We start from the raw sequence: 115,088 nt of genomic DNA, 5'->3' as shown, positions 1-115,088 counted from the left end.
ACACATATTTTCTATAAAGGGTATTATGGGGACAATTGACAAAACTGAGTAAGAATTGTAGATTAGATAACAATATTGTGTCAATGTTAATTCTATTACACTATGGCTGGGTAAGAGAGTGCCTTGTTCTTAGGAAATGTACACTTAATCATTTAGGGTAAAAGGTTATTGTGTCTTCAATTTACTCTCAAACAACTGAGAAAAATAATGTGTGTTTATACAGAGAGATAGAAAAGGATAAAACAAAGGTAAAACGTTGACATTTGCGGAGTGAGGGTGAACTGTATTGAAATGCTTTGTATCCTTCTTAGAACTTTTCCGTAGGCCTGATATCACATCAAAATAAAAGTTGATTCTAAAAAGTGCATTGTAAAGGTGCACGACAATGTCATAGAAGAAAAGAATCGGAAGTACAACTGGGTCTCATGGGTTGTGCAAATCTATCCAGTTCTTTTTATCTTTCATCAGTCACATCATCTTTTGTCTACATCCCTCAGCAGGTTTCCTCCATTCTCTCCTTGTAGATACCTAGCTTCCCTCTTTGTCCATAATTATTGCTTGTCCACGAATTGACTGCCCCAGTTCTAGAGCACCACACCCTTGCCTGACTCTGAAATATAGTGCCTTTATTCCAAATTTCAGACAGATCAAATCGGATTGGCTCAAGTTGGGTTAAAAAAAGGAGATCATAGGGGAAATGAAGACTATCTAGAGCAACAACATGGATGAATCTCACAAACACAGTGTTGAATTAAAACAAACCCAAAAGAGAACATACTGTATGATTTCATCTCTTTACAGTTAAAAACAGTCAAAACTGATTTGTGGCAAGAGTGGTTACCTTTGGGGGAGAGGGAGACAGTGATTGGAAAGGGACACAAGGAGGGTTTTTACGAGACTGATAATGTTGCTCCTTGACCTGGGTGCTAGTTACACAGGTGTTGTCATTTGCTGAAAATTTATCACACTGAATACTTGTGATATGGGCACATTTCTTTATGTGTGTTATATATCATTAAATTTTTTACATTATATCTCATAGATGGCATTATGGTTGGAATTATAATTTTCTGATATGGTTAACAACGCTTGGTACCGTTCTGAACAAATAAATTATAACTGCCACTCTATTTACTGTATAGTTTCATTTCAGAAAAGAAGTTCGTATATTTTAAACCATACCAAAATTTTTCATGCATGCGTATTTATATTAATTTCAGATAATTATAAACTTATCTTTTTACCCATATGAATGCCTTTAACGATGTTTTCAAGTTGTGCAGGACGCGGACGCAGTATCCAGCAGCATGCCTTGACGCTGGCCTCTTAAATGTCTGTAGCGCCCTCCGTCAACGCGGCAATCGAAAACGTTTGCGTAAATTCCCAAAACTCCCACCAGGGGGCGGTACCGCCCCGTTTGAGAAGAACCAATCTACCAGAAGATTGGTTGTGTATTGGGAGCTCAGGGGACGGGTCTGTGCTGGAGATAATAACTTGGTGGTGGTGGTGGGAGTGTCTTCTGCATGTTAAGTGGTCACTGAGCCCCAATATTAAAGGCTAAGTAGCTGTGCAGGGCATCAAGACATAGGGGACCGCAGGAGCACAGTGTGCGGAGGGATTTTCTTAAAATTGTCGCTGGAGAATAACTGTCAAGGCAGGGAGAGGTAGGAATTGAGGCTGGCGAGATGGGCAAAGATATATCACGAAGGTCATCTTATGGCGTTTGTACTTTATCCTATGGGTGATACGAAGCCACTGAATAGTTGAAATGACAACAACGGACAGACAGCATTTATTAGCTGTTTCCACATGCCAATCCCTTTTCTAAGTTCTTTTTATGTATTCTCTTCCGGAACCATCAGAATTACCCATGAGCTCAGTTGTTCTGTCATCCAGAGTTCATTCACCCTTTTCCTGGTGACATGCAGTCTTCTCTTGGGAAGCATCGGTGCCTAGTCTCCTGCTTCAGATACGCTTTGTGCTTTGTATATAGCCCACTCTACCTGGGGCTCCACGAATAGGGATAGCCCTCGGAACTGACCAACCAGAGTGTCTTATTTTCTAAGCCCAGTGATTGGCTTACGGGTCATCAGGTGACCCAGTCAGAACCAATGAGAGGACTCTGACCCCAGCAGCTGTTCTCTGAGCTAATATTAAAGCCCCTTTCACTCTCAGCAGGAAGTGGGTGGTCACCCACAGAAGGACCGTCTGGGAACTTCGTTTAAGAACTCTCCCTAGCTACTGTTGAGCAGCCTGTTGTGTTCTGCCTGCTCTGCCAGGAGCTCAAGGTTCCCCACCTAGCCTCTGCCCCCCACCGCACTGTCATTTTTCAACTTCACTTTCTACCAATCCTAGTTCTGTGTTTCAGGTAGTTAAGAAGAAATGCTTTTCTCCTCTATAGTTGTTTCTACCTCCTTGCCTTTAAATCGTCTGTGATCTCGAACTGGTATGCCCACCCATTTTATTCAATAAGAATTTGTGGGGCATCTAGTCCATACTATACTCTGGAGGATGCAGAGGTAAATAGTAGATCTGGTTGTCTTCAGTGTTGTGCAATTTCGTTTTGATGTATTAGGCATGAATTTATTTTTATTTATCTTGTTTAGGATATACTTGCTTCTTGGAACTGTGGATTCATATTTTTCATCAGTTCTGGAAAATTCTCAGCCATCATTTCTTCAAAGATTGCTGTTCCTCCATTCTATTTTCTGCTTTTTGGTCTTTTATCAGATATTTGATGTTATCTTAATCTCTCCTTCACATATCCATCTCTTTGTCTGTGCTATGTAATTTCCTCTGATAAATCTTTCAGTTCAAAAGTTCTGTCTTCAGCTATGTCTAATCCACTGGTTTAATTTTTATTGTGGGAATTGCATTTATTATATTTTTAATCTCTAAAAGTTTCATCTTTATTTTTCAAATCCACTTTTTTCATTCCTGATACTCTCTTGTTGCTTGCTTACATTTGTGATTGTATATTTTATTTCTTTAAACATTTTACAAAGGGCTAGTTTGTAGTCTGATTTTGACAATTCCAATATCTGAAATTCTTGCAGGTCTGAATCTTTTGTTTGTTGTTGTGTTATATTGTATTTTTCCAAAGATGGCCAAAACAAGATTTGCTCTTTACAATATGACTTGACACAGGGCAAGTTTATGACTATGGCAGAAGTGACATTGTGATTTCCAAAGCTAGGTCATAAAAGACAGTACAACTCCTCCCTGATTCCTTTAGGATGCTCACTCTAAGAACTCCACCACCATGCTGCAAAGAAATCCAAGCATCCTATGGAGAGGAACTGAGGCCCCCAGCCCGCAGACCTGACGGAATCTCCAGCCAACAGCCAGCACCAAGTTGTCAGGCATGTGAGTACAGTATCTTGAAAGTGCATCCTCCAGCCTCAAGTTGAGCCAACCCTGCTCATACTACATGGAACAGAAACAAACAACTGAACTGAGCCCTGCCCAAATTGAGAAATTGTAAGCAGAACAAATTATCGCTATTTTTTAAAGCTACCAATATTAGGGGTAGTTTATTTTGCAGCAGTTGATAACTGGAGCAGTTGCTTCTGCTAACCCTCACTCACGGTGGCTTACTTTCTTGAGTGCTTGGTGATTTTTTTTTTTATATATTACCAGGCTGGAACATCATTATTTTAGAGTGATTTATCTTCTCTTTTAGGACAGACCTCAAGGTTAACTACTGATGAGATTTCCCATTTCTCATCCCTCTTGCTCGATAACCCTAAAGAACTCACCCCCAGTCTTGGATGGCCCCATCCTGGGACAGTCTGTACTTTTCACATTTGTAAATATCAACATCAGACTGATAATAATCTCATCACCACACCCCAGTTCACCCCCCACATCTCTACCCTGGGAGTAGAACTAAATTCTTTGATTGGTTAACACATTGTCAGCGGTCAGGGAGCAGGCTAGTTTCCTCCTACTACAGGAAATAGAAGACAACCACACATATCACTAGTTCAGTGTAAGTGTGGCTCACCTATGCCTAATTTGAGAAAGGAGCAAATTCGTTTTCCCTTCAATAATCTCCCTCTATCACCATTAATCTTTGAGATCCCTAAATGCAAGCAGTTCACCTGCTGCCGCTTGGTTCTATCTCCTTAGTTGTGGCACGCGGGCTCCTTAGCTGTGACGTGTGAACTCTCAGTTGCAGCATGCATGTGGGATCTAGTTCCCTGAGCAGGGATCAAACCCGGGACCCCGGCATTGGGAGTGTGGAGTCTTAACCACTGTTCCACCAGGGAAGTCCTGGTTCTATCTCCTTGAGAACAAGCAAGGGGGGAAAAAAAGTAAGATCTGCCAGCTGAGAAATAAAAAATATCTTCTCCAAATCCCACTAAGGTGCCTTTCCCACCCAGAACTGAGTTTTCCCACTGCTATATATCTCCTTGTAACTTAATTAAAGAGCAATCAGGGCCTGCCTGCCAACCCTCCAGCATAAACATCCTTGGAAAACGTCAAACACGCCTGGATAACTAATTTTGTCATGAGAGAGGGGAAGATCTTGGCACCGCCTCTACTGGAGCGATGAGTGCAACACCACTGCACCTTGGTAAGCAGCGCTGCTGTCAGTGACCACTGTTAGATCAAGTCTACCTCTCCCAGCTGCCCCCTACTCTGTCCCCTGTCAGATCATGACTTTTTTGAGGGAGTGATTCTTGTGGTCTCTGCTACTTCTTGCCAGATCAGCAGTGACTCAAGAAGTTGATCTTATCCACATGGAAACAACTTAAATGTCCATCAACAGATGAATGGATAAAGAAGATGTGGTACATATATACAATGGAATACTACTCAGTCATGAAAAAGAATGAAATCATGCCATTTGCAGCAACGTGGATGGACCCAGAGATTATCATACTGAGTGAAATAAGTCAGAAAAAGAAAGACAGATACCATATGATATCACTTACATGTGGAATCAAAAATATGACACAAAAAACTTATCTATGAAACAGAAACAGATTCACAGACATAAACAGACTTGTGGTTGCCAAGGGGTGGGAGAGGGATGGGTTGGGAGTTTGGGATTAGCAGATGCAAACTATTATATATAGAATGGATAAACAACAAGGTCCTACTGTATAGCACAGGGAAGTATATTCAATATCCTGTGTAAACCAAAATGGAAAAGAATATGAAAAAGAATGATGTATATATATGTATAACTGAATCACTTTGCTGTATGGTAGAAATTAACACAACATTGTAAATCAACTATACTTCAAAAAAATAAATTTAAAAATTTATGACTTTAGATCAAAACTCTGGTTTACAGGAAATACAGAAGATAAAGGAACACATTAAATGACATCATAATCAGGCAAATACAATATGTAGGACATTCTATAAGACAACTTTAAACTTTGCAAATTTTCATGATAAAATGTCAGGGAAAGTGAAGAAATTATCAGTGATGGGAATCCATTCAACACAACAATCTGCAAATGTTAAAAATGAGGCAGATCAGCAAACTATAGAGAAAATGAACAAAGCCAAAGTTTGAAAAAATCAACAAGATTGGTAAAATCCCCAGTTAGATTGATCACGAAAAAAAGAGAGAACAGAAATTACTAATATCAAGATTGGAAGAGAGATTATCACTACAAATTCTGTCACCATTAAAAGGATGTAAAGAGAATATTATGACAACTTTGTGTCAAGGCCTTGACAATTTAGATGAAATGCCAATTCCTTGAAAAACATAACATATGAGAGTAACTCAAGATGCAATAGAAAATATATTTATTCAAGAAATTGAACTTATTATTAAAATCCTTCCCACAAAGAAAGCTCCAGGCCCAGATGGCTTTGCTGGTGAAATCTATCAAAGATTAAAGAAAGAAATAACATAAAATCTTTCAAATCTGAGATCCAGCTATATGTGCTGAGATGGAAACAATCCCTCAAAATACATTAAGTAAAAAAATCAATGTGCAAAGGGACAAGTAGTATTTTCTCATTTATGTAACAAAAAGGAGCTATATAGGTGTGTTTCTATGCACAAACTATCCTCTGCAAGGATACCCTGTTGCTTTAGAGGCATGAATTGAGGAGTTGGAGAAACTGTTTCACTCCTTTTCCTTTTGTATTATTTTAATTTTAAAATATGAACTGTGCATGTAATAAAAAAAAGTTTAAAGACTTTTTAACCCAGGATTTTCTGGATTTATAGTCTGACTCTTGTCCCTTGATTCTGTGAATTAGGTACTGAGGAAAAGACTGCAAAAAGGGTGGTTAACATTTTATTCCTGGGGTTTAGGGGACAAGGACATTAAATCCACACTTGGCCACTGGCTGTGTCACTTCAGACATCTTTACCTCTCTGAGGCTCCACTTTTACTATCTGTGAATTGGAGGTTGTGCATTAAAGGATTAATTTTGTCCAACTCCTGGGAGGTAACCTCTAATCCCTTGGAATATCCTGCTTGTTAGGAGTATCTTTGTTTACCTGGGGTCCTTGGGCTGTGCAGTATAAGCTGGACCCCTGGAGGGGCTGGAGACTAAGGTCAGTCATGTGGGAGGTAGGCCATGCCCATGTGACTGACCCCCAATAAAAAGTCTGGACACCATGGATCATGTGAATGTCCCTGGCTGTGGCACTCCATGTGTGTTTTCATGTTTTGTTGCTGGGAGAATTGAGCACCATTCACTAGGCTCCACTGGGAAAGGACAATGAGAAGCTTGCCTTGGTGTCTCCAGGACCTATGTCTTGTCTTGGTGTCTCCAGGTCGTGTGTCTCCTATGTCCCATAGCTTCTTCCCTTTGGTATTTTTGATCTGCATCCTCTCACTGTAATAAATCATGACCATGAGTAAAACAGCTTTTCTGAGTTGAGTCCCTCCAGCGAATCGGTGAGCCTGAGGTGGTTTTGGGGATCCCTAAACACAGGGGTGATTAATGTCATATACCTCATCAGGGGCATAGACACCAATGGGGTTGTACGTACACAAAACTTAATGATCACAGCCAGTATGTATTGAGCACATACTGTATACCAGGCTGTGTGTGTCCACGAGCTCACTGGATCCTCATAACAACTCCGTGAGGCTGATACTATGATTAATTTCTTATTTTTATTTTATTGTGAAATGTACATTCAGGAGTGTAAAATATAAATGTATGGCTTTAAAAAATACTTATAATGTGAACAACTGTGAATCATCATCAGGTTAAGAAAAAAAGGACATAGAAGCCCCCATGAGCCCCTACCCAGTTACAACTCCTCTAATCCCTTGAGGTGACCACCTTTCTGACTTTTGTGATAATAATTTCCTTGCTTGCCTTTTCTTTATAGTTTGACCACCCATGTATGTATCCCCCATACTATATTGCCATTTCATTATCCCTGCTTTTGAGTTTTTTGAATAGAATAAGACAACATGTCCTGTTTGGCTGTTTGGTGTCTGGTTTCTTTCACACACCACGTGTGTGAGATTTATCCATGTGGTTGTATGTATCAGTAGTTTATGCTCTTTTCAATGCTCTATAGTATTCTGTTGTATGACTACACCACAATGTATTTATCCATTCTCCAGTTGATGGAAATTTGGGTAGTTCCCATTTGGGGCTATTACAAACAATACTGCTGGGAACATTTCTTCCTGTACATGTTTCCTGATGCCCATGTTCAAGTTCTCTAAGATATATACTTAATATGGGACAGATAGGTAAAAGGTTATGTGCATTTTCAAATTTATTCAGTAGCACTACCCTCTCTCCCATTTTAAGATGAAGCAATTGCAACAAGAGAGGTTAATAACTTTCCCAAGATCACAAAGCCACACTGCCTTGCTCCCAGAACCCACATTCTCACTTAACACCCACTGGCGTATGATGGGCACCTAATAATTGTGAGCTGTTATTCTGAGGGTCGTTGGGGGCTGTTTTGGGGGGTTTCCTTTCCTGTCCCCATTATTCTGAACTATGTCCCCATAAGTTAATAATTAACTGCCCCCCAAGGAGCCTATGATCCTAAAGATTTGCCTTTCCCTGGTTACGGTCTGGTTAATCAGTCACTGCCCCTGGCTGGGCAAGGGGCACTAGGCGGACCAGCTGCCCCCAAAGCCCCCTGACCTGGTGTGGAAGTGGCGAAGGACTCCTGATGCTCTGGACCTGCCGTGCGCTCTGCTCCCAAGCTGGCCCCTCCCCTGGGGGCTGGAAGCCCCTGAGCTTTGATGGTGGGGCCTTCCACCTCAAGGGCACCGGAGAACTGACCCGGGCTTTGCTGGTGCTACGGCTGTGTGCCTGGCCCCCTCTGGTCACCCACGGCCTGGCGGTGAGCAGTGACCCTGGGGACTGGCCCAGGGGGTCCCCAGGGCCAGGCTCTGAGCCCTTGCTCCCTGTCACCCCAGCTCCAAGCCTGGTCTCAGCGACTCCTGGGGTCCCAGCTCTCGGGCGCGCTTCTGCGAGCATCCATCTACGGGCAGTTCGTGGCTGGTGAGACCACAGAGGAGGTGAGGGGCTGTGTCCAACAGCTCCAGACCCTAGGCCTCCGGCCCCTGCTGGCGGTGCCCACTGAGGAGGAGCCAGACTCAGCTGTCAAGACTGGGTGAGTCGGGGGCCAGGGACCAGGGTGGCCGGGGGGCTTGCAAGAAGGGGGTGAGTGGGCTCCAAACCCTGACGCCTGCTGGCTGGGCAGCGAGGCCTGGTACGAGGGGAACCTCAGCGCTATGCTTCGATGCGTGGACCTGTCGCGAGGCCTCCTGGAGACCCCTGGCCCGACCGGAAACATCCTCATGCAGCTGAAGATTACGGCGCTGATGAACACTCGCCTCTGTGTAAGGGACCGGTGGTGGTGGGGGGGACGGGGTGGCTGCCCGCCAGGTCCCCCTCACACCCCACCTACCACCCCACCTACCACCCCACCTCCCACCCCATTCCAGAAGGAGCTAACCTCGCGGGTCCGAAGGCCGGGGGGTTCCCTGGAGCTGAGCCCCGAAAGACTGGCAGAAGCCATGGACTCTGGGCGGGTAAGGGCCTCAGGCTGGGGGAGATTGAATGGCTGGTGGGGAATGTGGGGGAAGCAGAGCCCCCTGGACTTGGAGGTAGCAGGCACCCGCAAGCGGCATGTTCAAAATATTTAACTACCTCTACTTTCCAGGCTTAGAATGATCAGAATAAATGTGGCTACAGACCTGGGGCATGGCTGGAATAAATGGAACATGGGTCACCTGGGGACTCTAGGGGAGGGGCCTGGGGGCTGGGAGCTCTCAGAGGAGAGATTGAGACAGCAGCTCTTTACCAACTAGAAGAAAGTAATCAATATTTTATCAATCAACTCAGCTATGCTAGTGTGTGCTAACTAGCTGGAAGCTATGATTAGACCAATGGGTTTTGGTTCATTCATTCACTCATTTGTTCTTTCATTTATTCTTTGTTTTTTTAATTAACTGTAACTTTTGAAAAATATTTCTTTTATTCATTTATTTATTTGGTTGCGCCGGGCTTTAGTCATGGCAGGTGGGCTCCTTAGTTGTGGCACATGTGCTCTTTAGTTGTTGCCGGCAGGCCCCTTAGTTGCGGCATGCATGTGGAATCTAGTTCCCTGAGCAGGGATCGAACCCGGGCCCCCTGCATTGGGAGCACGGAGTCTTAACCACTGCACCACCAGGGAAGTCCCTCTTTCGTCTATTCTTTATTTCCATATCTTATTTCTACCTTCCCTGCCATCAGCAGCATGTATCTCTTTGTTACTGTGATTTTGTTTTGCCAAGTATATGCTCTTTGGGGGCATATTTTTCCAACATTTTATTATGAAAATTTTCAAAATACAGAAAAGTTGAAAGAATTTTACAGTGAACACCCATATACCTGCTGCCGTTAACATTTAACTATACTTGCTTTATTTATTTATTTATTTATTTTTAAAACATCTTTATTGGAGTATAATTGCTTTACAATGGTGTGTTAGTTTCTGCCTTATAACAAAGCTATACATATACATATATCCCCATATCCCCTCCCTCTTGTGTCTCCCTCCCTCCCACCCTCCCTATCCCACCCCTCTAGGTGGTCACAGAGCACCGAGCTGATCTCCCTGTGCTATGTGGCTGCTTCCCACTAGCTATCGGTTTTACATTTGGTAGTGTATGTATGTCCATTCCACTGGGCATATACTTGCTTCAAATCGTATCTATCCTTCTATCTATTCCTCTATCCACCCATCAATCCACATTTTTTTGATGCATTTCAAAGTAACTTGCAGACATCAGCACACTTCTCCCCCAAATGCTTCAGAATGCCCATCACCAATTAGAGCTCAGTATTTATTTCTTTTCAGGTAAAATTTACATACAATGAAATGCACACATTGTAAATGTACCCTTTGATGAGCTTTGACAGATACACACCTGAGCAATTCAAATCCCTATCAAGGTATAGAACATTTCCATCACTGCAGGAAGTTCCCTTGTGCCCTTCTCCATCAATGGGGCTGGGGTGGCGGGGGGGAGGGTATAGTTTTAAACGCACACAAGTAACATTATGTTATCTATGGCATTCTGTTTCTTACTTTTTTCACTGAGCACTCTGATTTTAAGATCCCTCCAAGCATCTCTGTGTACATCTAATCCATTTTTAAAATTATTTATTTATTTATTTGGCTGCTCTGGGTCCTAGTTGTGGCACGCGGGATCTTCGTTGCCGCGTGCGAGATCTTTTAGTTGTAGCATGTGGACCCTTAGTTACAGCATGTGGGATCTAGTTCCCTGACCAAGGATCGAACCTGGGCCCCCTGCCCTGGGAGTGTGGAGTCCCAACCACTGGACCACCAGGGAAGTCCCTAATCCATTGTTTTTAATTGCTGCTTCTGGCCGCATGGTTTACCTCTCCTGGGATGGACACCCGGGTGGCCTCTGAGTCTCCGTCACCCCAAATAATGCTGCCTGGGACCTGCTGAGGTTTCTTTTTTTAATTTGTAATTTTTAATATGTGCCACAGAACACACAGAAGCAGGACTCAGTGCTTCAAAGGATCAGCTTTGGAGTGTACCGAATTTCACCTCTTCATGAACTTAGTTTACGCATGTGAGGACAGTGATAGTAACTTCTTCCCAGGGTGGTTTTAAAGACTAAAGCCCCTGGCAGGCTGGCATCTGCACGATGACAGAGGGGCCCTCATCCCTTTGTGTCACTAGCTTCCCTTGGCTTCCCCAACACCATCAGACCTGGTGTTCCTTTTCCATCTCTGCCAGCTCATTCTCAATCTTTGTTAGGTTTTACTCTGCCTGACTCTTAAATATGGAGGTTCCCCAGGGCGAGGTCCCGGCTCACTCCCCTCTCAGTCCTTGCTCACCTCGAAGGGCCCTTCTCACCCACCCCTACAGCCTGTTTCCCTGCTCTGCACTCATGATGCCTGCCTTCTGTCTCCAGCCCCAGCCTTTCCCCTGAGCCCCTCTGGAACCTCCGCTTGGACGTCCCCCAGACCCCTCACACCAGCTGGGTCCCACACTGGCCTGTGTCTCCCCAAACCTGCCCCTTCCTCCTGTCCCCATTTCAGAGCAGTCCTACCACCCCCATCCCAGATCCCAGGCCCCACCGATCCTTGGTCTTCACAGCCACTGGCTCCACAGCACGATTCACAACTGTCCTGTTCACGGCCATCTCCCAGGCCATGGCACCTAGACAAGATGTGATAAACATACGTTAAATAAATGAGTAAATGAATGGAGCAAGTGAGGAAACTGAGGTCCCAAGAGACTAATGTGAGGTAACACTTATGGCTCTTATTATGAGCTAGCTACTGTTTCAAGCACTTTCTAGTTGCTAATTCCAAGTCACGTCACTCTCCCACTGGAAAATGGAGCTTGGAATAACATCTGCCTACTAGGATCACTGTGAAGATTAAATACATAAGATGGCATTTGAAGCCACCTATTATTATAACATGTATTGAGTGCTTATCATATTCTGCCACTGTCCTGTCCTGTTTATGTCCAGGCACATCTCATATATTAACCCATTTTTATCCACACAGCAACTCCATGAGGTAGTTATTATTATCACCCCCATTTTACAGAGGAGAACATTGAGGCCCAGAGGGGTTATATGATTTGTTCAAGGCCACACAGTAAGTGGTGGAGCCAGGATTCAAACTCAGATTCTGAGCTCTCAACCACTGTATTATACCTCAACAAATAATATCAATGTGATACAGCTACTTTTCAGATTTCTAACAATTTCTAAACTTTTTTTCCCTTCCTGCTGCTGGGGGAGAGAAGACTTAGGCTCTGGAAGGGTCCAGTAGCCCTGAACTGCTCTTGCCACCCCCTGCCCCCCACAGGACCTCCAGGTCTCCTGCCTCAATGCCGAGCAAACCCGGCATCTCCAGGCCTCCTTGAGCCGTTTGCACCGGGTGGTACAGGTAACACCTGCGGCCGCGGTCTGGCTCCACTGCACCTGCTTGCTGGTCACCTGGGGCCCGACCACAGTCTCTCTCACCCTCAGCACGCCCGGGCCCAGCACGTGAGGCTCCTGGTGGATGCTGAGTACACCTGCCTGAACCCTGCACTCTCTCTGCTGGTGGCCGCTCTGGCCACTCGCTGGAACAGCCCCAGGGAAGGCGGGCCCTGGGTGTGGAACACTTACCAGGCCTATCTGAAGGTGTGTGGTGCACTTGGGGCTGGGGGGGGGGGTCCGGGGGAGGGGACCGCAGGCCGGGGTCCCAGCACCTTGACCCGAAGCTGCCCCTGTGCTCTGCCAGGACACCTACGAGCAGCTGAGGCGGGATGCTGAGGCCGCAGACAGGGCTGGCCTGGCCTTCGGGGTGAAGTTGGTACGAGGGGCGTATCTGGACAAGGAGAGAGAGGTGGCCCGGCTCCAGGGTACCGAAGATCCCACTCAGCCTGACTACAAGGCTACCAATCAGAGGTGGGACTGGGGCGGGCTGGCCTCTGAGACAAATAATATTAGCATCTAACCTTTCATTAGAGCTCAGTCGCCATGGTGCCGAGCATCCTATGTGGGTCTACACAGCACTCCCTCTCCCCGGCCCAGGACACCGTCACTTCCCACCTGGAGATCAGCCTCCTCCTTGGGCTTCCTGCTCCCTCCTCTATCCCCCCTCCCCATTCGGTCCCCACGTGCAGCCAGAGGGAGCCTCTTAACACCTGCCTCAGATCTTGTCCCTCCTCAGTTCAAAATCCTTCCATGGCTCCCAGTGCGCCCTTGATAAACCCCAGATCCTGGCAGCAGCCTGCAATCCTGTTCCCTCGCTCACTTCACTCCAGCCACACTGGCCTCCTTGATGACCCCCAGGGCCTTTGCACTTCCTGTTCCCACTGCCCAGAACCTTCTATCTCCAGACAGTGGTGTGGCTCAATCCCTCACCTCCTTAGGTCTTTACTTGTTGGTACCTTCTCAGGGGACCTTCCTGCCCTCCCTATCAAAAACTAGAACTCTCTACACCCACTCACTTCTTAGATTTATTTTTCTTCCGGCGCTTATCAGCAGTTGAGGTTTCACATTCGGTTGCTCATTATTCGTCTCACCCACGGGAGCGTGGGCCCAGGAGGGCAGGGTGTTCTGATTTGTTCACTGCTGAACCCCCAGTGCTTAAAATTGTGCCTGCTGTGTGGTGGGTGCTCGGTACAGATCTGTTGAAAGAATGAATAAACAATCCAAGCGGTAGATACTATTATTATCATCCCCATTTCACAGGGGATGAAATCGAGGCACAGAGAAGTGGAATCACTTACCCACGGTCACACAGCTAGTGAGTGGCAGGGCCAAGATTTTTGGCAGACTGGCTCTAGAACCCACATTTTTACTCACCTCAAATCATTGTGAGTTCCTTGGGCCACCATCCCATGGCCCTGGGAAGAAAGAATTTATTCTTTCAGGGAATTCCCTGGCAGTCCAGTGGTTAGGATTCTGGGCTTTCACTGTTAGGGGCCCAGGTTCAATTCCTGGTTGGGGAACTAAGATCCTGTAAGCCGAGAGGCCGCAGCCAAAAAAAAAAAAAAAAAAAAAAGAATTTATTCTTTCAATACGTACTTGCTGACCACTTTATTTATTTTTCTTTTAAATTTATTTATTTATTTATTTATTTATTTATTTTTGGCTGTGTTGGGTCTTCATTGCTGCGTGAAGGCTTTCTCTACTTGCGGCAAGCGGGGGCTACTCTTCGTTGCTGTGCGTGGGCTTCTCATTGCAGTGGCTTCTCTTGCTGTGGAGCACGGGCTTTAGGTGCGCAGGCTTCAGTAGTTATGGCACGCAGGCTCAGTAGTTGTGGCTCACGGGCTCTAGAGCTTGGCTCAGTAGTTGTGGCGCCCGGGCTTTGTTGCTCCGCGGCATGTGGGGTCTTCCCGGACTGGGGCTCGAACCCGTGTCCCCCGCATTGGCAGGCGGATTCTTAACCACTGTAACACCAGGGAAGTCCCTGACCACCTGATTTAGATCAGGACCTGTGTTGGACCCTGGCTGCAGTGGCAGCCAAGGTGGCCACCAGGCCCTGTCCTCATGGCGTTTTCAAAGCCCAATTCCATTTCACAGTGGACCAAGGAGAGGTTTGTAGAGTTGCAAGTACTTACCAAGCTTCCAGAGCAAGTTGCCAAGCCACGAAGGCTAAGCTTGCATCCAAGCCCATGAAGGTTCCTAGGCACATTTGTGTCCCATAGGCTTAATCATTTGGCACCATTTTTTTACTGAGATATAATTCACGTATCGTAAAATTTGCTATTTAAAAGTGTACAATTCAGTGGCCTTTAGTATGTTCATAAGATTGTGCAGCGATCACCACTATCTAATTCCAGAACATTTTCATCACCTCAAAAAGAAACCCCGTATGCATTAGCAGTCACTCCCCATTCCCACCCCCCCCTCAGCCCCTGGCAACCACTAATCTACTTTCTGTCTCTATAGATTTGTCTATTCTGGACATTTCATATTAATGGAATCATATAATATGTGACCTTTTGTACCTGGCTTCTTTCACTCAGCATAATGTTTTCAAGGTTCAACCATGTTGTAGCACGTGTCAGTGCTTCATTCCTTGTTATGGTCGCATAATATTCCATTGTATGGCGGGTCCACATTTGTTTTATCCTTTCATCAGTTGATGGATATTTGGATTGTTTCTACTTTTTTTGGCAATTGTGGATACTGCTGCTATGAACATTCACATACACATTTTTGTGTAAACATACAGTTTTCATTCTCAAAAGTTGAGTTCTCTAGGACTGGAATCGCTGGGTTATATGGTCACTCCATGTTTAACTTTTTGAGGAACTACCAGATGGTTTTCCAAAGTGGCTGCAGCATTTTAGACTCACACCAGCACGGTGGGAGGGTTCCAATTTCTCCACATCTTCTCCAGCACAGTACCATTCATGTTTTAATAGAGATTCTGAATAAATAATACATTCACATGATTCAAAACTCAAAATGATATGAAAATGAACACACCGACACAGCTCACGTCCACTCACATCCCCATGTAATCACGGGGTCTCCCTGCCCCCGCAGGGGCACTCCACTCTCCTCTGAGTGCTCATTTAGCCGGTCCCCCACTTACAGACCTTTGGGTTGTTACTAACCCTGCTCTGTAGACACTGCTGCAGTGAATGACCTTGGATAAATGTCATCTTGTGTGATGCGGCCCTTTGCTGTGAGAGTGCCATTGTGCCAGAGGCTTTATGTCCACCCTCATCTCACTCCATCCTCACAACAACACTGTTAGGTGAACGTGGGTTGTGAAAGAGAATAAAAAGGCTCAGAGGGGGATGTCTCTCGCAGCGGAGGCAGGTGGGATGCAGGTACTTCCTGACTTCAGGGTCCTTGCCCTTAGGCACCCCACCTCCCAAGGACAGAAATCCCCAGTCCCTGGGGCCTAACCCTCACTTACCAGGTGTCATACGCCAGACCTTCATCTCCCTTCAGTTACAGCCGCTGTCTGGAGCTGATGCTGACCCAGGTGTCCCATCGTGGTCCCATGTGCCCCCTCATGGTGGCGTCCCACAATGAGGATTCTGTTCACCAGGCGACCAAGCGGTAGGAAGTAGGGGAACGGGAAATAGGTGCCCAAAGGGTGGTGGACGTGGAACAAGGGGAGGGACAGTGCGGGCCGCTAGGTTCAAAGGGGATCTGGGGAGGATATTCAAAATATTTAACTCCTGCTACACCTGCAGGTCCCATAGGCCCCAGCTGAACAAGGCATTGCCCCTGATTTGCTGGGGCATGGGGAGGTCCCAGGGTTCCAGGGAAGAAGTGGGGACTCACTGGGGATCCTTCAGGGGGCCCAGGGCAGTGGTTATTTATCAGTGAGTTGGGAAGTACTTCAATATTTGAATAACTAGAACAGCCATATGACCATATGAGTGCATCATGGCTGACTTTCAGCTCGGGATGCAGCCACTGTCTGGATTGATGATGTGGCCTTTTCTGTAGCATGTGGGAGCTGGGCATTCCTCTGGATGGGCCTGTCTGTTTTGGACAACTTCTGGGGATGTGTGACCATGTCTCCTTGGCACTGGGTATGTGAATGATCTGTCCCTCCCAGCCCCACTCCCACATCCCACCCAGTCAGCCCCAGACCTCATTCCCTCCCAAACAGATCCCATCTTCCATTCCCAGGCAATGCCTGGCCAGGCTCCCATCTAGAGCCTGCAGCCGGCCCAGCGCCAGACCCTTCCAGACAGATCTGTCCCATAGCTGAAGGCCTTGCAGGCCTGTGTCTCTGTGTCTGTGGTCTGTTGTTTTTGTTGGTTCTTCATCATGGTATCTTGTCACCTGTGTGCTTTGTTATCTTTACTGTGTTGTCCACCAGGGCCTGAGACCAGAAGATTTATGTTTTCTGCTGCCAGGTGCTAAGGTGTACAAAATCAGTGCACCCTAACTTCACAGCTTGAGGTTTCTTGAGATATCCCAGGGATGCAAATTGGGGCTGCAAATATTTTAGGGGACTAACCCATGGCCACAACCTGTCAGAGATGGATTTCTCTATTTTTTTCCTTGCTCTGCTCATGGTCAAGGCCATTCCCTGGGAGTGAGGGAGGGTGGGAGGGTTGACTTCTTGTTAACTCTTACTTTGAGGGTCTAGATTTTGGGGTTCCAACTTAATCTGGGGAAGTTCTCCTTTATAATTCTTACCCTGGTCAGGCTTTGGGCCTCCATTTCTGTACCCCCTCAGCTTTGAAGTCATTAAATAGCAGCTCAATTTTGCCTTCAGGATAGAAATGCTTCTTGTGTAACCCTTCCTTCTCTGGATTCTCACTTTCTCTTAATTCTTGGATTAGTAAATTCCTTATTCTCTTGGCAGCATTTTCATAACTTTGAGAAGATTTTGTTTTTAATGTTTACTCCAGGATTTTTAGTTTTTTCAGTGGGAGATTTTGTCCAACCCACCTAGTCTGCCGTGTTCTCAGAAGTGGAAATCTCTGTTCCAGATGGGGCCTGGGGGAGCCTCTCCCCAAACACCAGCCCACACCCTGCAAATACTCTCCCTCCAGGGCAGGCTGGCTATGCCGTGTACAAGTCCATCCCCTATGGCTCCCTGGAGGAAGTGATCCCCTACCTGATCCGGAGGGCCCAGGAGAACCGAAGTGTACTGCGGGGTGCCCGCAGGGAGCAGGAGCTGCTCAGCCAGGAACTTCGGCGGAGGCTGCTGGGGCGGGGCCTGAGGGTACCCCATTAGCACCCCCAGGGGTCATACGGTCAATAAAGGTCCTGAGCTGCTGCCCAGGCAGCTGCCCTGTACGGAAGCCACCTCCTTGGGGAAGGGCTCATCTCAGCCTCAGCCAGCCCAAGCTAAGGGAGCTCTGTGGCTCAAGAGAGATCTTTAGATGACCCTAGAGCATAGCAAGGGCATTGATCAAAGGCTAATGAGCTCCCCCACCAACCCTGAGGCAGACGATCCTGCGATGGGCCTGGGGTCAGCTCTACTCAGCCAGTTAGTTGCTCACGCGGGAATTGTCTTCACTCCAGTGGACGCCCAGGTGAAGAGCACAGATGAAGGCAGACACTGAGGCACTGAAATCCAGAGGCTGGGCTAAGGCCACACGTCCACGGAGGGACAGAGAGAAGAAACAAGCCACTCTTTCATTTAATAAGCATTTACTGAGTCTCCTTCTGAGCTAGGCTTCCAGGTGAACAGTGCTAGGGACACAACAGTGACCAAACACAACCCCACGCCTGGCCTCACAGAGCTCTTAGTCCAGTAGGGGTAGACAGACCCATCTTCAGACAGTGACAGCCCAGGGTGGTCAGGGCTATGATGAGGGGAGCCCAGGCAGAGTATCAGGGCAACGTTGGGAAAAGCCTGGAGGCTGTAGGAGGCCAGAGGAGACACCTGGTGATCAAGAGGGCGTCCCAGAGAGTTCACAAGAATAACCAAGTGAATACTGAGAAGAGCATTCCAAGACAAGGGCATGTGCATAAACAGACTGCGGAGTCGAGGGACAAGGATGGAGGGTGGGGGGCCAGAAGATGCAGTCTTGGGTGCCACACTGCAGGGTGTCGACTCTGTCCCAAGGGCACTGGGGAGTAAGGAGGCTTTGAAGCAGGGGAGGGACAGAGTCAGGTTGGGCTTTACTGAGAGTCCCTTGGCTGCTGCACGGCAGGTGGACCTTGAGCTTTCTGCCTGAGAGCCCAGAGGAAGCCGGGGTAGGGAATCCTGGCAGGTGGGTAGAGCAGGGCAGGGTGTGGGGAAGGGAGGAGGGAGCTCGTGGAAAGAACAATCAGGAGACTGAGCGAAGGGCCGTGGAGCTGATAGGCTGGATTTGAGGGAGACATTCAGGACCAGGCCCAGGGCTCTGGCTTAAAGAGGGGACCGTGGGTCCAACTCTGAGATGGGGATCTGGGAGGAGATGCAGTTTGGGGGAGATACTGAGGCCGGTGTGGGACCCAGTGGGTGTTAGGGTCCTAGGGGACGTCCAAGGAGAGGTGTCCCGGACATTGTGGAGCCCCAGGTGTGGGGCAAAGAAGAGAGGCTGGGGCTGAGACAGAGGAAACCGCCCGTGGGCCTGGGTGAAAAGCATGGAAAGACAGCCAAGGGCAGGGATCATAAAGGGCCCGCCATCCCAAACAAGAAGGCGGTAACATTAGGGAGCAGTCAGTAGCTCTGGGGTGGCCATTGCTGTCTTTTCTACCGGGTCACCTCAGGGCCGCAGGGGCAGCTCTCAGGGGAGGGAGGCTACTGCGCAAGCGCACAGGTGGCCAGAGACAGCTGGTGCGCACGAGCCGAGGATTCCCGCTCACATCGCCAGAACTAGTGCACGGGGTCATGTGGCAGCCACGTGGGGATCACTGTCGGAGCCCAACGGTAGGTACAAAGCTGCAGGGACTGGGCCCTCAGCCGTCCACCAGGCCCCTTCCCCAGCCCACAGACCCCGCCCTCAGACCTCCCCCCCCATACTCAGACCTCCCCCCCCATACTCCTCCCTTCCTTCCCGCCCCTCCTACGCCCTCAGACCCCACCCCTTTATCAGACCCTGTCTTCATTACACTCTCCCTTCCCTCAGCCCACGGATGCAGTCCTCAGACCCCTTCCTTCCCTCCGTCCCTTCTCATAATCCATAGACCCCATCCTAGCACACAGACGCTTCCCTAAACCTCAGTCCATGCCCCCAACCCTCAGACCCTCTCCCATGCGACAGACCCCAGCCACTACCCTCAGACCCCTCCTCAAGCCTGCAGACCCTGCCCTCAGACTGTCCTCCTCCCTTGGACGCCTCCCTCTCACAGCCCGTAGACCCCAGCCCCTCTCAGGTCCTAACCCTCAGACCCCTCTTCCTCCAGCCCCTAGGTAGTCTTCAGACCCTCTTCCCCAATCCCCAGACTCCTTTCCCTGGCCCAAATCCTATCCCCGTAGCCCTTACACCCTCTCTCCCAGACGGAGCGCCCAGCCCTCAGATTGCCATAGATCCTCTTCACTCCCAGACTCCCTTGGACCCCTGACCTGCTGTTCTATAGCTGTCCCAGAGCCCACCCCTTTTCTCATTCTGATGCCTCTCTCCAAAGCAGACCCCTCCCGAATTGCCTTTTTTTCTCAGTCTGCCCCCCTGGACTCCCAGCCAGCTCTGTCTTTATTGCCCCCCAGAGGTCTAGTCCTTCACTTCCTCAAGCCCTCATGAGACCCGCTAGCTGATCCCTGGCCAGGAGCTGAGTCCAGAGCCCACAAATGCCCTCACTGCGTTCTCGCTTCCCCGTGGAGCTGGGCTCCGGGATCCAGGAGGCCAGGTGGGCCGTCTGCATCGCCTGGCTGTGGCCAGGGGCCCAGGCTGGGGCCTCACCCGGCTCCTGCGGAGAGGTGAGAGTTTGGCTGCTGGAACTGCCTGGGGGGGACAAGATCAAGGGGCAGAATGGAGGGTGCGACTTCAGTTGGCCAGTCAACAATTGTGTAGCAGGCACCTATCGTGTGCCAAGGCTCTGTTGTCTGAGATGGGGATTTATGGGTAAACACGACCTTCTGGGTCATTGTGAATGAAATCTAATATGAGAATTTAAGAGAGTGATGAGAATGACGTAGAAAGGAGAGGTAAAGAGGATGGCCTTTCGGATATGGTGAGACTTGGGTCCCACAGTATGAGTCAGTCATGCAAACAGCTGGGGGAAGAGCACTTCAGAAAGATGGAATAGCCAGTGAAAAGGCCCTGAAGTCAAAACACACTGGGTATGTGTAAGTAGCAGCAAGGAGCAAGGGGACTCAGGGAGAGAACTGAAGCGGAGGGGGCAGCAGGTACAGACAGGAAAGGGCCTTAAGAGGGGTGTGAATTTTGTTGGATTTTGTTCTGTGATTGGAAACCATCGGAGTTGTAGGCAGGAAATTAACACTATCAAATTTACAGTTTCTGTTTTTCATTGATTTTTGTAAGTTGATTGTGTATCCAGCCACTTTCTGAACTTGCTTAATAGTTGTAATTGTGTGTTGATTCTTTTACTTTTTTGTTATCTGCAGACGGTGACAGTTTGGTCTCAGCTATTCAATCTTTAAACTCCAATCTCTTTTTCCTGTCATAAGGTATTGGCCAGAACTCCCAAACCTTGTTGTCAATGGACATCTCTTTCCTTGTTGTTGATATTAAAGAGAAGAGCCTATGTTTCTGCACTAGGTACCATGCTTGCTCTTTGGGTTTTGGTTTGTAATTTTTATCAAGTAAGGAAGTTCCCATCTATTCTTAGTTTTCTGCGGTGGGTTTTTTTTCTCCCTAATCATAAGTAGGTATTGAATTTTATCAAGTGCTTTTTCTGCATCTACTGATGCAGTTATACGTGGTTTTTGTCCTTTAGTTCATGAATGTGTTTTGTTACATTGATAGATTTTCTTTTGTTGAATCATCCTTGCTTTCTGGAAATAGATCAATTGGGTTACCCTTTTTACTTTATTTAGGGGCTTTGCGTATATGATCATAAATTGAATTGATATATAGCTTCATTTCTGATTCTGGAAACTCTCATCTGGTTTTGGAGTTAAGGTCATACTAGCCTCATAAAAATGAGCTTTGCTCTCTTTTTCTATTTTTCTGTTTTGGAAGAACTTGTATAAGGTTATACATGAAATGAGGTGATTATCGTAATGATTATATTGTGAGATGATTTGTGTTTTAAGATGATCCCTCTGCAGGGCAAGACAAATGCAGAAAACCAGTTAGGATGCCATTGCAAAAGATGGTAGGCTACTGAGTAAAATAAGATGCAGTAAATGTGATAATCAGAGGTTCCTGAAGGACCACATTTGGAGGGATTTTGCGGCAGAGACCAAGCTAGGTTGGACCAAGTACATGATTAATTAGCTGTGTCTGCCAGTTACATAGGAATGCAAGGACAAAGACACCATGGGTATATGGGATAGAGTCTGGAGGAAGAGGCACTCAGGGATGATGGATGCAGAGAAACAGGGATTGGGACATGATGGGTGTGGAGATGAAGGGTTGGGAGGGGGGCTCTGAGCAGGATGATGGTGAGTAGGGGATTGGCAAGGGCATGGAGGCTGAATCCAGAGGAGGTTACTACCTGGATTCAGCTCTTAAACGCAGTGTTCAAAAATAAACTTGAGAGATTTCCTGATAAAATCCAGAGAGTTTGCTTTTCTTGAATTTGGTGCTGACCACATGGGACCTGTATTCATATAGTGAAGAAGAGCTGGGTGGAGCCTGCCTGCCCTAGACAGTGCACGAGGCTCCTATAAGCCCAAGTGCCCATGAAGTCCACTTCCTCCTGGCCCCTGGGTACCTTGGTGTGATTTTTTTTTTCTATAAATTTGATTGATTTATTTATTTTTGGCTGCTTTGGGTCTTCGTTGCTGTGCGTGGGCTTTTCTCTAGTTGCAGCGAGCGGGGGCTAGTCTTCGTTGCGGTGCGCGGGCTTCTCGTTGCGGTGGCTTCTCTTGTTGCCGAGCACGGGATCTAGACGTGCGGGCTTCAGTAGTTGTGGCACGTGGGCTCAGTAGTTGTGGCTTGCGGGTTCAGTAGTTGTGGCTCACGGGCCTAGTTGCTCCGCGGCATGTGGGATCTTCCCGGACCAGGGCTCGAACCCGTGTCCCCAGCATTGGCAGGCGGATTCTTAACCACTGCGCCAGCAGGGAAGCCCCCTTGGTGTGATTTTGACACCTCTGGGATGGGGGATGGATATTGGCATGGCAGGTAGGTGTCACCTTGTTCCAGTTCTGTGGACTTAATGGTGAGGACTGTGTTGAAATGGATTCTGAGGCAGAGTCCCCAGCGGCTGGAGGTGGGCGTTCCAGGACATAGAGACGGAACCTGGAGTCAAGGATCACCCAGTCAAGGAGGGACTGTGGGGGCAGGGAATTGGGAGAGGACCTCTGCCCCCGGAGTAAGGGGCAGGGGTAATCCTCAGCCTTGCTGCCCCTCCGTTGTCCAGGTAGATGGTGAGAACTCTGCTGGGCAGACGGTGCTCTTCCTCGCGGCGCTGCTGGGCCACAGCTCTGCCGTGCAGCTCCTGCTGGCCTTTGGTACAAGCCCCAACCAGTGAGTGGACAGGTGGTGATGCCCCACACTCCCAGCGCCCTGAGTCTGAGTCCCAGGGAGCCTGAGGGCCAGGGCTGTCTTCCCCAGAGGCCTCTCTCCCTCAGACCCCCTTCCATCCCCTGATGACCCTCCCATCCCCAGTGACCAGCCCCCACCTTGTTCTCTCAGTTCACCCCTTCTTTTTTTTTTTTAATGTATGTTTATTATCAAGATTTATGCCGTGACTTGCAAACCTCAAGGCACTTTTTTTTTTTTTTCAAATTTATTATTTTTGGCTGTGTTGGGTCTTTGTTACTGTGCGCGGGCTTTCTCTAGTTGCGGCGAGCAGGGGCTACTCTGCATTGCGGTGCGCAGGCTTCTCATTGTGGTGGCTTCTCTTGTTGCGGAGCATGGGCTCTAGGCGCACGGGCTTCAGTAGTTGTGGCTCGCGGGCTCTAGAGCACAGGCTCAGTAGTTGTGGCACACAGGCTTAGCTGCTCTGCGGCATGTGGGATCTTCCCGCACCGGGGCTCAAACCCATGTCCCTGCATTGGCAGGCGGATTCTTAACCACTGCGCAGCCAGGGAAGCCCAGTTCGCCCCTTCTTGTCCTCCAGTGACTCTTCCCATTCTCCCAGTGCCTCCCATGCTCACCGCGATCCTCTCACCCTCTCAGACTCCACTGTGTTCCCAAGTGAGCCCCCCATCTTGATCGCCACCTCCCATGATCGTAGTGACCCCTTTATCCCTCAGTCCTCCCATCCTGCACCTCCTGTCCCTGTTCCGTCCCTTTCCTAATCCATTACTGTTCTCATCGTTCTGTTGCAGCCGCTGCCTGGACGGCAGCACACCTGTGCATGCGGGCGCCTTCTCGGGCTGCAGCCTGTTGATGCTGCACGTGCTGCAGGCGGGGGGTGACCTGCGTCTGCATGACCAGCAGGGTCGCATCCCTCGGGAGTGGGCAGAGCAAGGTGGTGCCAAGCAGAGCTGGGAGGTGAGCCGTGGCCGGGGTGGGGTGAGGGCGTCAGGGCGGGCGGCCCACCCTGCTTCACCCCACGTGCCACCCCCTGTCCGGGTGCTGGAGCCGTTACAGATCTGCTGTGCCCACACGTCAGCACTGGTGCATGGCAGTGAGTTGGCACGCACTGCACCCCTGGGCCAGTTGCAGGCCAGCTCTGGACAGAGCCTGTGTGGTGGTCTGCGGCTGACGCACACTGACAGGTAACAGCCCACATCCCGAAGCCTGCCCACCCACCACTCCCAGCTGCCCTGGACTTACTCTCAGACGGCCCTTTACCCCAGGGCACGGAGGCCGGAGCAGATCAGAACCCCCCAGATCCCAGCCTTTGGGTTCGGCCAGGTAAGCGGGAGATGTTGGAGGGAGTGCGGACCACTCCGTCCTCTTCCTGCCTCATGGTCCCGCTCCCCAGCCCCAGCGGAGCAGCTTGTGGCCACTGGGGCTGGTAACAGGCGGACCCCTCGCGGACCTCGAGGAGCTGCTGCCAGCCCGGGGCGGGCCTGACTGCACCTACGAGAGCAGCTCCCACACCCTCATGGCCAAGTGAGAGAGAGACCCCTCCCACACCCCTGCCTGGCTGTCCAGCAGAGCTCGGGGGAGAGCCCAGCTCTCCTCTGCCCTTACAGGGAAAACCCCCTTGTCTCAGGCCCACACTCTCTCCCCCTCCCCGTTTCTCCAGCCTCCCGTGGAGGGGCCACCCCGTGACCGTGACCGTGCGGCAGCTGAAGGCACCTGGAGCCCAGCCTGACGTGCTGATGCCTGACCTTCAGCACTGCAGGTACGTCACCCCAGCCTTGCCCCCAGGCCAGCCCAGTCCTGCAGAGCAGTCTCCTGCCTGCCCTCCCGACTCAAGGGTTTCGGAAACAGAAGCCCAGGGAGTGTGGCGGTGGCCGCGGTTACAGTCTTCGCCTCTGGGCCAGCGCTTGGCATGAAGCCTTCTTACTGGAGTGACCCCTCCCCATGGGTACGTGGGTACCCAGTTCTGCGCACTGTCTTGTAGGCCTCTGAGAGGAGGCGGGTGTGGGGGGTGGTACCACGGACAGGGTGCTGGTTCTACCACTGCCAGGCTGTGTGACCCGGGGTCTCGGTTTCCCCTCCGTCTGGTGGCTGAGGCAGATCGTCAGCCCCTGGTGCGTGGTGATCTGTGCCTGAGACCAGCCCCCTGCCCCGTGTGGGTTGGGGCCTCCTCACGAGTGGCCTGCTCTCCGCCTGCCCCGCGCCCTGCACCAACCCAGCCTGTTGCTGCTGATGGCACTGAGCCGCTTGGCCGACCCGTCGGGGCTCTCTCTGCCTTCTCTTCGAACCCGTGTGGCTGGGACCGAGAGAGGGGGGCCCGGCCACCTGCCGCTGCAGGCGCTGGAGGCCCTGCTGTTCCTGCAGGCCCGCTGGCGTGCTCCTGGCGGCCTCAGCTCCCATGCTGTGCAGCTGATGCGGCCAGGCCTGGCCAAAGTGGGCAGCCTGGAGCACGGGCGCCCACTGTACCAACTCTGGCTGCGGCCCGGGTGAGCGCCTGCCTCACTTGCCTGCCCCTGTGTCCCTGTCTGGCGGCCACTGGCTCACCAGGTTCCTCGGCCTCCACAGGCCACAGCAGGGCTACCCGTGGGGAGGCCCAGGCCCAGGGCTGCCCCCACCTCCCGAACTGTACCCGTGGTTGCCACTTGAGCTCATCTGCGGTAACATGCTTGCCGCCACCTCAGACCTCTACAGCTTCTGCATCCTGGCCCAGGAGGTCTTCACTGATCAGCGAGTGACCCCGCTCCCTGCCCCAGTGAGGCCCCCCACCGGTTTGGGTCCCCCAGTTATGCTTCCACACAGGAGAGCTTCCCTGGGCTGGAAGAGAAGGGCCTGAGGTGAAGGCTGAACTGGAGGCCAGTGAGAGCCCAGCCCTGGACCCCCTGGTGCCAGCCCCCTACCAGGCCCTGGTTCAGGCTGGGCTAGGTCTAGGGCCTGCTGACCGCTGGGGCAGCCTGCAGAGTACACGATACCTGCTGCGGAAGGCCATGGCTCAGGTATAGGGCAGGTAGGCCGGGGTGGGTGGTAGCCCTGGAACCTCAGGCAGGGCCCGTGTCCCACACCCAGCCTCCTCTCCACAGGACTCAGCCTCTGAGGTGAGCTCCCCAATGGATTGGACCACTCTGTGCCCTTCACCCCAGGGTTCTCCACCAGGTTAGAGGGCAAGGAGGGGATGGTAGCAGGTACTAAGCACAGGTCAGCTGTGCCCCCACCCCATTCCAACCAACTGGCTGTTCCCCCAGAGACGACGTACTATGAGGTGGCTCCCAGAACCAAGACTGCACTCAGGCCTGTGCCCCCTGTGATGTCCCCAGGCCCCTCCCCATCCCAGGTAGGAGCCAGGACAGGCATGTGGAGGACCAAGGGAGCTGTGGGGCACCTGGGCAACCATGCCAGCTCTCTGCCATCGCTCTCTGCAGGTCATGAGCCACAGCAAAGTCCAGAGAGGTGCAGCCTGGGACTCGGGCAGCAGCTTGACTCTAGGCAGCAGCTCGAGTCCCAGCCCCAGCCTCTGCCCAGGGCACAGCCCCACAGCCAGGGTCAGCCTGGACCGCTGCCTGGAGCCCAGATCAACAGTATGGATACCCTGAGCCCTGCGCCACCATCCATTTGCTCACCTGTGACCCCTCCCTCCAGTTGTCACCAACTCCAATTTCCCTGGCTGCCTCTCCTCTGACCAGGGACCCCCTGGGACCCCCAACTGTTCCCTCGATGACCTGTGACCCCCAACCAACCCTGCTTCCCCCAGGGCCCTGCCCTGTACTCCAGCCTTCAGGACTCAGCCTCCCTGCTGGGGACTCAGAGCTCTGAGGAGCAGTATGAGAGGAAGTTCTCAGCCAAGATCCAAGCCCTGCAGGGGCTGCGGCGGCACACACACAGGGCTGCCCTGCTGGACCCCCAGCCCTGTGAGCCCACCCCCTGCCTACTGACCCACAGGGAAGCTTCCCACACCCTGGAGACTGCTGGCAGGGAAGGCCACGAGGGCAGGTGAAGCAGAGGACCCTGAGCCCAGCCCCTGCCCCACCCCACCCTCCCAAGGCCATCCTGAGCTCCATGGCCACCGGGTGGCAGCTCTAGTCTTTTACTCCTGTAGGCGCCCAGCCCTGAGCTGATCAGAGGAAGTCTCTTCTTCAGCCTGCAGAAGTGAGAAATGGGGCACTGGTGGAATGGCCACAGGCCCCTTCCTCATCCCTGAGATAACCCTCAGTCCACCCCTACCCGCCCGCGCCCCCCGCCCCAGGATGGATCTGCTGGAGGAGATCATAGCAGTACTACAAGGTGGATGCCAACTTGAAGACAGGCCCAGGCTCAATCCCACTCCTGACACAAATTGTTGGGGCACCCATGGCCCCTTCTCTGCAGATATCGCCCCCTCAGAGTCTCCCAGGAGTGACTCACCACTTAGCACCTGCTGAAATGATAAAATGAGAAAGCAATCCATCTGTTACTGCCTCTTTATTCACTGAGCCTGGCCCCAGCATGACACTAGCAGCCACATTTTCACCATTTTTATTCATTAATTTTGTCAGATGGTTTAGTGGGGTATGTGGCGGGAGATGGCAGGAGCTGTCCCCCCACCCCCTGTGCACAGGACAGGACATGCTGGGAACTCCTGGAGAGAAAGGGAGGACAGGGAGTCAGCCTAACCCTCTCAGATTTGTGCAAGAGCCCCCAGGATGGAGGATGGTGGGGGGATGGGCATGCCCTTCAGCCCAGGGTAGGTAAGCTATGATAACAGGTTAGGGACCCACATCAGAGGCAAGTTACAAAGTTAGAAACCTGGGGTAGGGGTCAGGAGCTCAAGAAAATACAAAACAAGGGATTAGGTTGGACCAAGATCAGTGAGGGAGAAGAGGAAGGAGGAAGGTCTCTCCCAGCTCTGGCTCAGCAGTAGCTTCGGGTCTGGCCCTCAGAGTGGAAGGACCAGCTGGGAGTGGGGTAGGGGGGTGGGGGACCAGCCCCCTCCCTTCCTTGCCCCCCATTCCTGTACAAGGGCCCTCGGTGGTGCTCGCCCCCCCTCCCATAGGCTGGTGGGGCTGCCCTGTAGGGGAGAGGGTCTGAAGGGCCCCAGGACCCAGGCACCCTGTGAGGGGTGTGGTGGCCCCAGGGGGCCCGCTGTTTCTGGGGGAGGCGGGGGGCTGGGGGACCAGGATCAGAGCGGCTTCTGGGGTGGGCCGGAGGGGAGGAGGAGCTGGAAGAGGCGGGTGAGGGACCCCTGGGCCCTAGGGCTAGGTTGACATAGAGGGGCTCAGGTCGGGTGGGGCGCCGGGCAGGGTGCTGGGAGGCTGAGTAGCCAAGGTGGTCGTGGGGAAAGCAGGAGGGGGGTGGTGGGTAACTGAGCAGGAAGTCGGGGGACCTATGGAGTGGTGGTGATTGGCCAAGCATGCCATACGAGGCATTGAGCCTATCTGGGGGCGTGGAACGCAAGGGACTCCAGGACCGGGTGGGACCAGAGTAAGGGGACCCCTCGCCTGCCTCGATCTCATAGTACAGGTTCTCTCCTCTGTCCAGTGGTGCAAGGGGACCCAGGGGGCTCCTCCAGACTGGGGCCGGGGAGCTGGGCTGGAAGGATGGGGAGCCGAGGGGGTACAAGCCTGGTCTGGGGACCCCGAGGAAGGATGGTAGGCACTCCCGGGGGGCTGAGGAGAAGAAGCCAGGGGTAGGAACCTGTGGGGGGACAGAACACAGGGAGTGGGCTGCCATCTCTGGCACATCCCTGCACCTCCCACCTGTCCTGAGCTGGGCACTGACCTGGGAAGGGCCCCTGGGTCCCCTCCTTGAGGTCCCCGTGGGCCGCTGGCTCCTCACCAGGCTCCCATCGATTTGTTGTCTCGGTAGGGAGGGTGGGGGTCCCGGAGCCCAGGCACCCGGGTGGGCTAGGGAGTGGGGGGGTGGCCCACTCCCTGAGGTCCCTGGGGGCTCACTGCCCACCTCCAGGGACAGTGAGCCATGGAAAGGGGAGTGGGGAGCAGACGGGGTGCTCCCCTGCTCCTGTTGACTCTGTCTCTGAGCCACCTGCTGAGCCCGCTCAGCCAGGGCCAGGGCCATGAGGCGTGCTGGGTTTTTAGGAGGCGGGGGCGGGGCCCCCCCAGGGCGAAGGAGGGACAGGGGCGGGGGCAGCAGCGGTGAATCCATACCAGCACCTAGGAGGGGAGTGGGAAGAGGAGTCAGCAGGGTCTTGGGCGCAGCCTCAGGGTTGTGAGGGTGCGGGGTCGGGTGGGCTGGACAGGACTCACCATGCTGGCCTTGGGCTCCCCGGGGACCAGGCAGTGCCAGCTTGCTGCAGATCTCCTGTTGGCAGGTGTCGCTCAGCTGGGCCTCAGCTCCACGCAGCAGCAGGGGGATGAGATGGGGGCGCAGGCCTGGGCTGGGGCTGAGGGCTGGCGCTGGGGTGGCCGAGGCAGGTGTTCCCCCAGCCCCCAGCAGCTCCAGGACAGCGGGTGGCACCGATACAGCCAGGGGCTCTGAGATGTCCAGGGCAATGGGTGAGGCAGCGCCGGTGGGCCCACGGGGCGAGAGGGCCTGGGGGGTCACCCTGGGTGGAAAGGCAGAGGCGGGGGCCGGGGGGGCCGGGCTGGCGGGAGGTGCAGGGTCCCCTGGGGTGGGGCTGCTGCATCGAAAGGTAAGGGGATCAAAGTCAAGCCCCCGGAGCCCCTCCAGGCAGCGGGGTGGGCTGAAGTCCAGCTCGTCACCATCATCTAGCCAGGCTGAGGCTCGGTGTGAGGGGGAACCGGAGAGTGCCCCCAGCCCAGCTGCTGAGGACTCGGAGGAGGAGGACTCGGAGGAGGAGGACTCGGAGGACTCGGAGGGCTCGGACGATGACAGGCTCTCGCAGGAGCCAGCAGGTGCTGGGCCCACAGGAAAAGCATCACTGCTGGAGTGGGGTCGCCGTAGCCTGTGCAGCCTCTGGAGGCCTGGAAGGGCAGTATGGGGGGGGGGCAGTTAGGGGTCGGGGTCAGAACTTTACATACCCACGTACATCAGTGAGAACAGGACACACCGCCCAGTAAGTTGGGGAAATAACATGAAGAGGCACGTCCCTGGATAGGGTCACAATGGCTGGGAATCCAGGGAGAGCTGTTCAGACTCATGGGTGATAAAGGAAATAAATGGCAAGTCCATGAAAAGAATCCTTCCAGACCCAAAGGCAAGAATGAAGTCTGATGACCCCACTGGCTGTGAGCATGAGACCAGCAAGATCTCATACACAGTGGCTGGGAGGACAGCGTGGGGCGACCACGTCTGGGAAATACTTGGGCCTTGTCTTGTACAGTTGGATGTGAGCATACCGTACAGTATGTACCTCCACTCCTGGGCGAGCTCATCAGAGCCCCCAGATCCATCAGGAGGAGGATGGACAAGCAACTCCCAAGGGGATACCCACACATGGAACACTAGAGAGTGACGGAGAGGAAGGAGGCTGAGCTCCACTCAGCAGCGCGGACGGCAGCCTATAATGTAGTGGTGAGTGAATCCACATACAGCGCGATACCGCTTTTAATGATACCCTTTAATTAAAGTTTCAAAACAACTAGAACTTCGCAGTATGTTATTGATGCCTGCACCTGTACGTGATAAAACTGTAAACGCAAAGGGATGAAGACTATCAAATTTAGAGGATGCCTGTTGTGGGGAGGCAGCAGGTGGGAGGGGGAGGAGTTCGCAGGTAACGCAGTGGTGCTCTTTTAGTTCTGGCCAGTGGGTTCACGGGTGTTCATTATACTATTTAATTTTTTTTTCAAAAGGGATGAATAGGGCTTCCCTGGTGGCGCCGTGGTTGAGAATCTGCCTGCCAATGCAGGGGACACGGGTTCGCGCCCTGGTCTGGGAAGATCCCACATGCCGCGGAGCGACTGGGCCCGTGGGCCACAACTACTGAGCCTGCGCGTCTGGAGCCTGTGCTCCGCAACAAGAGAGGCCGCGAGAGTGAGAGGCCCGCGCACCGCGATGAAGAATGACCCCCACTTGCCGCAACTGGAGAAAGCCCTCACACAGAAAGGAAGACCCAACACAGCCATAAATAAATAAATAAATAAATAAAATATTAAAAAAAAAAAAAAGGGATGAATAAAAGACTGTTTGAAAGGACGCTGCATGGACCAGTGATCACAGTGCATCACGAAACAAGGGTGAAGCTTTATCCAACTTATTGTACCTACGGTCCAGATTAAAAACGAAAAAAACCCAAGACCCCCAAATCTGAAAACACCACTTGGAGGCCAACTCAGGGCCCCAGTCCCTCCCAGCTCCACCTGGGCATAGGCAGCTGTGCTCACCAGCCCCGCTGGCCTGCGATGACAGAGACTCCTCACTCTTGGTAGACCTCAGTGTGACAGTGTCAGGTCGGCTGCCTGCAGGGAGAGGAAGAAGGGTCACGGGGGGCACTATGCAGTGCCTCTCTGACCACCATGCCAGCTGCCCGGCCTCTGACCTGAAGGCGGCGGTCGGGCACGGGTGCCCCCTAGCCAGGGAAGAGGCTTCTTTCGGGGGATGCTGGGGCCCCGGCCCAGGGCAAAGAAGGTCTTCCAGCTGCTACCCCCAGGCTTCCGCTGTTTCTCGCCTCTCTCCCCTTTCCTCCTGGAGTTTGGGTGAGACACAGGAGGCAGGATGAGAGCTGGGGCCCCCCAGGCTGGCCCCTCCCCTTCCGGGCCTCTCACTCACCTTTCCACAGGTGAAGCTGGGGCCTTGGAAGTTGTGGGCTCGGCGGGCGTCCCCAGCCGGCCCTGGGTGCGAGCCTGGGCTTCCTCCAGCGTCAGCAGGCGAGTGGAGGGGCCGCTGCCCGCAAGGGACTTGGGCCTGGGGAGGAGGCAGCGGCCTGGGAAGTCGGGAAAGGGGGCAGCCGTCAGCCCTGGGACCATTCAAGGCCACAGGCAAAGCCAAGCGCTACAGCCCAAGCCCCGGCCCAGCAGCGTGCCCACCCGGGCTGGCAAGGCAGGGGGCCAGGGCGGATCAGGCGGGAACGGGTGGGCAGCAGGCAGGTGAGGAGGAGGCGTGAGGCAGAACGAGCTGATGAGGAGGCAGCTCCCAGCAGCCAGCGAGGACAGCGGCTCTGGCTTCAGTTACCTCGAGCCAGAGGGCCCTCCGACGTGCTGAATCCTGACTGGGCTGGGGTCCGGGGCAGGGCGGGGAGTCTGGGTGGGGCCGGGGCAGGGTCAAGTCTGGGGACCTCCCACCTCCTCCCAGGTGGACCCAAGGCCCCGAGCGCCCCCAGGAGCTACAAGGGGTGAAGGAAGAACGATGTCCGGGCCAAGAAGTGGGGATCCTGAGCGTAGGAGCTGAAATGAGAAGGGGGGGGAGGGGAGGGAGAGGCCGGGGCGGGGTCCTCAAGGAGCCAGAAGGGAGGTCCAGCTTCAGTGGGATAGGGATGGGGCTGGGAGCCCACCTGCCCTCCCGCTGCAGCCCGGACAATGAGGGGGCAGTAGTCAGGACATCGGGGGTGGATGGGCATACCTGCAGGGTCAAGGCCAGCAGAGGTGAAAGTGTCGCTGAACAGGACGTCCACGTGGGTGAGCAGGAATTCCACCACCACCGACTGCACCCGCACCTCCCGGAAGGCTGCTGCCCCCCCCAGCCCCACTGACTCCAGCTCCATGGACCTGGATGGGAGGACGGGGAGGGTGGCCGGGTGCCTCGAGCCCCAGCTGGTGGGTTCTGGCCAGGCAAGGTAGGGAGCCTTGGAAGCAATGACTATCATTCAATGTCTCTGACCCTGTCAAACTAAAACTGCATTCTCAACCCTTCCCCAAACCTGCTCCCTCCCTATCCCATCTCAGTCAGTGTACTTCTAGTGGCTCAGGCCAAACACCCTAGAATTGTCCTTGACCCCTCTTTCCCTCACACCCACATCCAATCTCAGCAGACCCTGTTGGCTCCACCCACAAAATCTACCCAGAATCTAAACTCTGCTCCTCTACTGCCCCCACCCTGGCCCAGCCTCCATGCTCTCCCTCCTGGACCATCACACAGCCTCTTCCCTGGTCTCCCTGCTCCCATCTGCCCCTACAGTCTGCTCCCCCCACACAGCCAGAGGGAGCCTGTGAACCCCTGAGTCAGATCAGGGCCCTCCTGGCTCAGAGCCCTCCTCTGGCTGCATCTCACTCCTGGTAAAAGCCAAAGTCCTCATTATGACCCACAACCCATAAGTCCCTTCCCTACTGGGTCCATCACTTCTCTGACCTTACCATCTCCTCCCCCTCAACCCCTCCCTCACTCACTCAGCTCCAGTCACACTGGCCCCTCTGCTGCTCCTCCAAAACACTAGGCCCTGACCCAGTCCCAGGACCTTTGCACTTGCTATTCCCTCTGCCTAGTTTGCTCCTCCTCAGATATCCACATGGGTCCTTCCCTCACCTTCTGCAGGTATCAACTCAAATGTTACCTTCTCAATGGAATCTTCCACACCCACTTCATTTAAAATTGTAAACCTCTATATTCCAGGTCTGTCTTTATTTTTTCCCCCGTAGTTCTTATACCTACCATGTACCGTCTATTTTATTTATTTACTTATCTGTTTCCCAAGAAGAACTGAACTCCTCCAGGACAGGGAACTTGCCTGTCTTGGTCACCATCAAATCCTCTGGGGCTTACCCTGCTGCTGGCCATGGAAGACTTCTTCCTGAAGCCTTCACTGCCACTCTAAACATTTCAAATGCCATGGCCCTGCAGATCTCCCTTCCCCACTTTGTAATCTTTCTCCTTGCCACTCATCACCATCAGACAGTGCTCTGTGTTTTTCTTGTAATGGTTCACTGTCATCTCCCGCATGAGAATGTGAGCCCAGAGCACAGGTTCCCGCTCACTACTGTGTCCCCGGTGCTGAGAACAGGGGCTGGCATACTGGCGTCCGACACTTAAGAAATATGTGAAATGAACAAGAGAGCAAAAGCTGGGTGGGTTCCTGGGGTGGGGTAGGGGTCGGGGGAGACTCAAGGCCCAGCCTGTGGGAGGGAGCTAGGGGGGCAGGCTGGTGAGCTGCCAGCTTACCGTAGCAGGTTGGGTGCCCAAACGATGGCCAGGTTGCGGGCATGCATGCTGGTGTTGGCACTGTGTCTCGCCATGCGGGCCAAGTGCCTCAGCAGGTACTCCAGGGTCCTGGGGGTGGAAGCGGAGGGGGACGCCTGAGCCTCAACTCCCTTGGGAGCCCAGCACAGCCCTTCCTTGCCCCTCCTGGTTTACCTGTAGTGCGGCGGGGGCAGCTGCTGGATGACGTCGTGGACCCGCACCAGGCGTTCCTCCTCCCCAGGCACTGACATGGCTTCCTGAGATTGTGCACGGGCATGAATGAGGGGGGCCGCACGCCTCCCAGCACCCTCCAACCTTGCCAGCGCCCTCACTCACGCTGAACTTCCCGTAGAGCTGGTATGTGAGCAAGGGGTTCGGCAGCTCTCGGAAGTAGAGCTTGCAGAGGGAGGACACGCTGTGGATGTCCTGCAGGAAGGCGGGGCCAGACAGTTCAGGGATCCTCTCACTGTCAAACTCATGCCTGAGGCCACCAGGTCAAGGAGGAGGAAGATTCGGGTCAGAGCTAGCCCGCCTGGCCGTGTCCTTCCCCTGCCCCCTAAAGTGTCCACAGGTGGATGCAATCCTCTTCCTGTGCTGGGCTCTTCAGAGGCTCTCAGAACCTTACCGAGCCCCCTTCCCCCCCAACAACCCTATGTGCCAAAGACAAGGGCACCCCACTTACAGAGGAGGACACTGAGGCTCGGGTGGGAGATGCCCTGCCTGTAGCTACCCAAGGCTATCTGCCCCCACAGTGTAACCGGGCTCTGTCCACAAAGTTGTGCCATTTTCCTGGCTCCAAGAGGTCACACTGGAAAATGCAGCTGAAATCCCAGCAGCCCCTGCTCACAACCTGGCGGTGTCCCACCCTCTCAGGTAAAAGCTCTATGCACGCGACCTAGGCCTCATCTCTCACTGCCCCAGGCTCCACGCTCTTGCTTCACGGCCTCCTGTCAGCTTGGAAGCCCGTGCCTCACTGCTTCCCACCTCTTAGACTGTTGTTATGCACGCTGCCCCTCCTGGGCTCAGAACCCATCCTGTGGTTCCCCTCTTACTCCCAGTAAAAGCCCAAATCCTAACAGTCATCAAAAAGGCCCCGCATGCTCTGCCCCTAATCATTTCGCAGACATCATCTCCTGCTGCTTTCCCCTCGCGCTGCCTGTTCCCTCCAACGTGGATAAGCACAGGGCTCGCTCCCTCACCTCCTCCACAGCGAGCTCTCCCCAAGGAGGCCTTCTCCGCCCACCCTACTGAAAACCGCAATACCCCTCCCTGATTTCTTATTATGATCTTCCTTACCCCTGTCTTTTTTTCTCCATACCACTTGTCACCTATTGTAAACTCTCTAATTTCCTTGTTTGGCTCCCCCTCTAGCACGTGGGCCCCATGAGGACGGAGTTTCTGGTTGTCTCATTCACCACTGTGTCCCCAGTGCCGAGTGCTTGGCATGTGGCAGGTGCTCAGTGAAGGCTGACTCCCCTGCTTTGAGTGCTTGTTCTGCTCTCACCTTTCAGACCTCAGCTGGGGTGTCACTTCCTCAAGGAAGCCTTCCCTGCGCCCACCCCGGTCCAACCCTGCCCTGTGCCCTCCCAATAACTCTGTGTCCCCAGCACATGGCACAGGGCCTGGAACAGAGATGATGCTCAATAAATGTTTGCAGAGGGAAGGGGTTGGCGGAGGGTCCTCACCGTAGCCTCTGGATGTTGGATGACACACCCGAGAGCCGATAGATTCCATCTACCACCCCATGGGCCTCGATAAACTCAGAGCAGCAGCGAAGCACCTGGGGCACTGGGAGAAACAGCGGGGTCGGGGCTGGGCAGGTTGCAGCCTGGGTGGGAGGATCGGGCAGGGCAGGTGGGCCCGGGCCTCACCATCCTGGCCCGAGTTGCTGAGGTGCTCTCCAAGGTCACAGCCGAACACCCTCTGCCGCAAGATGCCCCGCTGCCGCAGCCGCTGCCGGGAAGGGCGGGAGTGCATGAAGGTGCGGAGGAGGCCGGCCAGCTTCCCACGCGGCCGGGGCACAGCTGTGGGAGTAAAGGCGGGTCACACAGGGTCAGTGCAGCCCCCGGTCTGGTGGGGTGGGGGGCAGGGGCCTCGCCCCTCGTCTGCATTACCTGAGGTCAGAGAGGAGATACCCTGGGGAGCTGGGACACCACCCGGGGGACCGTCGGCATCTGTGGGGCGAACAAGGGGTGGAAAGGATGGATGGCAGGCAAAGGATGCAGGAGGGCCTCCCCACTTTGCCCAGGACACTCACCCCCCTTTAGTCCTGGACCCGGCCGCTCTGTGAACAGCTCCACACACTCGCTGGGGAAGAATCCGACCTGAGGAGGGTTTGGGGTCAGTGACGGGGCCATCTGAGCTGGCGCGGTGCCCCGACCCCACCTGTCCACCCCCAGCCAGGCTCACCTGGAAGCCCCGCTTGCCCCGCCACCAGCTCCGATCCTCCGTGGGCGGCATGTCGATCACTGAGACAATGTCTCCCACCTGGGAGTGGGCAGGTGTGAGGAGGGAGGGTCAGAAGGCGCAGGGGAAGTGGGGACCCGGCTGGAGTCTGCTCCTCCACAGCCTCACCTCAAAGGACAGCTCGTCGGGTGCCTGGGCTGTGTACCGCTTCACCACGTGGGCGGCGGCCACCGCGGGGATATTGAGCGAGGCCTCCTCACTGAGGAGCAGTCGCCGGCCGTGGTTGTCCAGCTGAGACGGAAGGGAGTGTGGCAGGGAGAGGCCAGAGGAAGGCGATAATAAAGACAGAGAAGGTTCCTCCATGCCCAATGGAGGCCACCACCTGTCCCCCACCCAAAAGCCCTTGTCACTCAGAGCTATTGGTCAAACACCTACATTCTTGCCTCTCCCAAAACAAAGCCCTTTCCATGTCCCAGGACTCCCCTGCCCGAAGTCTTTCTGATACACCCCTGCACCCTCGTCCTCCATAGCAGACACTGCACATCTGCTATCTAAAAACCTGCTGCTTGGGGCTTCCCTGGTGGCGCAGTGGTTAAGAATCCGCCTGCCAATGCAGGGCACACGGGTTTGAGCCCTGGTCCGGGAATATTCCACATGCCACGGAGCAACTAGGCCCGTGCGCTACAACTAGTGAGCCTGCGCTCTAGAGCCCGCGCGCCACAGCTACTGAAGCCTGTGTGCTACAACTACTGAAGCCCGCGCTCCTAGAGCCCGCCCGTGGTCTGCAACAAGAGAAGCCACCGCAATGAGAAGCCCGTGCATCACAACGAAGAGTAGCCCCCGCTCCCTGCAACTAGAGAAAGCCCACATGCAGCAAGGAAGATCCAACGCAGCCAAAAATAAAATAAATAAATAAATTAAAAAAAAACAAACAACCCGCTGCTTTAAGCCACTCTTAGCCCGGCATTCTGAGCTACAGCCAAACCTATTTCTAACCAATATACCTTGAAATTCTCACATCCCTACAGCCCAACACCTGCGCGCACACGCGCGCGCACACGTTTTTCCCTCATAGGCAAGCGCCCACACAGACACTGAAATACCAGCGTCTCCTCCACTCCGGCTCGTTTCTTTCCTGTGCCCACACACACCCTCCCAGGCTGGTTCTTGCTCCCCAGACGCCCCGCACTCACTCCCAGCTCCAAGCCCTCCTGCCCGGGCCCACCTCCATCCAGGTGAGCACGGGCCCGCAGTTGAGGTTACTATCCACCAGCCCTGACAGGGTCTCCAGGTACTGCAGCAGCAGCGGCACCAGCATCTGGGGGCAGGTTGGCAGAGTGGGCTATGTGAGAAGACCCCGCCCAAGACAGCCCACTGCCCTCCTATACTGCCCTAGCTCGCCTCTGGCAGAGCCGAAATTCAACTTGTACGCATGGGCGCTGCTCCGCTCGCTCTTAAGTACTGAAATGCTGTCATATCAATTGGTTAAACAGACTATGCCGAGTCCCCCACAATGGTGTGCCCCCATCGGTCTGGCCATTCTGACCCTTCCATGGAACCCCCGGGAACTCCCTATGATCCTACAACTAAAGGGAGCCTCCAGAGCCCTGCTGCAGTTCTAAGGCCTCTGACTGGCTGGGACTCGGGCCATACCAGTGCTTAAATATTTATCTATTCCCCTGCCTTGATGGTTTCACACATCTCTGATGAGGACACACCTTGGCTGAGGTAGGGGCTGGGACAACAAGTAGTTTACCTGGGCAGCCCTGGCACCCTCTGGGGGTGGGGGAAGCTCTGGGAGGCAGGAAAACCTCCGGTCAAATATGCATCGGTGGAGGTGGGCATCCAGGGAACGGAAGTCATCATAACTGCGGAGAACTGGCCAGGAACGGCCCTGTGGGAGCGGGAAGGACAGGAGAGAGCAATGGTTCCAGTACCCTGAGCTGAGGACCGTGGCAACCAGCCCGCCAGGCTCGATGAGAGGCAGGGGTGGGTGGCCTCACCTGACAGGTCACCTGCACCCCAAACACCAGTTCATTCTCTCCAGAGAAGCTGGGACCTTCACGCTCTGGAGACAGCAGGAGCTGTAGAGGGAAACAAAGGTCCAGGTGAGGGTCTCACTTTTTTCCAGCCCTGACCTCTCCAGATCGGCATTATCTAAGGATGGGTCTGCGTCCCCCTCCTGAGCCTCCCCAAAGGCAGGGCCTGGTGACGTCTCAGTCAGAGTACAGGGTCCTGGCACAAAGCATACACCTAACAAAAAGTTGTAGCTGAGTGAATAAAGGAACAAATGAATGAACAACTCTCCCCTTCTGCCCTGCAGCTCCTGCCACTGAGCAGCCAGTCCCAAGGGTAGGTTTCAGCGGTAAAGTGGCTGATACTGCTTCAGGGTTGGGTGGGATATTGCCTACCCACCTGGTGCAGCCCCCATACCTGAATGTGGCCAAAGTCAACGTTCTCGTAGTGGAAATGGGCACAGTCAGCCAGCCGGGGAAAGGGACCTCGAGGAGCCGAGAGCCTGGGGGACAGGTGACAGGTCACCAGTGGCTCCTGCGCTTGGCTCCCCTCCTAATTTGAGCCTCTCCCTCACCTCTCACCTCTTCCCAGGCTTGCCCTTCACACTGGGCCCCCCAGACGGGGGCAGGGGCTGCACTGAGCCTTCCCCTGGGCCATCCAGGCTGTCAGTGCTGCGAGCCTGTAGAGCAGAAAGAAGAATCAGAGGCCCCCAGAGATGGGAGCAGAGAGACAACGGGAGCATTGTTATCTGTCAGCCTGGGCCTGCGGGCCCGAATTGCTCCATACACTGCCCTGAGCAGGGAGAATAGGGGTAGGTCAGGGGGAGGTAAAGGCTGGGCTGAGGGTAGGTCTGCTTCTCCATGTGTGGTCTGGGGTCGGGTGCTGGAAGAGCAGGGCCCAAGGGTGAATTAGGGAAAGAGCACGTTGGTACCATCTCTCCCCATTTAAAACCCTCCTGTAGCCCCAGCAGAGTATAGTCATCTCCCGTATGTGCCTCTCACGCCTTTCATAGACATCTGGACAGTCACTGCTCCCATCTTATCAGTCTTCCTGCTTCCACCTCTCCCTTCCTGCCAGCTTCTTCACAGCAAGAGCCAGTATAACTTTCACAAAACACAAATCTGCCTCTGTCTCTCCACAGGTCATGAATCTTCAATGGCTCCCTGTTGTCTTTAAGATAAAGTCTAAATATTCTGGTCTGTTTACCTCTCCAGCCTCATCTCTTCCCATTGCCTCCGCTCTCAGAGCTCTCAGACTTCTAAGAGTCCAACAAAAGCACCATCTTCTCATTTCCTTCTAGGGCTTTGCAAAGGCTGTTCCTGCTGCATGGAACACTCTTCCCCATCCTTTCCCTGTCCTTTCACTTATCCCTCAGGTCTCAACTCTCATGTTCCCACATCTCGGAAGTTCTCCCTAACCCTTCAGGCTGTGTCAGGCCCCTCTGCTGGACTCCCGCATCCCCTGAGCCTCCCCCATCCCAGGCTTGATGATGTTGCCTAAGCTTCCCTCATTACAGCCTTGAGCACTCTGAGATGTCCCTGTCTGATGACAGTCCAATGGGGGAGTCCCTCTCCCCCATTGGACTGGGGCTGAGTCCCTAGTCCCCCAGCATTGCCCAGCACAGAGCTGGGAACAGAACTGATGCTCCTCACAGGCTGGGTTGTGCCCGATTCCTCTCTGGGTCCCAATGCCCAGTGCCAGCTCAGTCACGCAGCGGGGGCTGGGTAAAATCTGATGAATAAATTAACCACCTGCCAGGTGAGGATTCCTCAGACTGGGCTCTAGCCTCTCCCTCCTTCGTATCCCTACAACGCCGACTTCATCCTTTGGGTCTCACCCTTGGGTGGGTCCCTCTCCAGCCCTTGAAGCTCCCCAAGGCAGGAGGGGATCTGACTTTCTCTATGCCTGGAGCAAAGGGGCTACACAGAGGTCTCAGTGAATGCTAAGTGAGCGAATGAGGGAATGAATGGATGAATGGGCAGGAGCAGCACGGTGGCAGAGGGAGATGCTGGGGGAGGGTGGATGAGGACAAGAAGATGGAGAGGACCCAAGGATCACATCGGGGTACAATGCACGCTTGGGATTAGGGTGGGGTAAGGAGGAGGGTAGTAGCTGGAGAGGCTGAAGTAAAGGTTCAGGCTGATGGGGGATAACGGAGGGTTGGTTGAGAGGGACTGGGAAGGGGTGAGAAAGACGAGAAGGAGAAGAAAAGGGTCAGGCTGAGGATGGAGCCGGGTGGGGGTGGGGCTCAAGAATGAGAAACCGGCTGATGGCAGGAGGAGGAGGGGTCTAGGCCAGGGATGGGTGGAGGCTGCGATGAGGACGCTGAGGATGGCTCTGGGATAGGGGCTGGTGAAGGACCCAGAGAGCCTCAGCAGGCCCCTGCGGGGGCCACTTGGAGGATGCGGGGTCCTTCCCTGGACCAGCCCTTTTTCCTCCCAAGTCTGGGTCTTCGGCCACCGTCACCCCCATCCAGGGCGTGGAAGGGGGATGCGCGCTGAGGGGGCGGGGCTCGGGTAAGAGCTCGGGCCCAAGACCTGGCCGGGGTAGGAGAGGGACCGCGGTGAGGGGTGAGGGGCGGCGCAGGCCGCGGGCTCGGGCGGGGCCGGGGGCGGGGCGCGCGGGGCGTGGCCCCGCGCGGACAGACTGACTTCACCGACAGATTGACGGCCGCGTGGGCGCCTCACCACCATGGTCGTGTAGCCTCCTCAGGCGCCGGCCGCGCTGGACCCCTCGCTCGTCGTCCTCGTCGCCGATGCCGCCGCCATGGCGACACAAAGGGGAGGGCGCGAGCTGCGCGCGGGCGGCTGCAGGCCCCGCCCCTAACGGCTGCCCGTGGCTCCGGCACTAGCCTCACAGGGGCTGGGGCAATGGGGGACGCGGCGCAGCGTCTCATTGGCTCCACCCTTGGCCTTAGGACGACGCCCCGCCCACCTGGCGGATTTTCATTGGCTTGGGTCTCATTTCTGGCTCGGTCTCTCCGGTCCCGCCCCGCGAAGTTTGACAGCGCCACGCCTATGCCTGCTTTTCATTGGCCGTCATTCCCCTCCTGAGACACACCCTCAGGTTCTTTATGCTTTGCTTCTAACATTTCTAACACTAAGCAGTGGACCCTTCCCTTAGTCCACTGTCAGTGACCGCTCCTCTGCCACTCTCAATTGGCTTCTCCCATGGCCTCAAGCTTTTCTCCATCCCCTAAGCAGCTCTTCAAAGTCTCGATCCTCTGACCCCACTTTGTCAGTCCTTGACCCCTCCCCTGCCCACAGAATACTAACAACATTGGCCCCTGGATGTTTTTCACTGGTTCAGATGCCCTGCCTGGGACATAACCCTAGGCAATCTGCGACTTAGCCTCCCCCTACCCACTGGACATTATCCTTGCCTCCTCCTCTACTGCTTCTTACAGGCTGGCCTCCAGCCTTGACTCCTTTTTCCTAGGAATAAATTTAGCCTGCGTGCCTGAACATGACCACGCCTCCCATAAAGCCAGTCCCAGTTGTTCCCGCTGTTGACTGAGGCTCAGAAAACACTCTGTAGGGATATCCCTGGTGGCTCAGTGGTTAAAGATCCGCCTGCCAACGCAGGGGATACGGGTTAGAGCCCTGGTACGGGAAGATCCCACATGTTGCGGAGCAACTAAGCCCGTGTGCCACAACTACTGAGCCTGCATGCCACAACTACTGAAGCCTGCACACCTAGAGCCTGTGCTCTACGACAAGAGAAGCCACTGCAATGAGAAGCCCGCGCACCGCAACCAGGAGTAACCCCCGCTTGCCGCAACTAGAGAAAGCCTGCGCGCAGCAACAAAGACCCAACACAGCCAAAAATAAATAATAAATAAATTAATTAATTAAAAATAAATAAATAAATACAGCTCTCTGATCCCTGGACCAGATATGTACATTAAAAAAGAAAAGGAAAGAAAAAGAAAACTCTGTAACAACGCCCTTTGCAAGAGAATTTGCCATTGGTCATGCCCTCAACAAGGCCCTCGAAGGTACATCCTTGATCCACCCATTCATTCATTCAAAAACTCTGATCGCTTAATTTGTGGATATATCAGTAACCAAAACAGAGGAAAATATACCCTGCCCACATGGAGCTCAAAAGCTAGTGGGAAAAGACAGTTTACAAAATAAGTATTTTAAAATATAGAATATTAGAAGGCGATAATTTCTATGGATAAAATTTAAGCCGAGATTGGGGAAAGGGAGTGCTGACGGAGGGGTAAATTTACAGCTACTTATTTCAGTTTATTGAACTTGCTGACCTCACTTCCATAACAGGGATTTCCCATATGAATTTCCCTCTGCCTGGAGTATTCTCTGCGCCCCCGCCCCATTAAAACACGACTGCAAATTCTTTCGCAATCCTCTCATGAAAAGGTAGAGTTTATCTCCATCTGGGCAGGATTGTGACAACTTCAACCAATAGAGAATAGTAATGAATAGCAATTGACACTATGTGATTTCCAAGGCTATGTAGTAAAAGGCAAAGGCATTCTTTGTCCACTGGAATGACTAGCTCTGGAGCCTTGAGGCATCATGTGAGAAGTGCAACTCTGCTGAGGTAGTCGTGCTCTGAGGAAGCATAAGCCACATGGAGAGACCTTGTGTAGGCACTACAGTCCGTAGTTCCAGCTTAAAGTCATCTGAGCCCTGATGTCAGACTTGGGAGTGAAGAAGCTCCAGAGATTCCGCCCCCAGCTGTTAAGCCACCTTTGTCTTCCCAGCTGAAACCCTAGACATCATGGAGCAGAGACAAACTGTCCCCAACTGTGCCCTGTCCAAATTTCTGACTCACAGAATCCATGAGCATAATAAAATGATTGTTTTATGCCACTAAGTTTTAGGGTGGCTTGTAACCCAGAAATAGTAACTAGGATGGCCCTTTGTTAGTTATTAATTCCTACCTGTCTCAGCTCAAATGTAACTTCCTCAGGAAAATTTCTAGGTCCCACTCACCCCCCAAGATCAGATTCTGCTACTATAAACATCTTTTTTTCTCCTTATACCTAAGCAGCTATTTCCTTCTTTTGATTTTATTTAAATGTATGGTTTGTTCAAAAAGACTGAAAACAAATGTTTACCATGTCTGTGACATACAGAAGCTACTTTTTACAGAAATCTATCCTATCTTCTCTTTTTTTTGTAAATACAAATATCAAAATAATCCTGATCATATATTCTCCAACATTTTATTATAAAAATTTTCTAACATACAGCAAAGCTGAACAATTTTACACCCATATACCCACCACTTAGATCCTACCATTAGCATTTTACTATATTTGCTTTATGTCACATCTACCTATTACTCTATTCATCCATTAATCTAATTTTTGGATGCATTTCAAAATAAATTAAAGACATTGTATACTGTCTCCTAAATACTTCAGCATGCATATCCTTCATTGGAGTTCAATATTTATTTTTCTTTTGAGGTAAACCTTACATACCATGCAATTCATAAATTTCACTGTATTTTGACACCTTTGTAGTCAAAATCCTTATCCAGGATGGCAACTGGACTTTTTATATGGCATCCCAGGGCTCCAAAAGGAGGGGGACAGGGAGAGACGGAGAAAGAAGAGAGACTGGGAGAAAAACAGGTGGAAATTATATCATCTTTTCTAATCCAATTTAGGAAGTTAAAGTAGTATCACTTCCTCTGCATTTTATTTGTGGAGGCAGTCACAAAGTTCAACCCAGTTTCAAGAAGGGACATAGACTTTACTTTTTTGATGGGAAATGTGTCAAAGTATTCACAGATAAAACAATAGGTTTTTCAATAGTCCGGACAGGTGACGATAGCCTAGACTGGGGTGGGGCAGTGGAATGGGGAGAAAGGCGGGGTTAAATTCTGGAGAGATTTTAAAGGTAGAGATGATAGAACTTGCTGGTCAACTGACTGTGGGTGTGAGGGAACGAGAGGAGTCAGTGACAGCTGTGAGGCTTCTGACCTGAGCAGCCTCTGACCTGAGGCTTCTGACCTGAGAAGGACGGAGCTGAGGGCCAGGGAGGAGCAAGTTTAGGGGGAAGATTAAGATCTGTGGAGTTTGAGACATCTCTTAGACCTTTCTTTGTGGATGATGAGCAAGCAGCAGGGTACCTGAGGTTCTAGGCTGAAGATAGAAATTTGTGGACTATCAGAAAAGAGATGGGGTTTAGAGCCCACAAAGCCAGATGAGAGCACCTGGGATTGACTGTAGATAGAAAAGTCAAGGCCAGGGCCCTGGGACACACTAAAGTGACAGGTGTGAGGCACAATGAGGAGGCACAACCAGAGAGGTGAGGAGAGGGCTGGGGTTCTGGAAGCCAGGAAAAGAAGTGCTTCAAGGAGGGGGTGGGGATCAGAGCACCAAATGCTGCTGCTGGGTCAAGCAGGATGTGGACTGAGGCCTGACCATTGTCCAACACTCTGATGACTCTACAAGCTTCATACCCAGAGGACAGTTCCTTTGGTCTCATCTGAGACAGGAGGATCCACTCCTGAGTTGAAGGTCAGATAAGGTGAGTCCCAGTCTTGCCCGGAACCCCTCTCCTGCCCTCATAGAGGATGAAACCAGAAGACACTTTGCTTCAGTGGCCAGAAACTAGGGTGAGGTGGGGCAGGGCAGAGCTAGGGTGTGTGTGTGGGGGAGGCGGGGCATGGGAGCTATTTCCCTAAATTAGCATGACCCTTGGCCTTTCCAAAACAACTTCTTTCTCAGAGACAACCAGTAACCTGAAAAAAAAATTTATTAGGAAAAATAGAATCTGTACAATTCAAAGTCGTCTGGCCTCAAGAGAGGCTCCTTCCCTCCTCAGCCGCATCCTTGGGGACTCGGGAGGCGACCTGGCTGGAGGAGACCAAGACCCTGGGTCTTCAGTGTGGCCCAGCAGGCGGGATATCTGGGCATCCACTTTCCTGGAAAAAGGACAGGGGAGTAGAGGCTGAGGTTTTGCTCAGGATTGGGGTCTGCGGCTGTGTATGTTCTGGGAAAGGGGCTCAGGAGAGGTGGGTACCAAACGGCGGTCTCAGAGGATTCAGGGGCCGGGTGTCTTAAATCCTGGCATGGTCACCTTTTCTGCCGCCGCAGCTCCGCCCTTTGAACCCTTAGCACCTGCAGTATAGGGTCGTCCTGGAACTCGCTGCCGTCGGAGTCTGGGGGGAAAAGAGCGAGATTCAGCGGGCCGCACTCGTAGCGTGCTGGACTGCCATCCAGATCCGGGCAGCCACGAGCGTCGGTGCGCATCAGCTCACCTTCCGCAGCCTGCAGAAGTCTGGCAGCCTGGAAGAGGAGGTCCTCTGAGGGGGCGTGGCCATCAGCGGATGAGGGCGTGGCCACAACTTCAAGAGCCCCCTCCTTGAACGGACGGGACAGGGCCTTAACACAAGTGGCCGCCTCCTCAGCTGGAGGGGGCCGGACCTTGGGCGGCTTACACCCGACTTCAGCCAAGAAAGTGTCTTTGTCCTTCCTAGGCACCGATCCCACTAGGGGGAGCATGGCCTTGGCGTTCCGAGACTCGGCCTTAGACCGACCCTGCGGGGTCTCTGCCTGGGGACACCGTGATTCAAATGGAGGGGCCGTGACCTCTGAACGAGGGGACAGAGTCTCGGTTTGAGGGCGTGTGGCCTTGACTTTCTGAGATTCAGCCTCGGGTGGAGGCGGGCCCTCTTGGCGAGGGGGTGTGTCCTCCAGGCTGGCCGGAAAGAGCCGAGCCGCCACTACTTGGCCCAGCGCGCCTCTGAGCTGCGGGCCAGGGCCCTCGTCCGCTGCCGCTGCCGTGATTCGCCCAGCGGACTCCCGGCGTTGGGCTCTGCTTCTTCGAGGCTTGGAGCTCTGCCTCTCGAGCTCGGCTGGGCTGCATGGTGCAGGGGTGGGCGGGCCCTGGGGGGCGGCAGGGGGCGCGGGAGTGGAGGCAGAGGTCGCAGTGGTTGAGGCTGGAGGCGCAGGAGTGGAGGCTGGGGGCGCTGGGGTGGAGGCCGCGGCCGTGGGAGGGATGGCCCCAAGAGATACCCAGGGACCGGGCTGCGGGGCCCAGAAGAATCCATGGGGACTGGGGCCCCAAAAGATATGTGGAGAGAACCCTGGGGGAATAGGAGGCCTCTCCAAGCGGAAGGCTTCCCGGGGACCAGGTGGAGCCACACTGCCCCACAGTGGGATGCAGTTAGGCTGCGTTCCCAGGGAACCAAGGGTCTCCGCAGGGGCAGGAGAGGTCTGTAGACAGATGGGGATAGGGACCTGAGAGGGAGAGAAAGGGTAGAGGGTCCTCAGTCCCCCTCAGCCTCCCCCTTCCTTCAACTTCCCTTAGGATCCCCGCTCCAGCCCCCTCAGTCTCCTCCCTCCCCCCATCTCACCGTAGGGGTGAGGGCAGGGGTCTGGGGCAGCACCCAGGTTCCATCACCCTGGCTTCCTCGAGCCTGTTCAAGCTTGCGCCGCTGCCGCCACTGGTACAGAATGTCATCCTCTGGCCGCAGGGGTGCCCGGGAGGAGACTGGGGATGGAGTAGGGATGGGGGCAGGTGCTGGGGTTGCTGTGGAGTAAGTAGAGGGAAGAGGGGTAAGGCAGGGCCTGGGGGGATGAGCAAGGACAGCCGAGCACACACCCTTCGACTGTACCAGAAGGTTATTCAGACAGGCTCTCCAGATAATGTCCCAACTCCCCTGCAGATTGGGAAGTGGGAAAAGGGGCAGAATCAGAGAAGAGAGCCCTCATGGGCTTCTCAACCTGTCATCATTCAATTCTTCATTCATCAACAAATATTTATTGAGCTCTTACTATTTGCCAGGCACTGTTCTGGACATGGTGGTTACAGCAGTGACCAAGGCAGAGCCTCCAGAATCTGCCCACTTCTCCCCACTTTACTTCCCTCACCTGCCAACCCCAAAGCAACTTCCTCCCTGGTTTCCCTTCTTCCTATCCTCCCAAACTGTCCCCACCCGCAGCCAGAGGGAGCCTGTGAACACCTGAGTCAGATCAGGGCCCTCCTGGGTTAGAATCTTCCCCAGGCTGCACCTCTCTCCTGGTAAAAAGCAAAAGTCTTTGCATTTGCGGTTTCCTCTGCCTGGAAGGCTCTTCGTTCATGTAACCACAGGGTTCACTCCAAGTCTTTCCAATATTTGCCCAAGTATCACCTTCTTAGTGAAGCCTTCCCTGGCTACCCTATTCAAAACTGCAACAACCCCAGCCCTACCACTCTCCATCCTCTTTCCTGTTCCATTTTTCTCCTTAGCACTTATCACCTTCTAACTACTAAATATCATACTTCTTTGCTTATTTATTGTTCATCTCTCCCTCCACAATGCCAGCTACACAAGGGCAGCAATTTTTGTCTATCTGGCCATTATCATATCCTCAGTGTCAAGAACAGGACCTAGTGTCAGTATTTGTGGCATAAATGCAAAACGAACTGTTTATTGTGTTCCATCCCAGTGCCCAGCCCTGTGCTGGGAATACAGCAGTGACTAAAGGCAGGGCCACTGGCTGTCCTCAGTCCTGTGGGGCAAAGAGACACCATTCCCTATCACCCAGAGCATCATTTTGTCAGTTATGATTAGTATGGCTACCATTATCTCTCAGAAGCCCCACCTACTAATGCTGCACAGAGAAGGGGTGGGGGGTGCATCATGTGGGACCTCTTCTTCTCTCCCTTCTATATACTGTGATTCTACTTCCAAACCTGGCCACTTCCCTCTACTCTGCTCCTCAGGCTCTGGCCCAACCCAAACAACCAGAGTCTGTCTCTCACTAGATGTTGATAGCAGCCATAGGGAGCCAATAAAGATCCCGTGCCCTCCTTGCTCAGAACTCTCCAGTGGCTCCCCGGTAGATTATGACCAAATGCCTCACATGCCTACAGAGCCTATGGAATCTGACCCCTGCCAATCTCTTCCACCTTATCCCATACTACTCTTACTCCTGGCTCTTGCCTTTCCTAGTTCATTGTCTGCATCGTGTTCCCTCTGACCTCAGGTCCTTTGTGCAGGTTAGAGGGCTATTGTCCCCACCTGCATCATTCAGGTCTCCACTTAGATAGCACCTCTTCCAGGAAGGCCTCTGACATCCCAGCATCGCAATTATCTCATGCATGGCCCTCATTTCTGCTTATATTCCACATTTGTTTGTGGAGTTATGTAGCTATTCTCTGCTCCACACTCACTATCCTGTGAGGACCATGAAGGTGGGACCATGTATGGTTGGTTCACTAAGGAATCCCCAATCCTGCTCACAGGCTTCATACACAACAGATATTCAATGTTTGTTATGTGAAATAATGAATATATTTAACCTGCAAAACAACTCATAAAGTAGGTAGTAGTTTTATCCCCATTTTACAGATGAGGAAACTGAGGCTCAAGAAGGAGAAGTGAATAAAAAGAGAAGTTTAGAAGGAGCAAAGAATCAGACAGGGGAGTGCTTGGGCAGGATCACACAACATGCACAAACACCACTCTGTTCTCTCTGCTTGCCTGTCCCCACTCACGGGAGTCCTGTGAGACATGGAGAGCATCTGTCCTGTGCAACACTGCATCCCAGGACCTGGGCACAGAGTAACGGTAACAACGATGACCGTAACAGTAACCCAGGTCCTTAATCCAATCTCTGAAATCTTGGGGGCAGAAATTTGAGAGTTCAACAGTTTGCATGTTTTAGCAAAGTTACATGGTATGTACAGTGTTGACAGGGGTCTGGGTCAGTACACCAGACTCAAACACGTTGGTATTTAGTTGAACAATATGAAATTGCCATTATTCAACCATTTTTCACTTACAGACAAAAACTTCATATGGTTCAATGTTATATATCCATAGAAACAAGCATGAATATTTACTCCCTGACTTCAGACTATACTACAAAGCTACAGTAATCAAAACAGAACGGTACTGGCACAAAAACAGACAAGTAGATCAATGGAATAGAACAGAGAGCCCAGAAATAAACCCATACACTTATGGTCAATTAATCTACAACAAAGGAAGCAAGAATATACAATGGGGAAAAGACAGTTTCTTCAATAAGTGGTGCTGGGAAAACTGGACAGCTACATGTAAAAGAATGAGATTAGAATATATTCTCCCACTACATACAAAAAGAAACTCAAAATGGATTAAAGACCTAAATGTAAGACCTGAAGCCATAAAACTCCTACAAGAAAACACAGGCATAGAACACTATTTGACACAAATCATAGCAATATTTTTGTAGATCTGTCTCCTAACGCAAAGGAAACAAAAGCAAAAATAAATGAATGGGACCTAATTAAACTTAAAAGCTTTTGTACAGCAAAGGAAACCATCAACAAAACAAAAAGACAACCTACTGAATGGGAGAAAATATTTGCAAACAGTATGCCTGATAAGGGATTAATGGCCAAAATATATTAACAGCTTATACAACTCAACATCAAAAAACAAACAACCTGATTAAAAGATGGGCAGAAGACCTGAATAGACATTTTTCCAAAGAAGACATACAGAAGGCCAACAGGCACATTCAAAGATGCTCAACATTGCTACTCATCAGAGAAATGGAAATCAAAATCACAATGAGATATCACCTCATACCTGTCAGAATGGCTATCATCGAAAAGACCACAAATAACAAATGTTAGTGAAGATGTGGAGAAAAGGGAACCCCTGTACACTGTTTATGGGAATGTAAACTGGTGCAGCCACTGTGGAAAACAATACAACGGTTCCTCAAAAAACTAAAAATAGAACTACCATATGATCCAGCAATTCTACTCCTGGGTCTATATCTGAAGAAAATGAAAACAGTAATTCAAAAAGATACATGCACCCCAATGTTCATAGCAGCATTATTTACAATAGCCAACATATGGAAGCAACCTAAGTAAGTGTCCATCAACAGACAAATGGATAAAGAAGATGTGGTGTATATATTCAATGGAATCCTACTCATCCATTAAAAAGAATGAAATTCTACCATTTGCAACAACATGGATGGACCTGGAAGGTATTATGCTTAGTTAAATAAGTCAGACAGAGAAAGGTGAATACCGTATGTTATCACTTATATGTAGAATTGAAAGAATAAAATAAACGAATGAATATAACAAAACAGAAACTGACTCACAGATATAGGGAACAAACTAGTGGTTACCAGTGGGGAGAGGGAAGCAGAGGAGGGGCAGGATAGGGATAGGGGCTAAGAGGTACAAACCACTATGTATAAAATAAATAAGCGGGGCTTCCCTGGTGGCGCAGTGGTTGAGAATCTGCCTGCTAATGCAGGAGACACGGGTTCGAGCCCTGGTCTGGGAAGATCCCACATGCCGCGGAGCAACTAGGCCCGTGAGCCACAACTACTGAGCCTGCGCGTCTGGAGCCTGTGCTCTGCAACAAGAAAGGCCACGACAGTGAGAGGCCCGCGCACCGTGATGAAGAGTGGCCCCCACTTGCCACAACTAGAGAAAGCCCTCGCCCAGAAATGAAGACCCAACACAGCCATAAATAAATAAATTTAAAAATTAAAAAAAATTAAAAAAAAAAAAAAATAAATAAATAAATAAATAAATAAATAAATAAGCTACAAAGAAATATTGTGGACCACAGGGAACATAGCCAATATTTTATAATAACTTTAAATGGAGTATAATCTGTAAAAATTTTGAATTACTATGTTGTACACCTGAAACTAATATAATATGGTAAATCAACTATACCTCAATAAAAAAAGTATGAATATTCACCCTAAATAAGATAGATATATGAATATTCTTCATATCGTTTACATCAAATTTAGCTGGCAAATCAGCTGTGGTGCCAAATTTGCAAAAAGCCTTCTGATTTTGGGGCTTCGTGTTCAGAACTGCAGACAGGATGCAGGGAGAGAACCTGCATACTCCTGATAGCTACTGTTAACAGCGCCGTGGTAGGTGTTCCATGTATTCACCAACTCATTTAATCCTCACAACACCCATAGCAGAGGAGTACAATTATTTCCCCTCTTTTACAGCTGGGGAAACAAGGCCCAGAGAGGCCCAAGGTCACAGAGCTGGTAAGTCGAAAGGCTGGGATTTTGCATCCAGACTGCCCTCATCCTTGCCTCCCAGAACCTACCTTGTGCCTCGGGGTCAGAGCCCTTGCTGGAGTCAGGAGTGAAGGTCATGGAGAAGGGAGAGAGGCCATCAGAGCTGAGGGGGAATGAGGAGCTGCCGGCATCGCTGGGGCTGAGGGAGGAGGAGGAAGAGATGGAGGCCTTGCTGTAGGGAGAGGCAGAAGTGAGGCAACGGGGGTCTCAGAGGCAGTGGCCCGAGCCTGGAGGGGTGGGAGTGGGGAGGGTGATGGGGGCGGGGGAGGCACCTGCGTTTGAGCAGCCTGGCAGCTCTGCTTTGCAGGCTCAGTGTCTCCAAGTCCAGCAGGGATGAGTTCCACGTGTTGAGGCTCTGTGAGGTGAGAGGGGTCAGAGGCCAGTCCCCATCCCAAAGGCTACTGGGAAAGGGGCTCGGGACAGAGGGCCTGGATGCAGGTCTACATTGCACCTGGTGCCCTCACATGCTGGCTTAGAATCTGCTCTTCCTCCTCAGGAAAGAGAGACCAGGTTTTCCTCTGTGGATCCATATCCCTCAGTGCAGTCATTGTTATAGAAGGGTTGACCCTGCCTTCCTGATCAGGCCTGGCTAGTCATAATGTTCTGTCCTCTGGTTCACAGTGATTGGCTCAAAGATGAGCGAATGAGAGTAAGCCCTGGGGTTTAGGATGGAGCTATTGGAAAAGCCTTCTCTTTCCACTGGAGTGATCAAGTACATTAGAAGCCTAGAGTTAACGGGGCCGTCTTGGCTATTTTGAGGGGAAAGCCTACCTGAGATTGAGCCAAACAAAGAGGAACAGAGAGCCATGAGAGTCAAGTTCCTCCCAATATGGTTCAAACACCTGGATTCAGCTGTGCCTGAAAGCAGCTACCTTTGGATTTCTTGATTGCATTAGCCAGCAAGACCTCCCTTTTTTGTTTACACTGCCTTGAATTGGGGTTGACTCTAATTCTATCCCAGGGCTGGTGCTGCCAGTTCAGGCACGTACGGGAAGGAGTGGATGGGGATGTCACCTGCTTTATTTCCTGAAGGGGGGCCATAGTCTGTGATGCACTGGCCACCTTGGCACGAGTCGGGACTGCTGTGTTGGGTCTTCCTTCTGGTTCATTGGCTCCTGTTGAGAAGCTCCAATTGATTTAGGGGGGGCCAGGAGGAGTGGCTGCTGGGGGTATCGCTCAGGAGAGGTTATAGGCCAGGAGTAGTGAGACTGAAGCAGGTACCTGCTGCAAGTTGACTGCTGGGGTCTGGTGATTCAGGCCACAGCCACCAGAAGTCAGCTGGGGTTGGGCCTGCAGACTGGCGTTCCTCTCGGCTTGTGGGCTGAGCCTGTCGGAACCGGTTTATGTACCTGTGAGCATCAGAGAATTGCGAGGTGGGTGGGATGAGGAGAGCCTAATATTTAATAATAACAATAATAATCACAATAGCCAATGTTTACCTAGCTCCATAGCAGCACTTGGTAGTTGTCCCTCAACATCTGTTCTCCTTTCTTATAGAGTAATGCAATTTTGTTTTGTTTTGTTGTGGTTTTTTTTTGCCAGGCTGTGCGGCATGTGGGATCTTAGTTCCCCAACCAGGGATTGAACCTGTGCCCCCTGCATTGGGAGTGCGGAGTCTTAACCACTGGACCGCCAGGGAAGTCCCCCAGTAATGCAGTATTATATAAGAGGATATAATCCTGGGCACATAGCCATTCTATAAATACATTCTATAAATACATTTACCAGGTGCCCTTGTAGCTTTATGCCCATGTAACTCTGTTCTTGACCAACAGGTAGGAGGAGATGTGATTCTGGAAAGTGGATGTGGCTGGGAGCCATTATGGGCCATGAAGGAAAGGGTAACAGCCTAGGGAAGGGAGAGCGACAAGAAAGAAGGAGACAGTGTCTCTGACACCTCACTTAGGGGCTGCCATATCAGCCCTGGTTGCTTCTGTCTGGACTATTAGGTGATGAAGAAATAAGTACTCTCTTGTTTAAGCCACAATTAATTTGGGTCTCTGTGTTATAGCAGCTGAACTTGGATCCTACAAATCCAAGTGCTCACTATGTGACAGGCATTGTTATAGATGCTGTACAGACAGTAACTCATTGAAAACTTAAAACAGTCCTAGAGAATACATGCTATTAATATCCCCAATTTACAGATGAGGAAACTGAGGCCAGGATCATATACGGAGTTGGTGACAAAGCTTGGATTTGAACCTCGCTCCAGAGCGCTTGCTAACATGCATGAAGTGTGGTCCTAAAAGTGGAGATCTGGCTGTGATGATTATTATGGGATGTCTGCCCCCTCCCACTGATCCAAACCCTTCTTTTCCCCCAGGGCTACTGCTACTTACTTGGCCATCACAGAGTCCTCGCTGTCAGTCACGGTGGGTGGTGGAGAGGCTCCCATCTGTCCCTCAGTGGTGCTGGGTGGGGAAGGGGTCCCTGAGCTGGATGGCCAGGACTCCTCAAACAGCTCAGGGGATTTGGGACCTGTGGCCAGAGCCCTGGGAGCTTCTGGGAGCCTGGATCTCTGGGACCTGGATGAGCTCAGGGTCTAAGTTAGGGGAAGCGAGGAGAAGAAAAAGTGAGGCTGAGGGGTTATCCCCGTAGGGGAACGAAGACACATATGAAGTCTCAGTCCGGAGGGGAGGAAACACGTCCCACGATTGCAACAACTCAAAGTGATTGGGGCTGTGATGAAGGGATCTAGGTGGTAGAGGACAGGATAAGGGCAGGGCCATGGGGAAGAGAGGAGGGACTGTCTTTTGAACTCTCACCCCCATTTCTCATCATGTCTTCCTTCTCTCTAGTCGTCACTCCCTTGCTACTGGGCTGGAACACAGCACTTTCTGTGGGGTGTCCTCAACTTGGGGTGCCAGGTCTGGCTTCAGGATGGCCAGTAGTGGCTTCGACCCAGGGGGGCGTCCCCAAAAGTACTGTCTTGGGTGGAGAAAACTGGCAAGCTGCAAGGGGAGAGGGGGGTTGGCAGGCAGAGCATGGTCACTGCAGCCCTGCTGGGAGGCTGTATGTGGGTGGGGTGAATGGGAGAATGCTAAGAGGGCAGAACCACACTACGATTCCCATGGATTCCTGGAAGAGAGGGACTATAATTCCCATGAAGCACCACTGCACACTCAAGATAACGATACTGGAGGCACGATTCCCACCCGCCCTTGGAGCAGTCTCAAAAGAGAAGAACCCAGGAACTGTTGGTTGGTGGTTCTTAACCGTGGATCCAGTCTAGGAGGAATCTTTTAAAACTACAGATGCGTGATCCTCACCCCAGACCAAAAGAATCAGAATATCTGGAAGGGGGCTGGGCATCTACATACATCTTCTTCTCAGCGTCCCAGGTGATTTTGAAGTGGAGCTCACGTTAAGGGCCAAGGCTAAACCTTATCACTGTACATTTCCCATAAGTCCTTGGGACACTATCTGAGGAGAAAGGGGTAGATGGATTACAATCTCTATAGTCACTGGGCTCCGCCTAAGCAAGAAAGGTCAAGAATAACACCCATGGGAGTCTGGGGACAAATTCAAAATTAAGAATCTTAATTCCCAAGATGCTCCTGAACACCCTTAGAGGAAAAAAAAAAAGCCCTCGGGGCCACTTAGCGGAACGTAAGACGCTAGGGAACCCCCGGGATGGTGAAGTCCAAGGCGGGAGCCGCTTAAGGCTGTGGAGCATCTTGGGAGTTGTAGTTCCAGTGCGGTTGAGAACGAGAGACTCCGGACCCTAGAAAACCTGATCCTAGGCTGCTTTACTCTCACCCTTGGTCCTCCCCAGGCCTCTTGTGATCCCCGGAAGAGGGATCGGCCTCACCTGCGGTCCATCCCGTAGCTACCTCGCCGCTTCCGCCTGCTCTGCTTGGTCACCGGACTCACTCGGAGCTCATCTTTGTCGCTTAGCAATGCCCTATCAGCCCCGCCCCTCTCTGGGACTGCAGGCGCGGGAAGAGAGCGGCCTCCAAGGCGACCAATGATAGGAAAATAAAAGTAATTGGACGGTGGCCAAAGGGAGATGTCTCACAATTGGTTGGCTGTAACGTGAATGAGAGAGCACGTGTGATTGGAGAACCATAGCGAGCTGCAGCAATTGGCAAGTCCGTGGACCAATGGAAAGGAGCTGAGGCTGGGCTCGCGGTTAGGAGGGGTTCCAATGTACTCTCGCTTTCCTGTAGTCGTGTATTCTAGCCACTCCCCCTCTTGCTGCGTAAATCTCATCCAGATTTCAGTCTAACTGCGGCTTTTCCCGTTGCAGGGGCAATAAGGGCGTCTATGTCCTCTCTAACCGCCGTCCCTCCATCAGTCCAGCAGCCTACCAGTCCCACCCGGTCATCTAACCACTTCCGTCTTGCTCCAGGAGCAGCTGGTTGCGCCAAATGCCAGGCCTGGGCTCCTGGCCGAGGTGGCTGGATCAAAATGAGCTATTTTGGGCCCCGGCGCGCTGCCCCAGGGAGGCCAGCCTGGACTGTTCTTGCCCGCGCCCCCTGGCCGCTGCTCACCTGGCAGACCCCGCTGCCTTGTGCACCCGAGGCTGAGTCAGACGCACAGAATTAGGCCCGGCTTGCCGGGGGGCTGGGACCAGGGCCCTGCTGAGATGGGAATAGGGTCTGTTCTGTGTCCTCCTGACAGCCTGGCCCAGCTACCGCATTCCCTGTACCCAGGAATCTGCTCCTAAGACCGCCATCTGCGTCATCCTCAGAGCGCCTTCGGGGCGGGGGCGGATTAAAGGGACTGGGAATTCTTTGGTGGGTTTCTCAGGCCGTGGGTCCCAAACGCCACGCTTGCACCCCACTCTGGCAAGGCTCCGCCTCCTCAGCTTTAGTTTTCCTTTCGGAAAATTGGGGAATGATACCTCCCTGGCATTCAGCAGGCGCTTAATAAATGGCCAAGTCATTGTTGGGCTGTCTAAATAAGACTCTATTAATGGCCGGCTCTGGCCGCAGTCCCAACGTCCCCGGGCGGCCCGCCGAGGGGCGGACACAGAGCGTACTATAAAGCAGCGGCGGCGCCCGCTGGGGCACTGCGGAGCCTAGGGCGGCGGCGGAGCACGATGGAGATCCCGGTGCCTGTGCAGCCGTCTTGGCTGCGCCGCGCCTCGGCCCCGTTGCCCGGGCTTTCGGCACCCGGGCGCCTCTTCGACCAGCGCTTCGGCGAGGGGCTGCTGGAGGCCGAGCTGGCTGCGCTCTGCCCCGCCGCGCTGGCCCCCTACTACTTGCGCGCACCCAGCGTGGCGCTGCCTACCGCCCAGGTGCCAGGCCTGGGGGAGGGGCGGTAACCCGTCTCCTTCCAAGGCTGGGGTCCCCGGTCCCCTGAGGGGGGTGAAGGAATGTCCCTTGACTTTGAGCGGGCCACAGAGTCCGGCCCCTCAGAGGGGCTTCCGGAGTTCCCTGAGTATGGATTCTCGGAGGTCAGATTACTGAAAGGGGTGGGAGGTCCCCGTCAGTCTGAGGAGGGTCTCAGCTCCGAGAGGAGTGTAAGGGCTGGGTCACTAATTGGGTGGGGGCGGTCCCTCTGAGGGGAGTCTTGGTGATTCTGAAGGAGGCTGGGGACCCAGGGAATCTGGGAAAAAGGGGGAGCCCAGTCATTCTGAAGGGCGTGGGGCTCCCAGTGCCTCCCGAGGGGAGGGAATATTTTGTTATTCTTGAGGAAGAGAGTTTGGAGACTGTGGTGACTGTATGTCTCCTGGAGAGGTAGAGGGGAGGGAGGGTCCTGTGACTTGAGAAAGGGGGGTCTGGCCACTCAGAAGTGGGGGAGGAGTACTGGTAACTACTGAGGGCTCAAGCAATCCCGTGACTCGAGTGGGAGGGTAGAAAGGGGACTCTGGAGACTGGGGGAGGCGGCATCTTGGCGATTTCTGGCGGGGGTGGCGCAGTAAGGGCCCCTGGGGCTCTGAGGGGAAGGGGGCTGAGGAGTCAGTGTTCAGAAGGACACGCTGACTACGGCGTTGCTGACACTGGGGGAGAGGGCAGGCCTCACCCCGTGAGGACGGAGGTCCCTGACCTTGCAGGGTAAGGGGGCCTCATCACTCTGGATGAGAGGGGAATCCCAGTGGCTACAAGGGGAGGGATGATCCCAGTTATTCTGGGCGAAGAGGTCCTCGGTGGCTACGTGTAGGAAAGGGGACGCCCCAGTTCCAGAGGCCAGGAACAGCTGCAGCACCGGAACCAACGGAGAACCAAGGGGAGGGGCCTTCCTGGGTCCCCGGAGCCTCGCCCCGCCCGATGACTATCGGGCTGTGCGCAGGTATCGACCGACCCCGGGCATTTCTCGGTGCTGCTGGATGTGAAGCACTTCTCACCCGAGGAAATCGCCGTCAAGGTGGTTGGCGACCACGTGGAGGTGCACGCGCGCCACGAGGAGCGCCCGGTGAGCCCGCTGGCGGGGGCGGGGCCAGAACAAGTATGCAGGATCCGCAGGCCGGAGGGGCGGGGCATCTACAGGGAATGGGCAGAGCCCCTCAAGCCTCTTTCCCTCCAGGATGAGCACGGATACATCGCGCGCGAGTTTCACCGCCGCTACCGCTTGCCGCCTGGCGTGGACCCTGCGTCCGTGACGTCCGCGCTGTCCCCTGAGGGCGTCCTTTCCATCCAGGCCGCACCTGCTCCGGCCCAGGCTCCGCTGCCGTCGCCGCCGGCGGCTGCCGCCAAGTAGGAGCCAGGGCACGCCTGAACCCTGGGAGCCGCCTCAGGCCCTTCCACCGCACTTTTAAAGCCGACCTGACTCCGCCCAGCCAGATGTCCCGAGCGCGCCAAGACTACCCGCCCACCCAATCTGGGGTCTGCCTTGAACCTTCCAACCTAGACGCAGCCTTGATAACCTAGACCTTTCCACTGACATTCCCTCTCTCACACACGCTCCTGTTTTCAAACCTCCCGACACCTCTCTGGCTTCCAGACCCTACAAGCACAATCCCCCAGCCTACAGTCTCCCATCCCCACTGACCCCACTTGGCGTAGAACCCCACTCCAAACTCCCTATTTCCTTCTGACTTCTCTAGGAAAACATCTCCACACCCCGTTTCAATCCCCCCCACCCAAGATTATGGTGTAGACAGACCTGCCCCCACCCTAGGCCTACGCCAGTCAAGCATAAGCCCCCGCTTCCCCTCAAACTCTGCACAGACCTCCCAACCTGGACCTTCCTGGCCTGGTCCCCAAGACTCTGGGTCCTTCCCCTCATTCCAACCAGATACTCCACTTCTCCTCACTCTCTCCCCCCAACCCATCTTCTAACTTGAAACCTCAGCCAGCCACCCCCAGACTCTTGAACCCCTTTTCTGACCCCCACCCTTTTACACCTATTCTAGGCCAACCAGGACCCTCAACCTCACACTGTACAGATATCCACCCCATCTCCTCAGACTCTGCACGGATGTCCTAGGCCCCTAAGCCCAGCTCCAACCAGAACCCCCCAGTCACTGTCATGACCCCCAAGTCTCCAACCACATAGCCACCTTCCACACCCCTCCCCTTATTCTCCAAGACCCAACCAAGCAGCCACTTTCTTTGATTCCCCACAATCTTTCTCTTGCCTCAAATTCCCTGATGCCCCATCCCCTCACTCCCCCAATAAATGTGCTACCGCTGTGCCAACTGCTTTATGTCTGATCCGGGAAGGATGGGCTGGAGAAAGCGGAGGCCAGTGTGGACGAGGGGAATGTTTATTGGGGTGGGGGTGGGGACAGGGGAACATCACTGTCGCTCGTACATCTCCCGTAAGATCTTCATGCTTTCTGAGTAACGAAGCTGGTTCCGATGGGATGCCTCCTTCCACCTGCAGTTGGGGTGGGGGGAAGGCAGAGGGAGGACTCAGCAGTTGGCGCACAGGCCACAGGGAACAAGCAGTTGGGGGATGCTCACCTCTGGCGGATGCGTTTCCAGCGCTGCATGTTTCGGTAGATGAGTGCGGAGGGTGAGGGCTCAGGCTCAGAGGGCTGCATGGACAGAGAGGCCAGGCTGGGTGGCCACGCCCGAGCCCCACAACTCCTGCCCCATTGCCCCAGGGCGGCCTTGCACACCCACCTCATCATCAGGGGTACCCTGGGTCTCAGGCTGCAGTGGGGATGGAATTCGGGATCTACAGGCATCTCCGGGTGGTCCGGGAGCTGTGGGTGGAGGCAGCTTATACACATCACGACTCTTGCTGTTGGTGACCTCTGAACCCTGAGGATACAGGACCCCACACCAAGCCCAAGAGAGTCAGAGAAGAGGGCCAGGGGCACACATTTCACACCTCCTTCCTTTCCCAGTGACAAAAGACATGAGGGTCTCACCAGGGACCTGCACTTAGGAGTCATGTCTGTCTGCTCCAAGGATCCCTGTTTTCTCCTATCCAACCCAGGGATCCCCTCAATTACTCCTGCCCAGCACACAGACCTCCATCTGTGGAGACTTCCATTCCCAGCCCAAGGGGTCCCCATCTGCTCCCCTAGGCCAGGTGGCTACATCTGTTTGCACTAAGGACCCCTGCCCAGTCTCCCAGCTCTTGGCAACCCCTGATCTTGGAGGTCACATCTATTTGCCCAGAGGAACCCTGTCCCCTCTCCCTCCCAGAACAGATAGCCACGTCTGTCTGCTCTGGGGCACTCCAACCATTCCCCTGGCCTAAGGGTTCCTATCTGTGTGCCTCACCGGATCCAGGAGTTACCTGAGAGACACAGAGACCTGTGCTTGTCTATCCCATTAGCTAGGGGGGAAGGTACCTTGTGACTGTCTACCCACTGCCCTCCCTGGCTGCTGGGCGGGGGCCCACCACCCATCCCACCTCCTCATCCTCAGGCAGTGGGGGCAGCGGTGAACTGGGTGAGCGTTCACGCTCGCGCACTGTGGGGCTGTTGCGCATCCAGGCTCGGCAGATCGGGTAGAGCGGTGTGTTCTCACTGAACTGAGCCAAGTCCACGCTCCGGTCAAACAGCTTGATCACGTACGAGTCTAGGGTGGTGAGTGGGAGGGGTATGAATATCGTCACGTAGACCCCCATCACTGCCTGCCCTCCAGGGCCGCCGCCTACTCACTGGATCGCTGTGGCCCGCCCTCGGCCAGCCCCTCATCCATCTCCCTCCTCTTCTTCCTCCGCTGATGGGGGAATCGGGCAGATGGCCTGTGTGGGGAGGGAGAATTTCAGGACCGGGGTGGGGACTGAGGACCTCTCATCAGCTGGCTGGGGCCCCTGCCACCTTACCGTTTGCCGCTGGCCGTGATGGAGCAATCCCTGTGGGGAGAGACAGGGAGTCAGCAGGCTTACCCTTGAACAAATGCCTGCTCAAAACCCCCCAAAGGGCACCCTGGGGGTACTGTGATCAAGCTCATACAGACGCCACCAACTCCTTAGGCCTTGTGTTCCCCCCACACCGGGGCTTGAGGTGGCATCATCAGGGGACCTAAGCTTCTGCTGCCCCAGGGCCTTTGTACATGGAGAGTGGTTAGGAGTGTGGTGGAGAAAGCATGGGGCAGGGTGGTCAGGGCTTGGATGAGGAAAGAAGTTATCTACCACAAACCCTCAAACACAGATCCCATCAATAAAACTTACTTGTTGTGGGTGTCTGAGGGGGTCTTCCCAGCTTCCTCATCCAGACGCTCCCTGGTAGCAGAGGAGAACTGTAGGCTCAGGGTTCCAAGGGCCCAGGGTGGGAAGGCACCCAGTGGCCTCATCCATTGGGCCCCTTCCTCCCTAAGCCAGCCTCTGGGGTCCCACCCAGGGCCCCCGACTCCCTATGACCCCATGCTGGGCCAGGTCCCAACCTGTCCATGTGACTCTTCTCCAGCAGACACTGCAGAACAGCATCCAGTTGGTTCCGGGCCTTGGCCATCTCCAACTCTGGGGAAGAGGGTACCGAGCAGGAGTCACTTCCCAGGCCCACGGCAGGTGGGCAGCCACTGGGCCAGGGAAGGGCATGTGTATCCAATCCTTCGGTCAGGCCCAGGCATGCTGGGAGGGTACAGTGGGCAGAGACTACTGAAACGATGAGCAAGAGCTCTGGCTTCCAGGGCTGACCCGCATGCTCATGTGTGACCTAAGGTGAATCACCTTACCTCACTGAGCCTGTTTCCTCATCTCGAAAATGGGTCTCCGAATGATACCTACCTGCTAGGACTGTTTTGAGGTTTAAACAAACCTATGTTGTATATGAATCTCAGCAGGATGCAATAATAATGAGTAACATATATAGAGTGCTTATTATGTGCCAAGCACTGTTCCAAGCACATCACACATATTAACCCATTGAGTTTTCACAATAACCCTGGCAGGTAAATATGATGTTTATCCCCATTTTACAGATGATGAAACTGAGGCACAGAGATGTTAGGCTACTTGCCCAAAGTCACACAGCTAGGAAATCGCAAGGCTGAGGATTTGCACCCAGGTCATCTGGCTCCACAGGTGAAGTTATAAGGCACGGACTCAAACTGGGTGCAGAATCCAGCCGCCAGATGTGTTTTGTTTGGCTGAGGTAGTTGTGTCATTTGAAATCTGAGTTAAATCTGAATAAGATGGCTACATTTAATAATTGGGAGATTTCATCTCAAATACCCATTTTTGGCTTTTTTTCCCCCAGGAAATGAGATCTGGGCCCACCTTCCTGCATGCCACAGCCCCTGCCTGGCCCTGTCAGCCTGTGTGTTTGCCTCTCTTCATCATGGAACATAAGTAGATGATGACGTTATAAATATTCTCCTCTTACTCTTGTGGGGTGTTCGCTCTTCTCTTCCAACTAGTAGGAGCTCTGACCCAGCGCTCTACAGCCTGGAAGGACACTTGGGGACATGCTTTGCCAGCCCTGAGACTTCCTGAAGAGACCAGGAAACATGACTCAGAGGAGAGACAGGGTGGGGATGCAGGGCTGGGGGCAGCTGAGATTCTAGCAAAGAGCCTTGGTTAGGAGCCAAGGTATGGATCATGCCCACCTCTCTTTCCCTAGTCCTTGCTTCTCTCCTGAACCTCAGATCTTGGGATCCTATGGACTCCTGGACACTTTCCCCTTGACATCCCCTGGGCTCCTGCCACCTACTGGGTCCCACACTGGCCTCAGTGTCTCTCTAAACTTATCCCTTTTCCTGGACCCCCTTCTCAGGGGTATCCACACTGTCACCCCATCCCTCCCTGGGCCTCAACACGGTCACTTCTCTCCCTCCCCCACCCACCCCACGGCCTGTCCACTTGGTCCCCTGAGTGTCTCTCCCCCCTCCCTAGTCTGCCCAGCCAGGTCCTTTCCCTCCCTCCCCCTGGGCTCCCAGCCTCAGTCTCCCCTTCTAATGAACCCTCCGCAAGGTGGCCAGGGGAATCTTCCTAAACCCAAACCTGACCCTGATCCTTCCCTGCTTAGAACCGTCCACGACTCTGCAGTGCCCCCCTGGGGCAGAGTCTGAGTGTTTCAGCCTGGTGTTCACAGGCCTCCATGACCCTGACTACTCCTTCCTCACCACCATCATTTTGTTGTGGTCAGGCCCCCTTCACTTTTCCATCCACGATTTTGGGGGCATTTTTTGGCATCTGGGGGGCCATCTTGTAAAACTCCCTCCTTGGTTCAAAACCCTCCCTTGGCTCCCCATTTCCCTCAGAGCAAAAGCCAAAGACCTGCCCCCCGCCCCTTTGCTCTCATCTCCTCACACTTTCTACGTCACTCGCTCTGCTCCAGCCACACTGGCCTCCGTGCTGGCCCTTGAACACTCCGGACAAGGCTTTCACCTCTCCGCTGTTTCAAAGCTATTTTCTTTGTCAGATTTGCTGTTCCCTCACTTATCCTCATCGCTCTCTCCCTCACCTTGCCTCACTCCTGATCTCCCTACCTTCTCCTGTTTCGTTTTATTACCACTTATAGCATTTAACATCTCACGTCATTTTACTATTATTTTGTTGTCTGGATTCCATGCCTCTCCCACCACCCTTAACGTGCCAGTCCTGGGTTCCCATCAAGCTTGGCCCCAACCCAAAATGACTTCCGCTCTCTCAGATTCAGTTTCCCCATCGACCACATTTCCCAATTCCTAGGATTATTGGGATACAGTGACTACGAGGATTAAAAGCCTTCCTGTACTTCAGGTGCTCAGCAAATGCTGGACTCATGACCACTGCGAGAAATGGGGAAACGGAGAAAAGAGTACTTCTTTGAGTCACACGGCTCGGGATCCCCATATCTTACCGCACCACACCACTGCCTGAGCCACCACCTTTCAACCTCAAAGTTATCCTGAACACAGACCGGGAGGATATCAAGGTGGCAGGAATCGCTCGATGCCTAACAGCGATAGTAAGATGGGCTGCGGGGAGAAGTCGCGTAGTCCGCCTTATCGCGATAATGCTGTCTATAAGGACTCCCACACCCTGATCAGTCCGCTGCTCCCCTACAGGCCCCCGACCTCGGGGTCCTCACCTGATTTCTCCACTTTCACCTTCACCGGGAACATGGTTGGGGTCTGGGGTCTGGCTAGCTGGGTCAGAGAAGCCCAAAAGAGCCTAGGGTCACAAGTCAAGGCCGGAGGCAGACGGGGAGAAGTCAAAGGTAAGCTTCGTGTGTGGGCAGTCCTCCGCCCTGAGCAGTGTCCGGCCGCGACGGCCGCGGAGGCCGCCACCTCCTCCAGTTGCCCTTCTGTGGGCGGGCCCCTTCGGCAATCCCTTGTTTCCATTAGTCAATGCAACCGTCAGTCTCGTACCCTGGCCAATTCACAGCTGCCGCTGTCGGTTCCCAGCTCTAAGTCCCACCTTTCTGGGGCCAGGTTTCCGGAAACAAACCAACGATATCCCAGGGCGCTTCCTGGGAGGTGTAGTTCTAGCTCCCGAGACTCAGCAGAAGTAAGCGCGCCTGCGCCGCGCGAGGCACGGTGGGAGACCAAGGATCAGAGCGTCGCGAGGCTGCTTGGCAGTTACAGTATTAGAAGCTTTGAGTAACACCAATTTCGCTATTGAACAGGAGTTATTTAACCGTGGGAGTCTCTCTTGGTCCCTAAGAGGAAAACAAGTCTGGGGTTAGGCTGGGTTCCCTCTTAACTAAGCACTCACTAGGTGTCAGCTACCTGTTAAACTCTTTTCAGGTGCAGCCTCATTCACTTAGCAAATATTAAGTACCTGAGCCAGGTACTCTCCTAGGTACTGGGGACACCGCAGTGAACAAAATGGACAAAAATCTTTGCCCTAATGAGCTTATATTTTAGAGGATGGAAGATGAACAATAAACAAGTAGAACATTTTAAATGAAATGTAAGAGGAGAATGGATATAGCCTGAAAGACATAGGGAGTGTGGTGGCCCGAGCGCGGGTTGGAAAAGAATTTCCAGACACAAGGCAGAATGTAAGGAAGATAGAGTTTATTAAAGAGAAGGGTCGCTGCAAGAACAGCGGGCCAACTTCCTGGTAGCCAGGGAAAGTCAACCCCCTCTGTGGGCTAGCAGCCAACTTTTATAGCCTCAAGACAAAGAAAAATCCTGCGGGCAGGATGGCATTAGGTGATTGGTCAGGAAGCTACAAGGTTACTACATGGTGGATATTTTACCTAATATGGAGTCGGGGGGCTGACCGGTTCAGATTAGGAGAGCGCATGGCAACAGTTGCTATGGGGGCTCGGTTAATTCCAGAGTTTTTGTCCTGTGCCCTTGATGTAGGGTGTCCTTGATGTAGGGCTCCACAGGAGATGCCAAGGTGGGGATTGAAATTTTAAATAGGGTCAAGGAAACCTTCTCTAATAAATCTCTTGAATACATGTCTATTGCTGCAGACGATCTCCTTCAGAAAATGAGGAACTTCCATTTACCACATGTGCCTTGGCGTAGATAAATTCTAGGGGGTAGCATTGTGATCCACACTTCTGATAAGAATAATGAGGGCGAGTGGGGAAGTAATGTTTTCAAATTCACATACTACCTGTACAGGATAACAGTCCCTAGTAATGGAAGTATTATTGCTTTCTTGGTTCCAGATCTGTACAGTAGGGTTCCCAAGCAAGAAAGTTCCTATTTTTGATGGGTTATGATTAGTATACAGTGAACTAATGCACATGATGTATGAAGCACTAAGCCTAGCACAAAGTAAGCAATCAATAAATGTTTCGGAATATTAATAATCATTTTATGCTTCAACCTCCAAAAGATCCCAGGAAATCAATATTGAGAATTAGGGTCCTTTATTAGGGGATGTCAGCAGAGAACACAGGAGATAGGAACAAGTCTTAGGGGCTTGAGAGCAGGCTCGGAGTAGAGGAGCCCATCCTGGTCCTCAGGCCTGTGCAGAAGTTGTCAGGGGGTACCCAGGGGTATGGTGAAGGAGAGGTAGTCCCCAAGGGCGCCCCAACGTGGCCGGTAGATCTGGAAGATAGTGATCCAAGTGGTGAGTACAATCACCCAGAAGAGGAAGCCCACAGCTGAGCGCCAGACATCTGTAAGAGGGAACAGGAGGGGAAAGGTTGGCCTCCACCTGCTCTCTGGTCTCCCCGAGACCGGCCCTCTCTTCGTTTCCACAGAGTCCCAGAATTCTGGAACCTCCATTGTCCCTTCCCAGCAAGGCTCCCAGAGTCCCCCTCCCCACACCCGATGGCCTCCCTTCCTCTGTGCCCTGGACTCACAGCCTTTGATTTGGCTCTGTTCTGTGTATGCCGGGACAAGGAAGGCCTCTCGGAAGAACCAGAAGATGTTGACCAACCAGAGAAAAGGCAGGAAAGCAAACCCACCTAAAGAGAAGAAAATAAACTGGGACTTAAGGCAATGAGGATCCTCCCAACACCCACGTAGAAGACCAATTTGGAAGGTCCTCTCCCATACCCAAATTCAAATGGAGATCTCTGCTATCAGGGATTCAAGAATCCTGACTCCTCCCCGGAATCCAGAAATCTGAGTCCTCAACCATCTTTTTGGCAGGACCAAGAGCCCAGGCCCCCAACTCCTGTCCTCTCTTGGGACCCAGAAATTGAGGGCCCAGTCTCCTCCTTCCTCAGGACCCAGGCCCTTCCTCTCTTGGGACCCAGGAGTCGGCGTCCCCAGCCACTTCATCCTCTAGACCCAAGAATCCAGGCCCCTAGACCCTCTTCCCCCAGGCGCTCTAGTCCCGTCCCCTCTCTTCTCCGGGGACCCTAAGATATCAGCCCTTACCCAGGTAGTACTTCCGGCACAGGTTCAACTTCTCCTCGTTGGACACCCGCTCCAAGTTCATAGTTGCGCTGGGGCCGGGTCTTCCGAGGGTCTTCAGGGCAAGACCCAAGCCCTGACCCTAAGTGACAGATGCAAGGATCACAAACAACCACGCCCCTATTACGACAAAAGGGAGAGAAATTGAAGGGTGGGTTTTCTGAAAGAAGGGTAGTACCCCCGCCCCCACCAGCAAGCTGACTGGGTTGAGACGCTCTTTATGTTTACTGGGGTACGGAGACGACCCCTAACTCACCAGTGGAGTCTTACTTCCTCCGGTTTGGACCCCTTTGCCACTTTCAACTACGGACTTTTGCGCGAGATGCCGCAAGTATCTCTGGACCTTGTAGTCTTTTTGGTCAGGCAACGCTGCACGCATGCGCTTTCAGGCAACGCCAGTGGGTGAGTCCAGGCGGAGGGTGCGAGCCTCCATCGCGCAAGCGCACTAGAGAGTTTCTGAGTGTCCGGAGGCCGCGAAGAACTACATTTCCCAATGCCCTTAAGCAACGGAAGTGATGTAAATAGCAGACATAGTTGGAGGGTTCGGGTAAAAATGGCCGAATATTTAGCTTCGATATTCGGGACTGAGAAGGACAAGTGAGAACGGGCGCAGGGAGTGGCCCCTCGGGAGCCCGAGGACGAGGCACTTGGTTCCCTGGTAGCTGGGCGGCGTGGGGCGGTGTTTCTGGGGTGTCCGGCTCCCCGGCCCTCGGTTCACCTCTGTCTCTGCACCTCTTCCAGGGTTAACTGCTCTTTTTACTTTAAGATCGGGGCCTGCCGGCATGGGGACCGGTGCTCCCGGCTTCACAACAAACCGACTTTCAGCCAGGTGAGACCCGGCACGGAGCCTGGGGGGTTAACCTCCTGTCCATTCCCCTTCTGTTGTCCACCATCACGAGGTCCCACCTTTTCCGGATTTCTAGGGCCCACCCTACCGCCCGGCTTTTTTCTTGTCGGACCTCTGCAGGTTCCTCCCCCAACCTTCAGGCCCTTCTCCCAGGAACTTGGCCACGCCCCCGTACGTAAAGACCACACCCCTGGGCTGTCCCTCCCTGCTAGGTACCCCCTCTTCTGGTTTTCTGAGGGACAGGCGTTGCTGATGCACTCAAGATGCTTATGCTTTTTGTCTGGTGCAAGGTCTCACCCCCAACTTTCATACCCAATTCCTTTGCATATAGCCCCGCCCTCTGAGCTCAGACCCCGCCCCCTTTAAATTCTGTTCAGACCATAGTACTGCTCAACCTGTACCGGAATCCACAGAACACCGCCCAAACCGCAGACGGATCGCACTGTGAGTGAGGGACCTGTCTTGGGGGCAGGGCGGACAGCTGCCAGCAGGCCACGCCCTGATTCCACCCTGCCCCCCTCCTCCAGGTCACGTGAGCGACGTGGAGGTGCAAGAACACTATGATAACTTCTTCGAGGTGAGGGTTGGCAGGGGTGGGTTCAGTTTCCTGTGGGCCAGCAGCTCAGCTGAGTTCCTCCTGGTCTTCCACAGGAAGTGTTCACAGAACTGCAGGAGAAGTACGGGGAGATTGAAGAGATGAATGTGTGCGACAACCTGGGGGATCACCTCGTGGGCAATGTTTATGTCAAGGTGCCTGCTGTCTCTCCATTAGAGCCTAGAGGTGGAGGCATTTCAATGCCTAACGGCCACCGTTGAAGCCTCACAGCTTGAGGTCCATCACTGAATCCACTCCAGACCCTGAGCTGCTAGCTAATCCCCTGATTTCTGAGTTTGATTGCTGACCCTGACCGACTTTCCCTCAGTTTCGGCGCGAGGAGGATGCAGAGCGGGCAGTGGCTGAACTCAATAACCGCTGGTTCAACGGGCAGGCTGTGCATGCCGAGCTGTCTCCCGTCACTGACTTCCGGGAGTCGTGCTGTCGGCAGTATGAGATGGGGTATGGTAGTGCAGGGGTGGGATGGTCACCTGGAGTCCCAGACTTCTGTGTATGTGTTGAGGGGGCTGTCAGTGACAATGGCCTCATCCGTCCATCCATGCTTTACCCAGGGAATGTACCCGGGGTGGTTTCTGCAACTTCATGCACCTGCGACCTATCTCCCGCAACCTCCGGCGGCAGCTCTATGGGCGGGGACCCAGGCGCAGGTACCTCAGGACCAGCCTGCCAAGACTTCTCGTATCCCAAGGCCCCTGTATCCTGAGATGAATCTGATCCTGTGCCCCAATAAGTGTCTCAAGCCTTTTGTGCCCTAAGACTAGCCCTGAGCCCCATCTGAAGACCAGCACCTAAGTCCCAACCCCCAAACCAGCCTGAACCCCAAACCCAAGTCCATCCTGGATCTCCAATCCTGAGGTCGGCCCCTGTGCACCTATCCTGAGGCCACCCCCAGGAACTCTTCTTACTTCATCAACTGCCATGCCTATCCCAGAGCAGAGAGGCAGAACTGGGGGATCTGCACACCATTCCCATGGCTCTAACCCTCCTCTCTCCTGTCCCCAGGTCACCCCCAAGGTCCCATACTGGCCACCGTCCCCGAGAAAGAAATCGACGACGGTCCCCAGACCACCGGCATGGCCGTTTCTGAGATGCTGACCTCCTTGCCCTCCACCCCTGGCAGGCACATATGTTCCTGGCCAGGACCCCTCCTCAAAGCTCCCTTAACTCCCTAGTGCCATCTTTTCCAGGCTCCGGGTCTCCATGATGTAATACCTTCCACACAGGGACCTTCTATCGCCCCGCCCCTAATAAAGTTCTATATTGAGGGTTTAGAGCTTCGTTGTTAGCTTGAGCCTGGCTGTGGGCTGGTTTCCTTCCACCCCCACATCTGCTGATGAAAAGGGGAAGTAGGGCTGGGCTCTGGCCACAACCTCAGCCAAGGAACTAACAACAACAGGTGGGAAAGCAGCATGCCCAGGGTCCTAGAAACCCCCAAGTGGGACTGGTTGGGTGGGGCTGCCTTTGTGCTGAAACTTCAGCACGTCCATCAGAGGATTCTCAAGGGGGAGATGCTTGGTTGTGGCAGGTTGGAGGATTCCCAGTCTGGAGGAGATTGGGGTTAGGAGCTAAGGAAAGATTGCTGGGAGTTGGGTGGGAGTCCCCAGTGGATGATGGCTGGGTCCTCTATGCCCACTGCCCTGAGATGGGAATAGGTAGTACCTAATACTTAAGCTTACTCTATGCCAGGTGCCAGGTGTTCTAAATGCTTTACTTCCAGTAATGGTTTTACCTCTCCACAATAACCTTCTAAGACAGGTACTATTATTATCCCATTTTACAGATGGGAAAAGAGAGGGCAAGAAGATGGCAGAGATGGGATATAAATCCACGCAGTCCGGCTCCAGAGTCCTCGCTGTAGCCATCTTGAGGCCTTGTGGCCTCTCTGATAACGGGCCAGGAGCTGGTCTGGGGGCTGGAGAGTAGATTCCTGGCTTCCAAAGGGGACTGGGGATCCTATGCCCCCACATCCACTGCTTCCTTCTTCTGACCCGGTTTCCTGGCAAGTGCGGCAGAGGCGCTGTGGCAGGAAGTCCTGTGGTCATGGCCCCCCAGAAGGCAGGCTCCGCCAGGATGGGGCCCCTATGCCTCCTCCTGACTGCCGTGCTGCTCCTGGCCCAGGCGGCGCCGAGGAAGGCCTCTCAGCACTGCAGCCGCCTCGAGTACTGGAACCCTGACGACCTGTGCAGTGGCAGCTGCCTGCAGCGCTTCGGGCCGCCCCCTGCTCGGGTAAGGAGCGGGGACTGGGCGTTTGCATATGTTCAGGCGGAGTTAAGGGGTGATAGGGAAGGGGGAAGGGGCGAGGTCTGTGGGGTGTGGCCCGTGAGGCTTGCTTCGGGGTAGGGGCGGTGGGCCGTACGTAGACGAAGGGGGGATGGGGGGCTGAGCCTGCGAAGAAAGGGACAGTGTGAGTTAAGAGGGTCATGGTTAAGGGGTGTGGCCGGTTAGACAGGCGGGAACCGGGAGGCGAGGAAGAGGTGGGCGGGGGAATGAAAGGAGCGGGGCCTGTGTAGAGAAGGTTGGGAGACTGGCAGGGCTAGTGTGTGTGTGTGTGGGGGGGGGGGGGGAGGAATAGAGAGGTGGGCACGTCCGCTGATAGGTTGGGTGAGTACAGTGCAAGGGGCGGGGACTGCTGGGATAGGACAAAGGGGAAAGCACGTACTAGCGCAGAGGAGGCAGGTTTGGTGGCTGCACGTGAGACGCTGTGTCCCACCAGACTGAACTTTCGGAAAACTGCCGGCCGGATGATGCGGGCAATCACGTAACGCACCCCTTCAAAGAGTGTCCTCCTGGGCAGTGCAACCCCAACACCGAGGAGCTAGGTAGCCCTTGTGGCGGCGGAGCAACGGCTCCCACTTCCTTGGGGAGCCGCGGCGGGACCCGGAGGCGCGGCAGACAGGTGCTGGTTGGGCTCCGGAGGGCCTGGGCAAGGTGCAGCCTGCCGGAGTGGGGCGGGGGCTGGGGGCGTGGCTTGGGGTCGGATGGGCGGGGTCTGTATCAAGGGAAGGGAGGGTTTAACCTAACTGAAGAGGATAGGGATGGGGGCACAGTATTAATAGTATCAGGGGTTAAAGGAGTCGGGGTGGGAGGGCTGGATCAGGCGGGGATGTGGCCCCATTGAGGGATTTAAGGATGGGAAGTTTGTGCTGAGGAGGCAGGAGTAGGGCATGCTTCCCACTTTATTTCCAGAAGCCGGTCCCTAACAAGGAGCCCTGCCCCCTGACACGTGGAAAACTGAGCGTCCTTAGTTCCCAGGAGCCCAGCTCACCGGCGATCCCCAGTCTCCCGTGGACATCTGAGCACTAAGTCCCTCAGCAGGCCTGGCCGAGTTGGAGTTCTGACCTGTCCCTGGTGCTGGTTCTGCTCGTGACCTCAGCAGTAATTCTCCTGCTCGCCCTGCAAAGGCACCGCCGTCGCCACCACCAGGGGAAAGCCGTCCAACACCCCTATCCTGGCTTGGTTTGCAACGACCTGAACACCCACATCCTATTCTCCTTGCACTCGTCCCCTCCAGGCTCCCTGGAGGCTTCAGAGGCAGGGTACTCAGGGAAGGAGGTCCCTCTGCCTCCACTCCTAGGCAGGGGTTAGTTGAGGATACACCAAGGAGGTGGGGGGGAGGTGGGCTGGAAGCTTGCGCCTCCTCCCCTTCACCCCTCCCTTTGTCTCCTAGAGCTGCCAAGTCTGGAATCACAGCCACTGTCTCGCCTCTTGGATGAGCTGGAAGTGCTGGAGGAGCTGATCGTGCTGCTGGATCCTGAGCCTGGGCCAGGTTGGGGGAGAGCCTGTGGCAGCACTCGACACCTGGCTGCAAAATATGGACTTCCTGCTGCCTGGTCCACTTCCGCCTACTCCCTGCGGCCCAGTCGCTGGCCTCGGCGGGCCGTGATGGAGATGGTAGCGGCAAGGGAGCCCTCTGCCTCTCTGGGCCAGCTTGGCGCACACCTGCCCAGAGAGGGCGGGCAGATGCACTGTGGGTGCTGTCCAAGCTTGGCTGAGCTGGGGCCTGCCCGGCTTACTACCCGATAAAAATAAAGTTTCCATTGAAGTAAGTGCCTGCTGTCCCTGGGCCTCATCACGGGTCCTCTTAAAATAGTCTTAATTGGGCCAAAACCCAACAGACATCCTCTCACTCCCCTCCCCATTCAGGGAATGGGCCAATCCCACCACACACACGAGACCAGATGTGGGTTACCTCTGGGCAACCAGGGTCCCCTCTGAGAAATGGCCCTGCTACCCTTGGGAGGGTTCATCTATAGGGACCCATCTGAGTTCTAACTTGGAATAGGTGTTACATTTATGCTCTGAGCCTTAAGAGACCCCCACAGTTTACTTCTAATTCTGAACGATGCCCTCTCGCCTTCCCTGGCTCAGGATGAGTGTGGGGCGCAGAGGAACAGAAGCTCCTACCTGCCCCCAGCACCATACAAATGGAAGACCACCTCTCCAAACATTGACAGACTTTATTGTGGGGGGTTCCCACCTGGGATCCCACCCTCTTAAATAAAAAAGTGCATAGAAAAGGAGGGATTTAGAAACTTTTGTACAATATCTACATCCTGGGCCCCCAGGGAAAGAAGGGGGCGATTGCTGGGTGGGCTGGAGGGGTGGAGGCAGGGCCCTTGCCACCTGCATCCCACATCCACCCTGAACATGAGGGTGGGGTGAGATGCTCTGGGAGGGACGAGGGGCAAGATGGCAGCGGGGGGCGTGGCAGGCAGCCACAGCTTCAGTTAAGGAACCGACGGCAGCGCTTGGCGCCACAGTTGCAGGGCAGCTTGTTGCTGGCATCCTCAATGGGGAACTTGTAGTCATAGGTGAGCTCCTCGCCACGCAGGATGCGGCGCAGGGCGAAGATGACGATGTGCTTCTGGCCCTCCACGTGGATGACTCGAGAGAAGCAGTTGGGCTCACACGAGTGGTTGATGAAGCGGGCGGCATTGCCATGCATGGTGGCATCCACCACGTCAAAGTCATCCATGCGGAACATGTAGCACCCAATGCCCTACAGGGATAGGGTGGGGCAGTCAGGGGCTCTGTTCCCATGGACCACACCGTTTCACCCGTCTCATTCTCATCGCCTGGCAGAGCCTACCTTCCCATCATAGAACTTCTCCCGCTTGTCAGTCAGCACAGAGCGAATGACAATACCAGAGTACTCAATGACCATCTCGCCGGCATCGATGTTGCGTTTACAGAACAGGCCCCGCCCGTGGATGGCAGATCTGCAGGGTTGCATGGGCAAGGGGGAGGTCAGGGGGCAGGGGGACAGAACCAAGGCAGTCCCACACTAGGGCACCTATCCATCCACCCAAGGGGCATCCTCCCCCCGACCCCACTGACCTGTAGACACCCACAGCCTCTTTGGATGTCTTCTTGAGGTGGCGAAAGCGCATGGCCATGGGCAGCTCCAGACTGGTGGCGCGTCTGGTGGGGGATGGCAGCGTCACACAGGTTGGTACCCAGGAATGACGTCTCTTGCCCCGATCACCCTCTTTTGGACCTTTCCAGACCATCTCCAGTACCCTGGCCTGCCCTCCATACCTGGTTGACCTGAGCTGCACCTCATCCTCTTCCTCGTCACAGGTGGCTCCCTCAGGGAGCACCCGGTGCTGGGAGGCCAGGAAGTTGAACATGTCAAAGGTGCACTTCCTGCAGGTGGGAGGGAGGAAAGGAAGAAGGTTCACACCGATTCTTCCAAGAAGATGCTACCCATCTATTCTCTGGCCCGGGCCTGCTGCCGGTAGGGTAGGAGCAATACTGCTACTACTGAAGACACAGCAAAAGGGGAACAGATGAAGTTCATTCTTCTGATGTGAACTCTAGGAATAACTTCTGGAGTGGCCTAGTATCTTCTCCTCAGACCTCAGTTTCTAATCTGTAAAGACTTAATTCCCACCCTTGAGAACTCCTATAGGGCTACCTCGACTCAGGCACCACAGCCCAGACCTCTCACCGGAGATAGACCTCAGCGCGGGCTGCCCCATGGGGATTCAGGGGTGGCTCCTCCTGGCCCTCTCCCTGCTGGTGGTAGCGGAACTTATAGTGCTGGCAGCGCTGAGCTCCGGGCAGTTGCTCTGCCAGGAAGATGACAGCATCGTGGTGGATGCCCAGGAGCCTTGCCCCACTCATTCCTGGGGAGAGTCAAAAGTGAGGGCACGTAAGTCATGTCGGAGGCCCATCCTGCCAACAGGGAGTCATCCCGGCCCCCAGCATCCCTGTGAAACCCCTCAGTTACCACTAAAGGAGAGATGTCTGAGCCGGGCATGCCCTCGGGCCTCTTGCACCTTCTCAATCAGAATTCTCCATGCCCCTGGGGAGAGGGCAGGGCCAGAGCTGTCAGGATGGTGTTCTATGGGACACCTTCCCTCCCTGTCAATGCTACTCCCAAACTCACCCTCCAAGCTCTCGGCCTCCACGCTGAACCCATCCTCACTGCTGATCTCGAAACGCAGGTGTGGGCCAGCCCGTTTAGGGGCCTGGTTCTCTTTGTCCTCTGGGGATGGAGGCTCTTCCTCAGAGCTTGAAGCCTCACCTGGTCCCAAGGAGCAGATCAGAGTTGGTGAGGGTCACCCCTCCTGGCCTCAAAAGCCCCTGGTTCCCCTCTGCCCTTCCTTCCTCCCAGCGTATAGGCACAGTTGCTAGGTCTGAGGGCCTTCCTCCTGCAATATTTGCCTAGTGAACCCTAAAGAATGGACATTATTTTTTCTAGAGGGCCTACAGTCCCTTTACTGCAGGACATGCTTATGGCTCACTCAAACTCAGTCTACCGTAAATGCCGATCTACTCCTCATTTATCTGCATCTCACACAAGATTTAAAATACTGGAGAACTACTATATTTTGCACATTTATTTTTCTTATGTGCACCACATTTCTGTAAAGATTACCAGTATATTATTATAAAGGCCCATACTCACAGAATCAAGTATATGTACACTATGAGGGATTTCTCAGGGGCTAAAAATTTTAAAGCTAGAACAGATAGGACTAGCTGACACAGGTGAGGTGGATGTGAGAGAAAAGGGGGGTCAAGGACAATTCTTGAGGTGTGGAGCCTGAACAATTGGAAGGATAAAATGCTCACTGACTGAGATGGTTGGTGAAGGTGAGGGAGAAACGAGTTTGGGGTGAAGGTCGAGAACTGTTTGGAACATGTTGAGCCTGAGATTCCTCTTAGAAAACCTCCCCTTTCAACTTGCTTGTGGAGATGGCGAACAGGCAGCAGGATATAAGAGCCTGGCTAGTGATTTGGGGGCTATCAGAATTAGAGATGGGGTTTAGAGCCAGGAAGCTAGACAAGAGCACTTGGGAGTGAGTGGAGATTAGAGAAGTCAAGGCCAGGGCCCTGGGACACACCAAAGCTGACAGGCTGGGGCAGTGAGGAGGCACAGCCATAGGTGAGGAGACGGCTGGGGTGCTGGAAGGCAGGAAAGGAAGTGCTTCAAGGAGGGAGGGATCAGCACACCAAATGCTGCTACTGGCTCAAGCAGGATGTGGACTGAGGCCTGACCATTGTACCGGGGTTGAGTGGGGTGGGGGGCATACGTTTGAGTGGAGCATACTTTAGGAGGGGCAGGAGTCACACGGCCATACTTTCTCCCCACAGAACTGCTCTGGGCCAACCTACCTATATGCCCTTCCAGCCCTAAGCAAGACTCTAAACCTAACTCTTGCCGTGTCCCCCACATCATCTCCGGGCCTCGCAATGCCCTAGGGTCCACCTCTGACTTCTGCCACCTTTCCCCATCCTCACTTCCATTCTGTTCCCTGAGCACAACCACAGAGGCCTCGCCTGGGCACACTCTCACTTTCTTCTTTCTCATGGTGCTCATCCTAAGCTAGAATGCGCTTGTTAATTATGCATCTGTTTCCTCTAGCAAAATGTGGTCTGGTCCCTATGGGCAGGGACCTGTCTGTCATGGTCACTGCCATATCCTCATGCCATCTCCGACCCCTGTAAGTAGCCTTTCAGTTAAACAGTCTCAGTCTACTTCATTCCACTTCCATACTCAGCAGCTTAGCTCTACATAATGAGAAAATCCACACATCTGGACAGGACGTGGGGCCACAAGGAATTCCGAGCCTCAGGCTGCTCAATTATCAGCTTACTTGGCTGTAGCCTACTCCCTCTCCCACTGCCCTCCATGACCAACAGAGCACTGCCCTTCCAGCTTCACTGAGTCCATCAGCCAGAACTGCTCCACGTGCCCCCATCCTGCATACTGATGTCTCGTATCTCTGCAAGTACAGGCATAACTCGGAGATACTGCGGGTTCAATTCCAGACCACGGCAATAGAGCGAATATTGCAATAAAGTGAGTCACACAAATCTTTTAGTTTCCCAGTGCATATACAAGTTATGTTTATACTATACTGTAGTCTAGTAAGTGTGCAACAGCATTATGTCTAAAAAAACAATGTACATACCTTAATTAAAAAATACTTTATTGCTAAAAAAATGCTAAACATCATGTGAGCCTTCAGGGAGTTGTAATCTTTTTGCGAGAGTAACAGCAAAGATCACTGATCACAGATCACCGTAACAAATAATGAAACAGTTTGAAGTATTAAGAAAATTACCAAAGTGTGACACAGAGACACAAAGTGAGCAAATACTGTTGGAAACATGACGCTGATAGACTTGCTCCATGCAGGGTTTCCAAAAACCTTCAATTTGTAAAAAACGTGACAAAGAAAAAGGGCAATAAAACGAGGTATGCCTGTACGCCTTCCTCATGTCCTTCCCTCCATCTCAGGGGTCTCTTATGCAAACCTGACCGCTATGTCTCCTCCCACCTCCTTTTCCATCCACGAGTCCCCTCCACCCTCATTCTTGCTTTTGCTGTCACAGCCCTCACACCAAACCCCTCTGAGCTGCTCCCCCCAACCCCCAACCCCCACCCCAGACTCTTAACTGAGCTTTTTGGCAAGGTGCCTGACTGCTGTTCTGGCTTCCTCATCAAACACTGTTTTCAGTTCTGGACTCGGACACAACATCCTCCCTACCCTGTGCCACCTGCCCAGACAGTACACCAATCCTAGACCCCACATGCCTGGTGTTGTGTGTGGCAGTTGGCACTGCTGACCACTCCCTTCCCTGAGCCTCTGGGACACCACCTGCCTCTGATGTCCTTCCCACTGTTCTTGTCCTTCCTCTGGGTCCTAGGTGGGCTCCATCCTCTGTGGATGATCCCCAGAACTTCATCTCTGGCTTTACTAGGTACCTAACCTCTGACCCTGGTACACTAGCCCCTGAAGCCCTTCCTTGGGCTCTTGGGCACACTGAACAGGCATGTGTCTGTTTCTGACACAGGCCATAAGCTCCCAAGGGTGTCTCTGTAACTCTAACACCCAGCCTCAGGCTCGTACCCAGGTAGGTGTGCAATGTGCAACACCCAGTGCGTTGTTTTTTTTTTTTTTTTTTAAGTGGACCAATTCTGTATCTGTGAGTTACTCAGCTGAGGCAAGCACGGGGAAGGATGCAGTGAGAGGGAAAGGCTGGCCCCTACCTGAGTAGTGGTGCCACTGGGACTCAAGCAGCAGGTCAGGGGGACCATCGGGGGCCCGGGGAGGAGCACCTTCTGGAAGTGGCAGCAGAGGGGACCGGTCCTGGAGGGGCCTGTGAGGAGAGACCTGTCAGAAGGAGGAAGCGACAGAGGTTCCAGAGCCTCCAGGGAAAGGAGGCTGGCCACTCACCTCGGGCTTCCCCCCCAGGTGGGCTCCCCAGGACCATCCAGGTCGAGAACTCCACGCACAGTGGGCGTTTTCATCCTCACTCGGCTAAACCTGGTGCGGGGTGGACCGTGAGAAGGCTGAGGTGCCTTCTCCTGCCCACCTTTCTCCCACTCCGCAGCCTGGGCACGCTCACTCACCCGCTGCCACAAAGCCCTGGACCCTGGGAGGGGTCCTCCGAGGACTCTCCATCTTCCTCCAGCCGGGGAGTTTTGCTTGGGGGAGGTGCTGGTGGGGAACGGCCAGAGAAGGTGGACACCCTTTTGACGCGGATGGCCTGGCGGGGCGGGCTGGGGGGCCCACTGCTCAACACCAGCGTCAGTGGAGGGGGGGCTGGGGGAGGGGCAGGGCGGACCACCCCTACAACTGGCAACACACCCAGCAGGGGTCCTGGGGGCAGAGTCCAGGAAGCAGGGGCCGTGGGGGGGATGGGAGGGGGCAGAGGTGGTTGCTTCACTGGGGGTGAGACAGGTTCACCCTCCCCTGCCATCTTTACGAACACTTGCCCCAGCTTGTTGACAAGGATGATCTTGGATGTGGCAGGTTTGGGGGGCTCGGGGGCAGGGCCCAGGCTCAATACCCGGACCCCTGGGGCCCCAGGGAGCCAGGCAAACGTCCGGGTGGGGTCAGCTGGGCTAGGGGGCAGGCCCTGAGGGGGCTGGCTGCCATTGGCCAAGGGAGGTGCTGGGGGGAGTGGCTCCTCTCTAGGCCCAGCGCCCCCCTCCCCAGGCCCCCCTAGGTTCTTCAACACAAAATCCACGATTTCTGACGGCAAGTCCTCGGGAGGTCGAGCCCTGTCCCCCGCAGCCCCAATGACCCCAGCCCGGCCTGCTCCTGGCCCTGAAGGTGGAGTCCCCTGGCCCCGAGGCTGCTGGACTGCCTCGGCCTCGCTGTCGGTGCCATCATCCACTCCGTCCAGCTGTTCAATGCGGGGGGCTCCAGGGAGGGCTCCAGGGGCCAGGGCAGGGCCAGACACCACAGTCACAGGGAAGTGGACGTAGCGGGGGGTGGGGCTGGCCTCCTCCTCCGAGCTGTCCCCTGGGCCCCCGTGGCTGCTCCCCACTGCCCCTGCAGCCACAATCTCTTCCTGGAAGGGCTCGGTCCCCAGCAGGCTGGCCGCAAAGTCCAGGTCAGCAGCACTCAGTCCTGACACCACCTCCATGTCCTCAAAGTCTGGGCCCAGGTCTTCAGGGGGTGGTGGAGGAGATGGGGCCCGGCCAGGGGGAGCCAGCTCCCCTGAGGTAGGTGTGAGGGCTCTAACGACTGAGGTAGGAGGGGGCACCCTGAGCTGAGGAGAGGTTCTGAGAGGGGGAGAGGCCCGCCGCGATGGTGGCAGCCTGGAAGCCAGGGGGCTGGGACGACGGGAGCGTCTGGGGGGAGCTGGGAAGTCCGGGTCTCCCACCGTAGGGATGTGGTGGGTCAGAGAAGATGGACTTCCTGTAGGGGGAAGGGTCAGGGTCAGCCAGGAGCTCCTGCCTCACCCTGCCCTACCCCTCTCCCAGACACTCCCAGGTACTCACCAGGGGAGGGCAGGGGTCCAAAGGAGACACCCCCCAAGGGCCTCCGGGATGGTGAGTAGTTGGGCACTTTGATTCGAGCCCCCGAGAAGGAGCGGGGGGCTGGAGGAGGGGCGCTGCTTGGATCCGGCCGAAGTGGGGGGTCCTGGCTCTCAACGGGTGAGTGGTGCTCAGGAGCTCTAGGGATAAGGGCACCTGTATCTGGTGGGGGGTCCACATGATCTGGGGGCTCTAAAGAGGCAAGAGAATGGCATCATGGATGGCAGGGGCTCTTTGTGAAAGCCTCCCCTCACATACCCTTCGTTCTTTTGAACCAACCGTACCTTCTCTGCCTGGCCCCTGAGCTGGGGACAAGGCGCATGGGTTCCCAGTCATCACCCAGGTCCCAAACCCCTCTGCGGCTTCTGCAAAACCTCCACACACACCTGGGTCAGAGTTCCTTTGTGACCCTTCCTCACCCATCCTTTGCCATCTCCCCACTTGCTGGCTGCCTACTGCTGATTCAGGCCCCACACACGGCCAGTCCTACCTGCTCTGCACATCCCTGCCACATCAAATGCATCCACCCCGTCCTGGCGCTTGCGGCTCCCCATTACCTGGCTCCACCCAATCTGTGCAAGCTGATCTCTGCTGCCTCCTCCCAACACTTCCTTGTTTCCAGCCAGGATGGCTGTACCCTCCTCCCCTCTCTACCCTGTGTCATGCTCCAACCCAGAACAAACACCTTACCCACAAGCGCAATCCAAATCTCCTCCTCCTCCCATTTGGCCCACAAGGACCTCTCCCTCTACCTATCTCCAAGCCCATTCTTTGCTTCGTGCCATCCAGCGCTCAGCTACATCCCTCAGTGCTAGCACAGTTGGGAAGGTGCCAGTTTGGGAAATGAGCAGATTTAGGCTTGAATCCTGGCTCCACCACTAGGTCACTGTGGAGAGCTACTGCCCTCTTTGAGTTGTACAGAGGAGCTTATACCTTTCTCAAAGGGCTGTGGGGAGCATTACATGAGCACGCAGCCCCAAGTCAGGTGGCCATAAATGCTCCCTACGTTTGTGCACAAGCAGGTAGCATGGCACTCTCCCCGCAGCGTCCTGGGAGACGCTGAGCACAGCCCCCGCACACTATGCGCAGCCATTAAGTCATCTCAAGCTACTGCCATTACAACAAGTGGAACAATGGCAAGCATCCTGGGGTTTCCTTAGGGCACAAGGAGAATAAGGGTTGGTGGGTAACTGTTTGGGGAGGGCAGCACTCAGGGAAGAAAATGAAGGAGTTCCCAGGCTGTACCTGAGGAAGGGGCGGGGCTGTGCACAATGGTCTGGTTCTCCTCTGCCGCCTCCAGGTGAACCGGCTCTTCCCTCGGCCCCCATGGCCGATACTCCAGAATTCGACACCGATACCAGCAGCGCCGCCGAGCATCTACTGTGCTCCAGTATAGACGGGAGCACCTGAGGGGTGGGCGTGTGGGACAGGAGGGTCAGGACAACTTAGGCAACAAGATCCAGTCCTGGAGACCCCCCCGCCCCACCAATGTCCCTTGGGCTGCTCACTGGTAGCCAATGGGGAAGAGCCGTCCCTCGCAGTCTGAGAGGTCAGACAGAGTGCCCAAGGAGTCGATTCGGATGGAGCCTATGGTGCAGAGGAGAGGTCAGGAGGGTGGGCCCAGGCAGGGTCAGGAAGACCAGGGTAGAGAGCAAGCTGCTTACCAATGAGCACATTGATGGCATCAGGTTCAAGCCCCGTCAAGAACTTTCTCTTGAAGTTGATACCCTCAAAGTCCACATAGACTCGGCGGAGAACATCAAAACCGTCAGGGGTCACGATCTCCTGGGAGGGGGGGTGGCAAATGGGGTTGCTGGATTGGTGGGGGGTGAGGGGGATGCGAGGGAAGGCTCTGGAGGCAGAGACTGGTCAGTCAGGGGCTTGACTAAAGGACTGGGGGCAGGGGGTAAGGGAACAAGGAAGAGACACTGAGAGGCAGCTGGGGCCAGGCCTGAGGGGCTACGGAGCTCCCTGAGTGGAAGAGGAAGAGAGTGCAGTGGGGAGCTGTCTCCCCCAGGGTGCGGGCCAACCTTGCCATCCAGCAGGTCTGTGTGTTTCTGGCAGAAGACTTTCTTGTCATCCTGGAAGATGCAGTAGCTGGCCCGGGCACACATGAAGTGGAAGTTGCTGAGGCAGGAGGAAAGGCAGCAGCCCACCGTGGCTCCAGGCTTCAGGCAGAGCTCACAGCGCTGTGGGGGGAAGGGGATGCTAAAGGGGGAAGCCAGTGACCCGAGCCAGGGTCTCACACTCAGCATCATTGTCCTTGAGACTCTGCTTGGGCCCCTGACTAGCCCAGCACCTCACCAAGCAAAGGCACTCACCAAACATTACCTCTCCCCTAGCTGCATCCAGGGCCACGTACACATCAAAACCATTTCAGACTGTTTGAAACAGAATTGCAGTAGGAAAAAAAATAACAAGAGCTAAGGCTGAGCGTGGCATTTACCTTACCATCTTCCTCATGCTGTTCTAGCATGGAACCTGTATTATTTCATCTTCACATCTGCCCTCCGTGGTACATCTCTCTATCATCCTTCTTTCTGAGGGTGAGCTGGAGACGTTCTACAGTACCTGACTCAGGTTCGAAACTGGTAAGGGGGATTCTAACTCAGGCTACACCTCACCTCATAGGGATGTAATAAGAGCTAAGTGCCACACTGTATGGAAAGCATCCGGCACAGGTTTAATCAACAGGATTCAACAGACTAACTTTTAGTCTCCCAGGCTTCAGGCCCATATTACGACCAGAGAGCACAAATAGGAAAAGAGCTGCTGTCACTGCAGCACCACAGTGCTGGGACAACCAAGAAAGGTACCTAGGACCAGCAGTGGAAGGACAAGCTGTGGCAGAGACTAAACAAGAGCTGTCTCCGAGTGGAGGAGGGCCCTGAGGACTGCCCACCTCTCCAGGCCCATGCCCTCACCATCTGCCTCCCTCGAGCCACAGCAGCGTGCACGTTCTTGAGGGAGCCGTCGTTTTCTTCGAACACTTCGGCTGACCAGATGGCACAGTTGACGTGTGTCCACTCATTCTGCCCGATGTACAGAAGCCGCCCCGCCTCCTGGGGACAGAGGAGGGTGGCAGGAGGGGAGGCCCCAGAGACCAGACCCCACAGCCTGGGCTTCATGCAGTAGCCCTCACCTTAGAGTCTGCATCCCCGTATTTGAGGCACAGCGCACACTGACGGGGGTCCTCCAGGTGTGAGAAAGCAGCTGAATCCTTGCCCTGGAAAGCTGGAAGGGGTGTGGGAAGGAAGGTCGAAGAATGAGGACCTGGAGCCTGGCCCGCCAACCAAGGGATCTGGCTTCCAGCCCCGATTTCCCAGTACCTGTTGAGGGGTCCCCTGGAGGCTGCCCAGATTCTGGGGTCTCTGGTTCCTGCTGCCTCCATTGAGCGTAGACATGGTCCAGGGAAGGGGGCAACACGGCATTGGGGAGGACTCCGCTGTGGACAGGCAGGGTCAGCCTCTGACACGCCTTTTAACGGGGGGTGGGGGCTGCACTGGGGCCCACCCACAGTATCAGCCTGAACATGCCATGACACTCTCTGTCCTCTCTCTACGTGGAATTTCTCTCAGTCTCCCAAACAAGCCAGGCTCTCTCATGCCACCTTTGGCCCACGAAACACTGTTCCTCATGCCCGGAATACTTTTCCTCCACTTCTCAGCTGGGGATGTCACCTCTCCGGGAAGCCTCAGGCCCTAGGCTCCTAGGCAGGCGCCTCCTCTGGGCTCCCACAGCCCCTGGGTCTCCCCATCAGCGCCCTGACTGTCTGGGTCATCAGTGCCTGCCCACCCTCCCAAACATGGCTCGCCCACTGCTGTCCCCAACACCGCCTTGCATAAAGTAGAACCGAAGTGAGAGTTAACTACACAATCTGAGTCTCTGCTCGTCTAGAGCCACTAGGGACTCTCATGCTGGTTCCACCACCCTCCAGACCCTAACCCTGCTCCTCGTCTCAGTCCAGCTTGACCCTGGACTCCTAGGTGCCCTTGCCTTTGCCCTCACTCCCTGGTTCCCCTCCTGCTACCCAGCCTTGCTCACTTGGGCAGCCGGGTACTCCGTCGCCAGTACTTGGGGTCGTGGGCGTCGAACCAGCCGAACGCAGACTCTAGCAGCTGGGGAGCAGGTTAACAGGATGAGAAGAATTGGCTTCCCCAGGAGAGCTGGCAGGGGCAGGGTCTGAAGGACCCACTCTCTCCTCCCCACTACCACGCTAGCTACCCTCCAGGCATCCCCCAAAGAGCTCACCTTCAGTAGGAGCCCCTTCGTCTGGCCTCCAGCCCGGCGCTCCGGCGTCTCTCCTTCTTCCGAGTGCCTCATCAGGATGCCCACCACATCCTCCATGAAGCTGTGCTGTAAGGGGGTTTGTCAGGACTCGAGCCTCGACCCCAACCCTCTCCTCCTGGCACCCACCTGTTCCTCTCAGTGTCCCACTCACCACGGACTTGTAGTGGCCTTCCTCAAAGCGCTGGCTCACGGCATGCAGATCACAGGGCCCTGGGTGCAGCTGCTTTCCATCCTGCCCACACTGCAAAGAGGGGAAGTCAGCAGGGCTCGTGCTGGGCCTAGGCCCACCCCGTCCTGCCACCTGGGGCCCCAGACCTGGGTGCACAGCAGCAGTGGGCCTGCCACCTTGGAGCTCAGCAGGCCCTGGAGCACCTGGCGCAGGCCCCCCTGCAGGGCCCCACTCAGGGCCTCTCGCCAGCGGGGGTGCGTGGCCCCAGCACACGGCCCACAGGTATACAGCACCGAGTCTGGCAGCCCCGAAAGGATCTCATAGTCTTCATCTAGAACAGACAGGGTAGGAAAGGAAAAAACGGTTTAGGGAGATGTGAGGGCTCTCAGTAGCCCCCAGATCACCAAGAACATTTAGCCCTGTCCCCTGAGGGCCTGTGGTGGAAGGTAGAACAGGGATCCCCAAAGGACTGAGGCCAGCCCCCAGGTAATCCACCCACTCACCTGAGAGCCCCTCACACTTCGCGTGCACCCAGTGGTCACACTGGGCGCACTGCATCATCTTGCTCTCGTAGTCGTTGTCTTCATAGCAGCGTGTGCAGATCGGGCAGTAGTTTCCTGGAGCGAGAGGGAGGAAGAGACAAGTCAGAGGGGCTGGTGCCACTAGCTGCCGCTCAGAGTCCCTGCCCAGAGGCCAGCCATCCCGACTGCTGCATGAGCTGCCTCTGTCATGCCCCACTTGGGTTCCTACCGCTCCCCAAAAGCTGGCTGAGGATAAGGCTGCTTTTCTAACTCTGCAGCCCCAAGGCCTCACAAAGGAAAGAGCTTTGCTAAACATGCTGCCTGAGTAAATGAGGAAGCCCAGGTCTTCAAAGAGCTCAGTGGAGACTTGAGGTTCCAGGAGGTATCTCAGGGACCACCACAAGGGTGGGCTCCAGGCCCTCCACTCCCACTGCCCTCAGCGGGAGAGTACTCTGAGTGGAAGGAAAGGCTCCAAAGTTAGAAGAGAGTAGAAAGCCACTAGAGAAGAGTATCTGTTCCAACTGCTTGTCTAGGAACCTGGCCCACTCCCCGGTGGCCCCCGGGGCCCCGGTCCCCTGCCAGGTCCCCACCTTTCTCATAGAGCTGGGTGCACCTGGGGCAGAGGCTGTAATCTCCCGACCACTCGACGTCCCAGTTCTTGCCTGGAGTCGCCCCACAGCTCTTACAACGCACGCAGGCTGAGCAGATCTGGGAGGGCAGGGCGACATTAGGGGGAAAGCCAGACACCGGGCTGGAGCAGTGCGAAGGGGGGATGGGCAAAGACGAGGCAGGAGACAGATAAGGAAGGATGGGTAAGAGGAGAAAAGGTGTGCAGGAGAGGTGAAGAGGAGGAGGAAGAGAGAAGAAAAGAAGCAGGGCAGGAGAGAAATGAAGTGGGGAGATCGGTAGAGTGAGACAGAAGAGGTTAGGCTAGAGCAGGAGGGGGCTGTGAGCTGGGGGCCATGGAATACATGAGCCCGTAAAACCATTACATACAAATTCTGCACATAAATCTTGTCTACGTGAAATTGTTGAAGAGGACGTGTGATGTTTATCAAACTCTCAGAAGGACCTCCACCCTTCCCCTCCTCCTGAGAGCCCTGGCCTAGAGCAAGTCTGGGGGTGGTGTGCGGCATTAATCAGAACTCCAAAGTAAGGGGTGGGGGCCTCATCTCTCACCCAGTGGCGCCGTTTGCGTGTGGCCCGGGTTGGGTAGCTGGGCCCCAGGCAGGCTGGGTGGTAAGCATGGCGGCAGCGCTCACACTCCAGGAGGTGCTGTTGGATGTTGGAGAAAGACAGCAATGGCAGAACCTACTGGCACAGGGACACCCCTTCTCTTTCATGCCTCCACTGCCATGGCCCTCGTGCCCAAACCTTGGATCCCCGGCCTTTGCGCCCACAGACATGGCAGAACTTGCAGCGGCGGCAGCACCAAGTGTCATGATGTTGGGGCAGGGGCCGCTCAGCTTCCTCCAGGCAGAATGGGTGGAAAGGGTCACAGCAGACTTGGCAGAACACCAGCTGGGGTGGGGAGACGGAATGACGGGCAGAGTGTGAGGCCAGGAGGCCAGGGAATGTGACCCTGTGGAGAGGGCCCAAGAAACCAGACTTGGGGGGCTGTGAAAAAAGGCAGGGGTCCAACCTCATGCAGGCCTTTGCTGGCACACAGCAAGCACACCATCGGTGGTCCCCCTGGCACAGAGGTGAGTACGCTCAGGCCGCCCATCAGCCACACGTTCTCCAGATCACAATCCTCCTGAGGGAAAAGAAGACAAGGGATCAGAGAGCAGCCAGGAACACAAGCCAGATCCAACCTTAAAGCCCTGGTTTCTCACTCATAATCAACAAGTTTCTTCCCACCGTAGTCCCCGCCACCCTCCCCTGCTCCGTGCCATACCTTAAAATCCACACGAACCCGGTGCACGCCATCAGGGGACTTTTGTTTTCCAGTCCAGCCATTGGGAAAAGAGACAAAAGGGCCAGGGGCCAAAGCATCCTAGGGAGGATGGTGGTGCTCAGAGTGCTGCCAGCCCCACCCTTTACCAACTTTTCTCCTCACCGCCCTCTCCTCCAGCCTACCCAACCCTACCTTTTGCCCAGATCCTACTTGGCCTTCCAGAAGGACAGGCCTGCTTCACCCCCTCAGGACCTGTCCTCTGGCGTGGACACACCACGGTACTCAAGTGAGCCTGTTACCCTGACTTGCCAGGAAGCTCCTTGGGATGGAGCCATGCCTTCCACAGGACTCGGGGTTCTTGGTGTGGGGCTATTCTGACCTTGTCCAGGCGCCTTCGGGCCTTGAGCTGCAACACAGGCTGCAGGGTGGGTTTGCGGGGCCGACTCTGCTCCTCTGGTTCTGGTACTGGCAGCTCTAGGCAAGACACGTGAGCGGTGAGGTTTCCCCCTCTTCTCTGCCCCATTCCCCCTCCTCTACAACCCCCAATTGTTACCTGGATCCCTAGGGCCTTCTTTAACTAGACAAGGTCCACTAGGATGACTTGGGCCTTGTTCAGCAGGCTACTGAAAACCTCCTGCACCCTGCACCCGTCCTCCTTGTCCACTAAAACCACTCCCCTTCTCTACACTGAGACCGACAAAGCCCTGGGTCTGGGAGTCCTGACCCTTTCACACAAAAGACACAGAACTGACCGACAGAGGAAGCAACAAACAATTCGCACCATTCTCTCGGGGGGTCCGACGCCGAGGAGCAGGGGGACCCCCGGGCTCTGAGTCATCCGAGTCCTCGAAGATATCATAGGAGGGTCGCTGTTTGACGCAGCGCCGGGCTGACTTGCGCTGCAGTAGGAGGGAGTCCTGCTCCTCGGGCCCCGGGGGGGCCACCACCTCCTCCCGGGGCCCCCCAGCTCCCGCCCCCCGGCGTGGGCCTGGAGGACCAGGGGAGGCCTCAGGAGATTCATCGGAATCCCAGGGCAACAGCGTCTTCACTATCGTCCGGCCTGTGGGAACAGGGGACTTAGTAGGATCTGAGCTCAGCCAGGGACATGGGACACTGGGATGGAGAAAAGCCAGAAAAAAGTGGGGCAGAAGCAAACAAGCACACGATGGAAAAGAAAAGAAAGGTGGTGGACTGCAAAGATATGGGAAGGAGAGCAAAGAAGACATGGTTTCCTCCGTACCACGAATCTCAGTAAGATTGTGTAAAGAAGTGCTCCTCAAACCTCGTTACCTTTTTTGGCCAGCCGTTCCATCTTCCGAGCCTCTATCTTGTCACACTTCCGGTATCTGGGGAGGGGAGCAGCACGTCACCAGGGTAGGGGACTGGTGGTCTGGGGGAAGAGAGGAAGCTCTCCACAAGGATGCCAATCCCACTGCTCTGCTGGGGCAGGAGGCCTGGGTAACTGACAACCATGGGTGGGAATGCAGGCTGCACCCCAGCTACTCACACACAGCACTGCTTCTTGGTGTTGGGGCCCCCAAACTTGGGCTTGTCCAGGCAGTTGACACAGGACCCACAGTCCTGCACACGCAGGCAGCCCCGACAGTGTCCACACCGTGCCATCCGCATCTTCTTGCCATGATGGGAGGGCAGTGAGCGCCGGGGTGCATGTGCCAGGGTTCCTCCAGACCCCGCAGGCTCTGAGTCTCCCCCAGGTCCTGCTGGCTCCACTTTGCCCCGCCGGGACCGAGATGGGACGCTCTCAGTCTCAGATGCTGACGACGTATCTAGCGCAGCGGAGAGGCCGGGATGGAGCCACAAAGCCACCAGGAGTTCTACCTCATTTCCCTAACCTCCCCTAGATCCCATTCAACTGGCCTTCTGGTCCCCACTTTCCCACAGTGCTCCCATTCCAGGTGCTCCCAACACTAAGTGCTAAGACCTAGCACTCCAACCCACTCGCCACCTGGCCCCAAGCACCCGACTCAGCTGCCATTCCCCCAGGTTCTTGATGCCTTCACTTGCCCCCAAACTTGACACAGCTGTCAAATTTCCCAACAAGCCCACCCCTACCCTCCGTGGCGAGGTCCTGCCGATCCCGGAGAGGGAGAGCACTGAGGCGGGGGACATCTTCGGGTACCATGGCCCGGGCCTGACCCAGGGCCACAGCAGCATGACGGCAGACATGTTTGATGCGGGGGCCTTGCACAGGGGACTCGGGGCCCTGGGGGGAGGAGAAAGCAGGAACACATGTGGAGCGCTGCCCCTTGTGGCCCCGCAACCAGCCTTCTTCAGAGGGCCTTCTTCCCACTCCATACCGACGGTCTCTCTCTCTTAGTTTCCATCGATTCATCTTCAGACTTGACAGAACCTCTGTCTGGGATCTGCTTGACAGCCCCCACGACCTCCTCCATCTGCCCTCCAGGGCTTGACTGGTGGGGGAATAAACAGGGTCAGAGGCTAGAGTGTGAGAAAAAATGGGGCCAGGAGACTAGCACTGGGGAGGGATGGGGCCAGGGAAGGAACACAGGAAGCTGGGGGACAGGGGAAGGACTGGCTCTGAAGGTTCCCTGCAATGCTGGAGGGTGTCTAGGGGGGGAACGAGGTTCAGGGGTTGCAGAGAATTGAGGCTGGGTGCAGGGGCCTGGCCCAAGTACCACGCTCACCGGCATCAAAGATGCCACCTTCTGCTGCTGCTGCTGGTCGATCTTGATTAGCTGCACCTTGGCTCTCTTGAGGAGGCTGAACATTTTCTCCTCCACACCAGACAGTGGTAAGGAACCCAGGCCTGCAGTCCGGGCCTTTTCCAGTGGTGGCGGCTGCTGCGGTGGCGGCGGCTGCAGCTGTAACTGCGGCTGTAGTTGTGACTGCTGTGGTGGTAGTGCTGGAGGCAGCAGCTGGGTGTGCAAGGCCTGTACGGGCTGCTGCAGCTGAGCCTGAGGCTGCTGCTCACTGCTTGGAGCTGGAGCCCCAGGAGGCGGCACCTCGGCCTTAACAGGAGTGGCGACCACAGGGGCAAATCGAGGCAAGCTGAGGTGGTTCGTGCGGCCCACTGCCCGCGGCTCAGGCTCAGCTGGCGAGTCATCGGCAGGAGGCGGCTCTGGCTCAGGGGCTTCAGGGGCCCCAAGAGGAGGAGTAGTAAGCACCGATTCGTAGATCTTCAGGTGGGCTTCGCTTGGGGTAAACTGAGGGGCCCGAAGGAGCAGGGGCCTCCGGGACGGAGTGACGGGTGCAGGAAGCGGGGGTGGGGCCGGCGGAGGAGCAGGGGGAGGAGGGGGCAGTTCCCGGGTCAGTGAGGTCCAGCGAAATGTGGGTTCCCTTAGGATGGACCGTCTCTTCTCAGGGAGTGGGGCTGGGGTAGGTGGAGGAGTTGGGGCACGCGGTGGAGACGGGGCTGGTGCTGGTTCCTGGGGGGCGAGTGGGGAGGTGGCAACAGGAGGCCGTAGAGTAGGTGAGACCTCCACCTTTGTGGGTTTGGGCGGGTCTTCATCCATAAATCGCCGGGGCGTCTTGATGACACGGGAAGAGCGGGCACTCACTACAGGCATAATAAACTGCCGGATGTTCTTCAGAAAGGTGGTACTTTTGGGGGCCACAGTGGGGCTGTCTTCCAGAGGGCCTCCTGTGGTGGTGCTGGGGACTGGAGTGGGAGGAGAGGTGCCCTCTGGCCCTGCCCGAGCAGCTTCCCGCTCTGCCCGCTGGCTGGGAGTCAGGGGAGGCCGGCCCCTCTTCCTGGAGCATGTAGCTGGGACCACGGGAGGAGGGGATTCTTCCTGCTCCTCTGGGGCAGGAGGCAGTGGAGGGGATGGTGGGGGCGGAGGAGACACTGGGGGTGGTGGAGGGCAAAGTGGGGATGGAGGAGATGTTGAGCGGGGTGGGAGGGAAGGAGGAGGTGGAGGGGCTGGAGGAGTCAGCGGTGGTGACGGCAGCTTTGCCTCTTCCTTTTCCTCAGCTAGCACCATCTCTTCCTCGGCTGCAGCTCGCTCTTCCTTCTCTTCCTCCTCCTCCTTGTCTTTCTCTTCTTTCTCCTCCTCTCCGTCCTCCTCCAGCTTCTGCTCCTTCCTCCAGCAGGGGCCCTCTCCCTGTCCAGATCCAACTCTTCCTTGAGGGGCATCCTGCCAGCTTTCCTCATGTTGATCTTGACCCTGACCTGATTCAAGTCCCAAGGACAATTGTCCCATCTTCACTTTTTTGGCCTTTGAAACAAACTTGATCACGAGGGGGAGCCCGCCTCGGCCTCGGCCCCTGCCTCCACGGCCTCCTCGCCCAGACTGTCCTCCACGTTTGGGGGTCCCAGGTCCTGGGCCGGGCCCCTCCTTGCACTTCCAGCTGCCAGTTCGGTGTTTTACTGGAACAACAGGAGGTGGGGGCTCAGGTGTGGGGATTGTCACAGCTGCTTCTGCCACCACTACTGCTTGCTGCTTCTTCCTGCAAGGGCCTGCTGACCGTCCTGGGGGCCGCCCCCGAGACCGACGGGGGGTGGAGGACTCACATGCCCGGCTCCGGGGGGCTGGGGGTGCCTGGGCCCGCCGGAGAAGTTCAGTCAGTGCCTGCACCATCCGTTCTGTGCCCTCCTCACCCCGTTTCCGGGCAGGAGTCTTTGGGGGGGTAGGAGCCACATCTGCTAGGCGAGGAGGCGGAAGGGGGGTCGTCTTATGCTTGCGGCCCCGACCTCGGGGGGCTCGACCTAAAAGGAGAATAGGTGTGGGGAGATGGGTCAAGGTAGCCCTGCAGACTGAGGAAGACTCCAGGAGGGCAGGGACTAAGTCTTGTCTGTTTCCCCGACAGCCCAGCCTAGCTTGAGCTTTGAACACAGAACACACTTGGTAACTGATGAAGACTCTAGTTGAGCAGGGAAGAGCTGACATGAAAAGCAAGAATAACATTCCTGTAAAGCTATAGAGGTAGAGTTTCCCCATCACTCACCTCGCTGGGATCGGAGCGCAGAGCGCAGGGAACTGGGGGCCACATCTTCATCTGAATGAAAACCCTGAAACTCCTGATTTAGGGGACCAGGGGTGGAGGGGAGAAACAGCAGTCAGTGCCAAAGCCCTCGTTTCATGTGAGACTCAGGTTCCGAGGAATATCCCCAGCTTCCCCCTTAACATATCCCTATTTACAAAAGAACTAAAAAGACTGGAAAGTGAGGGGAAAAGAAAAGATGGTCTCCTCCTAGGGATGGAGGCAGAGGGTATTTTGAACCTGCACCCCCAGTTCCAGACCACACCAGCACAGCCATCAGTGGTTCACTGGTCCAAAGGGAACACAAGAGGGTCTCCTCAGATCAGGCAGTAGGCACTATCCTCAGACTCCCTCATCCTCCAACTGAGAAAAAAGTGGAACCTCTGCTTATTCCCTCTCAGACTGTAGTTTCTTCCTGAATGAAAATGGGAATTGGGGCACCCAAGCAGGGTGTGTGTTTGTGTGTGTGTGTGCGCGTGTGTGTGTGTGTGTGTATCAAGCGGTTTATCATATTATAATCTGCCCTGAGTCCTCAAGTGGCTACAAACTGTCCTAAGTAATAAAACGCACACCTTCCTGCCTTTTCTGAGAGACTGATTATAAATCCTGAATTGAACTCAGACCTGCTAGAGTGCCCAGTCTCATCCTGCATTCCATTTCTCTTCAACCTGTGCCCCCAAGAGGAAGCCCTCCACCATTTTACCCTCTCTCCACTTTAAGTCAGAAGAAGAATTGGGGCGCTGGTGAAATCAGGGATGTGTCGGAGATTATGCGGCCGGGCGGGGCAGCCTGCAGGTAAGAGCCCAGAGAGCCCTAGCCTGGGGTCCACTCGAGCCACGCTGCTGCTGTCAACCACCGGTTGGGCGTGCAGTCTCCACAGCCTCCTAGCCCAAACCTCTCCTGCCCTGGATTTACCAACTACCAAGAAAGATCAACCCAAGACACTTCAGCAGAACCAGCCTCGGGCCCAAGTGCCCAGCTACAGCCCGGGCTTCTCTATCCACTTTCAGAGGCCTCTTCCTCCGACAGCTCCGTGCAGCCTACCTCCTGCCATGCCTATTTCCAGGGCCCTTTCCCTCCTCAGGAGGCCTGAGGACCACGGTTCCCCACGCCACCCCTCGGGACCACCCAGACCCCTGGAAGCCCCCCGCCTCCGCCCCGCCCGGCGCTGGGGACGCCTCTGACTGCCTCACCTCATCGTCGGACTCCCCGTCACTGCTCTCCTCCTCCAGCAGGCAGTCCCGGCTCGGGCCCCAGCCCCAGCCCCGGCCCCGGCCCCGGCCCCGACCCCGCTGAATGCGCGGGCCGGCCCACAGGCGGCGGAGCCGGCGCAGGCCCCGGCGGAGCCCCAGCAAACGGAGCAGGGCCGTGTCCTCCCCGGGCTCGGCTCCGCCCGGCCCCGCCGCGCCGCCGCCGCGCCGCAGAGCTACCCGCACTCTTTCGGCCCCGCTGCCCCGTCCGCCGCGGCCCCCGCCCCCGCCAGAACCCCGCGGCCGGCCCGGGAAGCGGCCCCGCGCGGAGCCAGGCCCGGGGCAACTGCCGCCGCCCGCCGCCGCCGCCATCTTGGCACCGTGAGAGGGGCCGGGGAGGCGGGGGGAGGGGCGGCCCGTAAGCAGGGCCGGGGGGGAGGGGAGCAGAGGAGGGGCGGGGCGGCGGCGGCTCACGACAACAACCAGCGCCGCCGCCGGGTTGGCGGGAGCCGGGGGCTGGGCCGGCCGCGCGCGGGGCACCACGGGAGCGGGAGTCCGAGGCCGGCCGGCCGTCACCCTTAGACCGCATCTGAAGCGCATAGACCCCCGCGTCGCGGCGGGAGAGGATGAGGCGCATGGGGCCTCTGGGAAATGTAGTTCGAGCGCCTCGCTCCTTCCCAGCGAACTAGGGCCGCGAGAGCTGGGATTATGGGGTCCTGACCCGACCCAGAAAGCGATCTCCGGGGCCGCCGGGAGATGTGGTTCTTGTCCCAGACGCCTCCCATTGTTCTTGTCGAGGCCAGCGGCCCGTGTGAACTACCACTCCCAGAGTGCGGCGGGCCTCGGACCCTGGGAACACCTGAGACACTGGAAAATGAAGTTCGCTACTGCAGGAGGCGTGGGCTGGGTAAGGGGCGGCGGCAAAAGATTAGTCTCAGTTTGGAGCTCGACCCGGCAGCCGTTTCGTACAGCCTGGAGGGAAGATGCCGGAGAGGCTGCGGCCTTTCGGCTCTTGTGCTCTAGGAAAGAAGGAGGGTGGCCGAAAGCAGGGCGGAGCACGCGTTCCTCTCGAGCCCCCGGCTGGGGGCCCAGACTCAGACTCCGCGCGCAGTTGCTTGCTGTGGAAGGGACGGGTAACTTGGGTTCTGACAGCCTCCCCCCACAGGGCTTGCTGCTAAGTCGGCCTGGACGCCGAGTCCTCGCGGCCCGCTGCCTCCGGGGAAGGACAGGGAGCCCCGGGAGACGGAGGAGGTGGCCGCCGCGCTGAACCACCAGGGGCCGCTACAGGACTAGGGGCAAGGCTGTCCCCCGCGCGCAGGCTGAAGTCCGGACTCGGCTTTCTGGTCCGGAGAGGAGGGCACAGGAAACTCTTTATTTTGGTGATGAACCGCCAGTCCCCGCACAGTTAACCTTCACTCGTGCACACTTCACTGCCCTCACCCCACACGGGCTCGCTGGCCCAGGTTTCTGTGGCCCGCGGTCATCTGGGAGAGGGCTCTTGGCGCCCTTCCTGCGACGCTTCTTGGAGCAGAGTTTGCTAGGCTGCCGTAGCCGCGGTGCGAGGTCAGAAGCCTAGCCGGCCCGCCGGCCCATCTTTTATTCTGTACGGTGGCTGAAGCCAAAGAAGCTACTGACACCCTGTCAGGTGGTTGAGGAAGGGGGCCTACAGGGAGAGGTCGAGGCCCGAGATGGCCTCGAGGAGGAGGAGGAGGAGTAGAGGAAGGTGGAGCGAATGGTCCATCCCGGCGGGAGCTGGCTGGGCGAGTGGCCGCGCATGTGCGTCTGCATGGAGGCCAGGCTGGGGCAGCCGGCCTGGCACAGAGGGCAGCGGTAGGGTGCGGCCCCGTGCGTCCGCAGGTGCTTGGTCATGGCTGAGAAGTCCCGGGAGCGCTGGGGACAGAGGCTACAGGAGAAGGGCTTCTCTCCTAGGGCAGGTGGAGGGGAAGACCCATGAAGGAAAGAAGAAAGGAACGAAGGCTGGCCTAGGGGTAGATTGGGGCAACTGGGCAAGGTCGTTGCGGGGGAGCCAGACACTCGAGAGGGACTTAGGAGTGGGCCCACTGGAGTCTGGAAGGAGGTAGACAATTCACACAGGGCAGGGCGCCCATACCTGTGTGGACACGGTAGTGCGTCTCCATCTGATGTTTGAGTGAAAACCTCTTTCCACAGACAGAACAAGAATAGGGCCGAGACCGAGCAGGAGGGGGTGGGGGAGGGTGTTGTTGAGATGCGTGGCTTGCTGTGCCCACATGACCCACACAGGTTGCAAGTTCACCTATGGGGACAAAAGGCAAAGGAGGGCAGGGCTGGGAATCCCAGAGCCGGATCACTGGAACACTCAGGCAAGACATCAGGGGCTACAGTGGGGCTGAGGCAAAAGTGCCTTCACCCTACTCACCTGTGTGCCTCTGATCAGACTCTTCCATCTCCCCAGGGCTGAGCTGTGTGGGGCCCTGGGGGAGGGAACCTGAAGGGAGCAGAGTGAAGTAGGGGCTCTGCTCAGGCTGGACTCCTGGAGCCCCAGCCTCAGCCCCAGCTGAGAGAACATGTTACAGGGTGCATGCAGGGCAAGTGAGGGGCTTACCTGGGGTGGGGCTGCAGGAGGCCAACTGGTTCTGGTTCCAGAGGCCTTTGTGGAGGTTCAGGGAGAGTGGGATCCTGGGAGTGGGATGGGGAAGAGTTACAGCTTTGGCTACACCTGGGATCCCGGCCAATTCCTTTCTGGGGAGGGAGGTGTCATGAGTCCTCAGGGGCTGGGCTTTGGCTTTCCCTGTGGTGGGAGCTTCTTGTCCTTTCCCCAGCTCAGGAAATGTATAGTAGAGATAAGAGATGTGGTGCCCTTCCACCCTTCACTGCTGCCTCTCCTGAGCCACTCCCTCCCAACCGGAGGTCTTCCATAGGCTCTTCAACTCACCTCTGGTCCTGAGGCCAGACCTCCTGCCGGGCTGCAGTCATGGGGGTGCTATGGGAGAAGGGAGTGCCATATCTGGGCGGCAACAGCAGGATGCTCCACAGGGCAGGCTGGCCCTCCCCCAACCAAGGGGCCTCAGCCCACCAGGGCCTAGGGGTGATGCCGGTTTGGAGGGAACCTGGTGGGGGAAGGGGGCCAGGGAACTCCCGCAGACTTTCCTCAGAGCCCCCTGGACTCTCCCTCACCCACATGATCACTTCTTGCTTCCCATTTGCTCCTCTGCGGCCAACAGGGGATTGGTTGAGTTTCTCCTCTGGTCTCATCTGCTCCCCTTGATCCTCCAGAGTTGCCTCTGCCATCTCAGGGCTCTCTCTTGGTGGCCTGTGCCTGTGCAACGTCTCCTGTTCTTTCCCACCAGCTCTAACAAACTTCTGTGGTCTCTGCTTCTCTCCAAAGCCCCCCACTCCTCTCATAGAATCCCTTGTGGGTTTCTCTGGCTCCTCCTGTTGTTCCTTCAGCCCTGGACCCACCTCTTCTCTGGCTGTATCTCTTCGAGCCCTCATGCATGCCTCTTCCAGGGACTGCACCCCTAATGCTCTGGCTGCCTCCTCAAGGCGCCCCAGTTCCCCAGGTTGCAGCTCTAGGCTCTCCCCATAAACAAAGTGCAGAAGTTGGGCAAAGGTGGAAGGGCTGATGCCTTTCACCAGAGCCCAGTGACCCCTGCGACCCAGTTGCTGGCTCACACCTGCCAGCACCAGGCTGTGGGCAGGGAACTCCTGGCTCCCCACTGTGATCAGGGTATCACACAGTGCTGGCCGGAGCCTGGCTGCTAGCCGTACCAGCCGATCAGAGCCATAGGGACTAGGCAGTCTTGTTGGGGACATGGGCATTGTGCCTTGCCTGGGTACCAATCTCAGAGGTTCTGAGAGAAGGGCCACAGTGTGGGGTCCATGGTGAAAAGTGGAGGGAGGAACAGCATATTCTCAAGCCTGTGGAGGTGAGGGGAGAAAGAGTGAGTTGCTGGTTCTGAATCAGAGCTCTCTGTCCTGAATGGAGCAGATAAACTGACCCGAGAGAGGACCTGAGCTTATCCAGAATCATAGCAGGGGCCAGGGGTGGGGGTAGGGTGGTGGGAGAATGGAAATCAGACCAAATTCAGGACTTAAAGAGCAAGGACCAGACAGTTAAGAACTATCTCAAGTAGTGGATTTAAGACTAGTAGAGATGGGTCCTGCCAGTTGGCAATGTCTGACTTAAAGGATAGCAAACACTGATACTTCTGCTTCTCCAAGCTCGTCTGCAGGCAAAGACCTCTGAGTAGGTCAGGCTCTCCTCATTCCAGACAAGAAGATCACCACAAAACCCAGTCAGCCCTGGAAGTTAGGGATGGAGCAAGACACAGCTTCATGGGTGAGTTTAGAAAGCTAGTGTGTCCTCCCCCTGCAAGCCCATCATGTGGAGCTGAGGGTTCCGAGAGGAAGAAAGGGCAGCAAGACAGGAGTCGTAACTGCAGGAGGGCAGGCTCTAAGGCATCAATCAATCATCTCCCTGAGGACGAAACTTCTAGAACCCATCCTCAGAGAAGGAACTGGAAGAGACCAAAGACTTCCATGCAGTGAGATAAGAGAGCAGGTCAGAAGCCACAGGAGAGAAGGCTCCTCACCCGAAGATGGAGAGACTTTGGAGAAGGCTTTGACCCTTGAGGAAGCCGGAGAAAGGGAAATGGGAACTATAGAGGGAGAGGCTATTTCCTCTCAAGATGAGGATAAGGAGATGGTTCAATTTTGTTTTTCATAAGCCAAAAGTGAAGAACAGAAAGACAGAACCGAACAAGGCAGAAATTTATCACACATCAAAACCACCACATTGGCTTTTAAGAAGACTGGGAACCCAGATACAAAGAGACGCACCTAAGTGTCGCAGTGCCCAGCAGGCATATTCCTAGGTGTGGGCTCACCATAAGCATGGACCCCACAGGAGGGAGGATTACTAGTTGGACACTTCACGGAGAGGGCTACAGGCTGGCAGGAAGTGGACGGAAAGAGGGGTGTAGTGGGAGGAAAGTCTCAGCTGGGGAGAAGCAGCCACTCACCGGTTGTAGCTTCCTCCTGGACACCGCATGCTCTGAACTGCTGTTGGGGCTCCTGGGCGCCCCTACCCTGGAGCTAGCCCCGCCCCTGACCTCACAGTCGTCCATTGGGTGTCCCAAGTATCAGTCTGCCACAGTTCCCCAAGGGGTGTGGTTTTATACCCCTGGCTGTGCTTCACCCCTCCAGGAGAGACCACTCCTCCCCTCCAGAGCCCAGGTATTCTGCCTCCTAACCTCCTGTCTCCTTATTTCATTTGTGAACTCCTAGAGTCAAAGAAGTGTATCTAAAGCAATAAGAACTTTGGGATAATCAGACCTGCGTTTGAGTCTCATCTCTGCCATTTACTAGTTGAGTCACCTTGGGCAAGTCACCTCTCTGAGCCTCAGTTAACTCATCCATGAAATAGGGATAACCTCTGCTTACCTCATTTGGAGGTGGGGTGAAGATGAAATGACATGATGTATGTGAAAGTGGTTTCTCGGTACATAGCATCATTCAAATAGTGTTAGTTCTGTTTCTTAGAGGTGTCAGTAGATCTCTAGCAGCTGGAAGCTCTTTCTACTACCTCAAAAGTAAAAAGGACTGAAACGTCTGCATTCTAAGGAGAGAGTGAAGGAGGGCCAAAAGCATGCCTCCTCCTCCCTCTCTCTGACTTGGTACTAGGAAGCCTCAACTGCTCTGTGGGAATGACCCCTGTCATCTGGGCCATCAGTGGGGACTGGGTGTGTGAGTGACTCAGATCCTCCCATCAGGCTCTGATGGGGGCAACCCCAGGAAGGGCCTGCGGTGGTCTTCGAAGAGAAAAACTCCTTTTCCTGGGTTGATGACAAATGACATTTCTCTGAAATCAGGACTCCGAGGTTTCTTTGACTTCCTGCCCAGGGGGTGAAGGTCCTCAGAGATTTCCCCTCTTTTTACACTTTCGCACTCCTTAACCTGGGGAAAAGATGAGGTCTGAGAGACTCAAATTTCTTTCTCTGTTTCTTACTATTTCATTATTCCTCGTCCTGTGGCAGAATTTTCATTCACAGAACAAGTGCTGCTAAATCGCTTATGATATGTGCCTGATGAATAACTGGAAGGTTCACAAGTCAGGCACTGGTAGGCTGCTCTGGTGACAAGACACAGTCTGCTTCCCCCTAGGCTTCTCTCTTACATTCTGGTCCCCTCCTAGACTCAAATATTATGTCTCTAAAACTCCTGTTTCACCTTTTGGCTCCAGGACCCCCAGATGTTCAGACCATCCTTCTACTCTCTCTCCAGACCTAACATGCCTTCCCTCTACCTCTCATTCTAGCTTGGGTGCAAACGGATGTTAATCCCTCCTAGATCAGACAGGGTGTGCCAATGGGTGGGGCTAGTGGAGGGGCAATAATAGTGTGGGGAGAGGGGAAGATGAGTCAGAGTGAAAGGGAAAATGCAAATGGGCAAGCTGTATTCATTTGCTACTCTGGTCGTTAAATATTTTCCATTTCTGAGCTTTCTAACTCCTCACACCACCACACCCAGGGACTCATTAGATACCCATATAAAAGACACTTGACTTGGACACAGAAATGCACCAATCCCTGACATGTAGGTATACAGAGGGAAACATCCTTCCTCCAACACAGAAATACACACTCCCTGAGGATATGGAATAAGTGGGGAAAGCCATGAAGGAGAAACCCCAAGTGTAGGTATAGGGGTCTGGAAGATTACATCATCACCCAGTGGAGTAGGGTCCCCTCACCTCCCAGGCCTACATCATGTGCCCATGACTCGGCTCCCCCACTGGTGGTTGCCCACTGATGTTCAAAAGAGTTGGAGGCTGTGCTCAAAGGGCAGCATCCTCTTATGCAGTTGACAGGGAGTGCCAATGGGCTTTCAGGAAACCTAAAAGTGAGGGCAAGGGGCAAGGGGACTCCCCATTCAGTGAATAAAAGCCCCCAAGATTGGGAAACCCCATCTTTCCTCCCACTTGGTGTCTACCCCCATCTAAGGATATCCCTTTAGAGACTGCCTCCTTAGAGGTATCTCTAGGGTCCTCTACACCTCAGCCCTTCTTCCTTCCGACATTCTTGACTGCACAGTCCAAACCACCTTGCACTGAGCAGTGGTAGCAGAAGCAGAAGCAAATAGCACTTTGACTTGGAAGGGTAGGGACACTGCTGACTCTTTCTCTCTCTCTTTCTTTTTTTTTTTTTTTTTCTTGGCTGCACGGCATGCAGAACTTCCCTGACCAGGGATCGAACCCGTGCCCCCTGCACTGGAAGCCCGGAGTCCTAACCACTGGACCACCAGGGAAGTCTGTCTTTCTCTTCTTGAAAGGACTCTCCTCCCCAGCCTCAGAAACCTTGCCCACCTTCCACTTCCCAGGCTGACTCAGTAGGAATCTCCTGCAGTTGTCTCTCTGGGGTGGAGCCAGGAAACCACAGGTTATGAGGACACAAGCCTACATCCTGGGAGAGGGTACCGTAGGTGGGAGAGGTTAGGTAGGATATAATTGGAAGAAAAGAATGTGGGAAAAGGAGCTATGATTTTTGCCTCTCAGTCCTTTCTAATACTCATATTACTAAATAAAGTTTGAAATCTGATATCTTTTATTCTTACTGATAGACTTGACCATAAGCCCCTTCAGGCACAACCCAGCTTGCTGTAAAAATGTCAACACAGCAATACAAGTATAGAGTCTCTTCAAATATTATAATTAAAACTAAACCATCAGAATATGCTAATTAGAGGGATGATTATCTGTTTTATGAAAATATCCTCCCTTGGTCTCACGTATTGAGGTATTGAGTACCTCCAAAAGCCAGGTTAAACAAGATTCAATTCAGAAAAGTTCTATGAATTTTCCACTCTTCCCAGGAACACATCACTTTCGGCAAATTAAGGTGGTTAAACTCCCTACAGCATTTTATATAGATTAAAACCAATTATCCAAACCTTACATAAATCTTCAAAGGTTCACTCTTTTTAGTTAAGTACATCCAACACATACCAGAGGAGAGACACCACAGAATGAATGAGTTTCTTTCTTCCCTTAAATCTATGTTCTACATAGCCCAAGATCTGGATATAGTAATAGGCAGGTGAGCTGAATCTAGGTCATAGAGACCCTATCATAGCACACCTCTTATGGATTAAGTGGCAAAAGAACCAGATGAGAAGTAAAAACAACTTAGGTTCCACTGCATCCTCACAGTGGACTGCCTTTTTCTTCAGCTCTAACATGGGGCTAACTCTTCTGAGACCCTCAACTTCCTCGTAGGGACTATTTTCAAGACCAGTATTGAATATCCATATTGCCTCAAATCCAGACAGAGGGCCCCACTCTGACCTGTAGTTGTGTCCCTCCCCATGGGCTGAGGAGTCCAAGGGTATCTAGGAAGTACCCACCTGGAACCTGTGCCCCCCAATTCTAGACCATGCTCTGGGAACTCGGAACCCTGGACCTCCTGGCCCAAATAGCCCACTTCCCGGGTTTACATTGGCCTCAGCCCCAGGTCTATACTCTTCCGAGTGGGCTGTGTGATTGATGTAATTGTGTGGCCCTGATTGGGTGGGAGGGGCACGTAGACTGAACTTGGACATGCAGGCTAGTATGTGAGACACCTTGAAGTATGCGCCAACACCAGATGTGGGGATAAGAGGGGAAATCTCCATTTCTAGTCTTGCCTAAGCCCCATAAATAATATGGGAGCCTGCTTTATTTTAGTGGTTCTTAACCTCTCAGGGGGTCATTATGCTTTTTAAAATTGTAAGTCGTGGAATCAACTCTTTACATCAGAAAATTGTAGATTCTCATACCATTTTGCATATGAATAACAAGAGAGTCACAGACTGCTCTGAAACTCACCCTTGGACAGGCTTCACTCCTCATCCTTGTGGCTGCTTTTACCGCTCCCCCGCCAACACACATACAGTTTTTTGGATTATTTCCAGGAGCTCATAGACCCTGTAATCCACTCATAGACTCCCCCCTTGCACCTCCACCCTTGGTTTAAGAACTCTGGGTGTACATGAAAGTACCCTGAAAGCTTTAGTACCAGGTAGAGCTTGAACAGCTGAGTGAAATTAGATATCAACATCCTGCCTCATAAGTATAAAAAGATCTTCAGTAAAGACAACCTGGGTGATTTCCTAAAGAGCAGGATATCTCACACACCTCCTATGCTCCAGTACAACGTCCATCCTCCCCAAGCAGCTGCCCCATGCTTAGAGCCTGATGTCTTCTGGGAATGACCAGAGACAGTTTGCGGAAGAATGGGAACAGGGACTAAAAGGCCCCAGACACGACTCAGTCCTGGTTCTGTCTAGAGCCACCACAAAACAATAATACTTCATGGAGGGCAAACAACCTGCTGGGATTCAGAGACACCCTCCCCACCCCGGAACCTCCAGAAGACCACGGCCCTAACCTCCTGGCCACGTTGTCCAACCTGGACCCAGTACTGGAAAATCTTACACGAGCGCCCCAACCCGGAAGCCAGAGTCCCCCAAAAGTCTTGCAGCCACATGTTCCCATCACAGCCAGGATGCAGTGACTCTTGACAACTTCCCATTGGGCTTTCGACTTCATCAACAGGCTGGATCCAAAGACTCCAGAAAACCTTCTCAAGTTCTCACTAGTTTCATTTCTTGATCAAAGACTCCCAAGAACCTCTGGAGAGTCACAGACCTCTCCAGTCATCAGATCCAGTCTCAGTCCAGAGACCCCGGACAACCTCTCATAGTTCAGAGGCCATACCTCATGGCCAGTGACCCCACACTGAGCTCCAAGTGCCTCCACCTGCCCCACAACACACTTCCAAATCAGGCTGTCTTAGGGACTAGGGACATGCCGGCCTGGTCTCTACCCAGCCGGGACCAACGGTACCCAGGAGGCCCCATTTCCAGCCTCTCCAGGGAAGAGGGAGTCCCCAAAGCCTAACGCCCTCACCCCCACTTCCCGATCCTCATCCTCAGGGCGACCACTCAAGCCCCCATACCTCAGCTTTGCCTGGGCCAGGCCCAAGCCCGAAGAAAAGAAAGAAAATCCATGGCACTCACCGACTCAGGCCCTGTTCCTCTCCTCACTCCGCCTCACATACACTCAGGGCGGCACAAGCCCGAGTGGCCGTTAAAAAGTGGAGCGGCGCGAGGCTCGGAGCTCGAGGCCGGGCCGCGTGCACAGCTCGCTGGTCGCCCTGGATTCCGAGGCAGACGCTGATTGGCCACAGTGCTGGCCACACCCTCTTTCCTGTCTCCCGCCGGCTGAGGGATCTCAACAGCCTGGGAGGCACCTAGGACAGCTCCACTCCTCACCACCCCCGCCCCTCTCCCTCTCCGCCCCCGGGTCCCCAACTCTGCCTCGCGACCTCCGCTGATTGGCTGCGGAGCCGAGCTCGCGTCCACCTGGCTGGCGCTGTGGAGGGACAGGGCCTTAAATCTGATTGGTTCGCGGACTTAGGCTTCAGGCCTCTAAGGCTGAGATATCATCCACCAGCGGGTCCTCAATGCTTTCTGGCTGCGGAGATTGCTCTGTCCCACCCTGTTTATGAAGAGACTGGGGCCTGAACCTCCTTCACCTGCAGGAGGCTCCCTCCGCAAGTGCTCAGGGATACCACTGCTTTCTTGCTTCTTTCTTTCTACCCTGTGTAGTCCTCGTTGCAAACGAGGTTCACCTTTCTCTCAACCCCTTACAATCTGTGGAGAAGTGACTGGGATTGGATAGGAGGCCATCAGGCTTTGGGTGCCTGTGGGCAGCTCCCCTTTCCCGCCTCTTGCCTTGCACCACCATTAATTGGCTGCAGAACGCACCCTGCCTCACCCGGAAGTATGCGGGGACAGGGAAGACACAAGAGAGGGCAGTGCCTTGACCCCCCTCATTGGCCTAGATGCTGGCGCTTCAAATACACGATGACGCCTCAACTGTCTGCTGAGTCAGGATTAACTGCGTACTTCATGTACCAGCCACCCCCCCACACCGTAAAGAGAATGACGACCCATTACGCTGCCCCACCATTAACTGGCCCGGGGTTAGAACCCGGCCAGCGGGCTTTCTGACTAGGCAGGGCTTTGGTGCTGACACACAGTACCAATCTGTGGCTGACCGACTGCCTCCCTTCTTCCCCTGGCCCCGCTGCCATTGCACCGTCGATCAGCTGGCCCCACTCCTAAGTGGCTTAGCCTGGACACATCCAATCAGGCGCGAGGGCGCTTTAAGGAGGCGGGCATTGCTCCACCGCTTCCACTTCTGATTGGTCCCGAGGCTTGCTTCTTCGCCTTTGATTGATCAGGGGACCGGGAGGAGGGAGCCCAGCCCAACGGTTTCGGGCGGCGGTTAGAATTCTGTCCCTTGGCTTCTGCTCAGCTTCGGGGTTCTGGCGACTGTTGCCTGGCGTCTCCTTCCCCACGGCTAGTGGGGAAATGGGGATGGAGAGTGGGGTGGGGGGAGGAGCTGGAAGGGGCCCTGCTGAGGAGGGCGTGACTCGACTCAGAGGAGCTTAGGACAGTGGGAACCGAGACCGCCTAAGGCGAGTGTCTGGCACGCGGGAGATAACCCTTAAAATAGCAGGGGAAAGACGGGCGCTGTAGTAGTAGTAACAACAGACCTTTCCATGTACCACGCTTTGTGCATCATCTCACTGAATCCTTCTAAATAGCTCTGTGAGGGGGTCTATTACTAGCCGGGTTAAACGCTGAGGGTCAGAGGTGAAGTCACTTGTCTCAGGTTCCACAGTGAGTATGGGCATTGCTGGGACTCCGACATTGTTCTGGTGAAGAGTCCAACATCCGAGCTACACTACAATTAAGTAGGATTGATCTTATATAGATGTGGAATGGGGTCTGATGTGGTCACATGACCTTGGTTTACTTCATCATATAAATGAGTTTTTTTGCTTGTTTGTTTTTCTTTTTATAGACTTGAATCTCATCCTGAAGACTCAGCACTCAGCATATATTTTCAACTCCTCAAACTCTGGGGCAAATGCATTTGCATTCTAGAAAAGGATATTTTAAAAATCAGCATCATAATATCTTTGCCACTTTTTGGCCACTGACACCGAACCAGGCCAGTTTTAAGTGTTTTACATGCATCCTCTGACTGAATCCTCATAAGCTGTATCAGATGTTTACTGTTATTTTTCTCACTTCACAGATAAGTATATCGAGGCTGACAGAAGAACTTGATTTCCCTAAGATCTCACCAGGAGTAATTGTCAGAGCTGGAATTTGAATTAGGCCTGTTGCAGTTTGACTCCAGAGCCTAAGCTCCTAACCACTGGTATACAACACCTCTCATCCTAACAGCTACAGTGTCCAGAGCGTGGGCACACACAGTCCTGGGGAACCCTCGTAGCCACTCTAGGAAGAGGAATGATGACAACACCCATTAGAACAGACAACAGAGGCTCATGGAGGTGAAGACACTCAGCTCACATAGCTGGTCCATGGCTGAGCAAGGAGTAGAATGAATGATACCTAATATGCTGAATCCACACCCCACATTCTTAATCACTCCTCACACTGCTCCCTTCCCATTTGACAAATGAAGAAACTGAGACGCTGAGGAGAAATCCAAGCTGGAATTCAGACCCAGGTCTGTCAGACCCAAGAGATCACTCCCTGAACCACATTGCCTCCAGGAAGTACGTGTCTGGTAGATCCTGTGTTGGGTCAGGTGAGAAGTCCTCATACCCAGCCAGCCTTGTCTGCAAGCAATGAGGTCATCTGGTCTCAATTTTGGCCCTAAAGGTGGTTGGGAGAGTATTTCACAGCCTCAGAGCCTTTGGGGGCTTCTCATTGAGAAGCCTTAATCATAATTGCTACAATTTATTGTACACTTTTTATGAGCCAGGCTAGGTGGAAAACATTCTGCATGTATCATCTCACTGAATCCTTATAATAATTCTAGGATATAGGGATCGTTATTGTCCCCAATTTACAGGTGAGGAAACTGAGACTCAGGGCGGGATGTAACATTTCTGTGTTTACAGAGCTAGTGAATGGTGGAGCCTGGATTGGAACTCAGAGAGCCTTACTCGAGAGCCCTCAATTCCAGCTACTACCCAGTGTGTACAAGCATGAGAAGATGGAGTGAGGGACCCTGGGTTCTGGCAGGATGGAGTCAGAATGGTTGTTGGTTTCATTCTGGAGGTTGGACTGTAAGATTTGAAGAGTAAGCTGTCTGAGAGGAATAGAGAAATAACTATGGCTTATGGAACAACTACCCCATGCCAGGCCCTATGTTAACTACACTTTAATATATGTTGAGAAGCCTTGTGGTTAACAAGCCGGACACTGGATCCAGTCTGCCTGGATTCATGTCCTGGCCTTGCTACTTGCTAGTTGTGAGACCTTTGGCCAGTTACTTAACCTCTCTTGGCCTCAATTTCCTCATCTGTAATGTGGGGATAATGATAATAAATACCTCTCAGGACTGTCAAGAGGATTTTAAATGAACTAATAGAACAGTGGCATCTCTTCTCTTCTCCAGTGTTCTGAAACTGAGTTGTCTCCTTGCAATCAACATCACTTGCCTTGACTCTGCTGTAGATACTGAAAATTAAGGCTGGATATTTGCACTGGGAAAGTCTGGGGGAAGTGTGTTCTCAGAAGAGGTAGCAAGAGCAAAGGCCTTGAGACAGGAGTGAACTTAGTCTGTCTGAGGTACAGCAAGAAGTCCAGCTGGAGCCAGGCAGATGACTAAGACTCAGGAGCTCAGCCCAATTGCACATGTGCTCATAACAGGCATCAAAACGACGCTGTACTTTTCAGAGCATAATGGACTTTACCCAAGCTTTGATTTCTGGAGAAACCCAAAGCCATGATTACTTTTTTTTTAATTAATTAATTTATTTATTTCTATTTGGCTACGTTGGGTCTTCGTTGCTGCGCGCGGGCTTTCTCTAGTTGTGGCGAGCGGGGGCTACTCTTAGTTGCGGTGCTCGGGCTTCTCATTGCGGTGGCTTCTCTTGTTGTGGAGCATGGGCTCTAGGCGCGCAGGCTTCAGTAGTTGTGGCTCAGGGGCTCTAGAGAACAGGCTCAGTAGTTGTGGCGCACGGGCTTAGTTGCTCTGCGGCATGTGGGATCTTCCCAGACCAGGGATCAAACCCATGTCCCCTGCATTGGCAGGCGGATTCTTAACCACTGTGCCACCAGGGAAGTCCGCCATGATTACTTTTGAGGCTCAGTGTCCAAGCACAGGGATTTAGAGATGTCGCTTAGAACTCAGGTCGTCTTGAACCAGGGCTCATGTGTGGGGGTCAGAAGACTTGCATTCACTCAAATATTTATTAAACTCCGAGAGCATATGCCATCTGTGCCAAGCCCAGGGAAGACTTAGCCCCTTCAAAATCTTTAAATTAAAAGATTTAACCTTATAGAAAGGAATTAGACCTTAAAACATATCCTTCCAGAACCAAGTGGAAAGTGTAGCAACTAAAGCCCAGAAGGGGCACTTAAGCCAGGGCTCAGGGAGGGAGAAGGGTGAGGGAAGACTTTTCGGAGAAGGTGGTGACCCCTAAGTGTATATTTCTGGAGGACCTACTATGTGCTAGGCATGGTGCTTAGTCCAAAACATATAATGGCAAACAAGAAGAGACCGAATGTATTAGTCTGCTAGGGCTGCTGTAACAAAATACCAAAGGCTGGGTGGCTTAAACAATACAGACTTATTTCTCACAGTTCTGGAGGCTGGAAGTTCAAAATCAAGGTGCCAGCTGGGTTAGTTTCTCCTGAGGCCACTTTCCTTGGCTTGCAGGTAGCTGCCTTCTCACTGTGTCCTCATATGGCCTTTCTTCTGTGCATGCACACTACTGGTGTCTCTTCCTTTCCTGATAAGATGCCGTAAACTGAATGTTTGTGCCGCCCCCTCCCACACCCCCCACTACACCAGATTCATAGGTTGAAACCTCATCCTCAATGTGAGGATATTTGGAGATAGGGCCTTTGGGAGGTAATTAGGTCATAAGGGTGGAGCACTTATGAATGGGATTAATGCCCTTATAAAAGGCTTCAGGGAGAGCTCCCATGTGATTTTACAGTGAGAAGACAGCCATCTATAAACCAGAAAGCGGGCCCTCACCAGATACCAAATCTGCCAGTGCCTTGATCTCGGACTTCCCAGCTTCCAGAACTGTGAGAAATAAATTTCTGTTGTTTATAATCTACCCAGTCTTTGGTATTCTGTTACAGCAGCCCAAACAGACTAAGACAGAAGGACATCAGTCCTTAAACAATACAAACTTATTTATCAGTCCTATTGGATTAGGTTCGTGCTCTTAGGACCTCATTTAACTTAATTCCCTCCTTAAAGGCCCTGTTTTCAAATACAGTTACATTGAGGGTAAGTCTTCAACACATGAATCTGGGGAATTTGGACTTATTGGCAATTCAGTCTGTAACACTAAATATCTACCACTGAGGGATTAAACAGCCTGGTAGGGGAGATGCATATTATTAACAACATGTGGAGGGAGCAGAGCAGAATGGTTAAGATGTCCGCTCTGGAATCAGACTGACGGTTTGGGTCCTGCCTCTGTCATTTACCAACTGTGTGACCTTGAGCAAGTTTCTTCTACTTTTTGTGCCTTGAGAGAATCAAATGAGCAGATACCCTTGAAGTCCTTAGGACAGCCCCTGGCACTGAGTAAGTGCTCATTAACTGTTGGCTATTGTTATTAATTACAAGTAAAATTAAAATTGTGCTAAATGCTCCGAAGGAAAACCACAAGATAGATTAAGAAAGTAAAACTCTCATCTGACCAGTGTTTTCAAGAAAGACTTCCTGGAGGAAGTGATGCTTGTACTCAGGTCTGAAAAACGAGTACTCACTAACCGGACTAGGGAGCGAGGAGAGGCTTCCAGGCAGTAGGAAAGTAGGTTCCAGAGCTCTGGGGTGAGAGGAAACATGGCCCAGAATCCAATGTCTCAGAGCAGAGCAAGGAGGTACAGGGGAAGCAGGGGAGAGGGAGACCTGGTGTAGTTGGCAAGGCCTGGCCTTGCCAGGAGTGCTGGCATTCTCCTAAGAACCATGCAGAATCACAGAAGGAAGTGTCTATTTTTTTTTTTTTAACAGAGACTGGTTTGATGAACCTCTATGTACAATACTTATCACCCAGATGCAAGAGCTATCAACATTCTGCCTTTCTTATTTCATCAGTACTCCCTCAGTCGTTTTCTTTTAAATATTTTTCTCCTTGAACACATTCTACTTGACAATGAAAGCAATTGGGACAAAAATCTCTTGAGAAGGGGAAATATACAAACACACTTTATTAGGGAGAAAAGGTACACACATAGTTGGTTTTATCTAGTGATAATGCATGCTTTTTAAATGACACATTTTGTGAAATGCTTTGAAAATGCCTTAAAATTTTTTTTAGCACCAATCAGTAGCATTAACAGTACAGGAATACCTCGTTTTATTGTGGTTTGCTTTATTGTGCTTCGCAGATACTGCATGTTTTACAAATCAAAGGTTTATGGCAACCCTACGTTGAGCAAGTCTATCAGTGCCATTTTTCCAACAGCATTTGTTCACTTCATATTTCTGTGGCATATTTTGGTAATTCTTGCAATATTTCAAACTTTTTCATTGTTATATTTTATGGTGATTTGTGATCAGTGATATTTGATGTTACTGTTGTAATTGTTTTGGGGCGCCAAAAACTGTGCCCGTTTAAGACAGCAAACTTAATCAATAAATGTTGTGGGATTACTGGTGTAATTTCTCCACTAATCAGCCATTCCCCCTTCTCTCTCCCTTTCCTAGGGCCTCCCTATTTCTTGAAACACAACAATATTGAAAGTAGGCCAATTAATAACCCTACAATGGCCTCTACATGTTCAAGTGAAAAAAATCACATGGGAATTCCCTGGTGGTCCAGTGGTTAGGATTCTGCACTCTCACTGCCGAGGGCCTGGGTTCAATCCCTGATGGGGGAACTAAGATCCCACAGGCCATGCTGCGTGGCCAAAAAAAGAAAGAATTACATGTCTGTCATTTTAAATCAAAAGCTGGAAATCATTAAGCTTAATGAGAAAGGCTAGGCCTCTTGTGCCAAATAGCCATGTTGTCACAGCAAAGGAAAGGTTCTCGAAGGAAATTAAAAAGGCTACTCCAGTGAAAACATGAATGATGAGAAAGTGAAACAGCCTTATTGTTGATATGGAGAAAGTTTTAGTGGTCTGGACAGATCAAACCAGCCACAGCATTCCCTTCAGCCAAAGCCTAATCCAGAGCAAATCCCTAACTCTCTTCAATTCTGTGAAGGCTGAGAGAGGTGAGGAAGCTGCAGCAAAAAAGTTTAAAGCTAGCAGAGATTGGTTTGTGAAGTTTAAGGAAAGAAGCCATCTCCATAATATAAAAGTGCAAGGTGAAGCGGCAAGTGCTGATGTAGAAGCTGCAGCAAGTTATCCAGAAGATCTAGCTAAGAAAATTAATGAAGGTGGCTACACTAAACAACAGATTTTCAATGCAGATGAAACAGCCTTCTATTAGAAGAAGATGCCACATAGACTTTCATAGCTAGAGAGAAGAAGTCAATGTCCGGCTTCAAAGCTTCAGAGGACAGGCTGACTCTCTTATTAGGGGCAAATGCAGCTGGTGACTTTAAGTTGAAGTCAGTGCTCATTCACCATTCTGGTCCCTTAACAATTTTGTCAAATCTACTCAGCCTGTGCTCTATAAATGGATGCTGTAAACAGATGTGCTGGATGACAGCACATCTGTTTACATGGTTTACTGAGTATTTTAAGCCCACTGTTGAGACCTACTCTTTCAGAAAAAAACATTCTTTTCAAAATATTACTGCTCATTGATAATGCGCCTGGTCATCCAAGAGCTCTGATGGAGATGTACAGTGAGATTAATGTGGTTTTTATGCCTGTTAACACAACATCCATTCTGCAGCCCATGGACCAAGTAGCATTTCGATTTTCAAGTCTTATTATTTAAGAAATACATTTTGTAAGGCTATGCTTCCATAGATAGTGATTCTTCTGATAGATCCGGGCAAAGTAAATTGAAAACCTTCTGGAAAGGATTTGCTGTTCTAGATGCCATTAAGAACATTGTGATTCATGGGACGAGGTCAAAATATCAACATTAACAGGAGTTTGGAAGAAGTTGATTCCAACCCTCATGGATGACTGTGAGGGTTTCAAGACTTCAGTGGAGGAAGTAACTGCAGATGTGGTGGAAATAGCAAGAGATCTAGAATTAGAAGTGCAGCCTGAAGATGTGACTGAACTGCAGCAACCTCATGATAACCTTTTCACGGATGAGGAGTTGCTTCTTATGGACGAGCAAATAAAGTGTTTGTTGAGATGGAATCTGCTCCTGGTGAAGATGCTCTGAAGCTTGTTGAAATGACAAAGATTTAGAATATTACCTAAACTTAGTTGATAAAGCAGCAGCAAGGTTTGAGAGGATTGACTCCAATTTTGAAAGAAGTTTTACTGTAGGTAAAATGCTATTAAACAGCATTGCCTGCTACAGAGAAATTCTTCATGAAAGGAAGAGTCAACTGATGCAGCAAATTTCATTGTCTTATTTTAATAAACTGCCACAGTCACTCCAACCTTCAGCAACTACCACTCTGATCAGTCAGCAGCCATCAACATCAAGGCAACACCCTCCCATCAGCAAAAAGATTACAACTCGCGGGAGGCTCAAGTGATGGTTAGCGTTTTTTAGCAATAATGTATTTTTAAATTAAGGTATATATATTGTATTTTTATACATAATGCTATTGTACGCTTAATAGAGGACAGTATAGTGTAAATATAACTTTTATATATACTGGGAAACCAAAAAATTCTGGTGACATGCTTTATTGCAATATTCACTTTATTGTGGTGGTCTGGAACTGAACCTGCAGTATCTCTGAGACATGCCTGCATTTTAAGAGAATGTTTTTAGAAGATTAAAATTGACTGGGGTTTTATCATATACTCGGCTTGAGGATTAGTATGGTAAACATTCTGAATACAAGTATCTACGATCAAAATAGGGCTTTTACCCATAAAATATCTTGATCGTTAAGTAGAAAGCATATGATGTGGCTCACGGTGTCTGTTAACCTCATTCCTTCCTGATCAGAAAATTTGCCTTTGCTGAATAAAAGGTTTGGCACTTTGGCATGGAAATGTACAATAAACTCATCTATTTTGATTTGATTGATAATCTCTTTCTTGAGGAAGGTCAGGAAAGTCTAATAAGGAACAGCTCTTGTGCTCATGGTTGCAAATCTCCAAAAAATGTCAGTGACTGCACCTGTTATTTCTAGACCAATCCTCTGTAAGTCCTGGGGGTATCTCAGTTGCCATCAGGCAGGGATGTGATCAATAGATGTAATGCTTGCACTAGCAAGTTGATATTTTGTATATTAACTTTGTATCCTGCAACTTTGCTATAATTGCTTATTAGTTCCAGGAGGTTTTTTGGTCAGTTCTTTTAGATTTCTTACATAGACAATTATGTCATCTGCAAACAAAGACGGTTTTATTTCTTCCTTCTCAATCTGTGTACATTTTATTTCCTTTTCTTGTCTTATTACATTAGCTAGGACTTCCAGTATGATGTTGAAAAGGAGTGGTGAGATGAGACATCCTTGGCAATTTGATCTTAGGTACAGCAAGAGGAACTTGACTACTAGGGACCTTCTTCTTTTTTTAAAAAAAAATTTATTTATTTATTTATTTGTTTGTTTGTTTATGGCTACGTTGGGTCTTCATTGCTGCGTGTGGGCTTCTCTCTAGTTGCGGCGAGCGGGGGCTACTCTTCATTGCAGTGTGCCAGCTTCTCATTGCGGTGGCTTCTCTTGTTGCTGAGTGCAGGCTCTAGATGTGCAGGCTTCAGTAGTGGTGGCATGTGGGCTCTGTAATTGTGGCTCATGGGCTCTAGAGCACAGGCTCAGTAGTTGTGGCGCACTGGCTTAGTTGTTCCACGGCATGTGGGATCTTCCTGGACCAGGGATCGAACCCGTGTCCCCTCATTGGCAGGTGGATTCTCAACCACTGTGCCACTGGGAAGTCCCTAGGGACCTTCTTTTAATTATGTGTCCAACAGTACCTAAGTGGAACTCCAGAAAGACCACTTTCTTAGCTTTTTACTTTTTTTTGGCCACACTGCATGGCTTGTGGGATCTTAGTTCCCCAACCAGGGGTTGAACCCAGGCCCTTGGCAGTGAGAGTGCGGAGTCCTAACCACTGGACCACCAGGGAATTCACAGATTTTTACCTTTTATATTTTATTTATTTCCATTCCAGTGCCCATGGCATCTGAGGGGGCCATCTGAGAGATATCTAAGGGAAACTTAATGTCTTTAATAGATCTCTTGCTTGGGTTTTGAAACATGAATTAAGTCAAAACATTGTCTCAAACTTCTGTGATATCTGAAATTTGGGAAAAGGCACTTATTCACAGGACAACTCTTTGATTACTGGAGGAACGGCTCAAGGTCCAGGCTACTGTTGGCATTAACTATTTCCTATCTAGCTTCCTTCTGGGAACTCTAAGCTGTTTGAGGAGATCACAACTGTGGAATACTCTCAGATAAAGGCATTTGATACTTCTGCTGGGGACTGCTGGCACCTTTTTATCATCCTGGTTAGATTGTTAAAATAGCCTCCATAATTCTCCTCCCTTCTGCACACCTCCCATACTCAGTCTGGCCTTAACCATTGACTTGCTTCACCCAATGGGACAATAGCACATGTGGCAAAAGCAGAACATTGAAAATTGCTTACGCACCTTGGGACTTGTCTTTTCTTGCTGCTCTTGGGAACCCTGCAAGCACCACCATGTGAATATGCTTGGGCTGGCCTTCTTTAGACACATGGCCCAGTCAGAGCCCTCACCCCAGCTACCTACACCAACTTCCAGCCAGCCACACATGTGAGGGAGGCCACCCTAGACCAACAAGCCCCCAGCCACCCCATAGCTGACTGCAGCTGCATGGGTACGCCCAGGTGAGAAAAACCGAAGAGCTGCCTGGCTGACTGAGCTCAGCCCAAATGGTCCCACAGGATCAGGAGCTAAAAAATAATCATTATTTTAAGTAGCTGTGTTTTGGTGTGTTAACAAAATTAACCAGTATACCCTGGGCTAGAGTGGTTTCTAGGCAACAAATATACTTGCTTTGGCCCTGGGTATACATCTTGAAAGCTGAAAAATCCCTTCAGTTTCTAGACCTGTTCCCTCAATTTTCTGCATACATTTTTATGAGATGAATTTTAATGCCAGGGATCAAATGCCAGGATCTTTTGATCACTTTTTCCAGCAGCACTAGAAGTGGTTCTTCAAAAAGACCATTTTCTCTGTTTTTCATCTTTCTATTTCCATTTGAAGACCATCTGAAAAGACAGTGAGAAATCATGATTCTATTTCCTGTTTTCGATAGGCTTCTTACTTGGGTTAAGCGGTGCGTCCCTAGCTGGGTTAGTGAAGGTGGCTTAGGAAAGTGTGGAGAAGAACCCCAGCCACCTGCTGGTCACAGCTCCGTTGGAACAACAAGGAAGAACCGGAATCTGGAGAGAACCCCTAACTTCTGCCGTGTCCCTCCAGCGCCCTCTACTCACAAGGCCTAACCTTGTGCTAAATGATACATGGAATTTAGAGGCATAGCCATGATATGTTTTTCAAAACCAAGAAATTCACACTACTACAGGACTATTAACTAAACTCCAGATTTTATTTGGATTGCACTAGTTTTTCCACTAATGTCTTGTCTTTTCAGGATCCAATATAGGATATCACATTGCATTTAGCATACATTCAGTTTTTTCTTTTTTAAATTTTTAAATTTTATTTATTTTTTATACAGCAGGTTCTTATTAGTTATCTATTTTATACATATCAGTGTATATATGTCAATCCCAATCTCCCAATTCATCCCACCATACCCCCCGCCACTTTCCCCCCTTGGTGTCCATACGTTTGTTCTCTACATCTGTGTCTCTATTTCTGCCCTGCAAACCGGTTCAGCTGTACCGTTTTTCTAGGTTCCACGTATATGCGTTAATATATGATATTTGTTTTCCTCTTTCTGACTTACTTCACTCTAGCATACATTCAGTTTTGCACGTTGCATTTTTCTCAGTGAACAATCTATCTTGGAGATGATTTCATATCAGAAAATATAAGTGTAGCTCCTTTGAAACTTAGCTGCAGAGTATTCTATGGTGTGAAAAAATGAATCGGATAACTAGTTCTCTTCTGATGTGATTCAGGCTGTTTCTCAGTGATTGCTTTTCTGTTACCCTTGTACATGGGTCTTATCACACTCTCGGGAGTGTATATGCAGGATAGATTCCCAGAGGTGGAATCGGGTGGGTCAAAGGGGTGTGGATTTTACATTTCAGTGAAAAAGTCAACTTGCTCTCATGGAAGGAGTGTAAGCAACAGTGTATGTAGTCAGTGTATGTATGTGTGTGCCTGCTTGATTGCTATAATATACATTAGTTTACTCTTTCCATTCTATGATCTCCAGTGGTGAAAGAGAGGTTGGTTCAATAGGACAGGAGGGGGGAATTCCCTGGTGGTCCAGCAGTTAAGACTACGAACTTCCACTGCAGGGGGCACAGGTTTGATCCCTGGTTGGGGAACTAAGATCCCGCAGGCTGTGCGGCACGGCCAAAATTTTTAAAAATGAAAGGGGGGACAGGAGGGAGAGATAGGCTTGGGGAAGTAGCAAGGAGACAAGCCACGGGGCCCCTCAGTGCCAGGCCGAGCAGCTGGACTTTGTGCTGAGGGCCCTGGGGAGCCACGGAGGGTTAGAGGCCGGATGCAGCTCTGGACAGACATGGTCCT

The 115,088-nt window shown here is 53.3% G+C and overlaps 12 protein-coding genes across 44 annotated transcripts; 6 read left to right on the top strand and 6 right to left on the bottom strand.

The window, feature by feature from the left end:
- Nucleotides 1–6,600: 6,600 nt before the first annotated feature.
- Nucleotides 6,601–17,720, top strand: PRODH2 (proline dehydrogenase 2). Its single transcript, XM_082369662.1, has 10 exons — nucleotides 6,601–8,305; nucleotides 8,382–8,578; nucleotides 8,669–8,807; nucleotides 8,913–8,999; nucleotides 12,310–12,390; nucleotides 12,474–12,629; nucleotides 12,730–12,896; nucleotides 15,906–16,016; nucleotides 16,413–16,498; nucleotides 17,474–17,720. Exons 1-10 carry the CDS (start codon nucleotides 8,132–8,134, stop codon nucleotides 17,656–17,658), a joined length of 1,383 nt encoding a protein of 460 aa, XP_082225788.1. The 5' UTR covers nucleotides 6,601–8,131; the 3' UTR covers nucleotides 17,659–17,720.
- A 96-nt stretch (nucleotides 17,721–17,816) lies between these two features.
- LOC309617400 (inactive serine/threonine-protein kinase TEX14-like) lies at nucleotides 17,817–24,951 on the top strand. Of its 2 annotated transcripts, XM_082369664.1 has the most exons (6): nucleotides 17,817–20,271; nucleotides 22,842–22,948; nucleotides 23,755–24,147; nucleotides 24,229–24,286; nucleotides 24,357–24,487; nucleotides 24,624–24,951. In XM_082369664.1, exons 1-6 carry the CDS (start codon nucleotides 20,143–20,145, stop codon nucleotides 24,874–24,876), a joined length of 1,071 nt encoding a protein of 356 aa, XP_082225790.1. In that variant the 5' UTR covers nucleotides 17,817–20,142; the 3' UTR covers nucleotides 24,877–24,951. The 2 variants fall into 2 exon arrangements, with proteins under 2 accessions (XP_082225790.1, XP_082225789.1); XM_082369663.1 differs by lacking the exon at nucleotides 17,817–20,271 and having other exon boundaries at nucleotides 20,306–22,948.
- A 425-nt stretch (nucleotides 24,952–25,376) lies between these two features.
- Nucleotides 25,377–27,397, top strand: LOC309617402 (uncharacterized protein). Its single transcript, XM_082369666.1, has 7 exons — nucleotides 25,377–25,446; nucleotides 25,760–25,953; nucleotides 26,038–26,110; nucleotides 26,200–26,288; nucleotides 26,377–26,532; nucleotides 26,706–26,944; nucleotides 27,051–27,397. Exons 2-7 carry the CDS (start codon nucleotides 25,945–25,947, stop codon nucleotides 27,067–27,069), a joined length of 585 nt encoding a protein of 194 aa, XP_082225792.1. The 5' UTR covers nucleotides 25,377–25,446; nucleotides 25,760–25,944; the 3' UTR covers nucleotides 27,070–27,397.
- A 53-nt stretch (nucleotides 27,398–27,450) lies between these two features.
- Nucleotides 27,451–44,953, bottom strand: ARHGAP33 (Rho GTPase activating protein 33). Of its 3 annotated transcripts, XM_082369649.1 has the most exons (22): nucleotides 41,068–44,953; nucleotides 38,962–39,059; nucleotides 38,798–38,882; nucleotides 38,368–38,448; nucleotides 38,121–38,258; nucleotides 37,590–37,682; nucleotides 36,533–36,655; nucleotides 36,368–36,445; nucleotides 36,216–36,282; nucleotides 36,073–36,132; nucleotides 35,830–35,982; nucleotides 35,644–35,746; nucleotides 34,295–34,439; nucleotides 34,133–34,215; nucleotides 33,941–34,048; nucleotides 32,408–32,553; nucleotides 31,619–31,772; nucleotides 31,389–31,534; nucleotides 31,234–31,308; nucleotides 29,194–29,871; nucleotides 28,709–29,100; nucleotides 27,451–28,624 (listed from the first exon to the last, which is right to left on the bottom strand). In XM_082369649.1, the coding sequence occupies exons 1-22, from the start codon at nucleotides 41,071–41,073 to the stop codon at nucleotides 27,842–27,844; spliced, it is 3,795 nt and encodes a 1,264-aa protein (XP_082225775.1). In that variant the 5' UTR covers nucleotides 41,074–44,953; the 3' UTR covers nucleotides 27,451–27,841. The 3 variants fall into 3 exon arrangements, with proteins under 3 accessions (XP_082225775.1, XP_082225773.1, XP_082225774.1); XM_082369647.1 differs by having other exon boundaries at nucleotides 27,451–29,100; XM_082369648.1 differs by lacking the exon at nucleotides 36,073–36,132 and having other exon boundaries at nucleotides 27,451–29,100.
- A 149-nt stretch (nucleotides 44,954–45,102) lies between these two features.
- Nucleotides 45,103–55,873, bottom strand: PROSER3 (proline and serine rich 3). 14 transcript variants are annotated; one of them, XR_014237985.1, is made up of 12 exons: nucleotides 55,234–55,873; nucleotides 54,692–54,845; nucleotides 54,188–54,373; nucleotides 53,762–53,964; nucleotides 52,641–52,768; nucleotides 52,434–52,534; nucleotides 51,692–51,774; nucleotides 51,449–51,591; nucleotides 46,724–46,899; nucleotides 45,626–46,607; nucleotides 45,388–45,526; nucleotides 45,103–45,289 (listed from the first exon to the last, which is right to left on the bottom strand). XR_014237985.1 is itself a non-coding variant. In XM_082369660.1 (12 exons), the coding sequence occupies exons 4-12, from the start codon at nucleotides 53,815–53,817 to the stop codon at nucleotides 45,148–45,150; spliced, it is 1,893 nt and encodes a 630-aa protein (XP_082225786.1). In that variant the 5' UTR covers nucleotides 53,818–53,833; nucleotides 54,188–54,373; nucleotides 54,692–54,845; nucleotides 55,234–55,871; the 3' UTR covers nucleotides 45,103–45,147. The 14 variants fall into 14 exon arrangements, 12 of the variants coding, with proteins under 12 accessions (XP_082225786.1, XP_082225776.1, XP_082225777.1 ...); XM_082369660.1 differs by having other exon boundaries at nucleotides 45,445–45,526; nucleotides 53,762–53,833; nucleotides 55,234–55,871; XM_082369650.1 differs by having other exon boundaries at nucleotides 45,445–45,526; nucleotides 54,743–54,845; nucleotides 55,234–55,869.
- Nucleotides 55,874–56,420: 547 nt separating this feature from the next.
- HSPB6 (heat shock protein family B (small) member 6) lies at nucleotides 56,421–59,008 on the top strand. 2 transcript variants are annotated; one of them, XM_082369638.1, is made up of 3 exons: nucleotides 56,421–56,664; nucleotides 57,660–57,815; nucleotides 57,894–59,008. In XM_082369638.1, exons 1-3 carry the CDS (start codon nucleotides 56,467–56,469, stop codon nucleotides 58,065–58,067), a joined length of 528 nt encoding a protein of 175 aa, XP_082225764.1. In that variant the 5' UTR covers nucleotides 56,421–56,466; the 3' UTR covers nucleotides 58,068–59,008. The 2 variants fall into 2 exon arrangements, with proteins under 2 accessions (XP_082225764.1, XP_082225765.1); XM_082369639.1 differs by having other exon boundaries at nucleotides 56,422–56,664; nucleotides 57,660–57,782.
- Nucleotides 59,009–59,060: 52 nt separating this feature from the next.
- LIN37 (lin-37 DREAM MuvB core complex component) lies at nucleotides 59,061–64,020 on the bottom strand. Of its 4 annotated transcripts, none has more exons than XM_082369631.1 (9): nucleotides 63,787–64,017; nucleotides 61,157–61,232; nucleotides 60,945–60,995; nucleotides 60,597–60,626; nucleotides 60,430–60,515; nucleotides 60,180–60,346; nucleotides 59,438–59,520; nucleotides 59,276–59,349; nucleotides 59,061–59,189 (listed from the first exon to the last, which is right to left on the bottom strand). In XM_082369631.1, exons 1-9 carry the CDS (start codon nucleotides 63,818–63,820, stop codon nucleotides 59,140–59,142), a joined length of 651 nt encoding a protein of 216 aa, XP_082225757.1. In that variant the 5' UTR covers nucleotides 63,821–64,017; the 3' UTR covers nucleotides 59,061–59,139. The 4 variants fall into 4 exon arrangements, with proteins under 4 accessions (XP_082225757.1, XP_082225755.1, XP_082225754.1 ...); XM_082369629.1 differs by having other exon boundaries at nucleotides 59,438–59,578; nucleotides 63,787–64,013; XM_082369628.1 differs by having other exon boundaries at nucleotides 59,276–59,520; nucleotides 63,787–64,020.
- A 1,492-nt stretch (nucleotides 64,021–65,512) lies between these two features.
- PSENEN (presenilin enhancer, gamma-secretase subunit) lies at nucleotides 65,513–66,912 on the bottom strand. 2 transcript variants are annotated; one of them, XM_082369640.1, is made up of 4 exons: nucleotides 66,783–66,912; nucleotides 66,491–66,608; nucleotides 65,968–66,072; nucleotides 65,513–65,781 (listed from the first exon to the last, which is right to left on the bottom strand). In XM_082369640.1, exons 1-4 carry the CDS (start codon nucleotides 66,903–66,905, stop codon nucleotides 65,642–65,644), a joined length of 486 nt encoding a protein of 161 aa, XP_082225766.1. In that variant the 5' UTR covers nucleotides 66,906–66,912; the 3' UTR covers nucleotides 65,513–65,641. The 2 variants fall into 2 exon arrangements, with proteins under 2 accessions (XP_082225766.1, XP_082225767.1); XM_082369641.1 differs by having other exon boundaries at nucleotides 66,491–66,646; nucleotides 66,783–66,891.
- Nucleotides 66,913–66,931: 19 nt separating this feature from the next.
- Nucleotides 66,932–69,260, top strand: U2AF1L4 (U2 small nuclear RNA auxiliary factor 1 like 4). 3 transcript variants are annotated; one of them, XM_082369633.1, is made up of 9 exons: nucleotides 66,936–67,123; nucleotides 67,268–67,355; nucleotides 67,494–67,544; nucleotides 67,751–67,817; nucleotides 67,901–67,950; nucleotides 68,025–68,123; nucleotides 68,297–68,430; nucleotides 68,541–68,636; nucleotides 68,992–69,260. In XM_082369633.1, exons 1-9 carry the CDS (start codon nucleotides 67,020–67,022, stop codon nucleotides 69,074–69,076), a joined length of 774 nt encoding a protein of 257 aa, XP_082225759.1. In that variant the 5' UTR covers nucleotides 66,936–67,019; the 3' UTR covers nucleotides 69,077–69,260. The 3 variants fall into 3 exon arrangements, with proteins under 3 accessions (XP_082225761.1, XP_082225759.1, XP_082225760.1); XM_082369635.1 differs by lacking the exon at nucleotides 68,541–68,636 and having other exon boundaries at nucleotides 66,932–67,123; XM_082369634.1 differs by lacking the exon at nucleotides 67,494–67,544 and having other exon boundaries at nucleotides 66,943–67,123.
- A 393-nt stretch (nucleotides 69,261–69,653) lies between these two features.
- On the top strand, nucleotides 69,654–72,036 carry IGFLR1 (IGF like family receptor 1). Its single transcript, XM_082369625.1, is given in 7 exon segments — nucleotides 69,654–70,215; nucleotides 70,703–70,885; nucleotides 71,176–71,289; nucleotides 71,293–71,569; nucleotides 71,657–71,926; nucleotides 71,929–71,978; nucleotides 71,982–72,036. Coding segments are annotated over 7 exon segments (1,134 nt in total). The 5' UTR covers nucleotides 69,654–70,029; the 3' UTR covers nucleotide 72,036.
- Nucleotides 72,037–72,428: 392 nt separating this feature from the next.
- On the bottom strand, nucleotides 72,429–92,852 carry KMT2B (lysine methyltransferase 2B). Of its 5 annotated transcripts, XM_082369588.1 has the most exons (38): nucleotides 92,306–92,700; nucleotides 91,077–91,149; nucleotides 90,643–90,837; nucleotides 88,817–90,498; nucleotides 88,469–88,582; nucleotides 88,224–88,374; nucleotides 87,658–87,937; nucleotides 87,441–87,496; nucleotides 86,932–87,210; nucleotides 86,530–86,624; nucleotides 86,151–86,249; nucleotides 85,896–86,009; nucleotides 85,628–85,774; nucleotides 85,433–85,528; nucleotides 84,844–84,961; nucleotides 84,236–84,349; nucleotides 83,879–84,063; nucleotides 83,715–83,804; nucleotides 83,525–83,629; nucleotides 83,318–83,391; nucleotides 82,603–82,718; nucleotides 82,416–82,507; nucleotides 82,198–82,335; nucleotides 81,304–81,462; nucleotides 80,938–81,058; nucleotides 80,782–80,860; nucleotides 80,519–80,679; nucleotides 79,238–79,465; nucleotides 77,858–79,154; nucleotides 77,682–77,771; nucleotides 77,495–77,604; nucleotides 74,381–74,518; nucleotides 74,222–74,296; nucleotides 73,940–74,117; nucleotides 73,528–73,635; nucleotides 73,327–73,410; nucleotides 73,079–73,208; nucleotides 72,429–72,988 (listed from the first exon to the last, which is right to left on the bottom strand). In XM_082369588.1, the coding sequence occupies exons 1-38, from the start codon at nucleotides 92,672–92,674 to the stop codon at nucleotides 72,713–72,715; spliced, it is 8,016 nt and encodes a 2,671-aa protein (XP_082225714.1). In that variant the 5' UTR covers nucleotides 92,675–92,700; the 3' UTR covers nucleotides 72,429–72,712. The 5 variants fall into 5 exon arrangements, with proteins under 5 accessions (XP_082225714.1, XP_082225712.1, XP_082225713.1 ...); XM_082369586.1 differs by having other exon boundaries at nucleotides 88,817–90,837; XM_082369587.1 differs by lacking the exon at nucleotides 74,222–74,296 and having other exon boundaries at nucleotides 88,817–90,837; nucleotides 92,306–92,701.
- Nucleotides 92,853–93,224: 372 nt separating this feature from the next.
- On the bottom strand, nucleotides 93,225–103,496 carry ZBTB32 (zinc finger and BTB domain containing 32). Of its 6 annotated transcripts, XM_082369610.1 has the most exons (7): nucleotides 97,306–99,520; nucleotides 95,463–96,202; nucleotides 95,217–95,264; nucleotides 94,887–94,960; nucleotides 94,701–94,769; nucleotides 94,413–94,577; nucleotides 93,237–94,227 (listed from the first exon to the last, which is right to left on the bottom strand). In XM_082369610.1, the coding sequence occupies exons 2-7, from the start codon at nucleotides 96,101–96,103 to the stop codon at nucleotides 93,944–93,946; spliced, it is 1,281 nt and encodes a 426-aa protein (XP_082225736.1). In that variant the 5' UTR covers nucleotides 96,104–96,202; nucleotides 97,306–99,520; the 3' UTR covers nucleotides 93,237–93,943. The 6 variants fall into 6 exon arrangements, with proteins under 6 accessions (XP_082225738.1, XP_082225734.1, XP_082225735.1 ...); XM_082369612.1 differs by lacking the exons at nucleotides 95,463–96,202; nucleotides 97,306–99,520 and adding an exon at nucleotides 103,366–103,496 and having other exon boundaries at nucleotides 93,225–94,227; XM_082369608.1 differs by lacking the exon at nucleotides 97,306–99,520 and adding an exon at nucleotides 103,366–103,397 and having other exon boundaries at nucleotides 93,225–94,227; nucleotides 95,217–96,202.
- Between the last annotated feature and the right edge of the window lie 11,592 nt (nucleotides 103,497–115,088).

Source organism: Balaenoptera borealis, assembly GCF_965194805.1.
Source record: "Balaenoptera borealis genome assembly, chromosome: 19".
Classification (NCBI taxonomy): Eukaryota; Metazoa; Chordata; class Mammalia; order Artiodactyla; family Balaenopteridae; genus Balaenoptera; species Balaenoptera borealis.
This window is presented reverse-complemented; position numbering and strand designations above follow the sequence as displayed.

Coding starts and splice junctions, on each gene's coding strand:
- LIN37 (XM_082369628.1), bottom strand. CDS start 63,820: ATGTTCCCGGTGAAGGTGAAAGTGGAGAAATCAG. Junction 60,996..61,156: donor GAGAAGAGTCACATGGACAG/GTTGGGACCTGG, acceptor CTCTGCTACCAG/GGAGCGTCTGGATGAGGAAG. Junction 60,516..60,596: donor ATCACGGCCAGCGGCAAACG/GTAAGGTGGCAG, acceptor CTCCCCACACAG/GCCATCTGCCCGATTCCCCC.
- LOC309617400 (XM_082369663.1), top strand. CDS start 22,638: ATGGTGAGGACTGTGTTGAAATGGATTCTGAGGCAGAGTCCCCAGCGG. Junction 24,148..24,228: donor CGGCTGACGCACACTGACAG/GTAACAGCCCAC, acceptor CCTTTACCCCAG/GGCACGGAGGCCGGAGCAGA. Junction 24,287..24,356: donor CAGCCTTTGGGTTCGGCCAG/GTAAGCGGGAGA, acceptor CCCGCTCCCCAG/CCCCAGCGGAGCAGCTTGTG.
- HSPB6 (XM_082369638.1), top strand. CDS start 56,467: ATGGAGATCCCGGTGCCTGTGCAGCCGTCTTGGCTGCGCCGCGCCTCG. Junction 56,665..57,659: donor TGGCGCTGCCTACCGCCCAG/GTGCCAGGCCTG, acceptor GGCTGTGCGCAG/GTATCGACCGACCCCGGGCA. Junction 57,816..57,893: donor CGGGGGCGGGGCCAGAACAA/GTATGCAGGATC, acceptor CTTTCCCTCCAG/GATGAGCACGGATACATCGC.
- LOC309617402 (XM_082369666.1), top strand. Junction 26,111..26,199: donor ACCCCAGGGTTCTCCACCAG/GTTAGAGGGCAA, acceptor CTGTTCCCCCAG/AGACGACGTACTATGAGGTG. Junction 26,289..26,376: donor CAGGCCCCTCCCCATCCCAG/GTAGGAGCCAGG, acceptor CGCTCTCTGCAG/GTCATGAGCCACAGCAAAGT.
- PRODH2 (XM_082369662.1), top strand. CDS start 8,132: ATGCTCTGGACCTGCCGTGCGCTCTGCTCCCAAGCTGGCCCCTCCCCT. Junction 8,306..8,381: donor TGGTCACCCACGGCCTGGCG/GTGAGCAGTGAC, acceptor CTGTCACCCCAG/CTCCAAGCCTGGTCTCAGCG. Junction 16,499..17,473: donor CCATGTCTCCTTGGCACTGG/GTATGTGAATGA, acceptor CTCTCCCTCCAG/GGCAGGCTGGCTATGCCGTG.
- PSENEN (XM_082369640.1), bottom strand. CDS start 66,905: ATGCGTGCAGCGTTGCCTGACCAAAAAGACTACAAGGTCCAGAGATAC. Junction 66,609..66,782: donor GAGGAAGTAAGACTCCACTG/GTGAGTTAGGGG, acceptor TCTGTCACTTAG/GGTCAGGGCTTGGGTCTTGC. Junction 66,073..66,490: donor GTGCCGGAAGTACTACCTGG/GTAAGGGCTGAT, acceptor TCTTCTCTTTAG/GTGGGTTTGCTTTCCTGCCT.
- ARHGAP33 (XM_082369647.1), bottom strand. Junction 36,133..36,215: donor GGGTCCAGGACTAAAGGGGG/GTGAGTGTCCTG, acceptor TTCGCCCCACAG/ATGCCGACGGTCCCCCGGGT. Junction 32,554..33,940: donor TGGGCACCCAACCTGCTACG/GTAAGCTGGCAG, acceptor CCTCCCATCCAG/GTCCATGGAGCTGGAGTCAG.
- ZBTB32 (XM_082369608.1), bottom strand. CDS start 96,103: ATGCCCATGTCCCCAACAAGACTGCCTAGTCCCTATGGCTCTGATCGG. Junction 94,961..95,216: donor GTCTGGCCTCAGGACCAGAG/GTGAGTTGAAGA, acceptor TCCCACTCCCAG/GATCCCACTCTCCCTGAACC. Junction 94,578..94,700: donor GTCTGATCAGAGGCACACAG/GTGAGTAGGGTG, acceptor TTGTCCCCATAG/GTGAACTTGCAACCTGTGTG.
- PROSER3 (XM_082369650.1), bottom strand. Junction 52,535..52,640: donor CAGCAGTCAACTTGCAGCAG/GTACCTGCTTCA, acceptor GCTTCTCAACAG/GAGCCAATGAACCAGAAGGA. Junction 45,290..45,444: donor GAGCTGCGGCGGCAGAAAAG/GTGACCATGCCA, acceptor TCCTTTTTCCAG/GAAAGTGGATGCCCAGATAT.
- U2AF1L4 (XM_082369633.1), top strand. CDS start 67,020: ATGCCCTTAAGCAACGGAAGTGATGTAAATAGCAGACATAGTTGGAGG. Junction 67,356..67,493: donor ACAAACCGACTTTCAGCCAG/GTGAGACCCGGC, acceptor GGACCTCTGCAG/GTTCCTCCCCCAACCTTCAG. Junction 68,637..68,991: donor GGGCGGGGACCCAGGCGCAG/GTACCTCAGGAC, acceptor TCCTGTCCCCAG/GTCACCCCCAAGGTCCCATA.
- KMT2B (XM_082369586.1), bottom strand. CDS start 92,674: ATGGCGGCGGCGGCGGGCGGCGGCAGTTGCCCCGGGCCTGGCTCCGCG. Junction 87,211..87,440: donor GGAACGGCTGGCCAAAAAAG/GTAACGAGGTTT, acceptor CTGTTCCCACAG/GCCGGACGATAGTGAAGACG. Junction 77,772..77,857: donor CCAGGGCTTTGTGGCAGCGG/GTGAGTGAGCGT, acceptor ACCCCGCACCAG/GTTTAGCCGAGTGAGGATGA.